Source organism: Chelon labrosus (assembly GCF_963514085.1).
Source record: "Chelon labrosus genome assembly, chromosome: 13".
Taxonomy (NCBI): Eukaryota; Metazoa; Chordata; class Actinopteri; order Mugiliformes; family Mugilidae; genus Chelon; species Chelon labrosus.
The window spans coordinates 6,620,545-6,726,794 of record NC_140346.1 but is presented as its reverse complement, the minus strand read 5'-3'; the positions used below and the strand labels follow the sequence as shown (position 1 = coordinate 6,726,794).

At 40.5% G+C, this 106,250-nt stretch overlaps 9 protein-coding genes across 14 annotated transcripts; 4 read left to right on the top strand and 5 right to left on the bottom strand.

Annotated features, from left to right (window-relative positions):
* The first annotated feature begins 14,382 nt into the window (after positions 1 to 14,382).
* vwa7 (von Willebrand factor A domain containing 7) lies at positions 14,383 to 22,795 on the top strand. The gene is made up of 16 exons (XM_084559536.1): positions 14,383 to 14,853; positions 14,996 to 15,229; positions 15,354 to 15,450; positions 15,916 to 16,050; positions 16,153 to 16,348; positions 16,469 to 16,638; positions 17,419 to 17,531; positions 17,632 to 17,748; positions 18,161 to 18,379; positions 18,598 to 18,730; positions 18,938 to 19,090; positions 19,229 to 19,321; positions 19,422 to 19,705; positions 20,036 to 20,172; positions 20,380 to 20,539; positions 20,996 to 22,795. Exons 1-16 carry the CDS (start codon positions 14,611 to 14,613, stop codon positions 21,554 to 21,556), a joined length of 3,045 nt encoding a protein of 1,014 aa, XP_084415662.1. The 5' UTR covers positions 14,383 to 14,610; the 3' UTR covers positions 21,557 to 22,795.
* A 227-nt stretch (positions 22,796 to 23,022) lies between these two features.
* LOC311498778 (sodium- and chloride-dependent GABA transporter 2-like) lies at positions 23,023 to 30,503 on the top strand. The gene is made up of 14 exons (XM_084559508.1): positions 23,023 to 23,244; positions 24,503 to 24,637; positions 25,220 to 25,360; positions 25,732 to 25,819; positions 26,222 to 26,354; positions 26,436 to 26,570; positions 26,648 to 26,751; positions 26,855 to 26,979; positions 28,100 to 28,212; positions 28,295 to 28,432; positions 28,584 to 28,686; positions 29,482 to 29,582; positions 29,698 to 29,868; positions 30,330 to 30,503. Exons 1-14 carry the CDS (start codon positions 23,100 to 23,102, stop codon positions 30,456 to 30,458), a joined length of 1,761 nt encoding a protein of 586 aa, XP_084415634.1. The 5' UTR covers positions 23,023 to 23,099; the 3' UTR covers positions 30,459 to 30,503.
* Positions 30,504 to 31,459: 956 nt separating this feature from the next.
* On the bottom strand, positions 31,460 to 38,252 carry LOC311498819 (uncharacterized protein). 4 transcript variants are annotated; one of them, XM_084559570.1, is made up of 5 exons: positions 38,053 to 38,252; positions 37,661 to 37,789; positions 34,375 to 34,590; positions 33,998 to 34,185; positions 31,460 to 33,855 (listed from the first exon to the last, which is right to left on the bottom strand). In XM_084559570.1, exons 3-5 carry the CDS (start codon positions 34,547 to 34,549, stop codon positions 32,821 to 32,823), a joined length of 1,398 nt encoding a protein of 465 aa, XP_084415696.1. In that variant the 5' UTR covers positions 34,550 to 34,590; positions 37,661 to 37,789; positions 38,053 to 38,252; the 3' UTR covers positions 31,460 to 32,820. The 4 variants fall into 4 exon arrangements, with proteins under 4 accessions (XP_084415696.1, XP_084415694.1, XP_084415697.1 ...); XM_084559568.1 differs by having other exon boundaries at positions 34,375 to 34,557; XM_084559571.1 differs by having other exon boundaries at positions 31,460 to 33,852; positions 34,375 to 34,557.
* A 403-nt stretch (positions 38,253 to 38,655) lies between these two features.
* On the bottom strand, positions 38,656 to 42,457 carry ccnp (cyclin P). Its single transcript, XM_084559231.1, has 9 exons — positions 42,353 to 42,457; positions 41,338 to 41,463; positions 41,072 to 41,147; positions 40,635 to 40,804; positions 40,360 to 40,458; positions 39,954 to 40,109; positions 39,667 to 39,825; positions 39,396 to 39,574; positions 38,656 to 39,199 (listed from the first exon to the last, which is right to left on the bottom strand). The coding sequence occupies exons 1-9, from the start codon at positions 42,404 to 42,406 to the stop codon at positions 39,031 to 39,033; spliced, it is 1,188 nt and encodes a 395-aa protein (XP_084415357.1). The 5' UTR covers positions 42,407 to 42,457; the 3' UTR covers positions 38,656 to 39,030.
* A 692-nt stretch (positions 42,458 to 43,149) lies between these two features.
* akt2 (v-akt murine thymoma viral oncogene homolog 2) lies at positions 43,150 to 57,249 on the bottom strand. Of its 2 annotated transcripts, XM_084559315.1 has the most exons (14): positions 56,813 to 57,249; positions 54,813 to 54,966; positions 54,368 to 54,499; positions 54,144 to 54,255; positions 52,796 to 52,949; positions 51,442 to 51,573; positions 51,284 to 51,349; positions 51,104 to 51,172; positions 50,562 to 50,684; positions 50,051 to 50,179; positions 49,010 to 49,224; positions 46,781 to 46,868; positions 46,602 to 46,704; positions 43,150 to 46,468 (listed from the first exon to the last, which is right to left on the bottom strand). In XM_084559315.1, the coding sequence occupies exons 2-14, from the start codon at positions 54,856 to 54,858 to the stop codon at positions 46,389 to 46,391; spliced, it is 1,449 nt and encodes a 482-aa protein (XP_084415441.1). In that variant the 5' UTR covers positions 54,859 to 54,966; positions 56,813 to 57,249; the 3' UTR covers positions 43,150 to 46,388. The 2 variants fall into 2 exon arrangements, with proteins under 2 accessions (XP_084415441.1, XP_084415440.1); XM_084559314.1 differs by lacking the exon at positions 56,813 to 57,249 and having other exon boundaries at positions 54,813 to 55,671.
* A 203-nt stretch (positions 57,250 to 57,452) lies between these two features.
* Positions 57,453 to 62,052, bottom strand: dhx40 (DEAH (Asp-Glu-Ala-His) box polypeptide 40). The gene is made up of 17 exons (XM_084558449.1): positions 61,714 to 62,052; positions 61,368 to 61,513; positions 61,163 to 61,282; positions 60,798 to 61,034; positions 60,574 to 60,640; positions 60,351 to 60,482; positions 60,140 to 60,239; positions 59,966 to 60,052; positions 59,641 to 59,823; positions 59,480 to 59,560; positions 59,235 to 59,392; positions 58,973 to 59,087; positions 58,710 to 58,818; positions 58,467 to 58,561; positions 58,315 to 58,384; positions 57,983 to 58,211; positions 57,453 to 57,788 (listed from the first exon to the last, which is right to left on the bottom strand). Exons 1-17 carry the CDS (start codon positions 61,883 to 61,885, stop codon positions 57,667 to 57,669), a joined length of 2,223 nt encoding a protein of 740 aa, XP_084414575.1. The 5' UTR covers positions 61,886 to 62,052; the 3' UTR covers positions 57,453 to 57,666.
* A 4,159-nt stretch (positions 62,053 to 66,211) lies between these two features.
* Positions 66,212 to 73,263, bottom strand: LOC311497696 (uncharacterized protein). The gene is made up of 11 exons (XM_084558045.1): positions 72,948 to 73,263; positions 68,456 to 68,794; positions 68,173 to 68,277; positions 68,034 to 68,096; positions 67,531 to 67,587; positions 67,375 to 67,401; positions 66,978 to 67,244; positions 66,843 to 66,890; positions 66,704 to 66,766; positions 66,580 to 66,606; positions 66,212 to 66,488 (listed from the first exon to the last, which is right to left on the bottom strand). Exons 1-11 carry the CDS (start codon positions 73,015 to 73,017, stop codon positions 66,430 to 66,432), a joined length of 1,125 nt encoding a protein of 374 aa, XP_084414171.1. The 5' UTR covers positions 73,018 to 73,263; the 3' UTR covers positions 66,212 to 66,429.
* Positions 73,264 to 78,791: 5,528 nt separating this feature from the next.
* LOC311498045 (P2X purinoceptor 5-like) lies at positions 78,792 to 91,318 on the top strand. Of its 2 annotated transcripts, XM_084558480.1 has the most exons (13): positions 78,792 to 79,304; positions 79,725 to 79,875; positions 80,706 to 80,777; positions 82,213 to 82,288; positions 82,718 to 82,814; positions 84,300 to 84,380; positions 84,481 to 84,622; positions 85,342 to 85,478; positions 85,650 to 85,743; positions 86,411 to 86,476; positions 86,579 to 86,661; positions 88,115 to 88,172; positions 89,226 to 89,337. In XM_084558480.1, the coding sequence occupies exons 1-12, from the start codon at positions 79,174 to 79,176 to the stop codon at positions 88,161 to 88,163; spliced, it is 1,179 nt and encodes a 392-aa protein (XP_084414606.1). In that variant the 5' UTR covers positions 78,792 to 79,173; the 3' UTR covers positions 88,164 to 88,172; positions 89,226 to 89,337. The 2 variants fall into 2 exon arrangements, with proteins under 2 accessions (XP_084414606.1, XP_084414605.1); XM_084558479.1 differs by lacking the exon at positions 88,115 to 88,172 and having other exon boundaries at positions 89,226 to 91,318.
* A 1,987-nt stretch (positions 91,319 to 93,305) lies between these two features.
* Positions 93,306 to 94,304, top strand: LOC311498777 (uncharacterized protein). The gene is made up of 3 exons (XM_084559507.1): positions 93,306 to 93,436; positions 93,645 to 93,749; positions 93,856 to 94,304. Exons 1-3 carry the CDS (start codon positions 93,385 to 93,387, stop codon positions 93,939 to 93,941), a joined length of 243 nt encoding a protein of 80 aa, XP_084415633.1. The 5' UTR covers positions 93,306 to 93,384; the 3' UTR covers positions 93,942 to 94,304.
* Positions 94,305 to 106,250: the final 11,946 nt, after the last annotated feature.

Sequence of the window (106,250 nt, the reverse complement as noted above, 5' to 3'; positions counted from 1 at the left end):
AAACGAACCGTAACCGACTCAGGGATTATTCTCATCTCTTTACCCAGATGAAAAAAATGACCATATTTTAAAATTTAGACCATTAATCACAGACAAGAAAGTCTATTTTCTTCTAGACTGTGAGTAACAGTCACCAGTCTATCACAGGGTTAACACAGAGAGACAACCATTCACACTCACATGCACACCTACGACCAATTTAGAATCACCAGTTAACCTAATGAGCATGTCTTTGGACAGTGGGAGGAAGATGGAGTACCTGGAGAGAACCAAAGCAGACACAGGGAGAACATGCAAACTCCACACAGAAAGGTCCCAGTTGGCCCATAGATTCGCATCCGCAACCTTTTTGCCTAATCATTCAATTGTTACAATAAATGGTTAATTTTAATGTCAAGGGCCTTCACATTGATAACTGGGTGCAAAATGAAACCAACAAAGTGCCCTGATGTTCACATCCGGATAAAGCCCATAACATCTGTTTTTGCAATGACAAAAATCTTGCCGTGTCTATAAATAACTCCACCAGATGTGTATAAAAAGAACCCCAGCACACCAGACCTTCATGTGAAGTGCAAGAGCCTGAAGACCTGCTGCTGAGGTGGAAGACATCTGGTGACACAACTTGGCTTCGTTATGCACTTGCGGCTGTAGGATCTTCTTTGCTTCCGTGACTTCCATTAAGTGCACTCAATCATACTATTGTAGGCAAAAAATTGTTTCGGATATATCAATCCATTTAATTATTTGTAAAACAAAAGCATAAAGCAGTTAAACAAAGAACTCAAAACCACCGCCAGCCTGTGGTCAAAAACAAAAGACTTCCTGTGCGCCACACTTGCATCAATTAGTGGGCACTTTAAGTATGCTTCCACTATCCCCCACAGCACCACTCAGGCGGATAGTGAAAATGGCTCCTCCAGACATCTTCAATGCATCCAAACGTCAAGTGGAGAGGATAAGAAAAAGATTTGAAGAAACTGGTGAAGTTCATGACAGGCTCAGGTAGGGCCGACCTGTCGAGAGGACCATTTGTTGCTTTGACAGTCCAGGGGCAGTCCTTTTTCAGTTGCAGCAGAGCTACATGAGAACTGGTCACCAGAAACCCCTGTATCTACAAGAACAGTTTGTCAAATTCTGTCACGTAGTGGTCTCCATGGCCGAATTAGTGCTCACAGACCAGCAAACAGAAAACAACTACAAAAATCGTGTTGCATTTGCCAAGGCCCACAGCTTGCAGAAAGGATGGAAAAGTGTCAGAAGGTTGATTTTTCTGATGAATCATCTGATGAACTGCATCGCAATCACCGCAAATATTTTGTCCAAGCAAAATCTGATGTTTCTGTCCTAATTAAATGATTATTTTGGTGTAGTAAGCATGATCTAGAGGCCTTTGCCTTTCATATGAGCCATTTCGGATTCCAATCAACTATAAGTCAAGTTATTATTTGTTGTTCCTACAACTTTGATAAGCGACAAGACTTTTTGTCAGGGACTGTAGCAGCTCTATATTAAGTGTGACATACCATAATAAGCGCAGGGGTCGCGTTAACCGAATATCTTCCATCATTGACCGTTTTTTTTTAAAAATATGACGGAAAAATCTGAAGGCCGTCCATCATTTTGAAAGATTGCAATTCACACCCCTGACCACTTGGTGGCGAGTGACCTTATTAATTGGCTCTTGTCTCTCATCGAAGTTTGCGTTCCAAACATCTCGGAACTTTTGTCGGTGGACGATTTCCTGGTACCCTGATTACACTGATGCACACATCAGAGCTCGGCTCGGCCACTGGGCTCGGCTAACCATAGACCAGGGATTCCCAAAGTGTGGTGCGCGCACTGCCTCTAGGGGGCGGGCGGGATGCAAAATGCAATGGCGGAGAAGAAGTTATCTTCTTCTATGCCGTATATGCGCGACTAACAGAGCCAGGTGCGCTGCACTTGAAAATCGTTAGATGGATATTTTTTTTATCTGTTCCTGAGCCTACCCTCTTTGTTATTTATGTTGTGGGTCGCGTGTAACTTTATTACAATTTAATTCAAATGACTGGCGTTCTAATTGTATTTCCGTAACCGTTGTTATGATCGTGATTATTTTGTTATATGTGTGTTCTGGTAACTTGAGCATGATTAAACATGCTGCCTTTAATATGCATATGAAAAACCTTGTGGCGTTTTTTTTTTTTTTTTTTTGTGTGTGGGGGATTGGGGGTGCGTCAGCGCGGTTGCGATATAGAAGGGAGTGCGCGGCCAAAATAGTTTGGGAACTGCTGCCATAGACCATATAATATGTATATATGTCTATGTAGCTACGGCTACCAACATGGAATTTGCATACCACCGAAGCTTCAACCCTACGGTACCGTCCAAGAGCTGTTTACGCTGGCTGGCAGTCCCATACGGACAAGACGTGTCGGCAGCCGAAACTTTTTTTTTTTTTTGGTTACCATTTAAAGCAAATACTGTTCTGAAAAAAGTACTTAAAGTTAATGAAACTTTAATGAAAAGGAAATGCTATTGAATATGTCATTATTATCATTTAAAAAAATTTAAAATTAAAGTGATGGGTAAAAATAGATTATGACGGAATTTTTATGACCTTGTCAGTCAAAATGACCGACGACAAAAAAGTCTAGCGCAACCTCTGAATAAGCGTTAGCACTGATAGTCGTTACATTTACCAGTTTGTCAAACTATGATAAAGAGATTCCTAACCCTTAGATGGTCCACTAAGATGCCACAATCTATTACACTGCATGAGCAAAACAGGCTAGAGTTAAAACTAAACATCTTAAGTTGAGCCATTCAGGCAAGTTACACTGATAAAAAAAAACTATAATACAAGGAAAACATCAATCCTCTATATGTCAATAAATAAAACCGATTTTGAGTGTTTATAAAAAATGTTTACTTTAAATAAGAAAATACAACAAACCAACATTTATTTTAAAGTGCAACTATGAAAACAACAACACTAAAAATAATGCTTATTTAACATCACAGTCACTTATCAGCATAACACCTAATATACCTAATCAAAGTAATAATAACAGTTTATCTGTTTATGTGATGGTCCTGGAGCTTCCTGGTCAGGAAGATCCCTCTGGCTTCAAGTCTGGAGCTCCAAAATATTTTAGAATTGCTCCTGCAAAGACAGAGCTCCGTAGGTTATCAAGCTAAATAGATCATGCCGCATATTCTTATTGTATAACTGCAGTGATGTTGCAGTAATACAGAAAATTACTGCAACATCACTGCAGTTATGTTGCAGTAATTTGCAGTAATACAGAAAATTAAAATGAATCTGTTTTATATTAAACATTTTGATTAGGGCTGCAACTAACGATTATTTTAATAATCGATTAATCTGTCGATTATTTTTTCGATTAATCGATGAATCGGACAAAAAAAAGCATTAATTTCCAACCCTTAATTCAAAAACAGAGCTGACAGAGCAGAAAGTGCATAAACAGGTTGCTCCTTGAACATCTCTGAGCGGTTAAAGTAATCATTTAAAAAACAAAAACAAATGAACTAACACAAAGAACATACATGTATGCTTTACATCTGCCAAATATATTAAATAAAGTGCACAAAAAGATGTATGTATGGTCATTCAACTATCAACTACCCTCCAGATGTGATTTAACATGCATTGAGACATGTCCCAACTTCCTCCATCCAATGTGCCATGTACACTCACCGGCCACTATTAGGTACACCTTGCTAGTACCGGGTTGGACCCCCTTTTGCCTTCAGAACTGCTTTAATCCTTCGTGGCATAGATTCAACAAGGTACTGGAAACATTCCTCAGAGAGTTTGGTCCATATTGACATGATAGCATCACGCAGTTGCTGTAGATTTGTCGGCTGCACATCCATGATGCGAATCTCCCGTTCCACCACATCCCAAAGGTGCTCTATTGGATTGAGATCTGGTGACTGTGGAGGCCATTTGAGTACAGTGAACTCATTGTCATGTTCAAGAAACCAGTCTGAGATGATTCGCGCTTTATGACATGGCGCGTTATCCTGCTGGAAGTAGCCATCAGAAGATGGGTTCACTGTGGTCATAAAGGGATGGACATGGTCAGCAACAATACTCAGGTAGGCTGTGGCGTTGACACAATGCTGAATTGGTACTAATGGGCCCAAAGTGTGCCAAGAAAATATCCCCCACACCATTACACCACCACCACCAGCCTGAACCGTTGATACAAGGCAGGATGGATCCATGCTTTCATGTTGTTCATGCCAAATTCTGACCCTACCATCCGAATGTCGCAGCAGAAATCGAGACTCATCAGACCAGGCAACGTTTTTCCAATCTTTTATTGTCCAATTTTGGTGAGCCTGTGCGAATTGTAGCCTCAGTTTCCTGTTCTTAGCTGACAGGAGTGGCACCCGGTGTGGTCTTCTGCTGCTTTAGCCCATCCGCCTCAAGGTTTGACGTGTTGTGCGTTCAGAGATGCTCTTCTGCATACCTCGGTTGTAACGAGTGGTTATTTGAGTTACTGTTGCCTTTCTATCAGCTCGAACCAGTCTGGCCATTCTCCTCTGACCTCTGGCATCAACAAGGAATTTGCGCCCACAGAACTGCCGCTCACTGGATATTTTCTCTTTTTCGGACCATTCTCTGTAAACCCTAGAGATGGTTGTGCGTGAAAATCCCAGTAGATCAGCAGTTTCTGAAATACTCAGACCAGCCCGTCTGGCACCAACAACCATGCCACGTTCAAAGTCACTTAAATCACCTTTCTTCCCCATTCTGATGCTCGGTTTGAACTGCAGCAGATCGTCTTGACCATGTCTACATGCCTAAATGCATTGAGTTGCTGCCATTTATTTTATTTTTTTTTTTATACAACAAACACCTCCGTGGCGTAATAATCGTGCGACACAACGAATCGATAATGAAATTCATTGCCAACTCTTTTAATAATCGATTTTTACCGATTTTATCGATTCGTTGTTGCAGCCCTAATTCTGATGTAGTGTCCCTTTAAAGCTTGTACCCAATTACAAAGTTGTCACTAAGAGTTTTCTGCATTAATTTACACATTGGACTAGTTAAAGATATAAAACTAAGATAAATGATCTACTGCCACAATAGTCTAAAATAACAAACACGATGCCTCATAGTTATAAATCACTTAAAAGACAAATCTTTAAAATATTGATTTAAATTATAAAACAGTAGCACTTCTAATTAGAGGCCTATAAAATACATACTAAACTTGAAATGAATCCTAAGTAATAAAATAAAATAAAATAATGTTAAGTGTCAAATATCTGAGAGACAACTTCCTCTGAACAATGACAGAGCAGACTACAACAACAATAATAATAATAATAATAATAATAATAATAATATGAATAAAGGGGTCTTTTTTTTCTTTCTTTTTAATTGTGTAAAACAATACCAGTCATGACCATGTCAGGACAGAATGTCCATTCACATACGACATACGAACAAATCCTAGCCAGCTAGCTAACATTTACCCAGGGCTAGCTAGCTGGCTAGCAGGACAAATAAACAAACTTGCTAAAAAACGGCGTTTCACCTCCACTACGTCATCAACAAATGCCTTACCTTTATCCTTTGACAGTTTTTCTTCCTCCGTTTTCTTTTTCTTCCGTTTTTCCGCGCCACTGAGATAACTTCTTTCTGATGCCGTGCTTGCTTTGTTTAATATTCTCGTTAAAGGGAATGATGAGTAGCTGTCAATCATTCCCATTATACCTGTCGGCGGCCCGCTACGTCAATCACTGTGCGACAGTGTGGTACAACGAATGTGACGCAATAATGCCACAAAAACACCAGCCACTGCTTATAATTGCAGTTTATTTTATTTATATCCTACGTTTATTTTAAGCCTATAAGGTATGTAACAAACACACGAGATAGCTACAGATAAAGACAGGACATTTTAATTCTCAGATGAAGATGAACATGCAGCTTTGGGGACCCCTGGTGGCATGGCATTCGCCTAGTTCGCCTATCAGAAACGGCTCTGGCATGTACCAAAGACTTATTGGACCAAAGATTTTTAAAAAATGTTTAAATAATCTTGAATTGAAAAATATATATTAATATCTACGTGGTCATCCATTGAGTTCAGTGTTGTAATTAAACGAGAAACTAGTTCGTAAAGATTGATTTTCCCTAAAGGAAAAATATCTCACTTCGCCTAAAGCCCAGATTTCCCATTTTCCCGGTGACACTTAAAGGCACCATGCATTTGTGGATGTGCGGATCTGAGCAGCGTGAAAATAGTCTCAAAACTCCGACTCCTGTCCGTATCCCATCCGTATGCGTAGGCTTGGACACTCGTAAAAACAGGAAGTCTTTTGAAAACGAAAATAATGACCTTTGTGTCAGATGTGAGATGTGAATTTGCAACACAATCACATGTTCAGATTGCTCGGTACGCATTTCTGACCCTTCCCAAATTCACACACAAATCGTTGTAAGCATTAGTGAATGTTTCACGTGTGGATCATGGAACACACATTTGAGACTAATTTCACTCCATAGAGAGTGGCTTTACCAAAAAAGTTTCTCAAAAAGACAACATTTATGAAGTCAAAACTAAATATAAAACTTCCCTTCACATCCAGCAGTTCAAACGAAGTTGAAGTCACTGTTTTCAGTGTTCCTAATAAAAGCTGTTGAGGTCACTAATAACAAAAATACTATTAAATGTATTGGTAGAATATGATTTTGCTCTTTCCATTTAAATTCGTTTCTTGTGTTTGTATATTGTATATATTGTATATATTTGTATATATTTAAGGTCTTTTTTAATTTATTTCAATAATTACAAGAGAAACTCCTATGATTAACCTACTGTAATTGTGTTACCTCAACACAAACTTCAAGTGATGACTCTAATCGCCACTGTAACCTTAATAAAACGTTGTATTGAGTTTATTATGTCTAATCAACCAAACGTCTAACCATCTTACCTCGGGACAAATGTCTGTCGACGAGATGTGTCCGGGACAGTTACTTTTCTCTTTGGAATATGTCAAGACAATTTAAGTTCATAAAGCAGAAGGACTGAAGCCACGCCCACTGAGAGCGCTTCATTTCCTTGAGAACGTGCACCGTGTGGGTGGAAGTTTGCAACCGAAAACCCACTTAGTGTCACGTTTTTACCCCACAGTAAACAGAGCAGACGAGGTTCAAGATCAAATGACAAACGAAAATTAAAACATGGAATGATCTGCATTCAGTTATTACTGGCAGTAGAGTAGGCTGGCGCAGATCTGCTTCTGTGTATCAATCCTGAAGGTGAAGCCACTTTAATAAAACCCTCAGAGTCCCAGAGCATCTTTCTGCACGCTGCAACCCAACAGTCCATTTCCAGCTTCCACACACTCTGGTACACATGCTGCTGAAAGAGACAAGAACACAAACAGCTGATTTGAACCGTTACACTGTTAAAACAGCAGATGAGCTCTTAGTATTAAGGTCACTACCATTCTGAGCACTGAGCCATGACACAGCCTTCATAGCCAGAAGCTCCCACTCTTCCTTTGAATCCATCTTGAAACCATGAAGCCAGATCAGAGCCAGGATGGTGGCCCACAATTCCTCCTTGACCTAATTCACCAGATGAAAGAGAAACACATGGAACAGGCAGAACAAGAAGATGAAACTCAAAAGAATAAAATACCTCAATAGAAAATGTTGACCAGTGGTTCTGATCTATATTTCTACTAGTGTAGCATGTTATGCTAACTGTAATATTTCCTGTGTGCTTTATGAAACCAGCTTTAAAAACCGCCATTATTAATTTGTCTCATTGTCTTTGACAACAACCCACCAGTGCAGGTTTTGACTTTTCCACTTCCTCTCTGGTCTTCCCCAGTGCAGCAGCCAGAGCTGGATCAAGCAGCCAGGAGCCAGAGGCCTTCTGGAGGGAGATCAGCTGCAGCAGAGGGTCTTTCTGAGGCTGCTGGGGCTGAGTGGCTGTCTCCTCTGCAGCACATACCAAGTCAGAGGAAAAGAAGGAAAGATAAAAATATCCCTTTATTATTTTGGATGATGTGTCACTAATGATTTGCATTCATGTGTGTCATTTATTTCACAAGCCATTTGACTAATTTAATCATATAAACATCATTACTAAAACATTTACAGCATCCCAGTTGTTGTTGCTGTTCTCCAAACAAGCTGAAGAAATGGCATCCATCAGCCCGGAAGTATCTTTCAAGATGCACTTTGAATTACTGTGTCTTAATATATAGTTAAAAGATAACCACAGCTAGATGTTGTTAGTAAATATGTATATATAATTGAAGAATGTGAAGGTGGATGGTTTAGGTTTTAGACAAGGTGAAAACAAAAGGTGAAGTAGACTGCTCAAAACAATTTATGGAGCCCATTCTAATCAGAGTATAGCAGGTTTACCCTGAGCACATGTGTCAGATGTGAAAGGGTCTGGAGAACATTGTGCTGCCTGTAACATCATTCAGCATAACCAGTTTGGTGGTGGGTCAGTGATGGTCTGGGGAGACATATCCATGGAGGGATGCACAGACCTCTACAGCAGAGGTCTTCAAGAGGGGGTCCGCAGAGGTACTGCAGGGAGGGTCGCGAAAGTTTTGGTTGATTGGACTTTTTTTTAATATCCCATCTCTCCATCAATTTGGGGGTCCTTGGCCTGGAAAACATTGAAGACCCCTACTCTACAGGCTAGACAACAGCACCCTGACTACTATTAGGTATCAGGATGAAATCCATGAAACCATTGTCAGACTCTACGCTGGTGCAGTGGGCCCCAGGTTCCCCCCGGTGCACGACAATGGCCTCATGTGGCCAAAGTATGCCGGCAGTTCCTGGAGGATGAAGGAATCGATACTATTGACTGGTCCCCTCACTCGCCAGACATAAATCCAATAGGTCTGGGACATTATGTTTCGGTCCATCCGATGCTGCCAGGTTGGACCTCTGACTCTCCAATCAGATCTGGGAAGATACCCCAGGACACTATCCATTGTACCATTAGGAGCATGCTCCCACATTGTCAGACATGCATGTAAGCACGTGGGGGCCATACAAACTACTGAGCACCAGTCTGAGTTGCTGCAAAGGAATTTCAGTAAAATAGAGACGCCTGACAGCATCATTTTCATTTTCATTTTAAGGGTGTCTTTGAATTCAGCCCTGTGTAGGTTGATTATTATCATTTCCATCAAACAATGTGAGATCTTTTCGTTCCCAACACATTGCCCAGTCCATACCAGAATAGATAGCCAGCATGATTTTGTTCCCACTGAGATCTGATGTTTTTTTTTTGTTTTGTTTTGTTTTTTGAGCAGTGGATGCAGAAGTATTCTGTTACATATTCATGAAGCCAGTGAAACGTTTACTCACCGGACTTTGAATTAGTTACAGCCATCCTGGTGGAAGAAGCACTTGCTATCATCCCGAGAAAAGAGGGTAGGATATTGAACAATGTCATGAGTTGAGGATGAATACCAAACAATAGCCTGAACCTCTTAATGTATCAACTTACAAACAGTATTGACACTGGGTAGAGACTTTGGAGCAGAATTTGACTTCAAAGACATTTTAGAAGACATCTTTATGACATCCAGGTTTTTCTTTATACGAGAGAATAAACTTCGGATGCCTGCAGGTTTGTATCCATCAGAACCTGAAGGACTACACAAGACCACAAAATTAGCTTTTTGGTGAAATATCTCTTCATTATGTTGAACAGTATTCTCTGCAGTATAGGAATCAATATCCATGAGCATTTTTCACCTTGAGTGACTATGACCCACTATTAATCCACTGGCTGTGGTCATACTCATCAAGTAAAATGATCTCCTGTGCAATGATAAGGCTCTTTAATGCAGGACACAACAGCTTTATGACAGCTGTTTCTTCAAACTAGCCTTCTTTTACTAGAATAACAGTTTCGTGAGGTCGTCACCTGAAGTCTTTAAACAGTTCCCTCTTACTCTGAGCACTTTCTGGCCGTGTTTCCTTCACTCGCCGTTCAAGACTTCCCAAACCGTACAGTATATGTTGGGTTTAGGTCAGATGATTATTGAGGTCAGGTCATCAGATGCTGATGTTTCTCCTTCAGGTCCTACACAGCCTGGAAGTGGGTTTTTCACCGGTTATGGGTTCTATTCCTCCTTCATACTTCATGGTATGATATGAATGCTTTACCTTCTCTGAATGGACTCATCAGACCAAAGTCCAGATTTCTGCTGTTCTAATGTCTTTGTCTAAGCAGTCCTCTTCTTACTGTTGGTCTCCCTCAGAATTTGTTTCTCTACAGCAGCTTGACCATAAAGCCCTGATTCAACACTTGAAGTTCAGATATGTCTGCTACCCAAACTGGGAAGCACTGATGTGGACTGTAATCTGAGGTGCTGTTAACTGATGATCTCTGAACTCATCCTCTGCAGCAGAGGGAACTCTTGGTCTGCCATTTCTCGACGGTCCTCATGAGAACCTGTTACATCTCAGCATTTGACCTTCATGTTCTAAGTATCGATGGACTGTTGTTTCTCTTTACTTAGCCGAGTGGTTCTTGTTATAAGATTGATTACTACAGCACTTGAACTGTACACCAACACTACCTCAAAATAACACAACTAATGGTCTCAAATACATTCAGCAGACAAGAAACTCCACCAGATAACTTTTGCCTCAGAACTCTTCCAGGTGATGATTTCATGAAGATATTTTAAATAGTGCGCAAAGCTGTCATCAGGTAAACCATGGCTAAGATTTAAAACACGTTTTAGGTTGTTGGAGCCAGAGGCCTTCTGGAGGGAGATCAGCTGCAGCAGAGGGTCTTTCTGAGGCTGCTGGGGCCGAATGGCTGTCTCCTCTGCAGCACACACAGAACACACAAGTCAGAGGAAAAGAAAATCTTCACCAACACTACCTCAAAGTGTGCAAAGCTGTCATCAGGTAAACCATGGCTACTTTGAGGAATAGAAGGTTTAAAACATGTTTGGGGTTGTTTCCACTTTTTTTACTGCATAATCCCTTTTGTGTCTTGTCATAGTTTTGTGGTCTGAAGTATTGTTCTACACTGTAGAAAACAGCCAAGAAACTCCACTGGCTTCCTGTCAAATTCTGTATCAACTGCAAAATCCTGCTTCTCAACTTCAAGGCATTAAACAACCTCGCCCCTCAGTATCTCACTAACCTGCTCCAAATAAACATTCCTGCCTGCACTCCTGGGTCATCCTCATCACAACAACTCACCATCCCACCTGCTCGCTTGACCACCATGGGGTCCAGAGCCTTCTCCCATTCAGCCCCCTGCCTGTGGAACGCCCTCCCGGAATACTTAAAAAATTCAGACTCAGTCACCACCTTCAAATCTCAGCTCAAAACTTATGTATTCAGACAGGCCTACTCCAGTCTCACTTCTATCTCCCATTCTATCTGTCATTTGTATTTAACTATACGTTCTACATTATGCTTGTGTGTACTTTAATTGTGTTTTATTTGAACTATTTCGTGTATTTGAATTGTGTTTTATTTTAAACAATTTTGTACAGTGAGAGTCGTGAAAGGTGCCTATAAGTAAAATGTATTATTATTCTTATTATTATTAAAGTAAAATGCTGAAGGTAGAGTACTCGTCAGAGCAGAGCTAAAAGTTTGTGCAAAATATCAAAATAACAATTTCGGTTCAATTCAACAACAGTATAGCTACAATGCTATTTATGCCAATCAAAGAATGAAGTAAGAAGAGTGAATGGTCTAACCTCACTGAAACTTTGACAAATCATCTCACGTCACCTCAAAGACCTTGTTTTGTTAATAATCAAGTCTATGTCTACCTCCTCTACAGTGTTTTGGTTGGATGTTGTGAATGGGTTTTTCTGAACCATTTTCTCCACCACTTTCAAGCTGCAGAGCTCACCAGTAAGTCCTTATTTTCGACAGAAGGTACCAAACTGTTGATTCGTGTTTGGTTTTTGCAGCCTAGGGATGGTCTGTTTCACTTGCATTGAGAGCTCCCTTGATCATGTGTTTGCAGGTTCACAGGAACAGTTTCCAAAGTCAGCTGTACACTCACTTGAACTGAGGTTTCAAAATAGAGGAGTGTGTATAAAAATTAATTCATGCCTACCTAAGTGTTACGACCCAGCTTGAGAGGTGCAACACAAAGTGGAGACACGTGATGGAGTTGGAAAAATAAGGGTTTATTTAATAAAAAAAAAAAAAAAAAAATGACAAAAAGAACACAGGTCAGACATAGCAAGCCTCTGCAGCTGAAAAGTGATCCTCCTAGACTTCTTCACCAAGGCCTTTTATTCAGTCTTCTCAGGTGTGGCTGGTTAAGGTGATTAAGCACAAGCCAAAGACACTTGCACAGCCAGTGGAGGAGTGGAGGGGCGTAACACTAAACATTGTTGCTAACCATGTACACCCTTTCATGGGAACAGTATTCCCTGTTAGCAGTGGCCTTTTTCATCTGGACATTTCACCCTGCTACAAAGAAGATATGGTTCACGAATGGTCTGAGAAACATAGTTTGAGGAAGTGTTGACTTGGCCAATTCTAAATGAGCACAGATACGCAAAGTGCACAAATCGGCGCTTCAATTGTTAGTATTGCCTAGATCAAGCTCTGCAGTCTCTTAAGAGAGAAGTAGTTATAACCACACATGCTTGCATAGCCCCCCCCCCCCCCCACACACACACACACTAAGCATGAAGCAGAGCATGAAGTAGGCCACCAGAGTTGCTGACATATTTGTGTGGTTGATGTGTTAGACAGAAATGACACCGTGGTAGACTGCATGTTACCGCGGGTGAACAGGAAATATCACCTGCAGGATTCCAGTAAATTACGAGGTTCAGCAGATTAAGTCCCGCCTCCAGCATTTCTTTGTACAGGTTCATGTCACATGTTTTCTTGGTTCTGTCTGCCAACTTTACACAGACGATACAAATGCAGTCGACCTCCAATAAACAAAGCAACAAAACTTTAGTCTTATCGCTTAGCTTCCTTTTAACTTTTCAACTTAAACTATCAGTGAAACTCTATTCAAAGCTGGGGCCAAATTAGTGAAAAAAGCCGAAAAGTACCCCATCCTTCTTGTCCTTTTACCACATTCAGAACCAGTATCTGAAGTCCAGCACTGTCTATAGTGTTGGCTAGCAACTGATGCCCTTCTTTGCAATGCTACTGACAGTCTAGTGAGAAAACAAGTGGTAGTGGTGTTTGCGGTGGTGAAAGCAGTGATTTTGGTTTTTGTGAGGTTAAGAGAGAGTGATGGATGGCCGGCAAGGGGGTTGGGGTAGGCCTAAGTTGAACACCCCGGCTGGTAATATATGCGGCCCTATTGTGGGGATTCAATGCACCATGCAATAATGGGGGTTAAGGAGGGGCGAGAGGCTGTAGGGGAGCTATGACGAGATGTCTTCTGCCTCATGGCGTTGCCCCTCGCACTAAGTAACACACACACAAGACCACGCCGTGTCCACCATACCGTTATCTAAGTTCTTCTTCTGCTCACGTCGTGAGCCAGCAAGAGACAAGAACCCAAGGACAGATGAATTACGAAAGACTCAACAGTTTTGTTATGCAGACGGAAATGCTGTGGTAGTGGGAAAGAATCTACGCGGTCATATAAACATAAGTTTGTGGTGTTTCTCTGCAGTGTGAAGAGGAAGAGTCGTACAGCAGGTACTAAGGTGAGAACATTTTTATTGTAAATAGCGTTCTGCTTGCTAAGATACAAAGTGTACTTCAAAAGTAAATAACGTAGCATGCAGTAATCTGTCAAATTAAACCTTAAGGATGACACTTTTCCACTGTGATGATGATAATGATGAAAGTTGTGTGACAGGCTAAGCTCCAGATGCTATAAACGTTTTGTTGATGGGCACTTACTTAAACTGGACGGCAGTACACAAGTACGTATAAGGCAAAAGGAGGAGGAGACACTTGCAATTTAAGAGGCCATGCCAGTCATTTGAATCTGATTTCATGAAAGGAGGCTGGCAGAGTAGAGGGGGCAGTCGCTGATAGGCTTCGTGCTTTGTTTCACCCTCTCCCTTGTGAAAGCGCAGACTGTGAGAACAAAATCAGAGTATTGTGTCTGAATAAAGATGGCAAAGGACAATGGCAGACTCTGTACAGAACAGGCTGTGACAGATCTGACAAGGAGGTGTAGGGGGTGGTAGCAAGGAGTGGGCGATGACAGAAAAGGACACACGGATGACTGGCACAACATGAACAAATTAGCACAAAATTCTCTGCGACAATAGGGGTCCATAAAATCCATTCATTTAGCAAGCAGCAAATGCTTGTTTTATGTGACAAAATGTGGAAGCAGGCCAACATTTGGTGATGATTATTCAGTTCAGGCAAATGTCTGAAACAACAATATTCTCAATATGGATTTCTCAAAAGGCAACTACTGCATGCCATGTAGTGACTGGTGTCATGTGATGTATCTACGGAGCATTTCTGCAACAGTTTATGTTTACATCACGCATTTTAAAAGCAAATTAATATATTTTGTATTGCAACTGATGTCAAAAGTGGATTTTTCTTCTGTTTTATGCAGGTAGAATGTGATCTGTTGTGCTTTTCTCAAAGGCATAATGTCACAGAGCAGAGGAATGTGGGAAGGAAGTGGGAAGCAGGTGCACCACTTTATTGTTACTTACCTCCTCCTCATGGCTTTACCGTGCATGGGCTTCCTCCCCAACTTTTGGTCTGCAGTGTTCACCTTTTCATGGGGCTCGCACACACACCAGTACATTACAGAGCAGGCCATCCTCAATGTCACCCTGGAGACTCTGAGGGCCACCAATAACCACCAGGGAAACGATGCAGAGGGACAGGTGAGCCCATGTTTGAAGTCCATGCTTAGATGAGAGTATGTGTAAAACAGTAAAAAAAAAAAAAAAAAAAGTGAATTGCTCTTTTTCTTAATGTATTACACCGAATGTGATATCTGAACTCAGACATTTTATCCCCTCCCAGACCAGCCTTGGTCGTGCATTCTGGAGAGCTGTGGGAGAGGTGGTGAAGTTCAATGCAGATATGGACTTCCTGAGCTCCACCAGGTCTGACCCGGTCTACCACTTTGATTCAGAGCGTGTCGACAGCGCCATGGCGATGTTACGCCAGTTCTGGACTCAGGCTCTGCTCTCAGCACGGGCCAAACAGTACCAAAGTGCTCGTCAGAGCTTGGGTCGGCTATTTCATTCTCTGCAGGTACACTGTACACTATATATTTACGATTTGATAATGAGCAATGGGGTGAAAGTTGGCTGCTCTGGAATAATTTGATGATTACGGCTGCAGCATGTGAACGTGCATGAAATATCTTTCATGTCAGGACTTCTACAGCCACAGTAACTGGGTGGAGATGGGCCAGCGTTCCATTTACCACCACCTGCTCCAGCCAGATGAGCCTGCCATCCCAGTAGCTCATGGTAATTTACATCTGTGATCACACTAAAGACATTTTCTTTTTGTTCTTTTCGTTTTTTTTATTTTTTATTATTGCATACTTTAAAAGATGATTCTGCATTTTAAGTGGGCAGCATAAGACAATCTCTCTTTTCACACACTGTCACCAAAGTGTCTTGTTTATGTAGATACTTACCTCAGAGTGTTACTTCACAGAAACACCATGAACCTGAAGAGTGATGTGAAAACAACCCAGTCATTATTACAGCATGCCAACATTTTTATTTATTTATTTTTTTATCTCCAAAGGTTGGCATGTGATTGTTTTTCAGATTGCTTAGTGAGATATATCAGCTGTTGAACTAAAGTATCATGTCATTCAGTTTAAAAGACCTCCAATTCAAAGAGTGAAACCCCCCAAACATGCAAATTATGTAAAAGTAACGGTTTTAACCTTTGACCTAAGCTGTCATCTTGTCTGTCCACAGAAGACACTCCTACCTGTATGGAGTGCTTCAGTATTACCTGTCGAAACAACCTCCTGCAAAGACTGACAAACACACAGGAGGACTCCCAGCTGCTCACCACTGGCTACTTCGGCACCGTCCCCCAAAAACCTCAGGGTACAACTTCGGTCACTAGGTGCTAAAAAAAATAAAAAATAAATTGAATTCAGTCTGCAAAGTTTTAATGATGTTTTTTTTGTTTGTTTGTTTTTGTCTCAGGCAAATGTAGTCATGGAGGTATTCTAGACAGCAGCCGCCACATGGGGGCCAAAGGGGGCATCAACAAGGACAGCACCTCACCTCTCTTCTCCCCTCACCATTACCTCCATGTCGAAGCGGCTACTGTGGCTACTGAGGCCACCCTGGCAGTGCTGAGGGACCTCAGAGACTCTGTGGGCCACGAAACCTTCCTCAGGCAACTTCCACCCACTTTTATTATAATAATATACTGTATGCAGGCCTCCAGCTTCCCAAAAATATTATGTTCCAAGAGTTTGTTGAGTGTCTTTATTTCCTTTCAAACTTCCTTTAACAGGCTCTTCAGTGTGAAACAGGTTCCTGCACTGGTATTTGTCATAGACACCACAGGGAGCATGTTTGAGGAGATCACCGCTGCTCGCCTCAGGGCTCATTCTATCATCCAGAGCCGAGCCAGCCGTCCTGGGCAGACTGGCACCTTTCTGCTTGTGCCCTTCCATGATCCAGGTGAGAGTTTGTCACAGACAGTATAAGATTTGACAGATCTGCAAGAAGAGCTGAGCTGGGCCTTCCTAAAACTATCATATCATGAATGTATACTTTTCCAACGTGAGTTTTATGTTTTACTTGAATAATCGTTTAGTTTTAAGGTGACTGAATGTTTTTGGTATAATCTCAAGGTCATAGACCCTACTATAGCTACCTATACATTTAGGCTGTTTTTCCTTGGGCAGTTATACATTGTCGCTATAGCAACCATACGTTTCAGACCAGTGGTCTCCAGCTTTTGTCCGCTCATTTGTATCAGAGAGATTTAGTGCCGCTCCCAGATCACACACACATAATGATTGTGCACCCTAGTTTCAGTTTGTACATTAGCAAGAAACTTTTCAAGTCTGGTCAGAAATATGCGTCAGCAAAACCAAAGTTAAGGTGACTCTCCAGAAATACTTCCTTTTTCGATCCCGATGAATCATATGCACATTTACATTTCTCATTTTTTTGGGAAGAACATAAATAAAATCATTGCCTGAATATCAGGAAATTACATTTTCAGCAGCACCCGTAGTTTGAATAAGGTGAAGTGGACCAGAGATTGAGGAAACGCTTGATACCACTGTTATGTTTGTACAGTAAATATGAAGCTTCAACTAGTAACTGGTGATCTCAGCTGAAGCACATGATAAACAGTGGTTCTTTTTTGGTGTCATAAATAAACTATAGTAAAATAATAAAAAGTTTCCCTTCCATCATAATCTTATCATTTCTATCTACTGTAATCTGCAGGGGTAGGACCAGTGTATGAGACTGATGACCCGGACCAGTTCATGCAGCACATGGAGAACCTGATGGCCCTGGGAGGAGGAGACGAACCAGAGATGTGCCTCTCTGCAGTTCGCGTAAATCTAAATTGGGTGACGTGGAATGTGCATGTACAATATTCATGGATCTGCATGTAGCAGCTAAGTTCCACTCCTCCTGTGTGTTTTTTGTTTTTAGCTGGCACTCACTCACAGTCCTCCATTGTCAGAGATCTTCGTGTTCACTGATGCCTCCCCTAAAGACGCCCATTTGTTTGATGCGGTAAAGGCCCTCACCCTTGAGAAGCAAAGCAGGGTAGGTTTAACTTTAAAGAGAATGTAAAAGTCCACCATTGGATAAATCTTACATTCTCCAGTGTGATTCAGATGATCTGCAAAGAGAAAGATTGCAGTGAGGATGTACTAGATAGAAGTCTGGAGCTGCTCTCAACACACAGAGCCATGCTTTGCCACATTCTCTCAGACAGTCAGCTGGAACAACTATCTACATTACACACATTTAAAACTAATATAACACTTTCACCTGATGGCATTACCAGTTCAGACAAATTGTGACAGTGCATTTAATTTGCATATTATTGAGAAGTGTTCTATATTTGCAGATGCACTTTATATTGCTTTAAGTAAAAATGTATTGAGACCCAGGTTAAGCAAATTGCATTTTAGCATTCAGCTCATCCATCGCTCAAGTTCATATTGTCCCAAAGGTAACGTTTCTCCTTACTGAAGACCCGAACTATGCGACAAAGTGGGATGGGAGGACGAGGAGGAGGAAGAAGAGGGGGAATAAAGAGCCTTTGTCCCCGGATCGTTTCTCTCTCTACTCGTCCCTGTCTGCCCTGTCAGGCGGACTGACAATATTCACCACCAACTCTGACATCCACAGGGTCTCTGCCATACTGGAGGACAACACAGCTGCTGACAAGGTACTGACAGCAAGATGCATTGTCACGAGATGGTCACTGTTATTAACTTCTCCAGTCATAATGCTGTGGCTGATCGGTGTATATTATAGACATATAATAGAGACAATGGCATTTAGAAAACCAAAGCACTGATCATCAGTAGAAGTTTTTAATTTTTTTCCCCCCATATTAATCATTTTGTTGAGTCATTTTCACATCTCTTTCTACTTCCACCTCAGGTAACTCTCCTCCATGTGAAAAGTGACCAGGAGCTGATGTCTGTTCATTCGTTCAGTACTGACAGCTCAGTAAAAACCGTAACCCTACATGTCACTGGCACTATGATAGAGTGTGTCCTCACCAGCCCATCAGGTAACTGGCACGTCAACATTTCCAAATATCTCTGTTAGCACAAAGGTGCATTAGAAGCTCTATAAGCTGATTATGATTTTGAGAATCACAATGAACTTTGTACCTGTTTGAAATTGTTCATTCCCAGATGCAAAAAAAAAAAACCCTCTTCTTTGTGTTAGATGATAAAATAGGCCCACCTCCTCACATTCCTCCTCTTCTTGCCAGAACAAACCCAGTCTGTGTTGAACGAGCGAGGCCCTTTGGCAGAGCTGGAGCACTTCCAGGGTCTGTACCGCATCAGCCTGCTTCCTCCCATACAGTCTGGTCAGTGGAAACTCCAAGCCAAGAGTGACGGACACCTCACATTAAATGTAATAGGTAAGAGAATATATATATATATGTTGAGTATGGCGTCAAGCAGATCCACTGATGCACAATTACTGGTGCATTTCTTGAAATGTGACTGCAATACCAGAGTGTAATGAGACAAACAATGGTCTGTGTTTTGACCACAAGGTGACAGCAGTGTTGATTTCCTGTATTACTTTGCCACACTATCCAATGAGACACACCCAGGTCTGTCCAAAGTGGAGGGTAGTCCTGTAGCAGGTGAGGGATTTGGATTTTCTTACATTTGTAACAATGATCAAATGACATCTGGAGGATGTGCCGGCCATCTGTCAAAAGCATTGCTCCTTGTTATTTCCAGGTGTCCCTGCCTTTTTGGTGGTGGCTGTTACAGGCCTGACTTCAGATGAGGAGGTATCTTTTAGTCATGCAACGTTGCTGGGAGTTAAAGGGGAGGTCCTTCAGCAGGTGAAGCTGAACTCCTCCTCATCTTCATTATCCTATTCCTTGGGAGAGCTGGTTGGAGTGGTGGACTCTGTTCCCAGAGTTCCCTTCTGTGTTGGACTCACAGGTAAAGACAGCAGAGGAAACAAGCTGGAGAGGGTTTCCACGGAGACGGTGCAGCCCACTCACGTTCAGATACAGGTAATCAGATGCAGGATGTATTCTTATAAACAACATAAACAATAATGAAAAGTGTTGTTGAAGGTGTCATTAACTCAGACCTTTAGCCTTTTGTTTTGTTTTGCATGGCCCTCAGTTTTAGTGTTTCTGTCCAGTTATTTAAATACACATTAGGTAACCTTTTTTAGGGTTTGAGAAGCCAGAACTGAGAAATGATGGCTGGATGTAAAAATACTGCTGCTTCATCTGTAACTATGGACAACAATGAAGCATTAAACAGCCAAACTGCATTTTGCTTTCCACTGTCAGCCAGAGTCCACTAAAAGGAGTTTTACATCTTTATCTTTTCAGGTGTTGTCTGCCTCGCGCCTTGTACCTGGTCACAGCACAATGGTGGACTTTGACATCCTCAACCACGGTCCTGCTCGGCTCTTTGATTTGACCGCTGATGACGACCGTGGATATCTTGACACCAGAGGGCTGCACGGGTACATAGAGTAAAAGTTAAATAAATAAATGACTAAACAAATGCCTGCCTCTGAATAAGGTTTTAATAAATGAGCAGCAAAGCACTGATCTTACCGTTTAGTTTCATTTGCATCAAAGGCAGATGCATGAATACTTGGAATAAACATTTCTTTTGATGTTGACTCTAAATAAGGGTTTAAATTAGATTTTTTTTTTTTGTCCTTCAGGATCAACGTTACAGAACAAGCGTCTTTTCCTGGCCAGGTGAACATCCACACTCCTGCCACAGCTCGGGGAGGAGAGACTGTGACGCTTACACTCACTGTGCATGCTCGCGACTCTTCAGACTCAAATTATGCAGTGGCCTATTTGACTGTGGTACCACCGGTGAGCATTAACTAGTAGGATAGTCTCTCTGGAAACTTAACTCATTTGCCAGTTCATTGGGTACACTAGTAAAATTGAATGCATTCTAATTTAACAGTCTTAAATTTGTGAAGGTTTAAAACCACTGAATTGTATTGTGTTGTACTGACACGTTTCTATTATTTTGGCATCCCTGTTTTAGTCAGTGGGCTAGACTAAAGAACAGAACCACTTGTGTTTAATACATCACAGTTTAACAGCACCACAAACTAAATCCTCCACAATGATTATATAGTTGAATTACCACCTTTATGATGCTGTTTAACATACAATGAACATACATTTTCACCAGTGTACCTAATGAACTGAATACTGAGTGTATGTTATTTTAAGGAAACGTTTCTGTGCTTTTTGCATGTTCAAATCCTTCCTGCATGATGGAAGATTTTTCTGTGTATGACACATTTTCTCCTATAGGATGCCGACACATCCCCACCATCCTGCTCTGCGGCACGAGTTCAGTCTAACTGTTTTTCTGTTTGCAACAACTCAACCTGGAGCGTGTCTCTGGCTGTGTCAGATAACGGTCGCTCTGGCCTGGCTGCCATCCAGCTGCAGAGGGGTGAAGGAAATCTGACCTTATTCCACAGCCCTTCACCCACTCAGGATAGCCTCAGAGAGGCCCAGCCTGGCCTTGACCAGCAACAACAACAACACGGGGACAAATCAACCAGTGGAGGGCACCATCATCACCACTACATGGCCAGATTACAGACAGGAGACCCACCTTTAAATATTTCCGAATGGTTTGTGGGGTCATCTCAGCCGCTGTGGGTGAGGTACACATCCAGCTGCTGCTCTGCTCAGGCAGAAATGCTGGTGTGGGACATGGCTGGAAACATGAAACGCTGCCATCTAACATCTGACCAGCAGAGGCAGCCAAAAGACAAACATACAGAAACAAGTGGAACTGGACAGATAATGGTGGAAGGCATCTTTTTCTTCTTGTTAGGCCTGCTGTGGTCTACTGTGCTTTAGGTTTACTGTGATTGAAATGTTTTGCTGGTCAAAATTGTATATGTACAGTATGTGTTGATCACTGGATTCCAGCATGTCATGCAAGGAATGAATCAAAGAAAATTGAAAGCTTGTCCTGTTTGTACTCAGTGCAAAGAAATGCTACTATTGCTTAAGTGTGTTGCTGTCATTCTTACAGTGGTGAGAATAAGATAAATAAATATTGCAAATTGAGAATTTTTCAATCATTTATTTTTGTGTTGTTCTTTTTTGTTTCAAGGTGCACAGATTAACAATCCTGCAGTTCTGCACAGTGATACAATCTTGAGTATTAACACAAGTCAAACCCTATAAGTACATCACACACATGCACAACATATATTACTTACAAGAACGGGCGAAACCGGCATTTGATGGTTCCCCAATACCTGTAAACGTAAGCATAATATGTTTTTTGTCAGTGGGAACAGTGGCCTCTGTAGCAAAAAGGGATAATTACAGGAAATACTGTGCATTGAATAGAGAGGTAGTAAAGTGTAATTTACTATCCTTATGACAAACTGTGACATTCTATAATTACAAAACTCTTAAACTGAGAAACATCTTATGTGTAATTCATGGCACAACTCAGATGGGTTCTAAAAAGTACTGCTGGTACAAAGTACTGAGAATACCAATACTTCTAGTTGATCCATATTTGGCAGTGTGTGACAAAGTGCTGTAAAAAATGTTACACACTTCCCACAGATTGTTTACGATAGATCCAAGAGTTAAATAAGTGTTCTACATTGCAGTTCTGATTTCAAAGCCTTTCTTTTAAGGTGAAATAGCTTCACATTGTTGCTCCAATTGCGTGACAAATATTGAAAAGAGGCTACTGACAAAATTTCATAATTTACTACTGACCTTTACCATTTCTGCCCTCACACTGTAATTTGCAGCGGTGTCCAGTGGTGTCTTTTGGTTTGTAGGAGAGGACACGAATACTCAGACCTCAACAGCCGTCCTCAGGAAGGTAAGCAAGAAAACATAAAACATAAAAGGGAATTTTGCACAGCAGGAATTGACACACTTTAGTTTAGATTCTAACTGAAACATCACACATAGCATAAGAACATACAGAAAAACCATCTGGCTTTAGGATTTTTCCCTGAATTAACTGCTTTAGTCACGCTTGTTTAATGAATTGACATTCACTGTCAGACACGATAGGCCCGTTATGAGGTAGTACTGCAACACACAGAAATGCTCATCCTTTCTATAACCAATGCAATTTGAGGAACACATGAGAGAAGAAATCTCTGAAATCCTTTTTATTTCTGTGTGAAAGCTGATATCTAAGAGGCAACACTACATTTGTATAAACACCGCCCATGGAGACGAGCAGCTAACCATTTGAAATGTATTCTCAGCCTGGAGATAATTTACATTTCCACTGAAAACTGATTAACCTGTCTGGCAGTTGCTCATTACATGACACAGAATTAGTAGTCAGTATCAAGGCACAGAAAACCTGGGCAAGAAGCATACAGGTCAATAGGAAGTTTGGTAAGGTCAGTAAAATATGGCCAAAAAAGACATGAAAGCAGAGGTGGAGGAGAGAGGACACTGGGCGAGCAAGGTGGAGTTTCTCCTGGCTGTGGCAGGAAATGTGGTCGGCCTGGGCAACGTGTGGAGGTTTCCTTATCTGTGTTACAAAAATGGAGGGGGTAAGCAAACACGAAGCTCTATGTACACTTAAAACTTATATTGACCATACTCATGTTGAGTTTACTCAACGCAATTATATTCAGTTTACTAACCACAACTAACATGACCAAGGCCCGCCAGTTTTATCAGTGTGAAGGATTCAGATAAATACAACTTATGTAAGCTGTTATTATGCAAGATGTTTTTGTGACTGGGAGCTTTGAGCAACAACATTAAAGAAGTGCAACAGTACAAGATTTGGTAGGCCTGCTATTATCAGCTACTTAACACTCCAACTGCAAGAAGTTCTGTATGTGGTGCACAGGTTTTAATTGTACAAATCTAAAAGACATATTTTAAGTATAAGTTGAGCAGCTAACATCAAAACCTCCTTACACTTAAAACTGATTAAGTTGAAACTTATTCCAACTCTCTACCACCATGTCTGAATCAAGAAATGTTTTAAAAAGCACTGAAAAGTTACATATTAACTAAATCTGTTGTATTATCATTTGTGATGTCTGTGTGATGAAATTACTCCTCAATAAGCGTTCCAAAGATATTAAATTATGCAAACAGCCATGCACAAGCCAATGTGCATGTGGAGAAATTGGAAACCGCAAATGTCCTGTATTTTTGGCAGACAGACTACAAAAAAGGCATTCTTGTCTTCGGATTTGTTACTTCTCTAACCAGCAGTGCAAAGTCCCATGCTGTTCTGTTCTGAGAAGTGGATGAGCATATTCTGTCCTAGGATTAGGTCTTGACTAAGAATCAAAACCTAATCCTGGGTTCATGCTCTCACAGGAAGAATTCACCTCTTAAGAAAAGACATCTTTGCTGAAACCCTGACACAACATTTTTAAAGAAATTCAAATCTTGGGGTGTTGGGTTGGGGTGTGAAGAACATGCGCTAAACAACAAATGACACTGTGTCCCTAGAGTCTGCTACGAACAGTTTGTACTCAGGATTATTCAGACTTGATATCTTAGCTGACTTTGGCACACAAACATGAGCCGAACATTACTAAATAACTTGTGTGACATGACATGTACAAATATACAGTTTTAAATTATAACCCATAGTTTACCAACTCAACAGTGAATGGCAACAGATTGCTGTGAGTGCATGGTACAGTAACAGAGAGTGACTCTTTGAGAACATACAGCACATGAGCAAGGACTGTATCACAGCACCACGTTGGTTCAGTTCATCTGTAGCGCTAGATATGATTGTGATTACATTTCGGTGCACTTTCTGGTATCTTGTTCATTCAGGTGCATTCTTGGTGCCGTATCTAGTATTTGTGGTGACCTGTGGCGTACCCCTGTTTTTACTGGAGACAACAGTAGGTCAGTACACCCAGGAGGGCGGCATCACCTGCTGGAGGAAGTTATGCCCATTGGCACAAGGTATGCCTTTCATGACACCATTGTAAAAGAGCAAAGAAAGCAACATCATACTACTACTTCATACTGTACATTTGTACAGTATTATATACAAATCCAACAAAGGCGTAGTGTGTGTACGCATGGGACAAACTTGAATACAATCGATGGAAGACACATTTTCCCCTCCACGGTAGAAAAACAAGGCAAACATTCACATTCAAGTAGCTGAACCTCATGATCTCTGTGACCCTCAGTCCAATGGCAAAATAAATAAGTAACTCTTAACGAAGTTAGTGGGAACTTTTTGCAGTTATATTACTAAAAGTCCACTGACTTAATATTTAAAAATCTCATGTTTAAAGGTCTTGGGGGGATAAAAAATGTCTCTCTTGTAGAGATGTACGATGCATGCTAAATCAGCTCTTTTACAACTCTGAAAGTAACTTTTCGGGCTTGAACAAATATAGCCTACAAATGCATTCCTTCTCAAGAAATTTTACTAGACAGGTTCATGTTCCTACAAGCAGTTTGGGTAAAGGATAAAGAGAGGTTTTTGTAATGTTTGTCTCTAACAAAATATGAATGCCAAATCTGGCCCTGCAGGTATAGGCTATGGTGGACAGTTGATCCTCCTCTACAGCTGTATGACGTACATCATTATTCTGTCCTGGGCTCTGCTCTACCTCATCTTCTCCTTCAGCCCCCAGCTACCCTGGGCTAGCTGCAGCAACTACTGGAACACAGGTGAAGGACAAACATCGTGTCACTAACCCATAAATTTAGCACTTAGATGAAAGTGCCCTTGCATGTTCTCCCTGTGCCTGCGTGGCTTCTTGCCATGTCCAAAGACATGCTCATTAGGTTAATTGGTGATTTTAAATTGGTCGTATGTGGTGGGATAGGCTTCAGCGCGACCCTCCAGAAGACAAACGGTTACAGAAAATGAATGAATGAACGAATGTGCCCTAAGATCTGTAGCTGCCATGGGCCCAAATCAAACCTTCATGACAAAATTCCAAAGAACACACAAGTATAACTGACTGTTGAATCATTTTAAATTATGAATCATGTTACCCAGAAATCTTGATTGAATGTTTTCCCCACCATCCTTTCAGATGACTGCGTCGACTTCATATCTAGAAATGCCACCGTCCCACGGACCAACCAGACAAACTCCACATCTGCTGCCACAGAATTCTGGGAGTATGCCAAAGCACTATTTTGTTGATATCTAAAGGATCAGTGTGTAGGATTGAGTTGCATTTAGCAAACGAGTTTGCCACCCCTTACCCTTCTCGTTCCAGTCTATAGGAGAACCTACATTGGCCGTCAGTTGCCAGTAGAAATTCTACAATCATGTATGTCCATTGTGGGCTACTGTAAAATCATGCTGGGCTTCTTTGACGAGGACCAGCTCCCTGGGTAGATATCAAGGGCTCATTAAAAACGAATGAAAAGACAATGGCAAACATTTGTGAATTCCATATGCGATTTATGCTAATATATCTCCCCAAATGTTGCACACTGGTCCTTCAGTGTCAGACAAAATATGCTCCACACAAAATTCCTCATAAAACATTTTACCTTCACGTTCTTCACCTCTAGACGGCGAGTGCTGGCTATCTCAGGGGGCATTGAGGAGACAGGCAGTATCAGGTGGGAGGTGCTGTTGTGCCTCATTGTTATGTGGATCATCTGCTACTTTTGCATCTGGAAAGGGGTGAAGTCCACAGGAAAGGTACTTATGTCGGCTGCAGAGCAGTGAAATGTGTCTACAGTCTATTCTCAAATGCATCTAATGTGTTTGGATTTTTTCCAGGTGGTGTATGTCACTGCTACCTTCCCCTATGTGATGCTGTTAATTCTTTTGATTCGTGGACTCTCTCTTCCTGGTGCACTACAAGGAGTGGTGTATTATCTTCTGCCAGAAACCTCACGGCTCACAGACCCTCAAGTAGGAGTTTAACAGTGAATTTTAACAGTATAGAGTACATGTGGACAAATGTACCCACTGTTGCTGTGTTGGAGCAGGTGTGGATGGAGGCCGGGGCTCAGATCTTCTTCTCGTACAGCATTGGGGTGGGCTCCTTGATTGTGCTGGGCAGCTACAACACATACAACAACAACTGCTACAAGTGAGGATTCAGCTCAATGTTTAATTGCAGGAGTCTCTAAGTTGACATAAACCTTTGTGGAATAATGAACTATGTCAACCTAGTGCACTTCCATGTTCTGCAGAGACTGTCTGTTGCTGTGCTTGCTGAACAGCGGCACCAGTGTCGTAGCTGGGTTTGCAGTCTTCTCTGTGCTGGGATTCATGGCTCATGAGCAGGGCGTTCCCATTGCAGAAGTGGCCGAGTCAGGTACATATTCACAGACATGCATCCTCATCTTCTTGGAGCTTGGTACTTTCCTTTCTTGTCATTTTGTCCACAGAAAAACTGTCAGGTGGCTCAGGATTGTGGGATTGTGAGTAAAAAAAGTATACACAGTACGCAGCATATCTAGAGAAAACTCCACTCAAGTGATCATACAGTGTTGGGTAACTATACCAACTGTTCCCAAAGCGATGCAAGCGACATAAACTTTGTATCGAAGCCTTCCATTATCACAAGTTGTTTTAGAGTTAATTAATGACTAAAGCCTTTGCTGTCATCTTGTGGACAATCAAAGTCATGATCAGCTCAACTGGCTGGCACAGCTCCAATATTAAATACATTCTCGCTGTTGTATTTAGGGGAGACGTTCATTCAGACCAGTGTGTAAATCACAACAGGCTTTGCTAATTCCGTCGCCGTACTGGGAGTTTGGATTTCTGCTGTGAGATATTGAGATGTTTTTTTGTTTTTTTTTTCAGGCGGCTTGTACATATGTTTGATCGTACACAAATAGTTCCCTTAGTCTTTATTTTTGGAGTTTTTACTCAAGTGTAAATGGTATTCTGACAGCTTTAAAAGAAGAACATGTACACAATACCCACAGGTATTTACACAGATCAGGCATAACATTATGACCACCTTCCTAATATTGTGTAGGTCTCCCTTGTGTCTCCAAAAGTGTTGTGACTCATCAGAGAATGGACATGGGCCTTCTGAGGGTGTCCTGTGGTGTCTGGTAACAGAATATTGTTGGTGGGGGCCTTTGGGTCCTATGGGTTGAGGGGAGGGGCCTCTGTGGATCATCCCACAGATACTGGATCAGTTTGGGATCTAGGGAATTTGGAGGCCAGGTCAACACCTTGTGCTGTTCTTTATGTTTTTTGAGTTGTTCCTAGCCCATTCTAAACCAGTCTTAAAGACCACATTTCAAGCAAAAAAAAAAAAAAACCCTCATAGGATTTTAAATTTGCATTCAGTACTTGTGAAGAGGTTTCCTGTGTCAGGTTGTACCTCCATGTTCCCTGCCTCCATAGTCCCTGTAACCTTGGGACAATGAGAAGATAGTTGTTTATCAGTCTAGCTTCATTCTGATATTGCCTTCCAGGTCCAGGCTTGGCGTTCATTGCGTATCCTCAGGCTGTGGCCATGATGCCTCTGCCTCAACTGTGGTCCATCTGTTTCTTTGTCATGCTCATTCTCTTGGGCCTGGACACACAAGTAAGACGCACATACTGTGCAGATGAACTAGACAATTGCATTTGGAAATTTATATTTTCTGTTTTGTCCATACTCTGCACAGTTCGTCGCCATGGAGGTGGTGATGACGTCCAACATAGATATGTTCCCCAAAGTAATGCGCAGGGCAGGCCGGCGGGAGAGATTCCTCCTCCTCTTCTGCCTAATATGTTTCTTCTCTCAGCTTGTCATGATCACTGAAGTCAGTATTTTATGTTATATCAGCATTTAAATCAATAAGACTCTTATTCTGACTTATAAAAGTAGATGTTAGCTGGAAAAGGCTTCCAGACAATCCAGGAAGGAAAACTAATGAATATCAAGTAAACGTCTCTGTCCGCTGTTGTTTCTAGGGAGGGATGTATGTGTTCCAGATGTTTGACTACTACGCTTGTAACGGAGCCTGCATCCTCTTTCTCTGTGTGTTTGAAACTCTGGCGCTGGGTTGGATATTTGGTAGGTATGCTGTTGTCTTAAGAGAATAGTTATTTTTACATCTTCAACTTCCTGGTTACCTGGCAGCCAGATGACCACCTTAATGACACGATTAGGATTATTTTTATTAGATTGGACAATGATACAGCTGAACAACAGAAAACATTATAGCATTGTTTTCAAAAACTGCGCAGTACTTTGTACGACTGGTAAAATGATATTTTATGTGGAAAAAAAGAGTGGATGTTGGTGAAGGTTACCAGTCATCAAGTCAATCAAGTCATGATGGGTTTCTCAAAGACTTTTTGACACTCACCCAAGTAGCCTCTTTAGCTCTAAATAACTGGTGGAACAACAGTGGGTAGTGCCCACCTGGAACTGACGTGACTAGGGTCTGTTAATGGCACAATGCTCACCTGTGATTTTGATCCTTTGATTCTCTTTTTCCTCACAATGAATGGCACTCCAACGTCCAATTAATGGTTAGACACTCCAGACTGTGGGAACACGTTGAACTTTTTGGTTAGAAATGTTAAGACCGTGTTGTAAATTATTGATACATTAGTGGAAAAAAGAAGGATCAAAACAAATTCCTCCAATCACAAGTGACTATTCGGTCTTTAACAGACCCTAGTCATGTGAGTTTCAGGTGGAGGACAACCACGAATGTACCTAATAAAAACCTGGACTCCCTACGAGTCATTTTGAACTGAAGAAGCTACTGAGTAGTTGTTTTGTTTGTTTATTTTCTGGATTCTTCCTTAACACTGGATCTGATTAACGAATATTTTTTATCCAACCCCATCTTCTATCAAGGAGCAGATCGGGTATATGGCATCATTAAGGACATGACGGGGGTGAACGCTAACCCCTTCTTCAAAATCTGCTGGCTCTACCTCACACCACTGGTCTCACTGGTGAGCTGGGATTTCAGTTTTGGCATGGTCATTTTAGACAACATATCTACCCTGAAGTTATCATCAGACTCATATTACTAAACTGTCTCATTTCTTTTTTTTTTTTTTTTCTCAGGGCTCTTTTATATGTTCTTTAGTTGAGTACCAACCACTGACCTATAATCGCTGGTACGTGTATCCAGACTGGGCATACGTTTTGGGTTGGATCCTGGCCCTCTCGTCCATCCTGCTTGTGCCAGGATGGGCACTGTATAAGCTGGGCACTGGAACCGGGACCCTCACTCAGGTGGGAACTGTGGAATGAATTATTATGACGACACAATTAAAGAAAAAAGTAGAATTTTCTCATTTTGATCAGTTGAAATGGACTGGCTTCATAGCTCATGGACCATTTTAACCTGATCAAAACATGTGCAACAAATAAATGTGGACATGAGTGGCCTCTCACTAATTGTATAAAAATCTCATTTATGTGCTTTACAATCCCATTTCAATGAAAATCAATAAGCAAAGCAGGAACTCATGCAGGACGTGGAATTTGAAAGTGTGCCAGTGAAAGAAATCAAGGAACGTATATAGTGAAAGATTATCATATCTGTACAGTATACTCTTTAACTGGCTCAAAGGAGCTTGTAATAGTGAGTTATGGGGAGATGGGCCCTTGTAGTAATGTAGCTAACACACACTGTATAATGCTATTATTTTGCACATGGGAATAACTGCTGAAAATATTCCTATGTTTCACAGCGTATCCATCACCTGTGCCAACCTGACCACGAAGGCTGCATGACCCAAAAGAAAGAAAGTGAGCTGCAGGACATCGAGATGGAACACCTGCAACATTTGACTACGAACTGTATGTCAAACATCTCCTGATCCAATACTCCTAAGCTTCTGCATTTATGTGTCCAACAACAAAGAGTGGACTCTGCTTTTTTGACTGTATGTAATTAAAAAGCAAGGCTTTAATCATGAAAAAGTAAATGCCATTTTGATATGTAAAACAGGACAAAAAAAGATTTGATTCAAAAGTTGTTAAGAGTTTTCAGACAAACTGATCTACAGTTTAATAAATGAATGGAAATAATGGAAGAAATTACAAAAAGATTAGATAGTAAGATAGATTCTAAGTTGGTTAGTACAGCTACTTTATGCACAAATTTTTTACATATAAATTAATTCACTTGTAATTTACTGTATCACCTGTGGGTTCCAGTGGGTCAGGCGTGTACATACTCTAAGTGGACTGTGCCTTTAAACTTCTGACTGGTTAATTGAGATCATTTGAATCAAGTAGAAGTGTACCTGTAGATGTATTTTAAGACCTACTGTCAGTCAGAGCTTCTTTGCTTGACATCATGGAAATATCAAAAGAAAACAGCCAAGACCTCATAAAAATAAATAAATAAATAAAATACATTAATTAAAAAAGTTGGGTTCAGCCTGGGGAGCAGTTTCCAAATGTCTGAAGGTACCCTGTTCATCTGTCCAAATAATACTGATGCTAGTATACCAAGTATAAATAAGTATGTAAATATACCTTGGGAAGGAAGGAGGAGACTCCTGGAGATGACTGCACTTTAGAGCGAAATTGAACCCAAAACAAAAGCGAAGGACTTTGTGAAGACACTGGAAGAAACAGATACAAAAACATCACAGTCATACATTTGGGTGATCTGGAGTCAGTTGCTTAACATTTATCCTTATTTTATTTTTTCAAAAGGATAGTTTAATTCCAGGTATGTGATATTTTAGTCACATTATACTCACCATTTGATTCCTACTTTGATCCAGAACTAAGCAAAAAAATATGATTCTATATTCTATACACAGAAAGGTTCGTCACCAATGAATTCAGTGTAAAGACTGGGAAGTATTTTCTTAACTCTCAGGAGCAGGAGGCAAATCCATACAAATACTTTTCACACCCATGGCAACCCTCATCAGTTGCCATGGCAGCAGCTGGAAAAACCCAAGGTTATATAAACTTATACAGAAAAACAACAATGTGAGGCTCAGTTTGAAAAGACAATATTTTATATTGCTTTATTTAAATAGCTTACAGTTATGAAAAATACACTGTATAAACAACTTTAAATGTCAGAAATATGTGCATTGCTGACAATGCTGCCTGTCAGACACAAGCACAAAGAAACAGGAAAAAAAAGTGAGCATATTGTATTATACTTAAAGAATATCACATTTTCAAACTCACAATGAAAGCTGAACTCCTTTTATGAAAAAAAAAAAAAATTACCAATAAACAACCCATTAGAGAAGTGAAACAGAAGACAAAAATATCATTAAAATGAAAGCAGCCAACAAGCTGCTGCATGAAAGAGTAATATGGTATTATTTTGAAGATGATGTGCTGAATTCATACGTTTGCCGTGCTGATTTCAATGAAAAACATCGGGATAATTTGTGATGTGATCTGATAATGAAAAAAATAACAAGTGAAAAAGAGTTTTAAGGCTTTGTTGAAAAGCACTTGGATAGAAATACTTGCAGGAGTCCAGTGTAGTGCAGTTTGTCATGCTGCAGAGGGATTTTCTCTGCAACAGTAAGCATTAAGTTGTGACTCAGGTGGAATTGTTTTTTTTTTTTTTGTAAGTGCCATTTTCTGGGAGGCTGTTGATTATTTTAAGGCACATTTGTTGTTTATCACCCTGTTTGGACTGCTCTTTCAGCTGATACCAGTCGCAGGAAACCATTGTCCCAACATTTATCTACCGGAAGATGGATTTATTCATCTTATCCCTGAATGTGGCTGGCCCGACGCGGCAGCGTAACAGAACTGATAATATATACTGTAGCTTTCAACACTGTATCATGTGTCACCTGTGCGTAAGCCAATCCCCCTGCCCTCTGGGGAAACACATTTTATTTTCACATAATCTTGCAAGTGGCTCGACAAGCCAAGATCCTCCGCTTATCTGTGTGGTTCCATAAGGCCCGCAGTGGTAACATAAGATGGTGCCTCTGGATTGAATTGCACTTCACTGCATTAATTAGGAATCAGCATTCAAATCTCTAACAAAAGTATGACATGTACATTAAGCAGTACTAAGAGTCTTTGCTGGATTTTCTGTAACCTCCGGAGGCATTTTGCACAACCCTTAAAAACACTAGATTTAAATTATCATTAAAACCACACATAATATCCACAACTACCCACTGACTGCCCACTGGGTAGTCATGACTACTTGCTTACCCTTTAAAGGCACTGCAGATTGTGCTAACCAGTAGAACTGTCAGGAGACATAAAGGTGACTTTATCTGAGGGTTTACAGCCGCTCTCAAGCTTCCTGCCTTGCACTGAGTGAGACTGCTGTGGTACAGCACAGTCCTGATCTGGTGCAGTGGTGAGAAGGCAAGATGGCACTTCTGAGGTCTCACCAGCTTGCGCCCGGTTGGCATCACATGTGGAAATACTCTCTGGTTGATTGGCAGAATATGGATGAGACGGGATTTGGAAATTTTGCAGGATTTTGAGGTCGGGGTAGTTGCCTGAATCAGCCATGGCTCGATGTAGATGTTCCCAGGACGTGATACCATCCAAGCTGCGGCTGGGGCCGTTGGCCGCCTCGCACAGCAGCTCTGTGTGTTGGCGCAGCTGGGAGATGTCCCGCTCCGTAGAGTTGCTTTGGCGCAGCAGCTCCTTTGTACGCAATGTAATGTCCAATAGACCTGATTGTCGGAGGATTTCCACTGTGTTGAGGAAACGGCGGTGACGAGTACTACTAGTGGTGTTTTTGCTAAGTCCTTTAGTGGTGAGGAAGGAGGAAGTGCTATGAAGACTGGAGACAGATGGGGATCCCTGGCTCATGGAAGCAGAAGTGGGACTGAAGGAGGCGACACTATCTCTGGTTGAAGAGGAACATGACAGGTCAGAGAGTGAGACGGTCAGCTTAGGTAGTTTATGAAGATGCTGCTCTGGTGGACCTCTGGTTACAGGGGTGTCATCATTTTTTTGTCCAGTGCACGACCGCTTGCTGAGATTCTGGGCTTCATGGTTCACTGAAGCTTTATCAGATGGCTTCTTGCTGGGATGTGGTGCAATGCGGGGGTAAGATTTAAGAATGGGTAGGTAGGTATCATTTTTCTTCCCTGTGATGTTAGAATTCCGGGAGGAGGGCTTGTGGAGCTGGAGGTTGGTCGACAACAAGCTAGGCTGCTGTAAAAGTATCATATGTGTAGAACCAGAATGGTTGATTTCCCTGATACCATTTCTCCAGAGGAGTTGACTTCTTTTCTGGACCATGCCTGGCTGCTGGGACAAAGAGGAAGACAATACAGTGAGATAACAAATACCCAAAGAGCAGTATTGGTGACACGCTGTACATTTCTTGGTAACATCTTATTCCATACCTTTGTTTTTATATGAAAAACACAAGTAATGTTCTCTGCCTCACCATGTCTTTGATGACGTAGATGGGCGGTTGGTCATGCCCTGCAGGCAAAAAGGCAGAATTCCCAAGATCCCTTTGGCCAACACCTTGGTTTTGGCCTTGTTGTGAAGTTCCTGCATGTTCGCTGGGTTTGGACTGGCTCTTTTTGCTCAGCTGGTCCTCTACATCTGTATGGTGCCAGTCCGAACCATCTGCATTGAAGATTGAAGAGATATAACTGAGAAATACTGGCAAAGGAAGAAACTGACGGATAGATGTGTTTCATATGTTCATATACTGGGATACACAGGAATATGTGAGTGCATGGAAAGAGTCACAGATGATAAAACTTGGATTTGTTAAACATTTGTTATATGGTTTAGACATTCACTTCGACTCACCAGAATAACCCGAGTCCTTTTCTGAGCTGCAGCGGGAGCCCCTTCCGCCAGAATTGTCTGCGTCTCTAGTGTCACGTATTGCCAGCAGAGTTGTGCTGTTGCTCTTATCTTTAGCATTCTTGCTGGATGCAGCACAAGGACTGCGCTCGCTCAAGCAAGGCTGTTCCTTCGGCATGCTGGACTCTAGCAAGAAGATACATGATATTTAGACTGCATCTGAATGTGGGGGGAAAAGAATGTCAGATGTGAGTTAGCCTTGAGACGAACTAGTGACCTGCCCAGGTTGTACACGATCCTGCATAGAATAATATGAATGCTGGAAAAAGAAACAGCTCCTTTTGACTTTAATTATACTTTCATGTAGCAATGAAGTACTTATTAACACGCATTTTTTTTTAATTCATGACATTTGTTATGCAATTTAATTGTCTTACACAATATCAATAACTACAGAGACAAATAGATGTTTTTCACCGACATGCCATCTGCAGCAGCACACAATAACCTTTAAAAACTATGGGTTGTAAATGTTACATAAAAGAAGTGTTACATAATGTACTCTCTACTCTATATGACTACTATTGGACAGCATGTAATTACACTGCATTGTTTGAACCCTTTTCGGTTCATGCAGCTCTTTGCACGAACACTTTCAAAACATTTTACTGGTGCGACCTGTGCTTTTTTCCACAGGAGCAGATATTTACAGCGGCCTTTAGGGTTGTAACCATTGCAGCTTGTGCACAGTGAAATCATGCACATACAATCTACTAACACCTCACACAAAACAAAAGAAATGTCTTAACTTTTAGGGGCATAAGCCAGTGAGTTAACAGCGAGTTCTTGTTGACTGTCCAGAGATTGTATTATACAGACATTTAAAGGTGAAGGTTAAGTTACAGTCTGAACATTAATAAATACATTTTCTTTAAGCACATGACAATCTGAAGCAGGATAAGCTCAAATAAGCCAAATGGTATCTTCCCCACTAGTTAAACAGAGCTAAATAAACAGCCGTGCTGCATGGGCTCTATTAAATTCACAGAGATAGCTGACCGGTTTTTCTATTTACACAAATAAAACAGTCATTCAAGGTAAGCCAGGACATACATTATATGTGGAAAAACTGCTTAAGTATTCTCCCCTTCTCTCACATGCCTGAGAATCTAACTGAATGTCAGAGCATTTAAAACAAATGAACGTTACTAGGCGTGGCAATGTGTGTATATATGTATATGTTACAATGTGATGGGGTTGAAGAGGATTAAATGCACATTTGTCAACTTGGCATGTGTTAACCTAATAGGACCCATTTGTGCTACAAGCCCTTTGCCTATAAAGTGTAGTCCTCAGTTTCTAAAAGTGTCACAAACAATTGATAAAGAGACAATTTGGCTGTTATTCATAATCGCCTTTTTTGTGGCAACCATGAGGAAGCAACAATGCCTACAGAAAGTAGATACTTCCTTGGACGTTTTGCCTTTTATTGCTTTTATAAATTGAATTATGGCGAATAAATTTTGGCTTTACTCTCAAAGTGAAAACAAATTTCTAAAAAAGAATGTCATTAACAAATATATAATGTAAACTATGTGATTGCATACGTATTTGTCCCTTTTAAAGTGACTGAACTAATTCAACAGAGGTCCAGCCATTTGGTGCTAGTAGACTCAAAATCAGTGAAATAGAAATCACGTGACTGCAGTGAATGTGTCTTAAGCGGCTGCGGTATGAAGACACCAGTTTCTGGAAGGTCCAGTCACCGGATAATCTTCAGTGCTGGCTACAATTACACCATGAAGACAAAAGAACACTCAAAGCAATTCAGAGAAAAGGTTATATGGAAAGTCCACACAGCACATCACCACTAACACTGCATCCCCACCTTGAAGCATGTGATCGCAGAATCAAGAATTTGTGGCGGGACGTAAAGAAGGGCTGTTCACACCCGATCCTCATGCAACTTGACAGCTTTGCAAAAAAGAATGGAGGAAAACTGCAGTGCCCAGATGCGCTAGCCTGACTCAGACTCTAGTCTAGTGCTATAGTTAGGCCAAACATGCTTCTTGTAAGTACTGACTAGAAGGAGTGAATAACTATGCAGTCCCTCATTTTACATTATGTTTTTAATTAACATTAATTTGTAGAAATACGTTTTCACTTTGACAGCTGTTTTTGTATAGTTTGTACATTTTATTTTGCCTAATTACACCGATCAGGCATAACATTATGACTAACATTGTGTAGGTCTCCCTTGTGCCTCACCAGAAAATGGACATGGACAGGGTGTCCTGTGGTGTCTGGCAACAGAATATTGTTAGTGGGGGGCCTTTCAGTCCTATGGGTTGAAGGGAGGGGCTTCTGTGGATCATCCCACAGATACTTGATCAGTTTGGGATCTAGTGAATTTAGAGGCCAGGTCAACACCTTGTGCTGTTCTCCATGTTTTTTTGTTTTTTTTGTTTTTTTTTGTTGACAGTTTTTGTGTGTGTGTCTGTGTCAGGCTGCATCCTGCTAGGGATGGCTGCTGCCATCAAGGAGTGTCATTGCTATGGGGTGGGGGTGCCTGATCTGGTCTAGGTGGGTGGTACATTTCTAAGTAACATCTACATGAATGCCAGGTCCAAAAGTTTTCCAGCAGAACACTGTATTGTCACAACATGGGGGGAGGGGGGCACAGTATACTGGTATCTGCAGGTGAAATGTAAAAACAGGAAAAGATGGAAAATTGTCAACTAGTCCACCATATAATGACTATGACATTACTCACTCAGTTCATTGTCTTTTAGAGGCTTTGGGACACAAAGACTCAAGGACCAACAACACAGCCTTGCTTTTGAGATTCACCATCACCTCGGAAGATTTTCAAACGCTTTATTTTGCTTAGTCGATCGAGCTCAGGCCGTGCTTGTGATATTTTCGGAGGCAGCGGTTCCGTGAAGGCACCACATCTCTGCGCTTAACAGCAGCACACTCCCCCCCCCCCCCCCCTGTTATGTAACACTCAACTCTGAGTCCTGCCCTCTCTTACATACACTTCCTCTCACACTGGTCGAAAACACACACACACACACACACACACACACTAAAAAGATCTACAATAATCACTATGGTCGCAATTTAACTACTATTGTGAGCTCTTTACACGCCAACATCCATGTGGAAGACGAAAAAAAGTTACAAAAGACTGCAAGGGTGAATTAAAAGTATCGAGTTTTGGCAATGTCACTTATTTTTTAAAGCCCGAAGATTTATCAGCGTTCCTGTCTATGATGGAAAAACTTACCTTCAAATGAAGAACAGCCATTTACATCCACTTAACGTGTGTTTCGTCCCTTCTGCTCCGTCTCAGGGCGCCGAGAAACACCAAGGACAACCAGTGGTGCCATGTTGGAAGTGATATCTGTCGTTGTTACTGCAAAAAAATACAACATTTATATGCTTTTTCTTTGTCAAAAACGCCGTGTGATAAGGCTACAGTGAAGACGGGCTGAGGTTTGGCAATGTCTGTCAATGTTGTCAAATTACGGCGCATTTCCGGTTGCCTTCAAAATAAAACGCACAGCCAAACAAATGATACTGAATACAATTTTTATATATGTATAACACTGAGTAGTATAGTAACATTCGGCATAATTCAAAGGCATTGTCTTGATTTTGATGTCGTTCAGTACTTACCTAGGGGTTTATCGAAAATTGCCACGCGTTTGTTTTGAAACTGCTACAGCTACTTCTAGCTAGCTTGACGCTTCTATTTGACGTGACAAAAAAAAGTGAGAAAAATATAGAGAGCCGACGCCTTATGTAGTTGGTTCCTGTCTGCTGGAACAAGACAGAAGATCACCTGTGCCACAAATAAACATACAACGGCAAGGTACTGCCTGCGTAACCTTAAATGAACCCTGGGCCGCCTGTTGGACCACCTACCAGACAATAAAACGGATCTCTCTGCGAGTCGAGCGCTCATTGGTCCATGAGACAACTAGAATAGCCAATCGGATATTAGTGCACGTGTTTCGGCGAGGCCAGCGGTGCTGTGAGGAAACCAGAGTGGAAAAAAACAAGCTGTAGACACGTTTGGATAAAGTCACAGATAAACTTGCACAGAAATACCGTGCATACGGACGAAAGCACAGGAACCCGATTTGTGGCGGTTAGACGATACCACGCAGCAGCAGATCAGATACGTTGCATGACACTTGTGCTGAAATCTGTTTTCACAGGCATTCAGTCTGCTGGACTTGCAGCAATTACATTTGTGCAAAAATAAACATCCCAACCTCACTCTGCAGCAGACACTTTATTTTTACATTAAAACTTCCTCAAATAGGTTGATAGACAGCCCACATCCTCCACAATGACAAGACAAGGACACATCAGTACAATTCAAATATTTTCTAAACCGGCTGCAAGATAAGATCATAAAACGGGTGTGCCACAAAGCTGGCAAAATCATAGTGTATGCAATTGTCCACCAAAGTCGTGCATGAAATCTCTCATGCCTCTCCCTCATATTCATCAACAGGATCAGGATCCACAGCCAAGAACGCTTTGGTTAGAAGCTTGGACCACAGAATAATGTCGTCCTCAAGGGATACTGGTCTGGTATCGACACCTTGATGCTAAGGCGTGTCATCAAAGTTCCTTTGAGGTATGTCAAGTGCATCCACCCAGCAGACCGGAGGCGTTCTTCAGACCAGGGTGTCTGCTCACATGCATGGTCTCTGGGGAGGAGAATTTAATAAAAGTAGCACAGGTCTCTCGGGCGTGGGCCTTGGCAGCGGAACTGGCCAACATATGCATGATCCTCAGCAAAGTGGCTTCACTGGAGTGAGCAAAAAATAAAAAAAAGTCAGATTCACAGGCAATATAAACACTGACCAAAAAAAAAAAAAAAACTTTGCATGGAATGGGTTGACTTATGCATTGTTAATAAAATGTTCTCACTAGCCCAAGCTTAATAACATGTGATACAAGTCGGATGGATAAGAGAAGAGCATCTAATGAGTGAAGCTGCATACCTGCCGACATGAATGCTGGAGGCCAGACACCAGGCAGCCTCCCCTTCTGAGGTCGGAGGCTCCTGTAGGACTTGGCGGGCCAAGCAGAGGGCCGCTCCAGCCAGCTGTACGGGTGGAAACACCACACACTGGCCTTCCAGGAGAGACAGCTCCAGCAGATAACGAGCCATCCACACCACCTAGTGGAACAAATTGCAGGGGGGAACAACACTTTAGGCCCGCTGATGAGAATAGAAAAAATAAAATAAACTGGACAAGCATGTAGACCTACCATAGCACTGCAACGAGCAATAGAAGCAAAAAGGAGGAGGAAATGCAGAGGGGGACAGAAGGACAGCTCAAACTTGAGCCCACAGAGGACTTTGCGCTCCATTCGCAGCAGCTGGTGCTTCGTGTATGTGTGGTCCATCAAGTTGCAGAGGCCAGATACCTGGAGTAAGTACCACAAGAAGGAAACATTCCAGGGTGGGGAATAAAAAAATAAATCATTTTGCACTAAAGATAGTTTTGCATCCAACCATAAAGCTGCACATTGTAGCTTCATAGCTGGCGGTGTACCTCAGGGAGGAGACACTCTTCCTTCTTTGCTGCAAGGAACAAGCAAACCATGCCGAGGAGTTGCAAGTTGGCCGTGGTAACCTTGATCTGTCGCAGGGAGCGGTTGAGAAGGTGTATGGATAGGTAGAGGGTCTCCTCTTGGAAATGCAGCAGCTCCTGGAAGGGAGTAAAGGCGCAGTCAACACCACACACACAAACCCGAGTCGAGGAGGCTCCACTCTCAGCTTGAGTTTAAAGGAATGTTTGACAATTTGCAGAGTATGCTTATACCACTTTTGGAGTTCAGTGGAGTAAAAAGATCAATCCTACTCTAACTGTAAGATACACGTGAGCCAAAGCCAGCTGCTGCTTTATTTAGGAACTGCAATGGTGCAAGAAAAAATAAAATAAATAAATGGAGACTCACATGAACTTGAATGATCCAGTCTACCAGGATGGCTCGAGTTGCATCAGTGAAATGCCGGGGGAGGTCAGTGTTGGGAAAGGAGTACCGTGTTTGAGTTCTCTACAGGGGGAAAACAGCAAAAACACTTTCCAGAGCAGCAGTGCAATAATAAGGGTTTGTGCCAGCCTTCAAAGTTTCCTCTTTGTTGGAGCCAATTTCTGCATACTGTGCAATGTGGAGACAACACTAACCCAAGATGTGGACCAGCTTAGTGACTAGTTTTCAACATGTCTCACCATCATGTCCAAGAACATGTCCCAGGCGTATGTGTGGTCCCAAATGAGGTCCAGTTTCTCTAATGCCATCTCTACTTCACAGCGCAGCAAGCTGGGAACCAGCGCCTGCAGGCTGTGAAGACCCTGCAGCCCAGGAGGGTAAAGAAGCACAGGCTGATCCACACACCCATCTGCCACAAAGGATGGAAAAGGAGGGCGAGATTAAATAAAATATACTTTGAGTGTTGTCGTCAACCGTCTTCCACATAATTGTGACATCATTTACAATGTGAGTGAGCACATCGTCATGGGCTGTGCATTTAGGTCTCTGGAGCCAAGAAATTAGTTTCCTAAAGCTGTTTTAAATGCATTATTGTTTATCAACTTAACAGTGATCATTTTATAAGAAATGTAGACGGTTATCTCAGGTCACTGGTGTTTGAAGAAAACTATAATACCAGGTGAGCATGTCCTAATGCTGTCATGGTATCCCATGATGATTCCATCGCTGGTTTGTGCCGATAGCCTTCTTTCCTGCAAACAAACAACGCCTCAGACGTCAAAATTCACCTGGAAGTGGTACTGTTGGGATCATGAAAAAAGAAAATATACCCTCATCTGTTAACGTAAATAAGCTGGAAAAGAGAGTTGAAAGAAGAACTGAGATAAGAAATACACCATAACAGGTTTCAGGCTTAGGTGAAGAGCAGGACAGAAGGCGTACCCATATGCGTTCTGGTTCCATTTTGACAGGGGCCATCCTGGACTCCACTACTTCTGCAGGCTGCCAGTGATCTATTGGCCCACAGGCATTAGCCCAAGTTCTTAACGGGGCTCGCCTCTCATCCGCCTGCAGGGACAACAGGACATCTTTGCACAAACACTCATGCGATTCTGGCCTTTTTATTACCCCAACGTGGGGAGAAAAAAAAAAAAGAAGCCCAGAGTTGGGATTGTCGGTGGTTACAGTTCAGTATCAAGTTCAAGTAATTTGCTCAAATAGTGGTTTACTTTTGGGCCCAACCAAGACTTTAATCTGGACCAGAGTTATCCGGATTTGGAAATCCTTATTTTTGCCAATCAGGATAAGGAAATCCATCTTACTTTTGGTAGTTTTAGGATTACTAAATCTGGTCTACCAGTGCTTCAAACAGACATTTCACACTAGCTTTTTTGGCTTTTGAAGATACAGACCAGTGGACAGTTAATATAAATGTTCCCTTCAACTTTTCCTAAATCACTCAAACCCCTCATCTCACCCATAACAAATAAGCATCTGCTTGTAGTCAAAGTCTTAATTTGTAGACCAGTATTGCCATCAGTGTTATCACAAATACACCAATACTAGTGAATAGGTTTCCAGATCCAAACTAATATTGGACTGCTGTGATCTGAGGAACTTAATCAGGAACTCCCCATCACATGGGATCATGGCAGGTGAATGCAATTACTTTCCTGTCGATACACACATGCACAAAGAAGGAGTTTTAGAGAAAATACTCCGTTAAGCAAAGCATTCATAAATGGTATAGCAGGTGAACATGACTTGAAGTGACGACTTTGTTCACTGCCCAACCACATTGCTCAATAAATTATCCCTACCATGAGTTTCAGAAAAAAAATAATAATTTAAATTTAAGGTAAGAAGCACCCGCAATACTGAATCATTTACAGCCCTTGATGTGCGACCTTGACTGGTTTAGACGTGGTCTGTGGGGCGAGCTGAGACAGACGCTCACCTTCTTGTGTAAGTCCAGCAGAGGCTTGGAGTCGCAGAACCCAGTCCTGGCCATGGTGACAGCCGGAGACAGAGTTCCCGTGCCGGGCCGCTGCAGCTACTTATCCACGGGGTTCGGCGGAGGCCTGGATCGGAGAGAAGCGCCATGCTGCCCGAAGTGCCGCTAATAAAGACAGGTGAGCCACGTTGATTGGAGTGGTGACGCCGGTGCCGGTAGAATGCTGGAACTTCCGGTCGACCCCCCCCCCCCCCCCCCCAAAAAAAACAAAACTAATAATAATAAAAATAAAATAAAATAATAAAATTAATAACAATAAACGGTTAATATCAGCAAAAAGCCCCAATTTAAAGCTGCTCGTCAAATAAAAAGTTTAAATACTGAATAAGAATCAGAATGTTTTAAGGTGCATTGTTTTGGACATCTTCATTTATGAATGAATGATATCTGACAGTGTTATGCAATCAATTACTATACTACTTAGATAAGATAGGAAAGCCAATAACTTCCTAAAACTTATACTGAGATAAAGTGTCAAAAGTCCCCCTCCGCCACCTATCAAGAAATTATCTTGTACTCAATAAACTGCTAAATTACATTTCTGTGACACTTTGGTGTGCTTACCCAACTACTTGCACAACATCCCTGGAATGCAGTTTTGCTGGAAAATAAAAATGTTTTTGGACAGCAGCTAAGAAATTACAAATCTTGAAATGCTCTATTATTTCTTAAAACATTATCGAGGCCACGGATTGCATAAAGGTAGGTGAAGTAAAAGAAAACACACACACATTTTTTTTTTCAGTAAAAATGTTTACTGGCACATTGTAGTTGCAAATGTTATAAGCTACCATACTGTAGCAGGTATCACCCGTTACATTGTAAAGTGTTGCAAAGGGGGACTGGAAATGTCTACCAGGACAATGTCCTCCCCATAAAGATTGCTTTTTTTCCTTGCCCTCTGAGCCTCAACTAACAGCAACAAGCAACAAAAAAAAAAAAATCTGTTACACCTGCCTCAGGTGTGACATTCCTGACTGTTGATCACATTCAAATTTACAGAGAAGCAAGGTAACCATAGTAAAGCTGCAAATCAAACACTACAAAGCTGCAGGCCTCCCCTTTCTACTAATGCTGCATTCACCATCAAGCTTTTTTTTTTTTTCTTTTTGGTATTTACAGGATAATGCAGAGGCACTTGTTGTGCCTGTGTATGCCTACAGGAGAGGTCAGGGGTATTAACTTGCATGTTCAGCTGTGAAGCATTGCTTAAAGCGTGGCCAGCAGCGAGGTTCAGTGTATGGCTTCACAACCAATATCAAAAAAGTCCAGCAGCACCCCCTTATGGCCATGGTAGCAATGAAGGCAAATCCACAGTGGAGTCCATCAGTGCAATGGTTCTGATATCCGGCCCTGCAGTTTCCAAAGCAGGACACTAGGCTAGAGTATGATGGCTGTGCCTGAGCCAGTGACTAGAGGTGCTGGAGTTGTGAACTGTAAATCAAAGCCATTCAGTATCATCATTGCAGGAACTGGGGTGCTCCTCGCGCTCAATGCCGACTCAAATAAACAGCCTCTTTTCTGTGTTCATGTCGCCACTTTCACTCAAACATCTCCCAGGCACTCTGCTCTGTCGCTCTGTCACTCACACAAACTTAAAATAAAGAAAGTCAGAAGGTGACATGAGGGATAGCGAAGAGAATGATGATTTAAGTTTTTGGCAAAAACTTTACACATCATTTTAGAGTCGTTGCTCTGCAGAGAATGTTTGGAAAAAATTACTCTCAAGTATACAGATTATAATTTAGACAATTTTTTTAATGTTTTGAGAAATTTTGGCAGGTCTGTTAATTTGACAGTTTGTCTTTATTTTTAAAAAAAGTTATCAATTGATGATTGTTTTCCTTAATGACGGTTCTACCGTGATTCTAAATAATGCAAACTAATACATTTAGTTTCTGATGTGCTAATGCAGAGCATAAATTAAAAGCCCGTCCCAAGTCAAACAAGTGAACATCTTAGCGAAATAAGCAATCCTCAAATGGAATTTCCTCGAAATGAAGAACTTAAAAGAAAGCAGTTTAAAAAAACTTTTAATATATATATTTTATATAATGTATACTTAAACAAGACAATGTGTCTTCAAAAAAAATTGAGAGATGGACAAAAAGGGAAAAAAATCAACAGACAAAAACAAAATAATGACATACAAAACGGTTTGATGTTCCTTTAGAGAAAGCTCAGAAAACAGCCGACATCTCTTCCAGCATTATGGAATATAATATGCTTGCGCCAAAAACGAGCACTGTTCAACATGCTGTCCAGGGCTTCTCTCAACCATGTGCCGTCGTGGCTCAAAGTTTGCAGGTTTTCATTTCAGGTGATGTTTTCTGCAGGCTGAAGGCTGGTCAAACAGCTCATGCGGCATTTAGCTGGATTGTAAACCTGCAGACTTTTGCTCAAGACATACAACTACGTAGATTTAAGTGCTTCGAGACACAGCATTAAAGAAAACACAAACCAAACACTCTCAACATCAATTGTGGAATCATATGAAGTGTTTAACGTCCACCGCGGCTAAGTCAGTCAATTTTTGGCCTCTTACCAACAATTGGAATCCTTTCATTCTTTAAATATGGGGACATTCAAAAGCTTATTTTAAAAACTTACACTGATATTACAGATAAAAAAAAAAAAAATGAACAAAAGATTGGTGTCTAACTGTTCAGGTAGGGAGTGAGAATTACTGGACCAAGGACAGCGGATTGCTGTGTTCATCCACATTGGTCTCCCACAACAGGTTGCGGAGGAAAACTGTTATCAAAAAGTGTCGAATAGTCTCAAGTCTCCTCTTTCCTTCTATTCTTACTGTCTTCCACACAGTGTGCGACTGGCACAAGTATAACCTGCAACCAGCAACAAGTTGGTCAGTCAGTTAATCTGGACGTACCAACCTGGACCTCTGAGAGGCTGACTGCTGCATCACTTCAAATTAAATTAATGCAGCATTTAAAGCAAAGGTTAGCCATGCACAAGATCCCAGTTTCTAATCCTGTCAATTTTATGGCAAGCCGATCACAGCAGTCATTAATTACATGCTTGTTCCCTTTGGAAAAAAAAAAAAGAAAAAAGCCCACTGGGTGTGCTGTGTAGTGTCCTCTCTTGTCAATATTCCAGCAATAGTTCAGAGTTTTAAAAACATGCATAAAAACCAGACACGAATGGATGGCTGAGAATCAAAATGGTTGTTCATACTTTCGCTTGCACTCTACACACGGATACATTCGCACATCCACTCGTCCGTTCGCCTGCAGTGCAAACACAGTAATGGCAACCCTTCTCATCCTCCTATTCTTCCCCGTGTCCCCCCACTGTAGGAAAATCCCACACTTGATTTGTAACAGCAAGTTCCAGAAAGAGCACTTGTTAAAAAAAAAAAAAAATCATTTAAAAAAAAAAAATCACAAAAAATGCAGAAATATGGCTTTACATTTAAAACCGTAACAAGTGATGAAATAAAAATTTGTAATGTTCCCCAAATCTTTTCAATTTTCCTAATTTTGATTATACTTTCTAAAATTCTATCAAGTATGTTTATGTATATATATGCAGTCTATGCATGGGTCGGTTGGTGCGATTGTGTGTGTGAAGCATGGGTACAGCTGGTAAAGAGGTGGTACTTGCTGGCATAACCTGGTTTTCAAAGTGTCAAGGCTTTGATGTGGTGCCCAGTGTAGTGCAGCAGAGGTCCTGCAGGGAAGCTTTACGGCAAACCCTGAGAGGACGTACAGAGACAAAGCTGCCGGTCTATCCACACAAACCTGCTGAGGTCAGTCATTCATGGTCTGTGTGTTCATTTCATACTCTATGATCCGTGTCTTGTCTGATTTACCAGTATGTGTGTGCGTTAAAGACAGAATGAAGATGTGTCTTGTGCCACTTTTTGTTTGTGTCGTTCAAATTCCCCCAGCAGTGCAAGTGTGTATGTGGGATTTGTGATCGTGTGTCAGCCTGCCTGCTTGTTCAAGAGTCTGAGTGATCATTCCCGTATGCTGGCAGAGTACGAGAACTGAGGGAAGTGTGTACGCTGATCTGAGTCCTCTGGATCTAAACTGTCATCTGGAGTGTACACAAATGGAGAGAGACAAAAAAAAAAACATTGCAAAGTTGAAAACAGATGTAAAAAAGCTTTATGTTCCTTAAAGACAATGAACTCACAAACAAACGGCTTCACTGGCTTCAATCTACTTACACTTGTCTGGAGGAGTTATCGTAATAGTTTGTGCTGTGAACTCGTCATCAAAGTAACGCGTGTCTGTCTCTGATGTAACTTGGGGCTTGAAGGGTGGAATAAGCTGAGGAGAGGAAGGTAAGCAGTCACTTTCCATTTAGAACAACTTGTTTTAATTTATTTTTTCATCCGTCCCTCACCTTTTTGTCAGTGACATCCTGCCAGTTGATGGAGGTGAAGAACTTGTGGGTCATCACTTCTTTGGCATCGTCTGGTCCGCCTCCCAGCCTGTAAACAACAGAAAACATTATCACTGTAGCTAAACATAATCATTCAAACAGCCGTTAAGGATGTACAACAAGCCCTTGTAGTGTTCTGATTTATATTTAACAAGCTCTTCATTTCCTTTCTACTATTCCTTTCTAAACACATGTGTTAGTAAGGATGCAGGCTGTGTTCAGTGTGCTAATATTAGCAGTTTTTCCACTATTACCACAAACACAGGGGCTGGACATAAACAACAATCAATTACGTCCATGTTCACTGCCATTATCCTGACCCAAAACTAATCAAGAAGGAACATGGCCTTAAATAACATGGTTACTTTTTTTTTTATAGCTGAATACTTGGTGCCCCGAGCACAGTGACAGAGCCACGGAGAAAAATCCCAAGAAGTCAGTGTTGTCTGAAGCTGTACTGCTGCACCTTCAGGAGATTTATTCATTTATGCTAAGGACACACGTTATAACATGTATGTACCAGCTATCAATGTATAATATCAAGAATACACTCAATTGCCAGTTCATTAGGTACACTAGTAAAAACAGATGACTTCTACAGTAACACTGGTGCATTTAATCTTAGCTTCATGTAGGTTATGGTATTCAGCATCTCTTTAAAAGAACAAATTATTTTAAACTTATGTAACTATTATTTTGACAACCTGGTTTTAGACAGCAGGTTAGGCTAACAGAGACACCAGAAAGTTTGGGTTTAATTCAATCCAGTTTAACAGCGTTACAAACTACATCTTCCAAAATGATCCTTCAGTAAAATTACAACATTTCTGAAGCTGTTTCAACATCAAATGAACAGCGTGGAGAATGAAATTTAGTGCAGGACTGTTATACACTGCCTGGATTTAAGTCACCACCTGGATTTAACTAAGCAAATAGGTACGAGCCTCCGGATGGATAATTACTGCATGAGTGATTATCTTTCAGCTGTCAACAAGTTATTTAACCCCAACTGATGCAATGAGTAGCTTCTCATTTCTTAAACAACCATGTCGAAAGAAACATCCTGTGGTTGTGGAAAAGATGTTAGTCTGTTTGAGAAGGGTCAAATCATTGGCTGCAGATCACTTCATCATAAAATGAAATGAAATCAAATTGAAGAAAAACAGCTGTGTAGCCTTAAGAAAACCACGAATCAGTGAGGCTAACTGGGAAAAAGGCTTCAATTGGCTAGGGAGCATAAAGATTGGACTCTGGAGCAATGGAAGAAGGTCATGTGGTCTGATGAGTCCAGATTTACCCTGTTCCAGAGTGATGGGGGCATCAGGGTAAGAAGAGAGGCAGATGAAGTGATGCACCCATCATGCCTAGTGTCTACTGTACAAGCCTGTGGGGGCAGTGCTATGATCTGGGGTGGCTGCAGTTGCTCAGGTCTAGGTTCAGCAACATTATGTGTCCAAAGAATGAGGTCAGCTGACTACCTGAATATACTGAATGACCAGGTTATTCCATCAATGGATTTTTTCTTCCCTGATGTTCACGGGCATATTCCAAGATGACAATGTCAGGATTCATGGGGCTCAGATTGGTAAAGAGTGGCTCAGGGAGCATGAGACATCATTTACACACAAGAATGGTCCACCACAGAGTCCAGACCTTAACCCCATTGAGAATCTTTGGGATGTGCAGGAGAAGGCTTTGTACAGTGGTCAGACTCTCCCATCATCAATACAAGATCTTGGTGAAAAATAAATGCAACACTGGATGGAAATAAATCTTGTGACATTGCAGAAGCTTATCCAAACAATGCTACAGTAAATGTGTCCTGTATTCAAAGCTAAAGGCGGTCCTTTAGCTTTGATTTAAGCTTTTGATTTAACACAATATTAGTGTGTGTGACCTTTTATTTGGTAGCAACTTTTTTTTTGGCCAGGCAGTGCATATTTGTAGTAAGTCACCAGTGTACCGACTGTTCTCACTACACACAAGTACAATAAAATACATTTTATTGCATTATTACTACTATACAGAGCTCTTTAAATGTCCAAAACATGTCCTAAAGCAATAACTTCACTTCTTTTTTTTTTTTTTTTAAAGCCATGTTGTGCTTTTTATAAAATGTTTAAAAATGTTTATGTATTTGTCTTTGGCCTTCCAAAATAGATAAAAATGAGTCGCAGAGACACCACTTACCTTTGTTTGGGATCCTTTTTAAGCAGGCCTGCCAGCAGGGCCTTGGCCTCAGGAGCAAGGTTCTTGGGGAAGCGGATCTCCTCCATGAGGATGAGCTCAAACAGACGCTCGTGGTCCTGGTTGTAGAAGGGCAAACGGCCGCACATCATCTCATACATCACTACGCCCAGTCCCCACCAGTCCACTGCTCGTCCATAGTCATTGTCCTCCAACACCTGACCAGGTGCAAATAAAAAGAATAAATAGAGAGAGATACAGAGAGAAAGAGATACAGAGAGATAGAGATACAGAGAGATACAGAGAGAGAGAGACAGAGAGAGAGAGAGACAGAGAGAGAGAGACAGAGAGAGAGAGAGAGCGAGAGAAACACCAGTCATGAGGTCCAAAGTCTGCCTAAAAAGCCAAATAAACTTAATCAAAGAGACTGACACGTGCAAAATGATTTACTACAAGACTTTAGAAGTCAACCGACACAAAAACATGGAGATAAAAAGTATGAAGTTTCCAAAAACAAAAGTTTAATGAAATAAAAAAAAAATGCAAATTGAATAAATAAATCTGATTTATGTTGGCTTTTTAAAGGAGGAAACTGAAGCAGGTGGCATGTTTGTATCTCTATTGTTACTTATGTCAGTGGGCTTTCTTTAAACTGTAAGCAGTTTTACCGCAGTGCTGTTCAGAGGAAAAAAAAATCCTTACTATATTAATAAGTGTCTGCATTTAGTCTTTGAATACAATTTGTGGTAAAAATTTCCACTGCTAAGAACATGTTGACTGTCAACTTTGCTTCAGTCATTTAACATTTCCTTACTGCCAGTATTTTTTATTATTGTAGACGGCAAAGCAACGATCTGAAAACAAGCTCTTCCAGCTAGGCTGCAACCTTTACCGGTTTTCACAATGAAGTCACCAAAGTTCCTCCAATATGTTCAAACACAAAACATAAAACTAGTATCATTCAGCCCTGTAGCATGGCTGTCTGTTTATTTATATAATCCTGGTCACTAAGCATATTCATATCCACAGTCAGCGTGGGTTTACCTCTGGTGCCAAGTACTCCGGGGTTCCACAGAAGGTTTTCATGGTGGCGCCGTCTGTGATCCCCTCTTTACACAGCCCAAAGTCTGTTATCTTTATGTGGCCATCCTTGTCTAACATGAGGTTCTCCAGCTGTTCGGGGCAAGATGCAAACAAGAGTCAAATCAGATGTCAGCTAGGGTGGGAAAAGAACTTAAAGATGGAATAAGATGTAATGGACCCAAGCTGAAGAGTAGGACTAGGGCTTAGTATTGCAACTGATTTCCTAAACTGTTACCGATTCGCAAGACAAACAACCATTTACACAACAATAATACACAGTAGGAGTAGCATGATATGACCTGAGTTTAAGTACTATTAATAAAAGGCAGAAAGCAGAATAAATAGTGATAAAAGAGAATATATTTTTAAAATACATAATGACCAAATGTCTCGTGACCAATCCCCACAATAAAAAAAAAAAAAAAAAAAAATCCTTCTCTCCTGCCTAGTAACAGTAAATTACATATCTTACCTTTAAGTCCCTGTAAACTACATTGCGTGAGTGTAGATACTCCAGTGCTGACACTATTTCTGCACCATAGAATCGAGCCCTGTCTTCTTTGAATACCCTGTCCCGGGACAAATGAAAGAAGAGCTGCAAGAGAATTCAAAATGTAAACAGGAATTAGGGACAATACTATTATTCTTTTCTGATTCATGATTTCATCTCATTTTTGGATTTGAATACATTTCTTTGGTCGTAGCTGGTCTCCATGGTAATTTTGTGTGTTTGTGGGACTTTAAGTATTTCCGTGTGTATGTCTGTTTCCATTCGTTCCGCAGCATTTGGACACACCACCAGATCCAAATTTCAGCCGATAACTCGCTCTGATTTGATTGCTTTTAAAATATAATAATATATATAAAATATAAAAATATATATATATATATATTCTCAAATGGACTTAAATGGACTCATCCTAACCATTTGTTTCAACCCAATTTTTCAAAAGGTCACACACAGATATTAATAAAACAGCCCAACTGCAAAACATGAGAAAGGGAAACACTTACTTCTCCTCCATTTGCGTATTCCATCACAAAGCATAGCCGGTCATGCGTTTGAAATGCGTACTTTAGTGTCTGTAAAAAAAAAGAAAGAAAAAGAATTAGCGGCTGAATTATGCAGAGTAAATGGTCTCATAATTTTGCATGAATCACACTGAGGCAACAATAAAAGTACTGGTAACCAACCGTCAGAAAGGGATGCCGCGTATTTTGGAGTACTCTGCTTTCTGTAACTGTGTGTGCCACCTCATCCTAAAGACATACACATACACACTTAGTACATGAAATGAGAAACACTGCTGCAACACAGCTTAAAGGTTTTACTGTGATGTGGTGGCACGAACTTTAGCAATGATGACTTCTTTGCGGAGGATTTTCATGGCATAGTACATCCCCGTGGCCTTCTCCTTCACCAGGATCACTTTACCAAATGTGCCTTTGCCCAGCAGCTTCAGGTAGTCAAAATCACTCATGGTCTGTGGGAACAACAGTCAAAGATGAGCTGTGATGAACACTGCCTCGGGTGCTTTAATATCAAACTGACATCACCTGATCCGAATTTAAATTGTGTTAATATGCAACATAAACATCTAATAATCTTAGGAAGGTACGAGAACAGCATTTTGATGGTTCCCCATTGTTCAACTTCCACTGCAAATATTTTGTGAACCACAACCAATATATCCCAACATGTATTTCAAGTACTAATGCAGGACACACGTAACATGTCATGGCATGAAGTACTTATAAATAGATCTAATCAAATTAGAAAGCCTTTTTAATTACCACTTGAGAAACCACAGCAAGCAAACTGAGCCAAAATCTGTCTGAACAGAAACGAATGACAAAAGTGTCCTGCAGCTTTTTAGGTGTGTAGGACAGGGAGAGAGTGATCACTATTTGAATAATATCACATACAATGTAAAGCAGCAGAGTCATTATTCAAATAAGGGTAGGATCATAAAAGTACAAAAACACCGTTTTGAATTTAAACTACTTTGAAGAACCACAAATGTCTACTTGAACAGTGAACAGCTTTATATGCTCCACCTTCACATACGCTCATTAGACAGTTCATTAGGTACACTAGTGACAATAAATTAATTCTAATATAACAGTCCAGCACTAAATCTTCCCTCATAATGTTGAGTTGATGCTGAAAAAGCGTCAGAAAGGTGATAATTCAACTTTAAGATCATTTTGGAGGATGTAGTTTGTGGTGCTGTTAAACTAGATTGAATTAAACACTAAAGAACTTATTAGGTACAACATATTACAATTCAGTAGTACTATAAAGGAAAAAAACGTTGAATCAACAGCTCTCTCAGTTATTTTAAACAAATAACCAAATAACCATAACCTTCATGAAGACAAGATTTAGTGCAAGGCTGTTTAATAAAATAGAAGAAAGCAAGCAATGAACTGGCAAGTGAGTGTAGTTTGTTTTTACACTGGATAACACGTAGGTCACTAGACAAACTCTGTAAAACCAAATACATCTCGAAATAATCTGTAGCGTTACAGCACTGGACAAAATACATACAAACATGCTGTCCTCCACTCACTTAAAGGTTGCTTCACCAAAAAAAAAAATAAAGCTGTGAGAAAGAGGATTAAAGTTTGAACAACTTGCTCAATAAAGATGAGCTTAGCTGGACAAACACTCAGCTGCCAGGCAATGCTTGAGCAAATACTGACCACTTTTGTGCGGGATTTGGACACGGCAATCTCCATCTCCTCTGTGCCGCTGCTGTCACTTGGCGAGCCAAATTTGATCTCCATGGGTTCCTCATCCTGCTGCTGACTCTTCAGGCTATTTGCTACAGCCTGAATCGATCGCATCCATTCCTCCCTGACTCGGAAGAAAACACACGTTGCCTTGATCAAATCTAGCCACAGCCGTGTCTGAACTACTCACAACATTCTAGTAAAATACGAACTAGAATAAAATTAGCTTTGAGATATGAACTGTAATTGGAGGCGACATGGTTTACAGACTTCTTTTTAAATTCAGACAAAAAAAATACATCTTAATGAAAAACAGTAGTCTACCAAGCTAAGTTTAGAAGGTAAGGGATAATCTGTGTACTATTCAGCTCAGGCTTTGGGATTTGGTGCTTGGCAAAACCGATGTAAACAAAACTCTGTGATGATTGCTTGGGTTAGAGGTGAATACTCAAGTATAATCTGGCAATGAATTCTATTTGGAGCATAATGGTTGTTCCTCCTGTCACAAACTAAATGGCTTTTACTGAATGTTGTGAGCAACGAACCATTTATCCTTATTCATAGTTCTCCCCGTGTGTCTTTCTGTGCTCACTTCCTATAACGAAAAACCCAGTGAGCTGATTATTTAAACTGGTTTCAGCTAACAAAACACTAAAACTGATTTCATCACAGAAATATTTTGAGTAAAATGAACTTTCAAACAGATTTTTTTTCCTCTAAGAAAGACTCAATTTTTGTATCACAAACACAGGCTTCATCTAAAAACTTTATTTCCTTTTCAAGTTTGACACTTTGGCCTTCGATCTAAGCAAGTGTTTTACATGCCCACAAAGGCTTTCAAAAGTTGATGTGTCTGATTACAAAACTCCCTGTGTTTATATTTATACTGTGAATCATGTGACACTTAATTTGACTGTCGTTTCAGAGGAGCAGCACAAAAACATTAGCTCATCAAAACAACTAGAAACATGCAGTTGAGAGCTATTAAAAAGTGAGTTTGGCTCGACACTGAAACACGGTACTGTAATGATAATGGTAAGAAAAGAGGCAGCAGAGCAGAACTTTCCTAGACTGGGACTCAACAGAGTTGCTCTATATCCCACTCCGAACTCGTTTTTTGTTTGTTTTTCTGGTGTTTAAGTGTAGACAGACAACTTTTTCAGAAACATCCTGAAGTGTGGAAAGAAGCTGTTTTCACGTGTAAATTGAATTTTCAGATTTACTGGCCTCAGCCCACTACAAGCAACTCTCTACATGTTTTTCTTCTATTTCACTAAGGCTACTTCTTCCACAGAGACAGCAAACATGAGTCCTTTACCTCTCCTCATTGCTTTCTACATGGAAGGTCCGCTCGATAACCGTGGTCCACTGCAGGCACCGGATGACAAACGTATTGGGCTTGGGGCGCTCCGTCTTCATCAGCTGACATTCTACAAAGTACAGACATAAGCAAGCGCTGAAAAACTGAGGGGACTCTAAACAAAACATTAAAACCTGAGTTTTATAGGCACTTATTGAAATTTGCCTGAAGGGAAAGCTGACCTGCGACAGAGAAGTTGTTGAGAGGTGGGAGGCTGTGGTCACTGGACACTTCAGGCTTCTCTTTGTAGCCAATGAAGGAGCCATCGCTCTTTAAGATGAAGTAACGAGGACGCCATGTTTTGATGTATTCACCTGTAAACAGAGAAGTCAGGATTTTTGAGAGACTTATGAATACTTAGTATTAATGTTTGACTACCTCTTTGTGTGTGTTTATCTTTCCCATGGACAAATATGCTCCTCTAAACCACAATATTATTAGACTGGAAATATATTGTAACTGAATTAAGCCACTGTTGCTTTCCTCTGTCTATGAAAGGACTACAAACTTTGCAGTGGCCATTCAAACCGATGGGGAGTATCTAATACTCAAAACTTAGATTCTGACATGAACTAGAACTTTAATATAGACTCAGATGATGGACGGTGAACACAAAGGGCCCCTTACCTCTCTTGTGGAGCCATCCCTCTCTCACAACACTGACTTCATTCATGCTGGGGCAGAAGACTGTCTGGGTAGGAAGGGGGCTGCAGACAAGCTGGTGGAAATTGTGCAAACTGTTCTTATTGGTCAAACTGAACTGTGGCTCAGATAAAAATACCTGGAAAAAAGAACAAAGATGTATTGTTAAAGAAAAAACAAAAAAACAATCACTGCAGTACTGCCTTAACATGTAAATACAAGTACAATATTGGCCTTTTATTGATGGATATATGTTACGCCTGATATGCGCCGACATGAAAACTTTTTTTTAAACAAAACACAAGTAAGAAAAGGTTATTGGAATTAACTAGAGATGGTGTTAACACATAAAACAGCACGCTCCAGCTCCCTTGAGGACAATACTCTCAACACTGCCTGCAGCACATAAAGCAGAGCACGATTCTGCGGTGTCTTAACAATAAGTTACCAAGTAGTTTGTGAAATACATTACTGGAAAGGTTAATAAACAATGGTGTCTTCATTTTTCCATTTTCCATAAAATTAACCAAACCGTGCCCCTGAAAACCGCTATGTCATCCATGCGAATCACTTTTGTTTGTATATCAATGTAGGAATTTTCACTCCCTTAAAAATAAGTATCAAAATCATATTACGGCAAATTAATATTTTTTGAGTTGATTTTAAAGCTTGCACTGCCTCTTAAAAGTAGTGAACAAAACAGCTGAGGTTTCTCTCACTGACATGAAGACATAAATCGAAACTGATTTTGCTTAACAACACACACTGATGTCTATCTTAAAAACAGTTCTTCACCTCCTGTAACGCTCTGTTGCCTTGAAACACAACTCCGCAACAAAGAAAACTGCTGAAATCTGCACGTCGCCGTAATGAGAAATTCAGGCACTTCCATCCTCTGATGCAAAGCTCCTGATGCTAACGTTCATTGTGTTTTCACGTTCCATCCAAATACTGTTACTAGACCCTGGTTTTCTAGTTATGCCAAGAAAAAAAATATATATCAGGGGACGAATTCCCTGATCTAACGATTAGTAAAAAATAATAAATAATAATAATAATAATATAAAAATAAATAAAAAATCCTGCAATGCTCTGCACTGACAAATGCAATATCCTCTCCCAGCTCTTGATGAATGTTTGAGAAGAGGCCTTGGTGATCCAGGGTCAGCCCTGAATCAACAGCTTATGTTAGATAATAGGTTTACCAGAATTTCACAGTATTTCGGTGAAAATGATGGGGTTGAATATTACAGTGCATACAGTCACGAAGACTGTTTGAACTGCTTTGTTTACAAAGATAAAAGCAGATAAGGCTTCCCTCGACTTCAGACTTTTTTATGGCCATCCACGGGTACTCGGGTGTAGCTTGAACGACCTGAACACTAGATAAAAGCTCTTTGAGATAATAAATAAGACAAACAACTTTGTTTTTGTATACTGTGCAGCAGTTCGTGTTTACAAACATGTCGTGTGGCTACAACGAAAACATCACGGATAGCGTCTAGTTTACATGTAGCAACTCTCGAATAAACATCAACAGGCAAAGGGTATATATATTATAACAATACATGTATATGTACACAGTTAAATAATTATATTTATTTCATGTCTCTTAAAAATTACCTACTGTACCCAGCTCGAACATAAGCTCCCTAACGTAAACATTGCTGTGCGGTTAACACGTTCACATCCTTCAAGTGTGGTAGCTAGCTAACTGAGACAAAGTCAACAAACGTTACCTTCAAGTCCAAGATAGGTCGTTGGCTTTTTATACGTACTTTAAGAGTCACCAAGTAACAACGACATTTAACGTTATAGCAGGAGGACAGCTGGGCCAAGTTGCGCGTCAGACAGCAGTGAGGACACTGACCACGACCGCATTACGACCAAACAAGGCAGCTAGCCAAAACATCTCTCAAGCTAGCAGCTAGTTAGCATGTCAGCTAGCTACTTGCGCTAGTTCTCATTACTCCGGGTATCCTTACCTCGACTTCCCTGGCAAAAGAAAAATAGAATATATATTTATATATAATCCAAGTAGTCGCTCGTCGTGGAGTCTCGGAGCTACGCTGCACACAGCTTCCACTAGCTATCACTCGAAGCTCGTGTGTACTGAACTCTGTCAATGATCACACAGCTTAGCGGACTGCTCGCCGAGCTTGTTTTCTTCTCTCACAACAACAGCGGCGGCGGCGGCGGCGGCGTGCTTGCTCAGTTGCTGCTGCAGTGGTTTACTGAAGCGTATGAAGCAGTCCACCGAGTAAAGTCCACCGAGCCGCAAACTGATGCACACGTAGTTTAAATACGACTATGTATATTTTCACAAATCAGGCAAGATTACAAAAAAAGACGCCCCTTCGTAGGTTTAATGCGGTTAGTCGCCTGCCTAGCTTGGAAGTCCTCCGTTTCAGGCAGACAGTACAGTAGCCCCGCAGACGCACACTAACGGAAGTGACGTACACGACCAGAGAGGGTCCACTGCACCTGAGCGGTGTGAAAGTACACTAAGTACAATACAGTAACCTTAACAGACTGTCTGTCAGTTATAATCAGAGCTAAAAGCAAATGTAAAATATGCTGCTAAATTATATCAATAACCCAGTAAACTCTAGGGCTCTCGTTCAGTCTACCGAATGTTTCAAAATAAAGCACCAATGTTATGTAGATTTTATATTTTATGTACCCATAATATCTATCTCTGCTGCATGGTTGTGTATAATGTTGTGGATTAAAGAAGAGAGAGGCAATGTTAAAAACATATGTTTATTATTCAGATGGCTTTTACAAAACTGCTGATGGGTAATACAAGGTTAGGATTAGGGAAACCAAATACTTTCTGTCAAAGAGGTTTATTTTGTTGTCTTTGCTGTTTTCGTTGAAGGTAGCGAGCACGAGCATCGCTGACGGTGGCTTCGTTGTTTCTCTTCTCCAGCTTCTTCATGACATCCTCAGCAGAAACCTCTGAAAAAAAGAATAATCTATCAGCACTCTGTAAAACTATAAAGACTTTTAATCTATGGTTATCTCTGTTTTAGGCACACACTTATGTTTGATTATTTAAGCATCAAGTAATGCACTGATTATTTTATGTCAAACATGCAAGATGGTTTCCATGGGAATTTCCAAAATAATATCCAGTTATTTATTCTGAATACCCGGTTGTCTTTTGGCTGCTTCCTTGGACTCCCATTTTATCATCTCCTCATCAGTAACTTCTTCTCTTGCCACACTGCTCAGTTCATAGACGTCCACTTCATGGAGCTTCGGAAGTAAATCCTTCACCCACTCATATCGGATAGGACACACGGTCCTGATGTACACCCGAGAGGTCACCAGCACATCATGGAAAATGATCCAGTTGAGCTCTGCCTCCTGGTCAAAAAGCTTTGAACAAATTGAGACAAAAGGCATTTGAGGAAAAAAACTATTTGCTTTTATTGCACAATGTAGAGAATTATTTTAGACGTAAATACGTATTTGTGCTTACTGATGATGATGGATGAATGTGAACCATAGATCCATGGCCATCCATTGTGCAAAACACCTTTCCAACAGACCTATGAGAAAAAAAATAATGAATAACCCTAACCCTTCTGATGAAGACTGAATGTCATAATTTCAAATTAATATTAGTGATACCTTCTGGCAACGTTGGTAAAGTATCCTGTGCACAGGCATCGTCTGAAAAGTTCGCTCTTGTTGCCGTCAAATGTTTCAACCGGGAAATCTCTTTTCTGGAAGGCAAGCAAGCAGATTCACAGAAAAAAATAACAACACTTAGGAAGAACTGTGTTACAGCTGTAATGTTTACAGTAACATGGACACAATTGACAAAACAAGGATACACAACACTCTTCAGTCAGTAGTGTGAAAATGTTGTACCTGTTGGAGGCGGTTCAAGATCTCTCTCAGCTGAGTCTCCACACTAAAGGCTGACTTCAGCGCCCTCCAGTGGATCCAGTTTTCCTTACACCATGCTGAAGGTCTGTCACTGCAGAGATAAAGAAAAAGGCTCCAGGTTGTCATAATATCATTATACAATATAAATTCTTAGAAACAGTCTATGAATTAACACTGACACATCTTTGTACAAACAATAATAAAAAAAAATGCATCTTGCAAAACTAATAAATTGCTTTCTTCACCTGGATTTACATGACTGAAACACACTGAGGAGTGTGGCAAAGTCGTTCATACTGCCAGTCTTTGCAGCCAGCGCTCTGTGTGTCTTATCTGCCTCTTTCTGCTTCTCAGGGTGGCCTGTGTGGAGCAAGTCAAAGTTTTGTGAACTCAAAGCTCATGTCATGCTGGACTTACTTATTTTCCTTAACTCCTCCCCTAGAGCCTTTAATTGAAGGCTTCATTAAGCTTTAAGGTCCCTAGGCTTCAAAAAGCTTAACTGCTGACCTGGCCTGATGAAGATGTTCTCCACAGACAGCATGGCGGCCACGGGGAGCAGCAGGTCCTCGCAGCCGAGCGAGGCGGCTTTGAGCAATGCCCTGGTGAGGCCTGGTTGGAGAGGGAACTCCACCATCAGCTCCCCCAACCTAGTCACTCTACCTCTTCTGCAACCCAAATATCAGACAGATAAGAGTTAATTTTCCACAAAACCAACATAGGCTGCTACTGATGTTGTGTGTGCAAACACTGACCTATCTATGGCATCAAACTGGTAGAGCTGTTTTAGTGCCTCTAGAATAAACCTCTCCTCTGGGCAATCCAGATAAGGAAACCTTAAAAAAGATCAACTGGTTATTTGCATAAATTATGAACTACAAAGAAGCACACTGACACAGAAGGGGCAACAGCGTACCTAATCACATCATGAACACCCAGACACTTGAGCGTGAGTATCACTGCAGTCAAGCTTGTCCTCTGGATCTCTGGAATAGTATATTCGGGCATGCACTTCTCCCAGAATTCCTTGTTGTAGATCCGAAAACATTTTCCGGCTGAAGTTCTTCCAGCTCTGCCCGTTCTCTGCTGAGCCTCGCTCCTAATGACAGAAAATCCCCCCAAAATCCAGTAAAAAATCTCTTGTTTGCAAGCTTTCTTTGTGTCATAAGTATAAGCAGAGAATTACAGAAACTAAGCTATTTGTAAGTTTGAAACTGAACTGTATTGTTTACAAAACTCACTTTGAAATGGGAACAACCTCTAAGATATCCATGCCCACCCTTGAGTTGTGGTTGAGTTGCTTCACAAACCCGCTGTCTATGATGTACCTTTATGGGAAAAGAACAGTGATGTGTTCAGGTTACAGTTATATGGAGACATGTGGTAAACCAGTGACATCGCCATGCCTCACTCACTTTATGCCATTGATGGTGAGAGACGTTGCTGCAATGTTAGTGGCCACTACACATTTTCTTATCCCTGGAGGCGGTGGCTGAAAAATCTGCCTCTGTTGTTCTATAGTGACACCAAAAAATAGTCACAAAGACAGCTGACAATGATTTAAATATTGAAAATTTGCCAAAAAAAAAAAAAACCTGTTGTTGTCAGTGGTTTGTATGAGTTTACCAGTTGGCATGGATCCATAAAGGGGTAAAATGAGAAGGCCCTCCACGGTTTGGTCCTGTACATCATAGCGATAGTCTATAGACTCTGCTTTTTCAAACAACATGTCACAGGCACGCTCAATCTCTGACTGACCTGTCAAACACAAAGGAATTAATGTGGCAGATTTTTTTTCAACATATGTACTCTGACCTTGATCATTAATGAACAATAATTTGTTGTTTACCCGTCAAAAACACCAGAATATCCCCAGCCATTTCACTAGTGTGCACGTCCAGAGCCACTTTAACCACCTGTGGAGAAAAAGATGTATTAACACCTGCTAAAGACATCAATATACACAGCATATTTACATTTAATTAATTAGTAATACTCGTAAAGTTGTGAGACATGGGGAAAATCCAGGAATATACAGAAAACAGCACCTGGCTCATAAGTGAAACCCAGTACCTCTTTTACATAGCCAGTGCTTTCTGTATCTTTAGGCCCCACAGCCGAGCCAAACGTGGAGGTCACAGGAAAAGTTCTCCCAGGAATAGAAAAGACGGGACAGTCGCCAAGAAAGGCTGACAGTTTGTCAGTTTCCAAAGTGGCGGACATCACCACCACCTTCAGAGGGAAAGATCGTCCCCTGGTGGCCTTAGCGGGGTTGGAGAACATTTTCTTCAATAAACCCAGAAGAATGTCCTGTAATAAACACAAACACAAACTGATTGCATGTGGGAGGATGGGTCTCAAAACTGTACTGGGGCAATGATAACAGGACAAAAATGCAGAAACTGTGCTAATGATATTGGGTAAACAGATTGACTCACTGTGTTGAGGCTGCGTTCGTGAACTTCATCCAAGATTACAACACTGTACTGAGACAGAGCGGGGTCTGCCAGGACCTCTCTGAGCAAACAGCCGTCTGTCATGTACTTCACCGCAGTGTCCTAGTTGGACGCAATCACAAGTCACATCTCACATCATCAAATATGGACATCAAGTACATGGTATGTTCTGCATTTTATTTCTCACCTCTGATGTGCAGTCATCAAAGCGTACTTGGTAGCCAACGTCCCTTCCCAGAGAGCACTGCATCTCCTGGGCGACCCTCTGGGCCACTGTGATGGCAGCCACTCGACGGGGCTGGGTGATGCCAATTTTGCCATCTTTACAAAAACCTGCAAAAAAAGGAAGGAGACATACGGTCATTTTTTTAATATAAAAAGAACACGTGTATCGTGACAAGTTTAGCATGGCTCTACGTGCTGTGTGATTTTAAACCACTTTAAATACATAAATGCTTGTTACGGCGTACAAGTGTTACGACACCCACGTCAACTTTATTGCCAGAGACATTAAACACTAAATATGAGCTTACCTGCTTCATGCAGATACTGTGGAAGTTGTGTGGTTTTCCCGCTGCCAGTCTCGCCGGTGACAACCAGGAAAGTACTGTCTGTAACAGCCTGAACCAGTTTCTTTTTGTGTTGATATATCGGAAGATGTTTTGACTCGTTGTCTTTTGGGTTCCATCTCGTTGATTTGGACATAACGGACAGTTTTGTGTGGTTTAAATACCAGGCACGAGTAGACGAAAGAGTGACTGACCTTAGTTAGTGTGTGTGGGCTCGGACAGCATTAAACGGTGCATAATATCAACCTTTTTTTTAAATATATTTTCCTTATACTTTCGAAGACGACACGCTGACTCAATAACTTCCGCAAACTAACCTATTCTCAATTTCTATTGGTCCACTTGCGGACACGTGACACAGCCACCACAATAAAAGCCCCCCTTTTTTTTTTTTAAATCGAACTTTATTTACACGCACAAGTTGACACAGCCATATTAATTCCAACAGAGCATAAAAACTCATTCAGTAGATTAATTAACAGGTACTGCAGTGTCCAAATGGCTATTTATTGATAATATTTTAATATTTGTACAGTATTTGCACAGAGAGACAAGCAAATTAGTAACACTTCTTATGTCTTGAACTTCAAGCCCCAACAACTACTAGGTATTAACAAACCAGAGGTGCTGCTGTAACCATAGAAACCATATCCTGATGTATAGCCTACAGGTCAAAGGTCACAGACACCTGGGACTCATGCAAAGGTTTTCCAGCACTCACAGGAGGTCAAATCAAATCAAATTTTATTTATATGGCACTTTTCACACATAAAAACAATACAAAGTGCCTCACAGAGGCTAAAAACAACAGGGACAAAAACCCCACCCTACCACCCCCGTAAAAACACCTGGGCCAGGGCCGTCCACAGGACAGCACCCCCGTCAGTAGACCAGAAGCAACTCCCAGTGTGGTAAGCCCCCATGAGGAGACACTGGAGCTAAAAGCTGAGGGACTAAAACTGTAAAATAGAATAAAAATGAACAAAATAGGTAAAATGCTTTTCAGCTCATAAAACGTGTAGTTAAATCATATAATTAAAATAGTAAAGAATAGAGATTAAATATGATAAAAAGTCTGATTAAAAGGAATAAAGGAAATCAATAAAATCAATTAAAAGCCTGATTGAAAAGGTGGGTCTTGGTCAGGGTTACTTAAAGATCAGTACGCATGCATGCATCACATAATATATGTCACCCAAAGGTACAGTACAGTCAATCAATCAATCAAACATTAATAAAGCACTTTAAAAACAACAAGGTTGGCCAAAGTGCTGTACACAGACATGAGAATATAAAAACACAAAAAAAAATTTAAAACAAGATTTAAATGATAAAAAAGTACAGTACAGTGAAAACATTATGCAAGCCATTTCTGGCAGTATATCATAATTATAATTATAATCCTAAATTAATTATTTATAGTCTTAATAAAAGACTCAAATATGGTTGCTGTCTTGGATGTCGACATACTAAATGCAGTGAAAGCACAATATGTGTGTGTAGTGTAACCTAAAAATACATAGATTAGTTACAACATTATGACCACTGAGGGGTGAAGCACATAACACTGATCATCTGGTTATCATTGCACCTGCCAGTAAGTGGGTTATTATTCAGCAAAGGAACATTTTGTCGTCACTGATGATGTGTTAAAAGCAGGAAACATAGACAAATGTAAGAATCTAAGGAATTTTGAAAAGGGACAAATGGTAATGGCTAGACAACTGGGTCATCTCCAAAACTGCAGCTTTTGTCAGGTGTTTCTTGTCTGCAGCGGTCAGTGTCAAAATGCTACCTGTCATTAATGTGGATGTCATTTTGATACATACCACCCACCTAAGCACTGTTGCTGAGTATTTACACTTTCATGGAAATTTGTCCTCTTTTAGCAGGATAATGCACGCTGCCACAAAGCAAAATTACCCAGATCTCAATCCAATCAAGTGTCTGTGGGTTGTACTGGACGAACAAGTTCAATCCATGGAGGCCCCACGTTGCAACTTGCAGGACTTAAAGGATCTGCTGCTGACTTCTTGGTGCCAGATAACACAGCACTCCTTCGGAGGTCTAGTGGAGTCCATACCTCACTGGGTCAGGGCTGTTCTGGTGCCATAAGTGGAATATACACAATATTAGGCAGGTGGTCATAATATTATGGCAGCTAATTTTGCCAACAGACGATTTTTCACTTGCCCAGTAAAAACAGATGGATCCTCTGATAATTTGATAATTTAAATCATTGAGCTGAGCTGATGAGCTGAATGTGAAACACGCCTGCTCAGAGGGCAAAGTATAGTTTTATTTTCATTACAAATCATGTACAGGTCTTGACTGAACTGTTTCAGTTCTCAGTGCTTCTAACTATAAATAGCCATGTAGTCTTTTTTTGATTCTTATTTGTAGTAGAAAGAGAAGAGGTCCACCAGAGACTACGCTGTAAAAAATCCCCTGTCCTTGTGTGATTCTTCTTAACGCAACCTTTTTTGAAAGACAGAGAAAAACAGATGCTACTGATCATAAGGAGACATGCGAATGTGTCAAATCAAGTCTGGTGATTTTATATACATGTGTAGTTATGTTATTTCACAGATGAAACGACACACAGTTTATACAACACTCTATATTATATATTCTTAGACCTAAGCTCTACTTACTGTTGCTGCAGGACTGCAAGCAATCTGGTTCTTTATATGTATATTACAGTGGAGTACCACCTTTCAATTTCCTTTCACAGATTAGAAGTATCGCCGCAACGACCACAGTCAGACCTGCGGTATATTTTTATTGACGAGATAAAAATCTGTAACTATTCTGAGTTACAAATAAATAAGCAGGTATGATTAAGGGGCTCCTCAGCTCACTTGTCTTCTCACAAAACACAGAGAAGCAACAGTCAAGATAACAAAAGTCTAATTTTCTTCATGGAAGCAGTGGCACAGGGTTGCCATAAGTAATATCTGCCGAGTTCATCCACGTGTAGATTTGGACACAAACAAGATAATAGGAAATTAAATGCCCTTCAAAACTCATAGATAGATGATATATAAACAAATGTATAGTGCAACTTACCATGAATATAAATGGTGAAAGGAAGATCTTGAAATTGCTCCTTTGAAATGTAAGAAGGTATTATTGATCACGGTGTTATAAAGTGTTGCTTGAAATGGGTGTGAGGTAAGATAGGTGCAGTGCCACCAAAATAAAGTCAGTAGTGGAGGTCTTCATTTCTGGTTGCTGAGACTCAGTCTGACAGGTGAAGCAGCTGGCTCTCATTTGGTTCAGTTGGCAGGAAGAGATTCAACCACTCAGATGGTGCCTTCGAATGTGGTCTTTGGTAGCAGTTTAAGTGCGTACCACGCACAAGCCTGGTATCGAGACTTTCTGAACACGCGTGGCAGAAAATCGTGGGAGTCAGGATTTAAATAAAAAATAAAAAATATTCTGATGGATTTTTTTTTCTTCCTATTCTTCTAATATGTATGAAATGAAATATGCATGAAAATGTTAACATTTCCAACAATCCTATCTTTAAATTGTGCTTTTGCTCTTTCGACATTACATAACATGTAGTTTCTGGACACGTACAGTTGCCTAGTAGCGGTGCTTTGCGATGTTGCCTTGAACGGGAGGCATTCTGAGTGCATGACTCACAGGAATTCACAAGCTTGAGTGTTCATTTGAAACCACCACATACAGTAAATGTGAGCACCCTATGTGGGTTCTAGAGTTGTGACATTTGCTGTTGTTTTCAGAAACGGGCAAGAGTTTACCTTCTGAATTTATGAGCATAATGTTAAAACCTTTGACACCTAGATGTTGACAGATGCCACTGTTTCATTGTAGCTGTTGTAACCACATGCCCACAGGTTCCATTTGAAGGCAGAAATAGATGCTGTGTTGTGTTTGAGCCTGGAACGACGTCACAGTCAAGTTGAGCATGTACAACACGTTGGAAAGAGAACAAAGTGGAGTTTCTAACTGGTCAGGTTAGCCAATGCAAGCAAAACTAGTAGGTAACAATACATTACTCTGTATTTTACTAACAACGTGTCCACAGATAAAAGTTGGACCGTACTCTTTGTGACAATGGTTAATTGAGACTTGTGTGTCACTGAATCATCCGTCTAGGTGCATATAAACATATTTTCCTACATTTTTTACAATTGCTTGCAAGCAGAGCAACCATCTTGGATTCTGACATTGAGTTTGGTGAGTTTTATTTCTTTCCAACTAAGAAATCTGACTCATGCGGACATTGTAGTTGAGTTCTGGCTTTCCAGTACAAATGGAGCGCACAACAAACCCCTGGAATTAGCAACTTAGCTCGTTGCTCGTTCTTCTTGTATGTGAAGGGGAGTCTAAAATTTCATTTTTAAAGTAGTAAAACCAGCTCATATTGCCACAAACCTGCCCCTACATTACAAAGAAGCCATTCTGGAAACACCATGCTGTTGCAGCCACCATGAAAGCAAACATATTTATTTGATGAAATTTACAGCGAAAACCAAAAATGTTCAGTACAGGAAGTGACAAACAGTACAATTACTCTACAAACAAATACAAAAACAGCAAGACATGCATCACCTAAAATGACTAAAAGAAGTATACCTAATACAATAGTAAAATCAATAATTAGGAGCTATGACTGTCAGTTGGCGTATAAACTCTGTCCTTCATTCCCTACAGTTGGTTGAGGTACTCTGTGCTCCTGTTATAAATCGGGTTTTTGTATTCACAGTCTGAAAGGGAAGCAGTGGAAAAGGGGGAGAGCCATTCAGTGCACAATAACATTTCATCGCTAACATGCCCACAGATGAAGTCAGCACTCACTGTCTTTGGCTTTCTTTTTCTTCAGACCTGTCGCGACACAAAACACTTCAGTTAATAATGATACAGCAGTCATTTAATCCGACACAGATACACATTTCTGATTGTCCAATAATTAATAAGCTACCTCTGGGATGACTCTGCGCCTGCGCTGACATGGCTTGTTGCTTGTTGATTTCATCCCGGTTAACTGTGTCATAAAACGAATGAGTAAAATTCCAGCCAGAATTAAAATGTGCATCGCAACGAAAGATTGCTCATATTACCGTAATAATGTCGACTTCGACTTGCTTGCCGTATTCTGCTGATGAGTTCTGAGGAGGAGAGAGAAGTCATGTGAAGTCAGCAGCCACCAATAATACAAACGGGAGCAAACATATTGACAACATATTATTAAGCACCTATATGAAATCTCTGTCTTGTTCTCCGACTCTCTACCCTTTCAATGGTAAATTGAGTCAAGTCTGGATACATCCCACTGACGCTTTGACCCGGCTGGGTCATGTCTTGATACATCCCACTGACGCTTTGACCCGGCTGGGTCATGTCTTGATACATCCCATTGACACTTTGACCCGGCTGAGTCATGTCTGGAATCGGCGGAAGTCCCGGTACACCATAGTGGGTTCTGGTTTGAGCACTGTTGGCCGGACTTTGGAAATCATTTTCTAATGTTAAAAAAGAAAAATAATCACATTAAACATATTCAGCATTCGTCACATTTTGGGTATGAGACGTAGCTCAGATTGGATGACACTTAGAGACAGAAAAGAAAGAAGAAGAGATTTGTTATCGCACCATAAACCAGATCATTATTGCCAGCTCCTGCAGGAAACGAAATGAAAAGTGTTAGAGATACAGTCGCTTGTCACTTATATTATAATAAAACAAAAATGTCCAATTTGCACATGATGTATAGAAATGACTTAAGCGAGCATGTGTTTACGCTGCTACCTATCTGCTGTTCTTGTACTGGCACTCTGACTGGTTCCTCAGGTGGAGCGCTGGCAACTGTGGGGGAGCATCACACAAAGCAACTTAAAGGGCTGTGCGTACATGTTGGGGCATGCACTTATTTGTGTTCTTGCCAAAAAATTGATAAGACTCTCAAGTTTGGATGCTAAATATGAGTGCAGAAGGGAAACGGCGAGCTAACATGTGTTTTTTTTGTTTGTTGTTGTTTTATTTAATCCACTGAAAATGCATTGCATTTTATGTTTTGTAAAGTTTAACTAAACACAACATAATGTTTTAGGTTCTCGTTTTTTACCTTAATTTAATGTTCTTTTTATGCCAATCTTGTGATTAATTAATATCTCAAAAACAAGCCAAAACAAGGGCAACTGGACTTGTTCCTTGAGATTTCGGCTTGTTATTGATATATGATAACCTGGATGACCACGCGTGCACTATGCTACAGTAACCCGGTGTTTACTAGTGTCGTAAAGATTGCTTACCCTGAAAACCTGTAGGTATGACAGAAATATTTGCATTGTCTTGTGTTTTGTTGTCGCAGGGCACTGAAATAGAGACAAAAAGAATGTTAAATAACCAATCCATCCATCCGTCCATTAAATCCACCAATAAACTACTCACCTATGCATTTTATCCAGCATAGGTAGCTGCATGCACTCAGAAGAATGAGGGCCGCCACACAAACAGAAATGTAAATCAGTAGCCACGTGTCGTCGCTCATTGCACCTGCACGATAGGTTGTGGTTTTAGACAGATGTATTTCACAGGAAACAGTGGCTCATTCACTTGTCCGTTCTCATAGTTTTGAGCTGTGAGGTTTGTGACCATGGAAAGGAAAATACTGCATGCCTCTGCACAGGCTGCTGCTGTATGCCTGAAAACACGCTAATAGAAATCCACTTACTTTTTTCAAAAAGTAAATCCACCTGAAGACAGTAGGAATCCTGATCGCAGCGATAACACCCGATATCAGACTTCTTAAGGTCATCAATGCAGATGGAGTAGTTCCCCTTTGAGCCCTGGTTAGGAAAGGCCTTCACTCGCCCATATCTGTGGTCCAGGAACTGAATTCGCCCTCCAGATGATAGACGGATCAGGCTGTTGGTGATATTGTGGGTCCATGTCACCAAGTTATTGTTACCTGCTCCAAGGTAGCATGGTAGGACCACAGACGAGCCAAGTGTAGCGCTGAGCCTTTCAGTTTTACAATGGTCCGTGCAAGATTCTGCAAAGGAATGCTTATCTTAACAGGAAGAGAGAAACAAAACAACAAATTCAGGTTATTTCATGATCAAATAACCAAGACTACGGTCAAAGTGTTGCCTTCCATGACAGTCGGGGGCATATTTATTAAATGAACTTTATTATGCTTTATTAACATGTTTTAAAGTGAAAAAGTGAAACATTTTAAATATGTGTACACCATTAAATATATTTCATCATGATATTGACATTGTTGTAGGGCAAACTACAATGACACAAAAAGGTATTTACGCACTTAAACTGCTATTATAAATGTATGATTTACTTTGAACTAGAGAATGAGATGTCGGGATAAAAAGCTTTTGTTTTAATGGAAGAAAGCACAGGCACAATATTTAACCCAAAAAGAAAAGCTTGTTCGGTTTTAAGACATAAAAACAGGATTAAAACAAATAGAAAAGATATATATTTGGCTGCCCGGGAGCGGCTTCGCTGAAGATCATTAACAATGTTTAAGTATTTAGTCTGCCACAGTGGCGGATTTATTTCAAGGCTCTCAAACGGGAAATGTAATAGTTCTCTTTGAGTTTGAAATATTGTTTCGGCTGGTTGCGCTTTGGATCATTATCATGCGCAATATACACTACTTCTGAAAAGTTTTGAGCTGATATTCCTTGACATTTCAGACTTAATTCTTCCATCAGTACAAACACCTGTAAGAAACAACTTTAAGAAAAAACGGTCACACTGCATAGAACAACCGGTGACTTAGAATAATTTCGCAAGATTTACTTTGGAATCTTACAGTGTAATTTTGTTGTAGGAATCAGTTCTTAGAGATATTTCTTGTTTCCCGCTGTTACTTAAATAGAGGTAAAGCTGAACAAGAAAGGACAATTGGAACATTTGAAGGAAAATAAAAATACATCATACTGTAAATGCTTTTGTAAGTACCAGGCGCCTTCATGGGGTACAGTAATGGTTAACACGTCAAAGCAGTTGACACTGACATCCTGTAGGTACTGTTTGTTGTCTTGTAATGCATATTCTCCATGGTTATGTAAAATACCTAATAAAAGTATGCTAGAATATACGAGTAAAATTATACTAGTATACTGTATAGATTCAGATCCAGAGAACTTTATTTATCCCAGCAGGGCAACTCATTTGCAGCTTTTCCACATGCATTCCATACACAGTCAATCAGATAAAACAAGTCAAAACAAGCAAGCCAAGGAAACAATAAGCGCATGGGCACGTAATAATCAATCACAGAATCAGTGCTCATTAAGATCAATAAAATCAGTAGTAGAAATCCCATAAATAAATAGATCCAATAAATAAATAAATACATAAAACCTTAAAAATGTTCACCTTAAATGAGTGGGGTCTGTGTTTAAAAGCTTAATAGCAGAAGGAATCAAAGATTTTACGTAACTATTTATGACAGTGATGGGCACATTATAGTGCCGAACGGAAGGCAACAATAAAAACTCGGTCGATAAAATGTGATCTGGTTGGCTGATTATTGATTTTGCTCTCTGAGCGACTCGTTCCTCCCAGATCGTGCCCAAATTCTTCTGCTTAGTGTCAGTAATTTTTGAGCATACTCATACTCATACTACATACAATTGTGCCCAAGCTATTTTTCTCCCTCACAGACAACCCATTGGCCCAGTAGATAAAGGAAAAACTTAAAAGGCTTTCAATAAAAGAATGATAAAGGTTTCATAGAATAGTATCACAGACATTAAAAGAACGTAATTTCCTCATTAGATGAATTCTTTGTTGACCCCGTTTGACAATAAACTCAGTGCTTTCTTTTAATTTGAGCTGTGAGTCAAACATAGTGCCAAGATATTTGTTGGAGTCAAAAATTTGAATCTGCTCATTGTGAATGATGCTGGCTTTCGGTGTGTCCTGATGCTGCCTAAAGTCAATAATCAGTTCTTTAGTTTTTGGCACAATTAAATCCAAGAAGTGATCATCACACCATTTAATGAAGGCAGGTAGGGCCCGACTATGACCTGAACCTTGGCCCTGAAGGAGGGTCAGAAGGCCAGTGTCATCTGAAAATTTAACAATGTAGCTGCCCTCTTGTGATGTTCTGCAGCTGTCTGTGTACATAATAAAAAGTAGCGGTAACAGGACATAACCCTGGGGCGAGCCTGTGTTAGAAAGCCTGATGCTTCACATGTGTCCATTCACTAAAATCTGTTGATTTCTTAAAATCTAAAAGCAACGCTAAAAGTCTAAAGCAACGCTAAAAACTGATCTGGTAGCTTAAAATAGGATGCAACGTGGTTGATTAAAATATGAGGCTGCATCTTATTAAAAGCGGAAGAAAACAACTTCTTCATCTGGACTTTCTCCAGATGTTTATACACTTTGTCTAAAATTAAGAGTTTTGCATCGACACCCTTACCGGCTTGGTAGGCAAACTGTGAGGGGTGGGGTCTAATTTGCCATCTATCAGAAAGACTTGTCTTTGATGACCTTTTCAAAAATTTTCACAATAGGGGAAGTCCCTTAGCTCCCTGGCATTTGGCTGTAGGCACAATGGTGGAGGTTTTCCAGATTGTTGGTATCTGGCACCGTTCACCACACATTTGAAAAAGTTTAGAGAAAACCGCACTGAGCTGTTCAGCACAGTCACGCAATGTGCGTCAGCAGATAGCATCCGGACTTGCAGATTTCCTTGTATTGACTTTTTTAAAATAAACCTAAGACACATTCCTGTGATATCAAGATATCATTCTGAGGTGCCATTAAAGTCTTAAGCGAGGAAACATTGTCCAAAAAGTCGGCTTTCACAAAGGGAGAAAAAAAAAAGACATTAAAGGCATCTGGCAGGTCTGACTCATCTATCCCATTTAAGTTGATAGATCGGTTTCCATCCTTAACATACTGATTAATTTGTGCCATTGCTTTTATACCTTGCCAGGCTGCCTGAAGATTGCCACTAGTGTACTGTAGCTCTGTTTTTTCTTTATATTTTATTTTAGCCCTCCGTATTTCATTCTGCACTTCAGTAGAGGCCATCTTTCTTTCCTGGGGATCCCCAGTGAAAAAAAGTCCCTTTCTTTTTGTTTAAGATATATTTGAGTTCCTTAGTAATCCAAGGTTTGTTATTCGGATATCTTAATACTTTTTTGATAGTGAGCACACAGAATGTGACAAAAGATGAAATGGTATCAGTCAATTCATTTACGCCCTTCATGATGTTACTGACGTTACTGAATTGTCTGATACCATTTCATCTTATGTCACATTCTGTGTGGACACTATTATCGAAAAAGTATTAAGATATACTAGTCTGATGCTAGTAAAAGTATTCTAGTATACTGATAATACTTTGTTTTCTATTCCAGCAGCCTGTCCCTTATGAGAAAAGGAACCATTTCTCGACTTGTTCGCTCACTGGAATCTTGTACAAGAAAATTCAAGAAGAAGACATATTCATAGTACGCCTCAGAAGTGGGTGTAGCTTGTTGGCAGGTACACGTGTAAAAACGTCTGGTCACAAATGGCATGACAAAAATGCTAAAGTATTCACTAAAGTTTTAGTGTACCTCTTTTTATAAACTACAGAGAATATACGGTACAGTACAATATAAACTGCAGCATACCATAGTCAACTGTTTGGCTCTGTTTGTCTAGAGTACTACACTTCGATATAAACCTATTTCTTCTTTTCCCTAAACTTCCAAGTTGATAGTCCCTTGAACATAAATGTAAGGAGTATTAAGGAGTTTATTAAGGTATTTTATATATTTTTATATTGAAATTCCTCTTAACGGAACCATTTTACTGTAATTTATAGTAGATATATAAAGTTATTAATCCTGAGTGGCAGGTTTAGTTCATGGCATCAGCCATCGACATGTTCAGCTAAGTTTGACAATCATAAGTTACCAAATATTGTTTTGAATTGACAATTTGATTTATGTACTTTGGCAGAGATTACAATATTAGTTTAGAGTTCTGCTAAATGTGTTACTCTAATAAAATTCATTAAAGTCTGATAGTAGTTTAACTGCCCAAATACTGCATACATATATGTGAAATGCTCAGTCTGTAAATTTACATATCCAATCACAAGAATTCAAAGTGACTGAACATTAGCTAATCATTCAACATTTTCATACAAATAGTTAATATTCTTTACTGTTTGATTTAACAACAGCACTTACCACGTGAAGACACACACATGAAGCACATTGCTAAAAGGAAAATCCACTTGTCGGCGTTCATCGTCACCATCTTGTCCAGAATGAGTAGCTATGTAGTCATGCCGCATTAACTTCTGTGAGCAACCCAGAGCAAAACCACAGACCACCAGGGCTTGTTTAGTTACTTGAGGAAGCACCCTGCTGTCTTACACTTTTCTAGAACAACGGGCAAATGTTAAACACAACTGTCTTCTTTTTTAAACTCTGCGGTGATCTTTTGTAACATCAAAGTCAAAATGGATTAATAAATACCATTTACTCACTGAGCATGTAGATTAAAAAAAGGACACTGAAGTCACTTTCTGCACCAGACCACTTCCTGTTGATGTTGGTGCTCATGCTTCCGGGACAAAGGACCTTGTAGTGAAGCAGAGAAGTGTATAAGCTAGGTAATACAAAGCATATAAATGTATATTTCACTCCACAAATGTATATAAGAATAAGAATACGAAAAACCTTTATTTGTCCCACAATGGGGAAATTGCAGTTTGCAACAGCATACAGAAAGGGCAGAATAAAAAATAACAAGAGCAAAAAGAGTAGCGTATAAAAGATAAATAATAAAATAGAATAGGATAAAAAAAATGCACAGACTGGTGTCAAACTGGTGTTTAGAAGTTTTTACACCTTGTGGTGTAATAATATTGCACATATATCAGGTGTGTTCGTTGTGGAGCCTAACAGCAGCAGGAAGGAAAGACCTTCTGTATCTTTCCTTCACACATTGAGGGTGAAGCAGCCTGTCACTGAAGCTGCTCCTCAGTCCTGTCAGGTCACCATGCAGGGGGTGGGACTCATTGTCCAGCATGGAGGACAGTTTAGCCAGAACTCTCCTGTCACCCACCTCCCTCACTGAGTCCAAGGGGCAGCCCAGGACAGAGCTGGACTTCCTGATGATCTTATCCAGCTTCTTCCTCTCTCTCTCTGTGATGCCACTGTTCCAGCAGACCACTCCGTACAGGATGGCTGATGCCACTACAGAGTCATAGAAGGCCTTCAGGAGTGCCCCTTTCACTCCAAAAGACCTCAGTCTCCTCAGAAGGTATAGCCTGATCTGTCCCTTCCTATAGAGTGCATCAGGGTGGTGAGACCAGTCCAATTTGGTGTTGAGGTGAACACCAATTAGGACGATAGGCAAACTGTAGTGGATCCATGGAGGGGACCACCTCAGAGAGGAGATGTCCCAGTATCAGTCTCTCCAGTGTCTTCATCAGGTGGGATATTAGGGCCACCAGTCTGTAGCTGCTTAGGTCTTTAGGGTGTGATGTTTTAGGCACCGGTACCTCACACTAGGTCTTCCAAATCTGTGTACCACTCTCAGCTCAAGGCTCAGGTTGAAGACATGCTCCATAACTCCAGACAGTTCATCTGCACAGGACTGAAGGAGCCTTCTTGAGCTCTTTTCTCACCTGGTCTGCTGTGAAGGACAGGGGTGGGAGATGTGTGGCTCCATCTTGGTGTGAAGAGGAGGGCATAAACCAGGTGTCAGCAGGTGAGGGACCGGCAGCATGGGGGGAGGAGTGGGTGCTTGATCAAACCTATTGATATGTAGATTTAGATTGCTGACTCACTGTCGATCCCCCTCAACCTGTGCATGGGGTGTGTTGTAGCCCAAAATGGTTTCCAGGCTTCTCCACACCCCTCTGATGTTCTGCCGCTGCAGCTGCTCCTCCATCTTAGACTTAGACTTAGATAAACTTTATTCATCCACAAGGGAAATTGCTTGGTCACAGTAGCTTAGTTGTACATAAAAAACACTCTTAAGAACCTCAGATAAAAAAAGATTAAATTAAATAAAATAGAAATAAAAAATAAGTAAAATAAAATCTAGTAAGATAAAATAAAAATAGTATAAGCAAAAATGTACAAATTAGCATATTAGCATATGGTACAAATGTACAAGAAATAGAGAAGGAAGAATATAGTAGCTGGCCTGTAGCTGGCCTTTCCCTCCCTGATCTTCCTTCTCAGCTCCTTCTGTACAGTCCTCAGCTCCTACTTATTCCCTGATTTGAAAGCTCTCTTCTTTTCCTTCATCAGAGCTTTAATATCAGGGTTATTTACCTCATAAAATAATATAAATAACATCAAATCTGGACGTTGCACAGGCAAACTGCCCAGGTTCATTGTGTGTCTGTGTATGTGTGACTTTAGAAACACCAAACCACAAAACCAGCATAAACGATAAAGGTTTCAAAGTGGGTCCTGCTTTAAGTTATGATTTAATCTAATAAGTAAAACTAAACACAGCTGTAATTCTGGTTAAATGTTTACTGTTTATATTGATCCACTTTTTCAGCTTTTCTATTGATATTGCTGCCATGATATTGATTTGACCACTTTAGCATTGCGAAAATGGTGCTCAGTGCTGTCCTGGTCCAGTTGCATGCAGATGTACTTTTACAGTGGTTTTACAGCTTGTGCATTTTAAAGGTCAACATGCTTCTTCCACAGCTCAGTCACGTACATCTGCAGTTTTGCTTACTGGTTAAAGGTTTAACATTTCTGGAAGTTTCCTCTAGTGCGGTAACGTCGAGGTGTGATGCTTCTTTACCTACTTTCAGTTTTGGGGGGGGGGACATTCTTCCTGTAGAGACTGTTACTTTCTGTTTCAACACAAAAGGCTCATTTCTTTTAAATCAAATCTTTTTCTTTGCTAACTGGGGTGTTAAAGTGTAAGATGTGTGAATAACCAAGCATGCACAGATTTGAATGCAAATTACAAGAAGCTTTAGATATTCCCTGTTTATAGAATCAGTATCATCCACGGGTATATGTTTTAATAAGATAGATGAAGTTTTTAAATTTAAATAAAAAAAAACTTAAATATGTCCTATAAAAACAGAAGATGGAGGCAAGAGGTAAGAACAGTCATCCATTGACATGTCTGATTAAGTGAACCACCTCTTTGATTCAGAGTGTACAGATAAAAATGCTATACCTGATGATCATCACAAGAAAAATTAGACTATCAAAAAAAAAACAAAAAAAAACACAGTGATGGAACGTTTCTTGAAGACTTACCGCCATCACAACCGTACACTCAATAATTTTTACACTTATTTATAACTACAGTATTTTGATAAATGCTGACACCTGGCATAGATTAGTGACTTTACCCAGTTTGGTTTATTTCATGCAGGTGGCATGACCCTAAGTACTAAAACCAACAAACCAACACAGAAGATTTCATTTAGACATTCAAAAATGCAGGTCAGATTTATTAGTGATGCTTATCCTTAAGTAATACATTGCTGCTGTCTGTTTTAATACACTAATCTGGAAACATTATTGAAACAATATTAATCAGTTCATCATTTAATCTTGCTTAGATATGAAGGACATGAGAATGTGGTAACACATGACTGTTAAAATTGTACTGATTTAATACATTTTTTTTTTATTTTATTTTTTTTTTTCCCCCATTTAGCCTGCCTTAGGTGGTGTCTGTGGCAGTGAAGTTGGTGGCAGTTAGAAAGGAGGTACCCTCGGTCACCAAGACTGTACTGGCCACCAGGGTACCAGATAACTGTCACAGCCGACAGTTATCTGGTACCGCAGCTTTTCGTCCCACTACACCTCCTCCCTAACTGCTGCTTCGCTTGTTTTTATTTCTATCACTGGATTTAAATATAAAATATGATGATGAATAATAACAATGATAAATAATTAGTAACATCTCGATGGGCAGGTTGCTAATCCCAAATACTTCAACCATAGACATTACAATAGGTGGTCGCTGTCTCTTTTAGTCTAATTTATTGTTCTCCTGTATTTTTTTTTTAAGTGTCTACTGGAAGAGGGATGCAGTGGATGTGCAAGTTCTGCACTTTTATCTCTCCAGAACAAGGCCAGCTATTAAAGCATCATAGATTAAAGCATGGTGGCTTCACAAGAACCTCTCCAATACCATGTCTTCATCAGCAGTGTATTTGCACATTCAAATTTGGTAAACCCCATTTAAAAACTAAGTATATGTGGTGCTAAAGCGATATTCTGACCTTTTATCTATCTATCCCCCCCCAGTTGTTCAGCCAAACTCGACCTTTGATGATCTCTTTCTAGACAAGTTTCCGAATGAACAGCATGTTGATTGTTATTGTTGTTGTTTACAGATACTGAAATAAAAAACATGTTTGTAATGCCATTTTATGAATTCTTATTTTTAATTTAGCTAAACTAAGGTATGTTAAGTGCATTTATTTAAAGTACTGCTCTCTTACTTTGGCACAGTATATTAAGTTAATGTGACTTATCTTTATTGAGTTTCGGTCAAGTTGAGTTTACTTAAAGAAATTTAGGAAACCAATTACCTTGGGAAAAGTAAGTAATTTAATTGTGTGAAGTAGTGAGAAATTATTATATTTAAGTGAGCTGTACTTGTTTTTGAACTTAATGTATCTCAGTACAGTTAAATTTGAATCAAGTTGCTGCAATTCAAATACTTTGCGTCACATTAACTTAATATATTCTGCCAAAACAAGTGGACATCACTTGAAATTTGTAATATACTTCACTTGAGGTATCTTAGTGTAATCCACTTCAAACAAGTACAGCTCACTTAAATATAATAATTTCACACTACTTCACACAATAAAATTAGTTTACTTACTTTTACCAAGGTAATCGGTTTCCTAAATGTCTTTAAGTAAACTAAACTTGTTAGAATTTACAGTGTGCCCCAGCTGTCATCGGGTGAGAGGCCGGGTAGATTTACTCAAGTCTCCTATACTATATCTTTATTGTATACCTGTAATTTAGCTTTTTGAACAGCACACCTCACATGATGGTATGCTTGTGAAACCTCTTTTTGATTGTAAATGCATGCATTTTGATACTAGCAGCTGCAACCTGCAGATCTTGCGAAGACTTTCTTGTGTGTTTTTGAAAACTTGTTTTTGTATCAAACAATGTCATGTTGTGCTGAATCTGTTTGGTGGCTAGATCTGGGCCAACTGTTGAGATCTACATCTATTGTTGAGTATTTTCCTCACAGAGGGATGATATATTTCAAATAATTTCAAGATCTTTTTAAATCCATCAGCAGACTCTTAGACATCCACTAACATTTTCTGATGGCAGGTAATTGTTTACACCTTGGCATGAAGACAACATTCACTTCAACAGCAAAGCAAAGAGCTAACCCTAGATGTCGGAGGTTCAAATAAGGCAAGTGCTACCAATTGGTCCCTAAGGAGGTTCTAATCACTGACACCTAGCCTGGAACCTCTAATTCTTTGTGGATTTGAAGGTGAATCAGATGATAAAAAAGACAAAATGTCAGATACACCAATCAGGCATAACATATATTATTATACCTAATATTATGTAGGTCTTGTGCCTCCAAAACAGAATGTTGTTAGTGGGGTCCTTCGAGTCCTATGGGTTGAAGGGAGGGGCCTCTCTGCATCATCCCACAGATACTTGATCACTTTGGGATCTAGTGAATTTGGAGGCCAGGTCAACACTTTGTGCTGTTCTTCATGTTTTTTTGAGTTGTTCCTAAAACGTTTTTGTTTGTGTGCCTGTGTCAGGCTGCATCCTGCTGGGGATGGCTGCTGCCATCAAGGAGTGTCATTGCTATTGCATTGGGGGTGTCTGGTCTGGTCTACGTAGGTGGTACATGTCTAAGTAGCATGGATGTCAGGTCCAAAGGTTTCCCAGCAGAACAATGAACTGTCACAAGATGGTCAATGTTATTTACTTCTCCTGTCAGTGGTCGTAATGTTATGCCTGATCGTTGTATATGTGTCATTTGTTTGAGTCTCACCTTTATTCACAGGCAAACAGGATCAAATACTATTTGCTTGACAAAGTCAACAATTCCCATGGAATGCTGTCATATTTTTGACTGTGCATGCTGACATGTGAGCTTTTTTCACTTAAATTAAATAATCATCAGTGTTGGCCAAATAATTTTCCATTACTCCTGAGAAGAGTGTCTTCTCTCTCTTTTTTATTTCCAATACTGTCGTGACAGCAGGTTTTGCTTGAACAGATCAGGCTGAGCAGAGCTCAGGGGTTGATGACGACCTCTGAGCAGCGACTTGCAAGTTGTGGGAGTGTTTGTTGATTCTTAACTGTGGGGAGCCTCACTGAAACCTTCCTCCGTCTGTGTGTCTGTGCGCGTGTGGCACCATCCCACTCATTACGCACTGACAGCAAACTGTTAACATACAGCTGCAGGATGAGCATCTGGAAGGATCGTTGCTTTGTCTTATTTAACTACAAAACGGAAAAGTACATTGTTGCAGAAAATAAAAGAGTTGGAGTTTTGTACCGACTTATCCAGCTGTCCCTCATGGCCTACCTTATAGGGTAAGTAAAACATTACAAATGATTCATTACCTCATTCTGCATGCTACAAATTGCTACAAATTACTTTGAAAGCAAGTCAACACAGCAAGTCGCAAGTAATCACAATATTACAATAGGATAATATATAGACATATACATATATTTAATGCCTGGCACTAACTAAATATATTCTGTATTTACGTGTTGGAGGCTGATCTGGTTTAAAATGACCTAAACTGAACATTCTTTATATGCCACAAACTGTCATTCTCATCATTTTCTGTTGTTAACTGCTGTGGCTTGTGGTCTTCCGCTCTGTAGCAAAAACCACAACACACGTAGTAGCACACCTGATCTAGTCAGCAATCTTTACTTTCTATATTGCTGTCTTTCACAACAATGTTTTAAGAGTACTTTGTATCTTATGTCTGCTGTGCAAAGGTGGGTTTTCTTGACAAAGAAAGGCTACCAGGAGACAGAAGAGGCCATCCAGAGTTCTGTCATTACTAAAGTGAAAGGAGTCTCACTGACAAACACCACAGAGTCAGGTCTGATGGTGTGGGGACCGGAGGACTACGTAATCCCACCACAGGTGTAAACACTCATATACAGTATATATATACACACATATGTATATATTACAAGGCTTTTGAGACATGTAATAATTCAGGCATCACAGATGAAAACTCATACATGGAAAGTCACATGGTACGCCTGAGCTGAACGTGACACTTTACATTTTTAAAAATACTTATTTGTATCTTAAATGAGAAGATTGAGGCCGGTGTATTTGATGTAAAAATGAAACCACAGCTGGTTAGCATTGTCTAAGGCTGAGAACCTGGGTTTGATGCTGCACACATTCAAGATTCGTGGACAAAATACAAATCTAGCTAGATCAAACAAATAATACGCTGCAAGTCTGTGATATTATGGCCACACCTCAAACAACACACTTCCACCGCTACAGCACATATGGCTAAATCTAGCTGACAGTAACCAAATTGAAAGACTTGTACTCTTGGCTAACACCCAAAAAGTAAACACACTTAAATAATGGGAACAATGGAACAATGAAATCTGTAGCATCCAAAACAACGATCTGAAACAAGCAAATCTGGACTTGTAGACATCTTAGAAGACAATTTGCTACTCAGTGAAGGTTCTCAGTCATCCAGGTTATGGTATTTTGCTACTCATCATCATCTTCAAGAAACTCAGCCCTTGTTTCAGATTGTTTTTTGGATATAATATGATTTGGATGACTGAGATCTGTCACAGATTAAAAGTTTCAAATACGACAGGTCTGCAGATAGGAGCAGTGTCAGGTGAAGTCCTGAGGTTAAAGGGAGGCAGCGTAGGGGCCATCATAACATGAAACTCCTATTAAATAAAAATACACTGTTTTTTGTTTACATATAGGGTGAAGCGGTTCTGTTCATTGTAACCAGCTTCATAGAAACTCCAAACCAGAAGCTGGGATTCTGTGCTGAGGTAAGAATATTTAGAACCACTGACATGTTAGACCTCTGTGGTGATGCTTCTATGAGAAAACTGCAAAAGGCACTCATGCAAGTAACATGAACTGAGCTGAAATAGTAAATAGTAATTTGCTAGTCCTTATTTTTAAATTTGACGAATGAACTCTGCTTACCCTTTCGTGCACCTGCTTTCACTTTCACTATGTATTCCGGCATCTACAAGGAGGTTGATAACAGGATGCAGCACGCTGCTCAGGGAGTTTTGAGGCAAACATGAGTTTGGGAGGAAGTCAGGAGTTGGTTTCGTTACACTGTCGATTTTTTAAAAATTGATGCTTTTCCTGTTTGCCACAGTGAGCGTCTGGAAAACAGTCTAGACCGTTTCAAGGATACAATATGCGCTGTGCAATTCTGTATTTTTAATCAAAAACAAGGAAATCTCAACTTTTCTTTGCTCATATCGCCTTCCTTGATGTGTTGCGATCTCCGTCTACTACAGTGTCAAACATCTCTCTCGACAAATGTGAGCAAGTCATTTTTTAAAATGCCAGGATGGAGAAGACTCAAAAGTGACAAAGCATTTTTGTCCCATTTTAGGTTATTGAGCACATATGGTCACCAAACAGTAAAGCATTTTAGAGACCTCCTAAAGTCACTCTGAAATTTAAAATGTTGAGGATCATTTGACGATCATTTGCCTTGTCAATTATCAGTCTGTAGCTCCGCTCCTGCTTGCTGTAGCAACACATACAAACAGCTCAGTTGGTGGCACAGTGGGTCTTGTCTTCAGTGCTTAGTCACGGCAAAAGACTTTTAACAAAGGCTGACTCACTTTTCTTCTTCCTATGAGTGTTTGTGTGGCCATGACACTTCTCATCATTTCTCTCAGCTACATCTTTTATTTCCAGAGGGCTCCTGGTATGTAAACTCCTGGTTGCCTGCAGCACTGCCAGCAGCCAGGAAGAATGGCCTGTGTGAGCACCGCACAGCCAAAAATATCTGCTCTTGTATACATCTTGGCTCCTACCAGGCCCCTCGCTTCTGACACTTGAGAGAGAGTCTTTCACTGTCATATCTTATGTTGCAGTCAAGTTTGCAAAACAATGTATTCTGTTCCACAAAGAGTGCAGACATGTGTCCATAAACAACTATATACATTTTGATTTCATAATTATGGTGCTGCATCAGTACAGACTAATTCTGACATATTCTGTTATTATTTCTATTTAGGATGTCAGGATTTTGCTTTTGTTTTTATTATAAAAGACTGGATGTAAAATTAGCTTTAATATTAGCCTAGTATCTTCACTGAAGTGTGCAGCAGGTCTTAACATGACTCATCCATGCTCAGGTTCATTTGTCAGCTTGTGAGAAAATGGTCAGGTACAGTGTGTTTTAAGTGTTTCTTAAACTGCTGCCCTCATTTGTCCTATGGCGTTTCTTTCCAGAGCTCCAAAGTGCTGGACGGTCGCTGCAGCAGCGATGCCGACTGTAAAGAGGGAAAGGTCGTAGTGGCTGGGAATGGTAAGAAAAAAAACATGTCCGTGAAGATTCTCAGTTATTCAGGAAGCCGGACTGCCTGATGTTTCTCTACTCATCCAAGCTTATTTTGTTCTAAATGACTAGTGATGGTGGCCTAAATGCTCTGAATAGTCTAAATGAGCTAAATATTCTAAATCACTGGCGATGATGAGAAACTTAAAACCCCACAAATGAATGAAAAACAAATAATCTAATTACAGGCAGGTATCTGGACAACACGGACCTAGGTGATGGAAGTTAGCCTGGATACCAGACTCTCTGACTTCGCAGAGTACTGTAGGGAATGCAAATGAGCGGAAGTACGTAGGCAGGCGGAGCCAGGCTAGTGTGCACCACCCACAGATGGTGAAAACAAAAGTTAAACAAAATGCAGCATATCTGAATCTGTTTTATTGTGCTGCTTTTCTGCAGGAGTCAAGAGTGGCAGATGCTTAAAAAAGGATGAAAACTCCACCGGTAGCTGTGAAATTTACGGCTGGTGTCCCGGTGAAAGAAAATCCAAACCATCGTAAGACTATGGAAAATATTACTATTTCTACCTCTGTACACAGTATATAGGGCCTATTTCCATCAGTAATATGTAAATGGGTTAGCACTAAAACTGAGGTTGCTCTCCAACTTCTGAATGAAATCAGTATTTGAGGTGCAGGCAGGTTGTTCCAGCATCTTGGAGAACCACAGATCCTTTGCTCTCTCTGCTACTGAACAATCAAACTTTCCCAGATGGTATTACAAGATAGAGAAGAATGTAAACATTTAAAGTGCCTATAGGTTTGTGCATACTTCTTCTTTAAAACACGAAATAATCCTTTTGGAAGCACAATTAACTGATAGCAGAATAACAGATAAGAACCCACAGCACCCGAGCATCTGCAATGCAGTTTGGTCACACACTGTCCTCTGGACATTTATATAAGCTTGCATTAATACAAGAAGCCTGATACCAAACCAAAAATATAACATGTGAAAAACAGGTACTTTGAGGGTGTGACCTGCTAAATAAAGCGCTTCCTCACTGCTGTTTGTGGGCTAACCAGCAGAAACACCCCTGTCAGAAGTCATAGCGGCAGAGAACATGTAACAGGGTTGGGTGTTAACTCAGAAGCATTCGTGCAGTCATTTTCTGCAACAGCTTGTGCTCTGAATTGTGCACATTTGTGCTCCAAATGTACCAAAACTTGGGTGGGCATTATGTTCACATTATGGGTTATCTAGTGAAGATTGATGGAAAAGAAAACTGTACATTAAAATACTTTTACACCACAATAATGTGTGTTACGCCCCTCTACCATTGCAGTGCATATCACCTCAAGAGTCACGACGTGCTATGCTTATTGTCTGGAGCTTGAAAAGGACTGAGACCGGGAGGTTCACTTACAGATGTTTGTCATTTGGCATGTAGTCCAGGAATCTCTGGGGTTCAGTCCACTGGAGTTGGCATTTTCTCATATGGTTCAAGGTCCCTTGAAAGCACAGAGCAAAACGTCTTGGACTATAGCCCTAGTTGAACTGGATTAGAATTACCACCCAGGACTGGTAGGCTATTCATTCATCATTCATCATGTTGTTTTGGTTTATCATTAGACCTTGAAGTGGGTCAGGCTGTGCTGTCGTAAATCTGCTGAATCATCTGAAGCAACACTGCTCTCTAGGCCTAATTTAGACAATGGCAGTACATCAGCATCCTGCCTGCTCACATTAAACAGTGGCTTTATAGACAGTTTAATCTAAATGCTATAGTTCACCCAGAGGTCCAAACACAATCCCTGTATGCATGTCTAGTTTTCACCTATTTACTGCAACAAACATTTGATCTCTTGACCTAACCTAGAAATTGACCACTTCATTTTCTTAAACATTCATTCATTCATTCATTCATCTTCTATACCCGCTTGGTCCTGTTAAGGGTCGCGGGGGTCTGCTGGAGCCTATCCCAGCTGTCATCGGGCGAGAGGCAGGGGTTTCTTAAACATTTACTCATATATTTTTCCAGAGGGCCGATGCTGACAAATGCTGAAAACTTCACCATGTACATAAAGAATTTCATCCAATTTCCCAAATTTTCCTTTTCAAAGTAAGTCATCTATTTCAGCATTCAACTGAGAACAGTTATGTACAGTAGGCTGAGCAGTCCACCCCCTTACGTACACTTCTGTGTGTTTCTCAACTCTGAGGTCGAACGTTCTCGAAACAACGAATGACTCCTACCTGAAGAAATGCCGATATGACGAGGAGTGTCACCCCTACTGTCCCATCTTTCGTCTGGGAGACATCACCAGGCGAGCTGGATACAACTTCCAGGACATGGCCACATTTGTTAGTATTACAACGTCCGGCTGCATATTGAGTTAGTGGATGTTGCACAACTTTAAACATTAACCTTTATTGTGGTGCTGAGCTGTACACTCAAACAAATCCCAGAACTGTGATTTGACTGGTACATGCTGTTTTACAAGGCCAAGTTAATTTAGCATCCGGCAATTTAGCATCTTCACACTGCAGCTCTCCACAGAAACAAGGATACTAAAAGGACTATGACGCGTCCACTCAATATTTCAAACTCAGACTGCTATCATTCACTTATAAACATTTCAATTTTTGCACAAAACTGTAAGTCTTGTCTTGAGGAAGATGAGTATGACCTTCTGTACATTTTGGCTGCAGACCAAAGTTTTAGGGCAAACGGGAAAAAATTCTTAAATTTTTTAAACCAGGTTTAAATTACTTTTACAAGGTAACAGGTTGAGGCCAGGAAGTCAACTCAAACTTTGCCCGTCCACAACATTTTTGTGGGGAAAAGCTGGTTTGGAGGGCAACAGCAACGTGCTAGCCAATTGCATACAAGGTATTTTTTTTCTTCATATCGGCTGAAATCTCTGTCTATATGCCACACAATGTTAGTCATATTCTAACAAGAATAAAGTGTGGTGTGAGCCCACATTACAACGTTGAGTGTAACGCTGGCATTGAGTGAATTAGGAAATGTTGAGAAAGTGACACAAACTAGATCATAACAAGTTTTCACTGTTTTTCAGGGCGGCTCCATTGGCATAGTGATACAGTGGGACTGTGACCTCGACAAAGCTGACTCTCACTGCCATCCAGAGTACCACTTCACCCGCCTGGACAAGGGTGTCTCCGACAAGTCCATTGCAGCTGGATTTAACTTTAGGTGAGACTCACTGTAGACACCGCTTTTGTTGTTATGTTGTAAAGACATGCCATTATTTTTATCTCTACCATGAGGTTTTGGAAGAGATCCAAAAGTCATGAACAAATACTTAATGATTTTTCATCCGGTGTATTCTCATGCCTCCATATTTTCCTTTTTTATTTCCAACAGACACACTCGATACTTTAAAAATGCTGAAGGTGAAATCCATCGATCTCTGTATAAAGTCTTTGGAGTCCGGTTTCACGTCATGGTGTATGGAAAGGTATGTTTATTTTTGGGTTGAAAGCTTGAAATGAAGCTCAATGGTGCTGGTTTATCCACAAGAACAACACAAAAGCTTTTGTTAGACAATCATTAAGCAGGAGACATGGTTAAAAAAAAAAAACCTCTGCTGTCAGAAGATTGCAGTATGTACTTTTGCAGGATCTTAACAAATGTCTAAGAAAGATCCAAGAAACCTTTGTGAGACCTTTGCAAGGTTTCCACCACCATGTCCCTTCTGGTGCTCCATAGGCCATATAGTATTGATGTTAGTTGCTAATGAACTCAAGTCATTAGCAGCTAACAGCGAGTGGTTCCTCAGTGTGTGTCTTACGGGCAAGATTGTCTCCTTGCATTATTTAATGGCATCATATTTGATGCCAGTCTCAAAATAAAATTGTCTGGTGCCCCACGGGCTCATGCATTTTTTATATTTCCATGGTGCTTAACTGCCCTTGGAAGTAAACTGATCAATATATAAATCAACAAAAAACTTTTGTGTGATCTTGCAAAAACTTCTCATGATCTTGTGAATGCACATCTTCTTTTGTGATGTCCCTTCTGGGACTCCTCTGAATTTGTCACAGTGATTTGGTAAAACTATTTATTACTCTTATAATAATAATCTATAACATTTTCTCATTTTATGTTTCTACTGTCATTTGTAGGCTGGAAAATTCAGCATTGTCCCAACAGTCATTAATGTTGGTTCAGGTCTGGCTTTGATGGGAGCAGTAAGTACAATCAATAATATATTCATTAAAAATTTAAAAGAACTGCACAGGATGCTTTTTGCATGTTGCCAGCAGAAAATTTGATAAACCTTTACTCAATAGGGAACTTTCTTCTGCGACATGATCCTTCTCTACATAATGAAGGAGAGGGACTCTTACAGGGAGAGGAAGTTTGAAGGACTGAGGTATGAAAAGACAGTTTTCTATGTCTTTATGCACTGATTGGGTTAATTCTCCGTATTGTTTATTTGTTTATTTGTTTATTTAAAAAGGATCCCCATTAGCTGACGCCAAGGCGACAGCTAGTCTTCCTGGGGTCCAGTCAGTAATATTTAATAGAGCACAAACAGGCATTACAATCTCAAGTAATTATAAAATATATAAAAATGAAAAAAACAAATCAAAACAAAAGCAATATACAGTCATGTATCACATAAATCCAACCACACGCAAGTAGGATGATGATATAATTCAGGTATTCATATCAAATACATTCTTAATCTTCTTTTAAAACCAGCCTTTCCCTTAATTTCACCAACCTCACCTGAAAGACTGTTCCAAAACGCAATTGACCTATAAAATACTGACAACTTCATAGAGTCAGACTTAGGCAGTGGTAAAGTAATCAGTCCACTATTCGCCCCTCGAGTGTTATAAGAATGAGTATTTGAGCAGTAAATTATATTATTATAAAAAAATCTAGGAGTCTGGGTATTAATTATTCTATGCAAGTACATTAGTACATTAGCAGATAGTCTGTCCTTGACTCTCAAGCAGCTGAGACGTTCATGCATTTCTGCAACACTAGTTCTTGGAGAACAACTGAGAACTAGTCTTGCAGCCTTGTTTTGAGCCACTTGTAATTTGTTTAAAAGACTGCTAGATGCAGCAGACCATACAACTGAACAGTAATCAAGGTGACATAAAACCAATGAACAAACTACTTGATGAAACAACTGTGAGTTGAGAAACGGAGCACATTTACGCGTTATGGCAACAGCACTGCCCATTTTGGCAACAACTCTGTTGATGTGATCAGACCATGACAATGTGCAATCCAGCCAGAGCCCAAGGAGCTTCACAGTTTTTACTTGCTGTATTGTTTGACCATCTATTTGTAGATTAATTTTAGGATTATTTAGTAATCTGTATTTAGAACCAAATATTATACTTTTTGTTTTTGATATATTAAGGATAAGTTTGTTTTGATCCAGTTGAATAATATGCCAATCTCACAAGACAGAACCTGCTTAAGCTCTGAACATGTGGGGGCTGCATAATAAAGAGTAGAATCATCCGCAAACATAGTCACCCTAGCTTTACTGAGTACATACGGCATATCATTAGTAAAAATTGAAAATAAAAGAGGTCCTAGACAGCTTCCTTGGGGGACTCCACAGTTCAGGGACTTACAGCAAGAAAATGCACCATTAAAATATACTCTCTGTGACCTATCAGACAAGTAGCTCCTAAACCACTGAATTGCACAGGCATTAAAAGCATAACTAGTGAGTTTAGAAATTAAAATGTCATGGTCGATAACATCAAAGGCAGCACTGAAGTCAAGCAATACTGTACCCACTAGCATTGAGTTATCAATTGATGTTAACCAGCTATCTGACATTTGTGTCATTGCAGTGCAGGTGGAATGACCAGACCTATAAGCATGTTGGAACATTGTTGTTAAATCATTATGGTAAAAGTATTCTTTCACTTGCTTACTTACAATCTTTTCCAATAATTTACTCAAAACAGGCAAAATGCTAATAGGCCTCTGATTTTATATCTTTAGGTAGAGGAATGATCTTGCCTTCCTTCCAAAGTTTTGGACACACACCACTAATTAGACATCTGTTGAATATATGACAAATAGGTTTGAAAATCTGTGCAGCAGATAATCTCAACAGCTTACTATCCAAGTTGTCCGTACCAGCTGACCCACCAACAGTCAAAGATCTTAGCATCATTTCCACCTGCCCAACATCAACCTGATGAAATTTAAAATTACACAGCTTATCCTTCATAATGCATTGTTTTATTATCACCGCTGAGTTTGAATCAACAGTAGAATCCATATTCTCTCTAAATTTAGAAACCTTATTAACAAAATAATCATTAAAATAATTGGCAATCTGCATTGGCTTAGTCAAATAAACTCCATTCAATTCGACAAAAGAACTACAGGTTGATTTTTTTCCCATGATTTCATTAAGTACATTCCATATCTTTTTACCATCCTTACCGCTGTCTGAGATTCTCTTTTGATAATATTTTCTCTTTTTTCCTCTATTCATTTTTGTCACATGATTCCTTAGAGTACAATAAAGTTTTCTGTCTACAGGAGAACCAGAAAGCACAGCAACCTTCTTAGCCTCGTCCCTTTTGGACATCAAGCTCTTTAATTCAGTATCAATCCAAAGAGCACTTTGTGCTTTAACTGTAAATTTCTTTAACGGGGCATGATTGTTAACAGTTCTCATAAAAAAATCCATAAATAAATTAAGAGAGGTATCCACATCATCAATAGCACATACTTCATCCCATTGAATGTTGCCCAATTCATTAAGAAAATTCTCCTCATTGAATCTTTTATAAGTTCTTTTCATTATAATTTTGGGACAGGCTCTAGGTAGCTTTGTTTTCCTGGAAAAAGCAACACAGTTATGATCACTGAAGCCTACTGGTATTGTGAAGCTAGTATTCGGTCTTTTTATATACTTAGCCACCTTATTCTCTGTCTGTTCCAAAGAAATAAGAAAGCAGCATCCGAAGACAACTGCAGTGAACATGAGAAGGACACTGGGGAGGACAGACTGACAGCCTGACAGAATTAGTTTTTCCACTGCTTGAGTTTGTAACACGGCCTTGTTGACTGAAGAAACAATATAAAAGTGACATGTGGTAGTACTGTGCAACTGACACTGTACAGGTGTGGAGGCTTGTGGAACTTCTAGGCGTAGTCATAAAATGTGTGCGTGTTTCAGCACCATTGTCTTATATCATTTGCATGCAGTCCGCTTTTACCAAAGCTTAAAAGCTGAAAATACATTTTTGTCTAATTAATTTATAATATGTAAACATTTTTTTTTTTTTTTAAGTGGAAATTATTGCTGAAAATGAACGTGATTTCAGAGCAGTGTGACGCTTATCATCAGGGTTGTGTAAAGGCACATTAAATTCAAAGAAAACCAGAGCAGCAAGGTTATTTGTACTTGGTTTTCAGTGACGCAGAACAGAATATACCTCATATATACATCAAGCACTAAGCTCCAACTTTCCTCTAAAATACTTTTTTCAGCATTTGTGTGATTTTTATTCTGCTCAGATTTTGTTTTGGATAAAGTTTTATTTATTTTTTCTTAAAAAAAAAAGAAAGTTCTTGTGGCAACATAAGCAAATGTTGTAATAAAATTTTTAATAAGAAACGTGATGTGTTGCTGTATGTATCATTACTTTATCGTGCAATAGTTAACAGCAGTTTTAACAACTAAAGCTGACTCCATATACAGCAAAGCACTGGACCTACATGTAAAACCGGCTCAGACTCAGAGAAGCCTTGGGCTGTCCACGTGTGCAGCAGAAGAATTGCTGCATGACAACTTGTTTATTGGCACGTCTTCAGCGTGACTTCAGCAGCTCGTGTTTATAACCTGTGTAAATGATGCAGCACAATGACAAAGGGTTGTTGAGATGAACTCTTGACTCTGTGTTGCTCAGACAGTTTTATCGTAAGGGGGACGTCAGTGCGGCAAACTGACAACACTTACTTTTAAGAGATACTCAAATGAGTTTTATTTCTCACAAAGAGTAATCCAGGTCTCGAATGATCTGTTCCCCAATTTTCTTTAACAAAGAACAAGATTCAGTCACGTTTGTGAAATCGGTAAATTTTATTATTTGGGTAAAAGGAAGTCATGTAGACACCACATTACACAAACCTGGTTATAATAGGAAACATACCATATCTCTGGCTGCACTTGTGACCTTGACAGACAGTGCAGTGCTTTCTTCTTTTACTTTTACTTTTGACAGGATGTTTTCTTAAGCATTTTTTTAAGGTTACAGCACTGGAAAATTACATAGGATAAATGTAAAGCTTGAACATGGAGTGATTTGTTTTCACGTGTGCCATTGTAGCTTCTTAGTAAACTTACAGCGACACTGTTAAAATCACAGCTGGCACCAAAAGAACTTTAAAGTGTATTAGAAGCAAACTAATATTTCCACCTTTAAACTGCACTGTACATAATCTTATTTCTTAGTTACATAAATAAAGCACGTGATTCTCTTGTTTCATTCATTACTGATCTGAGAGGTTGTGGAGTGGCCCCAGGCAAACCACCTTCTCCTGAATGTGGACAAGACCAAAGAGCTGGTCAATGACCTCAGGAGAAAGAGGACACCAGCGGAGCCCATCACCATCCAGGGTCTGGAGGTGGAAGCGGTAGACCAATATAAATACCTGGGAGTCCACATGAACAGCGACTGGACTAGAGGGACAACAGCAATGCTGTATACAAGAAGGGCCTGAGTAGACTCTACTTCCTGAGGAAGCTCAGGTCTTTCTACCAGACTTGTTGCAAGCGAGTCTACTTTGCTGTGGTTTGTGGGGGGAGCAACACCAGCAAAAGGGACATAAGTGGGATCAACAAATGAATCCGAAAGGCTGGTCATGTTATTGGTGAGGAGTTGATCCAGCTCCGCTCCCACAGTGAACGGTACAGGACTTCTTTCATACCATTCTCAGTCCAGCTGTACAACAACTCAACTTTCTGTAACAGATAACTCCATGTTATTCATGGTAATGGACACTGTTGTACCTTACTATCATTCCTAAATATTATATAGTGTTCCTTCATTTTTTGGTTATACTATTTTAATTTTATTTTATTTTAGCCAATCTTTCTTTTTACTTGTGGTTTTTACGAGTGTTTATTTATTTATTTATTTATTTATTTCAATGTGCAACTAAGCAATTTCTCTGGTGGATCAATAAAGTCTCATGACAACATCCTGCGTTTATCCACTGTTGCCAGCAGATGGCGCTGAAGGTCGACTGAATGCTGTGGTCGCCTACAGAAACTGCAAGGAGAGTGTGCACATGCCGTTTGACTGCGTATGTACATGTCCATAGTTTCATTTTAAACTTTACCGAATAATTGTTTGGGTGTACAGTGTTAAACACAAGTTAATGACACTATTTGAGAGCAGTGTTAGTTTAATCCCCACAGATTTTTCCGATCACGGTTTAACATTTTTACTGGGTTAGCAGTTTTACATTCATGCTGCTTAAATGAGGCCATGGGGTCAATCGATCGTCAAAGGAATTCTCAGTTCTTTCAAGCTTCAGGCCTTCATATCTGTCATGCCATTGTTGTTGTGCAGCTCAGACAGCTGATGGAAAAACGCGTTTTTCAGGTCGCACCACAACTGAAAATAAATCAGGGTTCGTCATCTCCTTTGACAAGTGGTGTTAACTCCACCTTCTGTCTTACCAGAACAGACCGGTTTTTCAATTCAAGATATTTGTTTCGATAAAGTTTTTATGTTTTTGTTGTTGTTTGTTTTTGGCAAACAAGTCAAAAAAAATGTCTGCTTTGAACTTTTTCAGTCATCCAGGTCATGGTATATCCAACAAAGCAGTACGCCAACCAACAATATCAAAGAGATATCTTTATAAAAGCTTCATAAGTTTTTCAAAAGAAGTTCAAAGAAGCACTGAACCTCTTTTTCAGGTCCCAAAACTGTGAAATGAGTAACTTTACTGGAATGTTCCTAATATACACAGACAGATAACCTTAAAAAATATATATGGTTTAGATTCAGTACCTGTGACAGAAATAATGCCTGTCTGTTATATTTAATTCACTTGCTTGTCATTTTGTCTGAAATTTATATTTAAACTCCAGACAGCTGGTACCTCAAAGTAATTTGCTGCTTCTTTCCAACAGCCATCAGACTCCACAGTGCCACGGCACCCAGTACATCCACCCTCCAGTGACTGAGGTTCACAAACATGCAACGATTTCAGTCGAATCGTCTGTTGCAAACTGTATCTCCTGCCTCGGGTATAGATGCATAGATGTAAGATATCACATACTTTGCACTTTCCTTTCTTATGCTCAGTCCCTGTTGTGTTGTGTCACTTGTGAATTTCTACTACAGAGGACATTCTTACCCGATAAGAATGATACACTGAGCTAAGCGTCTGGTTTTCCGGGTTAAAACAAATAGTTTTCGCTCTTTGATTTTTCATTTTGTACAGTTTTTAATTCACAAAATGGTCATCCTCAAAAACGCCTTGTTATTTACTACCAAAAATGGTGTGTATGTTTTTGATGATGTCGCTCAGAAACCTATCTATACATGCAAACATAAAAAAGAAGCTTGTCACTGCCTGTACGTCCATTTCCACAAGAAGCCCTTTTGTTCAATGACACAAAAGCTGAAACTGTCATTTGCTAGTATTAAAACGCTGCAGAAGAGCCCAGAACACAGCCAACACAAGCCTGGTGTTTCAAAAATGGTGTTGGACGTGTCAGACCCCAAATAGGTCACCAGGACTGAAAATGCAAAATGACCTGCTGAGGTTTTTGAAGTCGTCTAACATATCATTTGAGATTAACAAGTCCCAAAAATAATCTCAGAAACTTAAATGTGAGGAGGGTTAAACATGAACATGATCTAATCTTCCATCAAACTGAAACCCAATACATTTGTTGAAGTACAGCATGTCTTTGTTTGCTTTGTTTTCATGTTTTCCTTGAGACAATAGAGTCGAAAGTAAAGTATAGCATTTACTGGAACGACTGGCACAAGGAAGTAGACGTTTCATTTGTAGCTTGGTATGTGGAGTGACAGTATAAAAGTGCAAGAACGGGAGGCTTATCCACATACCAGCTGACAACATGAAGATCCTGCTTCTCACGCTGCTGCTCGTGCTGCTGTGCAGCGCTCAAGGTGAGGGAATCATTTAAATGCTCATTTAAATTCACTACATTTAAATTAAAACTAAAGTCAAAATTGCTAAAACAAAAAATATCTTAATCATTACTGTGTCACTGATACATTTAACCTGTAAACAACAGTCCTAACCCGTTGTCAGTGATAGGAGGGATGTTTCCATAAAGATGTAGATGATGTTTAATGTATTTTGTCTTCTTATCAGTGCTCACACTCACGTGCTACACGTGTGAAAATGACAACGACCAAACCTGCAAGATAGAGACAGACTGCCCGACAACGGCCCAGTACTGCAAAACCTTCAGAAAGGGTATGTGGGACTTGTTCTTATGATGATGAATATGTGCGTTCGTGTGTATGGAAACGGCAACAGAGGTTCAAGGTGACTTATCATCGCTGCATTTGTTTCTCTGCAGGAAATGAACTTTCTCGGACGTGCGAGGAATTTTGCGCTGAGGACTTTTACACGACCTGCTGCCAGGGGAACCTGTGCTCCCCCTGAGGTGTCACTCTTCCTGTAATAACCAAATCCAATGAGTAAAATTAATGGAACCAATCTGAATATGGAGCAAGATGATTTGTTTCCATGTGACAAAGCTCTCTTTGATTTTTCTTTCACTAATATCAGCTCATTCTAACTGAGAATCATTGAAGCCTCATTCATCAAGCTTCATGAATTGTGCAACTTGTCACAGTTTTTTTTTTTTTCATGCTGGAAGCAGGGCGACCACGCACGTACTTAATCCCTTCTTGATGACACTCAGTAGGTCACAGTCTAGTGCTATGTGGGTCACTTTCTATCACTACTGTAATGTAAAGCTGACTCATCACTTTTCAACTCATTAAAAGATGAAAAAAAAACCAACTCCGGTGTCCGTTCTTTTGAAGTGTTGACGTATTTTCACACAGCCGCAACAAACATGTTACCCTTATGAGTTCAGTCAGGCTGTGTTCACACTAACTGCCAGTGAATAAAGAACAGGCTGTAAGTCATTTTCAACGGAAGCTGGTGATATGAGCTGACTTAAAAAGAAATTCAGGCCTCGAGTGACGCGATGAAGTGACAAACAATTTCTGAACCGCTGACAACACTTCAGCGGTACCTTTTGTATAATGTATCTGGCCACGCTTGGCCATTTTGTAATGTTGTCGTTCGCAGTGTAAACACACCACAACAGTGTAACTACCACATGCTGACCTCTCGGGTTTCTCTTTGGTTTTATTCAGGTGACGTGAAACCAAATGTTTCCATATAGGCCTTTTTGCATCGTTCCTGGTGCTATAGTGCAATATTTTTATTGGGTCCCTATTTAGTTTTTATGTCTTGTAGCAGTTTGCAAGTGAGTATCATGGACTTCCATGTAAATAGGACACCACTTCAGGCTCTTATCGATCATATTTTTGGCTTTTAATGTGTAACTTTTGGAACCCAAAGTGGTTATGGCTATAGGGCTCATTATGGGGAAATAACACAGCAATGCATACTGATGGCACCTGACGTGACCTAGTGCCACGGAGCAAGCTAACATCATAGCTCAGCCCGAAGAGGATGTTGTTGACATGCTGTCACGTTGTCAGGGAGCATTATTCTCTCGTCATGGGTAAATGGTTGCTTCTTTCTGTGCAGTGATATGATTGGTGGGAGTAGTTTTGTAGAATGTAAATACAATAGTTTCTACATGAAACTTCTCACAACAAGGTCGAAGAGGGTGGAAACTGATGTCTCCAAACAATCTAGATAGATAAATAGCACTACCCAACATAGGAGTATATTTGATTTTGGGAGTGAACTGTCCCTTTAAGACATGTTCACAATTGATAAAAGTCTTTGGGTAAGCACGTACACAAAAACAGACATTAGGCATAACCACAAATTATACAAAAACTCAACAGGAAAGCATCAGACAGGCCCTGCTCACTCAAGATGACAGACAATATACAGGAAGCCGCACATCAAGTTGATTTATCTGGAACCAGAACACATTAAACGCACCTTTTTAGTACACGCCAGGCTGAATTCACAAGCATAGCGTCATGTACAAAAAGCACACAATGATGCTGAAGGGACGCAAGATATTTTTTTTAATCCTTTTGTCAAACAAGCACGCCTGAGGCTGGGTTGGGCATCTTGCCTAGCAGCATTCACCAGCCCTGCTTTGTTGTCACGGCGGCCATGTCACACCTGCTTACTGTCAGGCACGCACACTGACTGTTCTCAGAAACAAGATACTAGCGCAGAGAACAGCGCAAAATTAAATACTGTCAAAAGAGGAAGGATCTGTGAGGATGCTGAGTGACTGGACTATTTTAAATAGACTCCATAAGGGGGGTATATAAGGAGGGATGATGTCAGCAGTGGTTCATTCTGTGAACCCGGTTTCATTCAGTTGAACTCACGTCGCATTTAACACCGTAATTACACTCATGTTGATGAAATAGCACAGAGGCGTTTCAAGCAGATCAAGTTCACAAATAAGATTCCTATGAACTGACTGAACCGTGGGAAGTAAATCGAAACAAAACCCTTTTGAACGCCGTGCATCATTCACATGTAGCATATGATAGCGCCCATCATTTCAGAATGAAAATATAGGTCATATGTTAATCTGTCCAGCTGTTTCTTTTCTACATTAGAGCAGCTCAGAAATCAGAGGTGGGTGATTTCCTGATCACTAAAGCTTTATCTTCACACTTAATGTGTTAAAGCACACACCCAAACATGGAACCTCTGCAAAAGATTCACACAAGATAAAAACATTTTATACTCTTTTCTTTTTACCTCACCCCCCAAAACATGAAGATTTATCAACTTTCCATTGCTCTGGGGAATTGCTGTGATATGTGAGAAGTAGTCGCACAGAGCTACATTTCGAGGCTGAGGAAAATTACTACACACATCTGCTGCCCACACAGGAAGGAGATGTGGCTTAGATGAGAGAATATGTGCACACCATGCTCAGTGAGTTTGTTTGTTTTCGTGAAGGGCACGGATGTTGCAGGTGAACAATGTCCTTGGAACTGCGTCTTTCTCATATTAAAAGCCCTGATTGTTGTTTAACCACTCCTTAAGCTGCTCAAATAGAAGAATACTGTGCTATAATTATGTAATAATGATCTTACTTTAGCTTGTTTAAGTGCGTTTAGCTCCTCATATGTCTCAACTATAGCATAAGAAATATTTTAAAGGTTATTTTGACTATATGGGGGTAATTAACACCCTCATGGAGCAGTAGTATTTAAAACTACCCTTTTTGATGCTGACCTAGTGTCTGGATGATGCATTTGGATGAACAGATGTTAAAATGGGCCCATTCTGTATTAGGTAGTTCTATCAGATGTTGTATCATTCATTCATCTTCTGTAACCGCCTGTCCTGTGAAGGGTTGTGAGGGGGCTGGAGCCTATCCCAGCTGTCACTGGGCAAGAGGCGGGGTACACCATGTCGCTAGTCTATCGCAGGACTAACAGAGAGAGACAGACAACCATTCACACTCACATGCTCAGTTTAGAATCACCAATGAACCTGACAAGCATGTCTTTGGACAGTGAGAGGAACCTGGAGTATCAGGAGAGAACCCACGCAGACACAGGGAGAACATGCAAACTCGGAACAGAAAGGCCCAGTCGGCCCATGGATTCACACCCGGAACCTTCTTGCTGCGAGGCATCAGTGCTAACCACCACGCCACTGTGCCGCCCTGTATCAGATGCTGTATCAGTGGAAACGAAAAGAAACTGTAAAATAATGGTAGCCCTGTGGAGCCACCTCCAAATGTGGTGAGAGATCGGATCGCTCAAATGCGCCCTGGGTGTGTTCATGCCTGTACTTTACGCTGGTCACTTACGACCGGACTCCCCAGGACAGATGTTAATGCAAGGCCTGAACAGGCCCATAGACGGCACATAGAAGACAGACAACACAGTCATTCATTTTGTTTATCTCCTACTAAAATCCATTTTAGTAGGGAAATATTGTTTATGTTTTTTTAAGAAAAAAAAAAGTTTTACAGTATATGTATAATACAGGATTAAAACAGGTGTTCTAACACTTTTGGTTAGGTGACCATTCAATTAATCTGTATATAAGGGCAAGTTTTGACTGAATGATAATATTTTCCTGATAATATTTCACAAAGTTTAATAAAGCAGAAGACCTTGAGCATCTCATTTTGTTTTCTTAAGCTCCATTACATGCAGTGGGAGGTAATTCCAGGTGCCTTTTTGAACCTGGCTTCCCAGAAGTCGAAACAGTGTCACCTGTGTGACATTTGCCAGTCAGCTGAACGTTAGCTCCGCCCACTGCCTGCAGCAGAAAGGTTAATGTCTCTAATCCATGTTTCTACACAGGAATGCTGCCCCAGGCACCCAGCCAGTAATATTCTAAATTACTTTCATATCATATCACAGTTTTATCATTGGGTAACCATTTTGTTGCCTCATTTGGCAATCAGCAGACATTTATTTAAAATCATTGTGATTGTCAATAGAAGTGCCTTTAATGGGGGAAATTTACTTATACATCGTTCTTGTGGTACTTCCCCTTCCACCTCTCTGACCCCTACCAGCCGTATATGTAATAAAAGCTCAACCAACACTGCTTTTTGAAGGTTGCCAAGTGTGTCATGAATAGTCCACTTAGTACTGGTACCAGCAATTGTGGAGCTTTACTTTGATAACCTTCTGTAGAAGGTTCAATATTTGTGTCACTAATATCTGGTGTGACCCCCTTGTGCAGCAATAACAGCAACTAGATAACAGCAACTTTCCGGTAACTTCTAATCAGTCCAGGACCGCTTCAATGATCTTTGTTGATCAACCACTCCTGTGGAGGGTAACAGTCGTCTTAAGTCTCCTCCATTTGTTCACAAACTGTCCGACTGTGGACTTGTTGATTCCAAACTTTAGAGATAGTTTTGTAACCTTTTCCAGTCTGGTGATCAACCTCCCATGATACACTTCCACTTTTTTTTTTTTTTTTTTAAAACAAAACAGGCACTGAACAACATTGATTGAAACAGTTCTGAACAGATGGACTCTAATTTGGCCTTGAAATCTCAGAGGTGCACTTTTGCACTGCACGGATATGTAATATTGGCTCACTTTGAGCAGAAATATAGAAAGCTCTGTGGGGTGCAAATATTTTTAAGCGATTATAGCTGTTAGTGACTAAATTTGGGGATGTTTAATCAGATAAAGGTCTCAAAAATAGCCTCAAGCTTGATTATGTAAAAGGATATAACAAGTAAAAAGGTGGACAATGCTTCCTGACCAAAAAAAACAAAAACAAAGACTCAATCTGTTCCTCTGGCAATGATGGGCTTGTTGTCAGGGGTGAGTTCTGCTTTAGCTAGTAGAGTAATGGTGGTCCATCTATTGGATTAGTGGAGGGATTTCAACTGTGGTATTAATCTGAGAAGACAGCAGGCGACCAGGGTAGGGCTCACTCTGAGCCGTTGTGTCTCTCGGCCGCTGGCTGTCACTCAGCTCTCAGTTTCTCCACCATCTGACGTACCGAAATCGAACGGGGAGACTTCTCGGCCGACATGAACCTTTTCTGCTTTTCCCTGGTAAGAAATGAACTTTGTTTATTTGCACGTTCAAAACAAGCTGTGTGTGAGCCGCTCAGGGGAAAGAGAAAGCTGTGGTGCAAATGTAGTGGTGCACCACAACAAGGACTGCTTCAGCATGCTTCAAATGTCTGGAAATGATGATGTGCTGTTTAGGGAAATTTAGAGTGGGTACTGTTTTTATGCCCTGTCAATAAGCTAAGCATAATCCTAAAGACAGACCACTGAAGCTCTAGTAAGAATGTAACTGTTTGTAGGTCAGATCATCAGGCACGACTGGACCACTTTTTGCATAGTCCAAATCTCAGCCGTCTACTGTTTACTAATTTAAACATATTTGCTTAGTCGGGCTTTCCCTCTGTGTGCTACAAAGGCGGAAAACACCACAGATGTTTTCTCGTTCATGCATTCAGATACAACCATATGTACCACAAACATGTGGTGCCTCAGATGCTGCTGCATCTGCCATGCTGCACGTGGGCACAAGGGATGTATAGAGAAACAGATGTTGGGGATGTTGACCAGTAAACAGGACGATTAACCAAACACAGGCGTGAACTTTGATTGCACCAACTGTCTATTTGTTGCTGTTACTCGACATCACACGAGCAATTCATTTGACAACAACACGCTAAATGAGATTTAAAAACAAACTTAAAATCTAATTTAGTTTGGCGTAAGAGATTTGCCAAAAGACTCACGCAAAGAGAAGAGTATAGGATAAAATTAAATGACTACACCGATGGCGACTATTTACTTCACTTTTAAAAGGAGTAGTATTAAAATGTCTGTAGAAAATGAACATGGTGAGATCCACACAAACATAAGACTCAGAAAGGAGGATATAACAGTAAACTAAAACTGAAACACCTTCTTTTGTACCAAAAGAGGCCAGTAAGACATTACTGTCTTACTGAGAGGATGAGCTGATGAGACATATTGGTTATACGTTCCTAGAAGGAATCCAGGCGGGCCAAACAAATTTTAATCCACTGTGAAATCTGCTCTGAGGAAATTCAATCCATCTCTACATCCTCGGTTGACAAGCAAATTTAAAAGGGCTTTGCAGGAGCATTAGTGGCATGTCCCTACTGTCATATCAAATCCTCACAGCTCTAATTCTGTTGCTTTGTCTGTTATTGTTTTATGAGCTGTTCCTTGCCTTTTATGCATTTTTGCATTTTTGGAATCAGCCACGGATTGAACTTGAGTCTGGTGTGAGTGTCCATCAACTGCTTCTCAGTTTCAACCTAGTAAGACCTGTACACCTTTCTGTCTACCCGGCATCAGGAGGGGTCTATGGACAGCTTGTATGAGGCCGTGCAGAGCTCCAGTGATGGCCCACCACGGCCTATCCCCAGTCGTTCTTCCAGCCGATCATGCAGCCGGTCCTGCAGCCCTGCGGTCCTGCTGGATGACAACGCAAAGTGGCGAGGCTCTGGACGATCTATATCCATGGTAAGTGGGACACACACTGTGTCACACATCATGCAGCATGTGCCTAAACGTGTCCATAAAATATTGACTGTGAGTGGTGGGGCCAGTCAACAGTCATGAGAGTAGTTCGTACCAGGACGCCTCTCTGAAGACTTGTTGACTCCAATCACCCAGATTGTCGCTACAAAATAAATCTGATTATGAAATGATGAACGGAGCCAGCAGACAGCTGCTTCTGGGGCCAGACGTTTTCAGATGTTTCAATGAAGCTTGTTTTGAAAATTAAATATTCCTGACTTCCTTTCAGTGAATGTCTACACAAGTCTGACACAGGATTTATTTAACAAATTGATTCAATAAATCCATTTGAAAGTTACAGTTTATTGTGTAGTGATTGTTAAAGACTTTCCTTTCCATCAGCAGGAGATGCCTTCGATTCATCGGACCAACTCTACAAAAAAGAAAAGAAGGTAAGCTCACTGGAAAATGACACACAAACATGAAAACATAGTCTGCTGGATGCCCCAAATCTTTTTTACGTTTTTTTTTTTTTTTTTTTTGCTGTAAACAGAAAATAAACGTTTATCAAAAGCACATGAGGTAATCCTGTCAGGAATTTAGGTCTGTGTTCATCTGCTGTGTGCCGTGGCCCTCTTTCTGTTCCTTTTCACTGACGTGCGTGCAAACCTGAACAGAGAGCCATCCTGCAAGTGAAAGGGCTTTCCCATAGAGTAACACTATGGCTTGAAAGGTTCCCTGTTTATTTTCACTGAGGGTTAATACTGTAAATCCTTCCTGCAGCAGAGCATACAGCCTCTGCAGCGGTGCTCCTTTCTCCGTCTTTATCAGAATGCTGCACTTTAAGAAGAGGGATTCATGGCCCGTTAGATGCAATTGCTTTATATATTATTCAGGATGATTATTAGAGAATGTTGTTGTTTTAGAAGTAGGGCCCTGCTGTCTATTGGGCCGGCAGAAGGCAGATTACGGCTTTGGGCTAGTTGGGCTAAGAGGATTCAAGGTTTCCAGAGGCCTCGACACCTTTACTCCCCTGGCTTTACATCCGAAGACTCTGTCGTCACACTGTGGTCTCTCAATCCAGTGAAAGATCAAACACAGACTCCACTTTCTCATTATGATTTTAAACCACATATTTGAAATTTATAAACTCTATCGCTGCCTTGGTGACTGTACCATAAAATATGTCATAAATCATACTTATGTTATTTTTCTTATCTACCTCAAACACGAATAAGGTCACTGCATATGTCTTTGTTCATTTTACTTCCAGAACAAATATATCCAAATCTGCATCAGATAATGAAGCACTAGGTGAGTACAAACAGTTGCATTTGACTTTTGTTGACGGCAGATTGAACTGAATAGAAGTCTTGTAGGTTTTGAGATCTCGCAGCGAAAGAAAGATGTGGTGTTCATCAGTGTTTGAGCCTAATTGAATAACACATGCAGTCACTTATATTATGAACCATGAGGAAGAATGCAGTGAAATAAATGACTATTTTGAAAGCTCCAGTAACCTACCAGTCACATACCAATTTCAGTCATGCCAATGTGTCTCTGTGGCCTCCGTTCACCCCGACTTTTCACTGAAAATCCCAAATATTTGTGTCCCCTCACGGCAGATAACCCCGGCTGTAATGCTGTAGTCTGGCAGCCTGCCAAGAGCCGAGAAGATTTAGTTCACATCACCAACAATCACAACGAAGGTAAAGAGGAAATAAATAGGTTAAGCTCATCTAAAGTATACACAGCGTTCATTTGGACTGTCAGCATGATGTCCGCAGACAACCAAATCCACCAGCAAAATTTTATCTGAGACTATTGACCAGTAAAACTGAGCTGCAGTGATTGTGTTTGATATTAAACATGAAGCAGTCAGAGAGAGCAGTTTGTGACTGCTGGGATTATCGGGGAGAGAATGCATTGCTACCTTGCACGATAGCTTTAAAAAAACAAATCATATAACTAAAATAGTGTTCAGGAGCTTCAGTATTCACACTGAATGACTTTCTCCTAACCCACTGATTTCCAAATTGTTTCTTTTCAGACATCCGAAAAACTAAGCACAGAACAGAAACCAAAGGAGGGAAAGGATCACATCATTCTGGTACAAAGAAAAAGGAGAAACCACCCTCAAACCAGGCAAGAAAAACTTTTACTGCCTGTTTCACTTATTAAAAGCGTCACTCAGCAAGTACTTTGCAAACATGATTCAAAATGAATGCGGCCTTTTCTGCAACAGTTTGCGATTTATTGTCTTTAAAGGGGAACTATTGTTTTTTACAACCTGGACCTTATTTCTAGCATAAAATGCGATCGTTTACTCAACCATATAACTTTTGTGTCATTTGTAGTCAATCGGGAGATATTTAGAACTGCATATGTCCATATAGTGGGAGTGACTGGGGCACCGAAACGCAGCCTCTACTGCTAGTTTTTTGCAACATGGCTCAATATTTTAGACCTACAAATTCTTATGAAAATTGTAACTCCGGACTCAACGGGGAATAGCACCAGCGTACGATAACAAAATATTGGTGAAATTAATGTTTTACGGCAGATAATGCGTTATTTAGAGGCTGCGTTTCGGTGCCCCAGTCACTCCCACTATATGGATACATGCAGATCTAAATATCTCCCGAATGACCACAAACGACAAAAAAGTTATATGGGTGAGTAAACGATCGTATTTTATGCCAGAAATAAGGTCAAGGTTGTAAAAAGCAGTAGTTCCCCTTTAAACATGAAAGATGGAAATCATACATATACTGGCCTAACACACTGACTTCATACAGTATAATTTGCAGCTCAGTGTGGTGGTTCACACAGTCACTGTCATCTTGGCAGTGCCTGATTACAGCCTAACTTCTGGCTAATTCAAAATTTGGCTGGGAGTTGGAGCATGATTAGACCTGAGGTGAGCCGGTGATGCCTAGGCAGATCACTTTCAACCTGTGTGTGCACCCACCTGTCACTCAAAGTGGCACTATTTATGTACAGTTTTAAACTTTGATATAATTCAAATGCATGAGTTATTTTAAAATGTATCACAAATTAATCCATTGGGAAAGTATCTATACACCAAACCTGTAGCAGGCTGTAAACATGTTTCTGTTGTATTGTATTCTGTTCTGGTATTTCAACATGGAGATCTATGGGGAGTGACCCTCTATAGGAGCCAGCTTCAAGTGGCCAAACAAAAGCCATGAAGACCGAATCAGCAGTAAAGTAACCTGTGTAAAAGTGTAACCTGCACTTTAGGACATGGATGAACATCAGAACATCATCCCTGCGATCAGTGGACAACCTGCATGACTAGTATAGAAAAACACCCTTCCTTATATCTCTGCATCACTTTCATTAACACTACTTTCATTAATACTAGTTCACCGCATGCTGACAAATCTGTGCCAGCCGGATGTTTGATCGGCATTAACTGAACCTGACCTGGCCTTTTGAAGTTTCAATCTGCCACTTGCTTGTGACATCCAGAGAGCCTCTGTTGGCCTAAATGGCACAGCCCTTCAACGCAATTGCAGATTGGGTTTTAATACAGTGCAGATGGTCCAAAGAGGGGTACTCGTCCCCGTGTAATCTCTGGGCCACATGGCAACGTGAAATCAAGAGGGGGACTTAGCACGTGTCTTGGGTGGGGAGGGTTTAGAGGCCTCTTGCCAGGTCACCCGTGTCCAGTCCGACTAATGCCATGTCACAGTGAGACCAAAACAAAGCAGAGCCTGTTAGTACTGGATCTGTAGCAGTTGCCACTTGCCTTGCAATGTGGTCATGCAAGTGAAATGACCAAAATAGAAATGAAAATACATTTTATACGCAATTTACTAAACATCTTAACATGTATAGCTGATGCTGGTGGGATTTTCTATTATTCTACAAGATTTGTAAGTTGTAAGTCCTGAACAATTTTGACAGGATGGTGGCGCTAGATGGAAAATGAAGAAATAATAAGAAGAAGTGTTGTAGTTACACCTTAGCTTGAGGGGACCTGAAAAGTCAGGGGATCATTGGATTCATAGACTGACAGCAATCCAGCCAAGGGTTTCTGACATACATGTATTTCACTCTTGCCTAAAGTAGCAGACAGACTAACATGCAAAAACTATGTTACACTAGAGAGAGGAAATAAAATTTACAACCATGTTTTAAAAGCTTCGCTTGAGCAATCTGAAGGCATGACTTATTTTAGACTCTAATGAAGACTAATGAAGGTTTTTAAGTAGGTCATGTGTTTGTCTTTTCAGAGTATCCATACCAGTGGCACAGCAACAGAACCTAAGCATGCCGTCAAAAGAACCCAAAAGAGTGGAAAGAAACCCGGCGGAAAGAGCGGGAAAGTAGGCTCAAAGAAAAGTCACCACCCCACAGGTAAGACGTCTCTCCGCCGCTGAATAGCAGAAGAACTCACCAGTCCCTGGACTGAACATTTTGACATTTCTAGTTTCTTGTGACATTTCTATGTGTGACTCATTTACCGTGTTAGCACAGCATCATCCGCAGATATGGAGCAACTATAATACGTGACGTCTCTGCTGATAGAGATAGAGAGAGTTCTGCTTTTAAGCATTCATTCAAAGGAAAGGGGTTATAAAAGCCACGGAAACATTTCGAAACCCGTGACTGGTGTGTTTGGCCCTCTTTACCTTTCCTCTCCTCTACTTGAAGGTGTGAAGTGGTCTCGCAGATTGTCGCCTTCATCTAGTACAGCCATTTCCTGTGCAAACTGTCTTGCTCAGTGTTCTATGACATTTCGAATGCATAAATCTTGTAGTAGATCAGTTATTGGACAGAGACTTGCAGAAGTATGAATCAATGCACATATTGCAGTATTCATTTATTCTGCTGATTCCATCTCTGATAATTCTTCAGTCAAATGTTATTTATTTTCTTCCACTCTGTCTTCAGTCACAGCGTCATCACCACTGGGCACAATGAACCCACCAATGGGTCCCCAGTATCTGGACGTGCCGTACAGGCCAGACAGGAGGCCCTACCTTGGAAAATCCTCCACCCTACCCTCTCAGGAGAACACTACCCCGGGTCGGTGCACGGACATGATTAGCCTGCCTGGCGGAGCAACGCCCACCCGCCACCAGCGCTGGAGCAGCCCCGGTGACACCAGTCCCGCATGGGGGACCATCCAGCACACCTGCCGCAGGCCGCTCACGGAGTACCGCATGCACTCTCACGAATTCACCGCTGCTCAAGAGAAGGAGTGGGAAGGAAGACAGCAGCAGGCAATGGCCCAGGATGTCAGCTCGAAACAGGACTATAAACCCCAAATCCCCCCGAAGGTGCCGCGATCGGTCACGGATGTGGATCTGTGTGAACCAAATGTAAGTTTGTGCTGATGGATGAAGATTACTGTCATACCAAGTGCAGTAAAGCCAACTTAGTATTTGATTTTAACACATGTACTTGCAATTGCACAAGTTTTTAAAAGTAGTTGGTAGACAGGTTTCCTCAGGCACGTTGAAGAAACTGGCACAGTTCCTCCGTGGCTTTCAGTCGTCTCAGGTGCTTTTGAGTAATCCCTGTTACTCTAATTATACATTTTGCAGTGGAAGATGAGTTAGCCTGGGAGTTAGCCCAAAGTTCCCCCACCCACAACATTTTTGTGTGTGAAATTTCAGTCTGGAGGCGCTCTGTTTGGAATTCATCGCTCCAACAAAGATCTGATGCGCCAATCAAATGGTTTGGGCGGGTTGTATGGACAGAAGAGTAACAGCAACACAGTCAAACATGCCATCTGAGTGCCTTTGAGTCAACTG

Bases quoted from the DNA above. Each gene is read 5' to 3' on its own strand.
- vwa7 (XM_084559536.1), top strand. From the start codon at position 14,611: ATGTCACAGAGCAGAGGAATGTGGGAAGGAAGTGGGAAGCAGGTGCAC. The intron at 16,639-17,418 runs GTGAGAGTTTGT...TGTAATCTGCAG, and splicing joins TGTGCCCTTCCATGATCCAG to GGGTAGGACCAGTGTATGAG. The intron at 17,532-17,631 runs GTAAATCTAAAT...TTTTGTTTTTAG, and splicing joins TGTGCCTCTCTGCAGTTCGC to CTGGCACTCACTCACAGTCC.
- dhx40 (XM_084558449.1), bottom strand. From the start codon at position 61,885: ATGTCCAAATCAACGAGATGGAACCCAAAAGACAACGAGTCAAAACAT. The intron at 59,824-59,965 runs GTGAGTTTTGTA...TTCTGTCATTAG, and splicing joins GAGGTTGTTCCCATTTCAAA to GAGCGAGGCTCAGCAGAGAA. The intron at 59,088-59,234 runs GTCAGCAGTTAA...TGCTCCACACAG, and splicing joins GAACATCTTCATCAGGCCAG to GCCACCCTGAGAAGCAGAAA.
- LOC311498045 (XM_084558479.1), top strand. From the start codon at position 79,174: ATGAGCATCTGGAAGGATCGTTGCTTTGTCTTATTTAACTACAAAACG. The intron at 79,876-80,705 runs GTGTAAACACTC...GTTTACATATAG, and splicing joins ACTACGTAATCCCACCACAG to GGTGAAGCGGTTCTGTTCAT. The intron at 86,477-86,578 runs GTAAGTACAATC...TTTACTCAATAG, and splicing joins GTCTGGCTTTGATGGGAGCA to GGAACTTTCTTCTGCGACAT.
- LOC311498777 (XM_084559507.1), top strand. From the start codon at position 93,385: ATGAAGATCCTGCTTCTCACGCTGCTGCTCGTGCTGCTGTGCAGCGCT. The intron at 93,437-93,644 runs GTGAGGGAATCA...TCTTCTTATCAG, and splicing joins GCTGCTGTGCAGCGCTCAAG to TGCTCACACTCACGTGCTAC. The intron at 93,750-93,855 runs GTATGTGGGACT...GTTTCTCTGCAG, and splicing joins CTGCAAAACCTTCAGAAAGG to GAAATGAACTTTCTCGGACG.
- LOC311498778 (XM_084559508.1), top strand. From the start codon at position 23,100: ATGGCCAAAAAAGACATGAAAGCAGAGGTGGAGGAGAGAGGACACTGG. The intron at 24,638-25,219 runs GTATGCCTTTCA...CTGGCCCTGCAG, and splicing joins GTTATGCCCATTGGCACAAG to GTATAGGCTATGGTGGACAG. The intron at 26,355-26,435 runs GTACTTATGTCG...GATTTTTTCCAG, and splicing joins GGGTGAAGTCCACAGGAAAG to GTGGTGTATGTCACTGCTAC.
- ccnp (XM_084559231.1), bottom strand. From the start codon at position 42,406: ATGGCCAGGACTGGGTTCTGCGACTCCAAGCCTCTGCTGGACTTACAC. The intron at 41,464-42,352 runs GTGAGCGTCTGT...TTGTCCCTGCAG, and splicing joins TGCTGGACTTACACAAGAAG to GCGGATGAGAGGCGAGCCCC. The intron at 39,200-39,395 runs GTATGCAGCTTC...TGCTCACTCCAG, and splicing joins TCCAGCATTCATGTCGGCAG to TGAAGCCACTTTGCTGAGGA.
- LOC311497696 (XM_084558045.1), bottom strand. From the start codon at position 73,017: ATGGTGACGATGAACGCCGACAAGTGGATTTTCCTTTTAGCAATGTGC. The intron at 67,402-67,530 runs GTAGCAGCGTAA...CGTTTCCTGCAG, and splicing joins AGTACAAGAACAGCAGATAG to GAGCTGGCAATAATGATCTG. The intron at 67,245-67,374 runs GTGCGATAACAA...TTTTAACATTAG, and splicing joins CAATAATGATCTGGTTTATG to AAAATGATTTCCAAAGTCCG.
- LOC311498819 (XM_084559570.1), bottom strand. From the start codon at position 34,549: ATGCCGAAGGAACAGCCTTGCTTGAGCGAGCGCAGTCCTTGTGCTGCA. The intron at 34,186-34,374 runs GTGAGTCGAAGT...TCTTCAATGCAG, and splicing joins AAAGGACTCGGGTTATTCTG to ATGGTTCGGACTGGCACCAT. The intron at 33,856-33,997 runs GTGAGGCAGAGA...TCTTTGTCCCAG, and splicing joins TCTACGTCATCAAAGACATG to CAGCCAGGCATGGTCCAGAA.
- akt2 (XM_084559314.1), bottom strand. From the start codon at position 55,104: ATGTCGGCGCATATCAGGCGTAACATATATCCATCAATAAAAGGCCAA. The intron at 51,574-52,795 runs GTCAGTATTTGC...TTGTTCCCACAG, and splicing joins CCAAATCCCGCACAAAAGTG to ACCATGAGTGATTTTGACTA. The intron at 49,225-50,050 runs GTAAACCCACGC...GCACCTGGTCAG, and splicing joins CGGAGTACTTGGCACCAGAG to GTGTTGGAGGACAATGACTA.